Source organism: Pogoniulus pusillus, chromosome 16 (genome assembly GCF_015220805.1).
Source record: "Pogoniulus pusillus isolate bPogPus1 chromosome 16, bPogPus1.pri, whole genome shotgun sequence".
NCBI lineage: Eukaryota > Metazoa > Chordata > Aves > Piciformes > Lybiidae > Pogoniulus > Pogoniulus pusillus.
In genome coordinates, this window is record NC_087279.1 from 16,232,659 (window position 1) to 16,344,552 (window position 111,894).

General features: G+C 51.8%; 2 protein-coding genes across 8 annotated transcripts; both read left to right on the plus strand.

The window, feature by feature from the left end:
* The first annotated feature begins 7,512 nt into the window (after positions 1–7,512).
* NCKIPSD (NCK interacting protein with SH3 domain) lies at positions 7,513–69,777 on the plus strand. Of its 2 annotated transcripts, XM_064156768.1 has the most exons (14): positions 7,697–7,745; positions 8,089–8,241; positions 35,527–35,639; positions 36,394–36,595; positions 41,661–41,748; positions 43,770–44,398; positions 53,289–53,459; positions 54,570–54,656; positions 56,070–56,208; positions 61,404–61,484; positions 62,925–63,053; positions 65,787–65,879; positions 67,401–67,573; positions 68,094–69,777. In XM_064156768.1, exons 3-14 carry the CDS (start codon positions 35,593–35,595, stop codon positions 68,295–68,297), a joined length of 2,043 nt encoding a protein of 680 aa, XP_064012838.1. In that variant the 5' UTR covers positions 7,697–7,745; positions 8,089–8,241; positions 35,527–35,592; the 3' UTR covers positions 68,298–69,777. The 2 variants fall into 2 exon arrangements, with proteins under 2 accessions (XP_064012837.1, XP_064012838.1); XM_064156767.1 differs by lacking the exon at positions 8,089–8,241 and having other exon boundaries at positions 7,513–7,745.
* A 6,254-nt stretch (positions 69,778–76,031) lies between these two features.
* On the plus strand, positions 76,032–108,776 carry CELSR3 (cadherin EGF LAG seven-pass G-type receptor 3). 6 transcript variants are annotated; one of them, XM_064156769.1, is made up of 36 exons: positions 76,032–79,159; positions 85,366–85,998; positions 87,622–87,844; positions 88,279–88,394; positions 89,162–89,250; positions 89,660–89,817; positions 90,004–90,167; positions 90,628–90,753; positions 90,928–91,097; positions 91,319–91,504; positions 91,630–91,740; positions 92,005–92,173; positions 92,411–92,552; positions 92,741–92,861; positions 93,144–93,327; positions 93,423–93,524; positions 94,148–94,162; positions 95,772–95,866; positions 97,066–97,275; positions 97,763–97,946; positions 98,420–98,569; positions 98,832–99,012; positions 99,313–99,480; positions 99,810–99,936; positions 100,088–100,294; positions 100,390–100,564; positions 101,038–101,150; positions 101,446–101,525; positions 102,174–102,300; positions 102,877–102,990; positions 103,160–103,299; positions 103,389–103,495; positions 104,156–104,329; positions 104,460–104,660; positions 104,833–105,889; positions 106,547–108,776. In XM_064156769.1, exons 1-36 carry the CDS (start codon positions 76,048–76,050, stop codon positions 106,575–106,577), a joined length of 9,462 nt encoding a protein of 3,153 aa, XP_064012839.1. In that variant the 5' UTR covers positions 76,032–76,047; the 3' UTR covers positions 106,578–108,776. The 6 variants fall into 6 exon arrangements, with proteins under 6 accessions (XP_064012839.1, XP_064012843.1, XP_064012840.1 ...); XM_064156773.1 differs by having other exon boundaries at positions 106,550–108,776; XM_064156770.1 differs by having other exon boundaries at positions 103,163–103,299.
* Positions 108,777–111,894: the final 3,118 nt, after the last annotated feature.

Genomic DNA, 111,894 nt, shown 5'->3' on the forward strand with positions numbered 1-111,894 from the left:
AGTCATTGTGATTGTGCAAAAGAAGTGCTGAGGTAAGCATGGCAATGTTGCTTGTCATAGTTGCCCAGGATAAAGCCTCAAGTTTATGTAGAAATGAAGAGTTTGGGGAGGCAAGTGATGTTGTCATCATCCCTCTGTCCCATCCTTGTGTGCCTAGCAAAGGAGAGGTGGGTTGTGAAGGAAAGACTGAAGATCAGCCATCCTTTTCCATCAGCCCTGTAGCTTTTAGTTTTGTATTTCCTGGCTGTTGCTATCAAGTTCTGATCAAAGTCTGGTGGCTGTTCTGTGCTCTTTGGTACTTTCTGAAGAGATGTTTTTTTCACCTTTGCTCTTACATTAGCTTGTGGTTGTTTTTTGGGTTGTTCTACAGTGTTCAGGCACAAACTGGTGCCAGTATTGAACAAGTGCTGTAAAATCTCACAGACCACTCACTATGCCTGCATTTGTGGGCTTTCCCCATGAAGTAGGCCTCTTGAGTCCTTAACTGGCCATTTGTTGCTGCTTTGTGAGTCTCTGGTGCTGAGTGTGGATGGTGACTCCTCCCTGAGCTGCCCCTAAGCTACTCCAGTCACTGGCTGTAAAATGTTGGGCAGGATGGAGCTGTTTCTTGGCACTTCCAATTGCAAAATGTCTTGGGCGTCAACCAGGGACACTTTCTGCCACTGTCCCCAGATGTGCTAGAGGTGTGAGTCAGAGTGCCTGGCACAGGGAGAGGGGCATGGCTGCAAGGTGATTTCTTTTCTCCCCTTCTCCCAGGAAGGATGCAGTGCCCTCGGCTAATGAGCCGAGGACGAGCCCCTTGGCAGACACCTGTCACTGGTGCTGCCTAAGAATAAGCCTGCCCGTGCAGACTCATCTGATAGACTGTTTGACTTTAGAGGACTTTATCCCTGCTACTTTGAGACTACAATGCACTTGTGTTATGTAGGAACTCTGGAGGGAATTCATACAATCCCCTGAGAACAATTGCATTTGCTCTCATGCAAGCTGCCTGCAGAACAAGTCCTCTTTGTTTTGCTGCTTGCGGATAGGGTCCAGGGTGCAGGCAGGGAGGTGCCTTCTCAATGCTGCCAGTGGCACAACCTTGGGTCTAGGTCTGCTCACAGACCAGTGCAGTATCAGCAGCCAGACCTGGAGCAGCTGGGGCTGCAATAACAAAGCCCCACCTGGAGTCAGTGCTGCTGCAGGATGGCAAACCTGTCCCCTGCAGGTCCTGGCCTGTGCTGCTACAATCCTTCTGCCAGTATTGTCTGAGGATTAACAGAGGCTGTGCCAGTGCTGCAAAGCAACAAAGTGGCTGGGAGCTTCCTGGGCTTGCAGTAGTGTGAGGATGGGAGCGGGGACCAGGAGGATCTTTTTTATTAGTTGCTTGAAAAGCAAAATGTTAAGAGGAAAAGTCTCCCTCAGCTGTATGATCTAAGCAGACTGTGTCCTTCAAGGGTTAAAGAAGGGGTGACCCAGATGGCAAGTCCCTCTGAATGACACATTATCTTGCAAGTTCAAGAGCATATTTGTTTTCCTTCCATGGTGTTCTGCACAAATCCCTTGGAGCTGTTCCTTGTGTTTGTGGAAAGGCAATTGTGTAAGTGCTGGCCAGGGACACACAGGGGAGGGAGTGGGGCTTTGCAGCCCTTGTGGGCAAGTGGCGATGCCACTTGTCACCTTTGTGCTTGGGCTTGCTGGGGGACGGGACTGAGATGAGCATGCTATGGGTCTGGTGAGAGTGTGATTGCCATGGTGCCTGCAGGCCACCCGTCTGCTGGGTCAAGACAAAGGACAGAGTGAATAACAGCAGAGAAGCAGTACTGCTGGAGAAAGGGACTCCATGGCTTTTCTGTTCCCCTTTTTTCTCTGTCAGTGTTGGGCTGCTGCTGGCAGGTGGCACTAAATTAATGTCCTTCCTGGTTGTGGCTGGCAGTTGAATGATGACAAAGCAACCTGACCTCTCTGCCCTTGTGAGAGAAAACCTGTAGCAAGCTCCAGGGTGTCGGTACTGTATGGACTGGTGCTTCTGCAGAAAGTGCTTTCTGCTCCAGGATTGCCTCTGCCCTCGCTGCATCTACTCTTGAGTGTTGGTTTCCCACAGCTGGGCAGTGAGTTCCCTGCCTTCAGTGGCTGTGCTGGCAGAACACTGAGCAGGGACAGTTAGGCTGGCATTCTGGTCTGTAGTGGGGAGCACTGAGCTGCTGCAGGGGCACCCTGTGCTGCGGTGCTACAGCCTCTGCTCCAGGGAGGACGATGCTGAGTGCACGTCCTTGTTCCTCATGGCTCCCCCGTGTCTGGTCTCCTCCCTGGCGGCTTCCTGATGCTTGAAAGGATCCACCTTTTCCTGCCAGCCCACCCCTGGCAAAGGCATCGCCCAGGGTGGCTGCAGTGTGCCAAGGCTGACCCTGTACCCAGGGCTTTGCAGGGGCTGAGAGAGTAGCAGCATGTGGCCCCCAGCTGTGCTTCCCCATGACCTCCCCTGTATGATGCTGCTTCAGGTGGTTCGAGGCTTATAAGGAGATCATATTGTACAAACAGGTCACTTCTAGCCCAAAACTGGAGGGGCTGTTGGGAATTGCCATGGGTCAGCTGGCCAGAGATGAAACACACTCCTGGAGCTGGCACTGGCTTCTCTGTTGAATTGAGCTCTGCTTTGACATTGAGGCTGCACAGGGCAAGAGACAGGCCATGGCCCCTGGAGAAGAGGACACTTCTCTCCCTGCACTGGCCACATCCTGTGCTGTCTCTTCAGTAGGTGCTAGATTTTTTTTCCCCTGAGCTGAATCCCTGCCAGAGGGAAGGGGTACACATGGCTTCTATGGAACAAGATATTTCCTCGTGGCTGGGCAGTAGCATCTCTGCAGGGCAGGATTCCAGTATCAAGCCCTGTGGCCCCTGCCCAAGGGAGAGTGATGTGTACTGCTCACCCTATGGCTGCAAAGTGTTGAGGCTCCAGTAAGGCACAGGGGCTGCATTAGGCTTTGATGAAGATATGGTGGCTCCAGTCTGTGTCTTTGCAGCTCTGTGGCACCCACTGTCCTGGGGACAGCTGGTGCCATGTGTGGCCAAACAGCCATGCTTTTGCTTTTTCTAGTGCTGGTGGGGTCAAGTTTGTGTAACTAAATACCAATAAAATGATAGAGCTAGTTTTAAGCCACTATGATGATGCCATAGTGGGGCTGGGCATCTGTCCATCCCATGTGCATGTCCATTCAGCACAGGGTGCCAAGGGTCCCATGCTGCCGTTTGGCCAGCTGGAGTACACCAGCACGGAGCCACCCCCGACAGAGCGCAGGGGAAGGATGTGTGAATGTGAGGGGTGAAACTGGGCAATGCAGCGTTGGCTTGGTTAGAGACACGAACTGGAGAGCCTGTGCCTCCTTTGCCCCGGCAGCGCAGCGGTCGGAAGGGCGGCATGAGGAGCCCGAGGCGCGGTTCTGCGCACCGCGGTGCACCCCGCAGCGCTCCCCTGAAACAGCTGTTCCTACGGCACGGGGCTGCAGCCCCGGGGAGCCGGGAGGGGCCGGCGCTGGCGGACAGCCCGTGCGGGTGGGCAAGGCGATGATCAGGGCAGGCTGCGAGCAGAGAGCTTAACGAGAACAGCGTGTCACTGCACGAAGCCCTAGAGCTTGTTTTCCCAAAGCAGAGCTGCGGGAGCGGCTGGGCTGCGTGCTGCACGCCTTGCAACCTACAATCCTCCCCGCAGCCCCCCCCATCCCTCAACTCTCCCGACCTTCTGTCTTCTTCATTTCCAGGAAACGCAGCTGCCGGCAGGGCCTGGCCGCTCCTTCCTGCCGGCCGCGGGAGGGGCCCGGGCCCGCAGCGGCCCTGCTCCAGCAGGCGTTGCGCAAGGCGCGGCGCAGGCCGCCGGGCCCGTGAGCGGGCGGGGCGGAGGGAGGCTCGCGGCTGCCCACGCGCGCTCCGCCGCCGCGGCGGCAGCAGCTCCTGCGCCCATCGCGTTCCGCAGGGCGGCGGCCAGCAGCGGAGCGGCCCGCGGCGGAGCAGCCCCCCGCGAGTGTTTCTGGGCTCGGAGCGGAGTGACGCCTCCACGGCAAGAGGCGGTGCCAGGGCTTACTCCTGCTGGCAAAGCTTGTTCCTGCTGGCAAAGCACCCTTCCCAGCTGCTGGCAGGCAGTGCCGGTTTGGGGGCTGCTGCCCTAAGGAAAGAGGTATGTTTGGAGGGGTGAAATCTGCTGCGAGTGATGCCAGTGCATGCCCCGTGCGATCCAGACACAGGGCTCCACTCCTGCCCTCCAGCCACTCCAGCTTGCTTAGGGTTGTACACATGGCACAGAGCTGCCCAAACCTGTCCGTGGCTCCTGTGTAAGAGCTCAGCTCCACATCTTGCTTGAGTACAGAGACACGCATGTGTCCTGAGTGCAGCCACCACGGCACAGCCACCCAGCCCCATGCACAGTTGCCATGTGTGCTCTGGTCTGAGCTGGCCAAGCCATGGGCGAGCAGGCAGAATGCAGCCCCCTGCCTCGAGCGGCTTGCCCTCCCGGCTCTGCTGCAGAGGTGCCTCTGGCCCATGGCAGCCTTGGCAGTTCTCCCACCTGCAAACCTCCGTCCTGAGAGGAGGCGGCCAAACCAGCTTCCAGCAGAGCTGTGGAAGATGCTGACAGCATCTCTGGAGCAGATGAGGGGACTTGGCACAGCCTGCAGAGGGGCTGGGGCTGCTCCCACCCCCACCAGTTGTGCTATGTGATTGCAGGAATGAGACAGGACTGCCCCTCCTGCCTGCAATACAGGCAGGTCACTGTCTCCTCCCCAGGTTACTGTGCTCGGGTCAGAAGGATGGCAAAGCTGAGGCTGGAAGGTGGGCACTCTCTAGGCATCCTGTTGGGAAGTCTTATCTGCATCTTTTTAATGAGGTTTTCCAGGAAGGAGAGCTGTGCCAGAACATTGGGAAATAAGGGCATGCCGATGTCTCCTTGTCCCAGTGATGGACACCCCTATTCTCTGCAGGACCCATTGATGCTGCTGTCCCTATAGCCATGTGCCCTGGGTCCCCTCAGTGCCTCCCCACCCCATATGACTTTCACCGAGAGAGGGCCAGTGGGAGTACAATAATATTTGTATACCTAAAAGTAGAAGGATTGATCCTGCTGCCGTTTTGCAACGTGTTGACGAGCAGGCGGTGCTGAATTATGTAAGTGTACATGGAGCTGGCAAGTTCGTGTTTCAATCATATGAATGCTGTTGTGCAATGCTTTTCCTCTGCAGCCCCGGAGGAAAGGGAGCCTATGGGGCTGCTGGTGCTTCAATGGAGGTTGCCATGCACGTGCTGAGCCTTTTGTCACGATCCTGGTCCCCACAGCTCTGAGGGCAAGGAATGCAGGTGTTATTATCTGAGGTCTCAAGTTCGGCTTTAGAAGTTACCCACAAATGACGCAGAGAAATCCTTGCTCGTTGCCCCTCCCTGTCCAAGATAAATCAATTGCAATTTGGAACTGATTCCTCAGCAGCACGAATCCACCCTAGGCTCCCAGTGCCTTCACAGGCTCTTTGCCTCTGGTGCACTGTACCCAGGTGCAGGAGGGTTTACCCAAGTCTTTGCAGAGGAAATCCTAGCCACTTCCCAGCCACTGTCTGGAAAAGCCAGCATGCCATACAGCATGCAGAGCAGAGGGAGAGGCTGGGATACTGCTGCTAGGTGTGTGAGAGGTGGGTGCTTGTGTCCCCCTTGGCTGCCTTCACCTTCCAGCACAGCCTGTGCTGCAGGCTTCATGGAAATAAAGCACCATTATCCCAGTTCAAACAGGGGCTGGGCCCATGCCAGAGAGTGGCTGGAGCTCACCTGGAGCAGGGACATAGCTGCGAGCAGACCCTGAGACAATGCACACACCGCAGCTGAAACTGGGGCAGACTGGGGTGCCATGGACAGGACCTGGGCAGGAGGGAGAGTTCCAGCCACACTGGATCCACAAACTATCAAGAGTAGTAACCCCTCAAGACGGAAGGTTTGCCCTTCCACAGTGCTGCTCCCTGGCTACCCATCCCTTGCTGCCATCACAATGTGCTCCACTGGACATCTGGAAAGGACTGTGACCAGACACAAAGCCCAGACCCCAGAATGCTCCTGAATAATTCAGCCCCAGATGAATCCCACAGCTCCCATTTAAAGCACCCTGTTGCCTTTCCCACCTGATCATGCCTTGGCTCTGCCAGAATTACCTCGTTGGCAGTGCTGGGAAAAACAGGGGCTCTGTGCTGTGAGTGAGTGGGGGCCTTGGCTGCTACAAGCCAGGCTCTTATTCTATAAGCATCAGCTGGATTTGGTTGCTGATGGCTTCTGGATTAATTAAATTCCATCGTCACTGGAAGCAGAGGTCTGTGGACCATTTAATTTCTGCATCCCTCCATCCTTGCATCCTGGCAGGATTGCAGAGGTTGGCAGGATGGGTGAGGGTTGTCTTTGCAGTGGGCTCTGTTGCGGGATCCTGTGTAACACTCCCACTGGGGTGAGGTAAGTAGAACCCCCCCACCAGGCCTTCTTGCTGTCAGCCCTGTGCTGGGCTGTCAGTGCTGGCTTTGCCAGGAGGAAAACTTTTGTACCTAAGCCAACACGGAGAAGGTCCTGGCCGGGGCAGAGGCAGGGGGTGATGCTCTGCAGGGCTACCACACTCCACCTGAGGCAACAGAAGGGGCTTGGACCTCTGGGAAGGGCAGCGGGAGCCTGAAGAAAGCTGCTGATGTCTGAGAAGGCTCAAAAAGGGGCTTGAACTGCTTAGGATGGTGTCCCAAAGGGTTGCTCTCCTGCAGTGGGGTGTCAAAGTATAGAGATGCACAGGGCTGGGGGGGCTGCGTCCTCTCCAAGGAGAGGATGTACATCTCCTGGCCTGATGTACAGTGCATCTGTGTCCCCACTGCTCCATGCTAGGTCATTGTGCCTGCCATGGGGCATGGTGTGGGGCCAGATGCCTGCTTTGACTGTGCCCCGGTTTTGTGTCCATTCTCCACAAGGGGAAAGGGTTGCCCCTACCGTCCAGAGGAGAAGGCTGCCATGTGCTCGGAGCAGAATTTGGTGCCTGGGGCCCCTGGCACATGGGGACTTTGGGGACTTAAGAGCACTGGTTGGTGAAATAAGGGATCCCCAGAGGAGGGGGCTTCTTCGGGGGTACCCAGCTGGGCAGAGAGGAGTTTGTGGTGTGGAGGTGATGCGCCTGGCTGGGTGTTGCGCGGGTCAGCGTTAGGAGCGCTGCTGTTCGGTATCTTCGTCTGCAACAGGCCGCTGCAGAACGACCCCAGCGCCGAACAAGGGTTCCCGCGCTGCACCCCGGGCCCTGTCCCCCCCGCCCCGCCCCGCCCGGCTGCTGCTGCCCGGCTGAGCTCCGCGAGCCGCTGCTGCCCCCTGTCGTGCGGCTCCGGAGCGCCGGGCGCGGCGGGGGACGGGGCCACCCTGCCGCTGCGGCCAGAGGCGGTGGTAGCGCCGCCGCCGCGCCGCCAGGGGGCACTGCTGCACAACGATCCGCGGGGGCGTGGTGTGGCGGTGACGTCGGGGGCGTGGCCCCGAGAGGGGCGTGCCGAGCCGAGCCGGGCCGAGCCGAACCGGCGCAGGCTGTTGGGAGGGTCGGTGTCGTCGCCGCCATGTACCGGGCTCTGTACAGTTTCCGTTCGGCCGAGCCCAACTCGCTGCCCTTTGCCGCTGGCGAGACGTTCCTGCTGTTGGAGCGCAGTAACCAGCACTGGTGGCTTGTCACCCGCGCCGGCTCCGGCGAGACAGGCTACGCGCCGGCCTCCTACCTCCAGCGGCTGCAGGTGGGCCGGGCGGCTGCGGGCTGGTGGGCAGGCGGCTGTGCCGGCTGTGCTGTGCTCCGACGGGGGCTGGGCGGCCCGGGGTCAGACAGCTCGCTCTTCTGCTCCTTACGAGCGGGTGGCGGGGCCGTGGGGCGGGCAGCGGCGTCGTGGGGCAGCTTGGGGCTTTCCTGCTAAGACCGGACCCGGCCTGGGCTTGTGCTGGGACGAGGGGTGAAGGAGCACTTGGGCGCTATGGAGCGACCCTGCGCGCTGCTTTGGGGGCATCGTCCCCGCCCCAGTCCCTTCTTTGGTACCTCTGGGAGAAGTGGACGTCTGTGGTTCTTATGGATGTTACCCACTGCAGGGGACTTCAGCACACAAGAACCTTCTGGGGCATCGTATTCTTTCCGCGATGAGAATCGGGAGCTTAAAGGGAAGCAGGGGACATCTTCTGTTGGTGACATATTTGAAGAGCAAGGTCCAAGGAGCTCAGTTTTGTCCAGAGAAAATGGGCTAGGTAAGGGTCCTTCGGGTGATGACTGAGAGGTTAGAAGCTAAGGGGCCAAAGGGCTGGTCTGGTTGATGATCTGGGGAGATGGTGATGGGGGAATCTTCTCTCTCAGGAGCATGCATAGTTGCTAGATAACCCTGAAATCTCTTAATTAGCAGTCCTGGTTGGCATAAATAAGCAGTGTTTGTGTGCCTATCCCTGTGCCAGCTGTTCAGCCGTGAAGTTTCCATTTGCATGGCACCCCAGCACCAAGAGAGCAGCAAAGAGGATCACCTCCTCTTTCCGCCAACACACCATGACATCCCTAGCAGATATGTACTGTCTTGGGGGCTGGGGGAAGCCACAGCAGCTGCCTGTGATGCTAGTAGTTACAGGCAAGTTTGAGATAATGCAGAAGGTCTGAGCAGGCTGTAGCTGGGGTCAGAGAAGGGAGGGCATGTCTGGCAGCTGCAGGTGTGAGCCCTTTGCCCACGCAGGTATCATAGGAAGGGGATTGCTTATGGCTTGTTCATTGCAGGGCTCAGAGATACAAGATGGCTTCTGAAATAGGCCTTCATATAAGATTAATTCATGGAAGTTTTATACTTCTGGGTTTCAGGGCATAGCTGTGGAAGCTGCATGCCGAAAACTCTTTGCATCAGTGAACAGGTAACTGCACACAAATGCACCTGCGTGGTGCAAATGGATCTTTTAATGTCTGGCTGAAAATGGTGACAAACCCCTTTACTTCAGTGTGCTGCTGAGGCTCCTTCAGATGCCATTGAATTTCTGATTAGTGGTAATTCATCCTGTAAGTAAGCGTGGGTGTGTGCTTTGCAGAACGCTTCACCGAGACAAGTGTTACCTGGAGAGTGTGTGTGTTGGGGCGGTGCCAGGTCTCTCTGCTACATGCTTGGATCAGGAGCTGGCCCACTTGTGAGGCTGGGGCTCCTCTGTGGCTTGGCCTGACAGGAGGGGACATCTTGTATATCAGTAAGCCCTTAAGCTATTTACAGGAGCTATTTAGTTACAGAGCAAAGACCTTATTAAACTACTAGATTTTAAACCCCCTTGGTGGCATTGCTCCAGGCTGCTGCTCGTGAGTTTTCTCTCTGCAGTACCCTACTTCATTTGCTGGTGTGACATGACGTCTTCTCCCTGCTGCGGGTGTAGGAGCCTTCTCCCAGGCTGCCTTCTGGAGCAGTTTTCCTGTAGCTCTCCACCTTGCTGTATTAGTTTCGAAATCTTCCAGGGAAAGCATTTCTTCGATGACTTCACATTCATTTCTGAGGGTGTATTTTGTTACAGCTTTCCAGGCTGACTCCTGACAGTCTGTTAGCGATGCAGTAATGTTTAAGCAGCATTGCTGGTAACTTAAGTGAGCACTTTCTTCTAGTTCAGATGTAACTTTGACAAATACCCTTGGGTCTGGTAGCAGGAAACAGAAGAGCCATCCTTTCACCCCTTCATCTTTTTTTTTGCCACTAAGTTTCCAGCGCTAGAACTTGCCTGAGGATGCATGAGGCAGTGGGAGCCAGTTTGCTGTTCCGCAGCTGCAGTAGTGCTCTGTGTCCCTGACTTTCTTTCTGGTGCTGCATCCTGCCAGCTCCAAATTGCTGATCTGAAGTCAGAACCTTCTTTTATTCACAGAAGGCATCTGCTCACTGAAAGCTTGTTTGAGACTCTTTACCGAATGTCCAGGATGAGTGTGCAAACAATTTGTCACCCAGTTTTGATTTAATAAGGGCACTGAGATTAGTTGGTAACAGCCATTTGGGAAGCAATTAGTGCTGCGTCAGTCATAACAGAGAAAACCACAGCTAATGATTAGCGTTAGTGTGCTTAGCAGGGAGAGGGAATGGCCAACAGGAGTCACCATTGTAAAAGTAAGCCTTCGACTTTGCTAGAGCAGCCAGGTTCCAGGTGAGCAATAGGTTGCACAACAGTTGCAGCCAGCAGCAGCAAATCTGAAAGCTCCTCGCAGCAGGCTGCTGAGAGGATGCTCACAAGAGAGGCTTGGGCTGCTGTTGCTGCTCTGCTATTAGGAGCGATAGGTTTCGTCCCACCTCTTAATTTTCAGGTTCTTTTGCTCAGCTGTCATGGATATGGTCTCTCTAGAAGGGGAAAAAAACCCCACCCTGTTTATCATTTAAAGCTTATTCTTGGCTAGTGTCTTGCTGTAAATGCAGCAGAATTCTGTACTGAAATCCTTGTGACTCAATGTTGCTATTAAAAGAGGGTTAGTTGTGGGGTAGGGGGGGGGGATGGAAAAACCCCACAACAAACCCTTCTAAGAAACATGTAATACCTCTAACAAACAAACTAGGGCCAAGCCAGGGCACCAGAAGGTGCAGATGATATGCAGTTAATTTGGGTCAATTACAAATGCCCAACTTCATCTGTCTTGCCTGCTAATTTTACTCGTTTGTAGTTCTCTTTTAGATCTGTTGTGGGTTATTAAGAGTCACATCAAGTTGAGTGCCATGCTGGGTATAGACAGAGAGGCCTTCAAACAGTGCCATGGGGGAATTGAGCCATGTGCTGCTGAAGGGGGGCAGGTTTTGAGCTGCTTGCCAACACAGTGGCCTTGCAGGCGGCTGAACCCCAGCTCCACACGCCCACGGCAGAGATCCGAGCTGTGGCGCTGGCAGGCATGGTGGAACGGAGCAAAGCCATAATGAGCTCAGAGCCTGACAGGTGCTGCTGCTAAGACAAGTGAAAACGTGTACCCAGTGCTGCGCCAGCCAGTAGCAGCACGTAGGATAATTGCCTCCAGCTATTGGTGGAGCAAGAGACAAATGCTCATATCTAATGCCAGGCAAATCCTGCTGCAGCGAGGCTGTCTGCATGAGTGCTGTGGCTTCTGATGGAATGGAGAGGTGCCCGTCGGCATGAGGTTGGTCTTTTGTCTCCGGCTGTGTGCTGATGTTTAAGCGATGTGGCAGGAAAATACAGAGGTTAAACTGGAGCTTAGGGTGTCCTCTGAAGTCGCAGTCAATGCAGAAGGCAGGCCTTTCAAAGCAGTAAGAGTTTAGAAAGCTTCCTTAGGTTCAGTTGGCATCAGGAAAGGACAAGTACCATGTCTGGTGAACAGTAAAGGTCTCTCCTTTAGGTGAAATAGCCTCTAGGTTGCTGCAGTGAGGAAACATGTCATTTCATAACAGGAGCCTGGAGATAGTCCAGGTTTGGCTGAAGGCTTCAGGCTCTACCACAACAACACAAGGAGTGCGATGTGAACTGCTGTCTTTGAGGATGCTGAGCTATGGGTGGCACTTGGCCTTCTATGAAGGCTTATCACCCCACAAAGCACAGGCTGGTTCCAGTGGTCTGCTTCCAGCTGTGAGACCTACATATGGGAGCAGCAGTTTGCTTCAGCTTTTGCCTTCACCAGGCACCAGGACTGGTCTTGCCTCATTTCTTGTCTGTGCTGATCCAGGCTGTACTCCCCATCAGTTCAAGTGTTAATATTGCACACCAGAGCGGGGAATAGCAGTCGTGAAATGTGGTATTGCCAAATGTCAAGCATGCAAAAATAAATGCTGCCTTGCAGGAGAACGTTTCCTGGTGAAGTGGGAATGGTTTAGCATGTTGGCTACTGCAAGTTAGGTGCTTGGCTCTAGCTGTTAGGAAGTAGCTTTAAAATTATTATTAATAGCCTTTTCCAGATTACTTAAAATTGAATTGGAATAAGTGAAGAATCGTGTGCAGTGTGGCTTTAGATTCTCTGCTGAGCTGAAGCCTCTGGTTGGTCATGCTTTCATGTTGCACCTCTGGAGGAGTAAGGAGGCTGGCTGGGTGTGAAGGCGTATATGATGATGGCCAAGAAGCTTTGGACTGCTTGCTGAGAGAAAATGGACCCATCTGAGAGTATAACAAGCATTTTGAGCATGCCTTGGATTGCTGTTTGCCATATCTGCAAGAATAAACAAGAATATCTACACGAATAAACAGGCATGTGATAAAAATAAAATGACTGCTTTGTGCAACCTAGCAACAAAAAAATTCTCCAGCATGATCAAATGCGCAGAGCCAGGGTACAGGTAGTGTCCTGGTAGCTGCCAGCATTGTTTCATCTCCCAGGCTGCAAAGAGGAGAGAGGTTTCTGTGAAGGAGTGGATTTTGAGCTCTGCTTGCAGGAAATTCCCGTGTCCTGGTTCACGTTGTAACTTTGATAAGGGTTCAGGATTGGAGCGTGCTGTGCAGTGTGGGAGCTGCCTTGCCTTGCAGACTGAGGCATGCCAGGGCTCAGAGCATGTGTCTGGCAGCTCCTGACAGCTCTTTGAGCCCAATCCCACATCCTACACCTGGCCCCATGGTCCAGCCCTCCCTGGCACTGCCTCTGCCCTTGTTGGCTCCATTCTTAATAATTCATTTCACTGTCTTTGTTTCTAATCTGGTTGCTTTTCTGCCTGGATAGCCAATGCGTTGGTTCAGTGCTGGAGCAGCACATGCCAGCGGAGGGCTGCTGGGGAAGCAGTGAGCTGCGGTAGCTCAGGTGCTGTCAAACCTTTCACGCTAGCATGGAGATGATGATGGTTGTGGAGCATGGAGTTGCTTGTGTGGTGCCAATCAAATGATTAGATGTTCTGATAGCAAATCCCCGCTCTCTGGAAACTGAGCTTTGGCAATTGCACTTTGCTGCCAGAGTTTCTCCCTCCATCTACACAGAATCCAATTCAAACTCGGTCCGGCAGACCCCTGGCAGAGTTCCTCTTGTTGTTCCTGAACAGAAGGTGATGATCATGCAGACTGTCACATGGATCACCTCCTGCACTGAAGCCTGCATTGTTACTTGTCCTCTGCAGCAGATTTGATGGAGCTTTCAATGAGCAGGAGAGCTTAATCGCAGTACTCACACACATCCTGAGTAAGCGCTGAGGCTAAAAATACAGTTTTATTTTGGAGAATAAGCAGCTGGTAGCACTTTGCAGCTGAAGTTGTGTTTCTCCACACATGCAAGAATCTGAAAGAATGAGGCATTTTTCTCTGGGTGCCACAGTAACAGATTCAGTCATGTCAGAGCTGCTAATGCTTCGAGACTAAGTTTTATCCTTGAGTCGAGAGAACTGTAGCAATTTCTAATTACTGTAGCTACAGACTTGACATTTTAGCCAGAAGTTCTCCGTCTCTCACACTTCAGAATTATTATACTAGAAAACCCTAATGGTCTTTAGCCTCTGTTTTTGCTCACCTGTGAAAGATGTGTTCTTTTCACTTTTCCTCTGATTAAAAGTAATTAGGCCTTCTGATAGCAGATGAAATTTGCCTGGGTGACCTGGATGTCCATGTAGGAGCGATAATTGGCAACCTGGGCTTCGTGTTCCTGCGGCTGCAGAGCAGCTGCAGTGGTAGTGCTGGACACATGGATGATCCCAGGGTGTTTGCTTTGGGTTGCAAATGATAAGCCTGTTTCAGGGCTGAACACCACAAAGGCTGTCTCGGCCAAGCAAGCAGCAGGGAGATGTCTTAGAGCCCATGTGTGCTCTAGAGTAATGTGGCTGTGGTTCTGTTCACCTTAGAAGAAGGGCAAGGTGAGGGGGGCAGACTGGAAAGAAGCTCCTGCTAGGCAGGAGAGACACTTGCTTGGAACTGATAGACACAGTCTGACATCCAGCTTCTCCACGAGTTGGTAGTACTTGCCAGGTCATTTGCACCTCTGCTTTCTAGAGCAGGTCTTGCTGTGAGCATTTCACTGTGGTGCACAAATGCACACCAGCTGGCAGCTTGCAACTTTGCTGATCAAATTTGTGCTTTTTTTTTTTACCCACCCCTGCCCTTTGGCTTCCTGCTGTGTGGGTTTTGAATGCTTTTCATCAGAAGATGGCTACACTCCCTTCTCTCTTTCACATATGGAAGGTGATCAACTTCTTGTTGCAAAGGGAAGAACTGCCAGGCTTGAGCTAGGAGTTTGAACAGTTTCTGAGCTGTTGAAAATGGCTGGTGAGATGCTGGCGCTGGAGAACAGCAAGTGCAGATTGCTCTTGCTCTCCTTGCAGGAGAAGAGCCTTCTGTAGTAAGTGACCTGTGTATATTTGCTGAGTAAGGTGCTTCTGTGACCAGTTCTGGGCCCCTCAATTCAAGAGAGATGTTTAAGTGCTGGAATGTGTCCAGAGAAGGGCAACAAAGCTGGTGAAAGGCCTGAAACACAAACCCTATGAGGAGAGGCTGAGGGAGCTGGGGTTGTTTAGCCTGGAGAAGAGGAGGCTTAGGGGTGACCTCATTGCTGTCTACAACTACCTGAAGGGACACTGTAGCCAGGTGGGGGTGGCCTCTTCTGCCAGGCAACCAGCAATAGAACAAGGGGACACAGTCTCAAGTTGTGCCAGGGAAAGCATAGGCTGGATGTTAGGAGGAAGTTCTTCACAGAGAGAGGGATTGACCAATGGGAATGGGCTGCCCAGGGAGGTGGTGGAGGCACCATCCCTGGAGGTCTTCAAGAAAAGACTGGCTGAGGCACTTAGTACCATGGTCTGGTTGACTGGGTAGGGCTGGGTGATAGGTTGGACTGGATGATCTTGGAGGTATCTTCCAACCTGGTTGATTCTATGTAGGAATCTGGAATCTGTTCAAACCTGTCACCAGCTCACTATGGGAGTCCATGCAAGTGTCTTTCTTTGCCAGACCTCATTCCACTGCCCTTAAGTGAAAATATGGGGGAGAGGCCCCATGGGAGGGTTGTGGCTCAGCTGAATTTCTCATTGACATTTAGTTGATGTAATCTTAAGCTAATCAACATTGCTCTCAGTCCGTGGGAAAGTTAAGTTGCTGACCCCCTAGCAGTGTGGGTACATCTTTCTGACACAACAGTGCTAACATCAAGTCAAGCTGGCCAATGTACTGTGCAGCAGCTCTGCTGAAAGGTGTCTCGCCTTCAGCCATCACCATCTTCTGAAACTTCAGAAGATCAGTCTCATGCTATCCTCACCTTGAACAGGGCACTAACAGCTTGGCCTGAAGAGGATTGGCAGATGTCTTTGAATATGATGTTTGAACATCCCTGGGCTTGCCAAGCTGCACCTGCTCTGTGCCTGTATTGTGCCACTCTTGTGTTTCCCACCAGGATTTTCAGCATTCCAAGAAGTGAGCTTGCTGTAGAAAAATAACAGAGCAGGAGAGATCTGTACAGAAACCAATAAGTGAGAAAGTTGCTGGAAAGTGGTTTTGTTTGGCTGGGTGTTTTGTTTCATTTTGCTTTGGGTTTTTTGCTCGGCTGGTGTGTTGTTTGGGTTTTTATTGTGAGTGTCGCTCTGTATGAAGTACAGAAGATGCAAGGCAGTAAAGAATTTGTGTTTCTCATCCTTGGAGAAAAACATGCTTGTGTTAGTGATGATGGGAAAATAATGTGAAGTGTCCTCCTCATTGCCAGAGAAAAATAACCTGCGTGCTCAGGGCAGCTTAGGAAAGGCTTTCACAAAAGCAGGTTATGTCACAGTTGCTGGCTGACCTAGGAAGATCCCTTGCAAGGTCTGGAGCATATTAATACCCATGAGGCAGGTCAAATCCCGTGGTGTAAAATGGGTGTTTACATCTGTCAGTGGCTGAAACATGGGAAACAGCTGAACCTGTCTGTTGAGGTTGTTGTTAGGAGAACTCTAGTTCTGAAACAGAAGCAGTCTCCTCTTTTCCTTCCCTTGTATAGCTCAGATGTATGTAAAAACAAACAGAATTTTTAAGAGCATCTCTGCTTCACTCCCTCATGAAGAATTTAAACTGTGTCATTCCCAGCCAGGATTATGTATTCAGCATATGAGCTGTCGGTCTGGGCTCTGGAAAAAGGATTAATTCCACAAGAGGCTTATGAGGAAGAAAGTACAAGCAGCCATAGCATGCAGCTATGGCATTAGATAGTCTGCAAGAGAATTAGACTTCGCAGATGCTGATTCCCTTCATGGGCAGTGCTATAACCAAATCTTAGAAGCCACAGGTTCTAACAGAGCTCTCTGTGCAGAGATTTTCTGTAATTAAAATGCATCTGCACTGCATTTCTTCCAGTGACAAAACCTTGCATTGAGGCTTTCTTCTTAGCCCTGGCAGTAAGAATTGGCTCAGTTTATTTCACTGAAGAAGCACATTTGTGTGTGGACTTGTAAGGGCTGCACAGGGTGGAAGCATTTGCTGTTGGACTGGGAGATCAGCCCAGTTCACAGGCTCTCGCAGACCTGCCCCAGTTTCTCATGTCTGATCTCTTTCTGATGTCATGATCCTGGTGCCTTGCTGAGGGAGCTGGGGCAGAGCTACCTGTGCTACTTGCTGCCTGCACCAGATAGTGCTTGGTGAAGAGTGGTGAAAGCTGCTGTAGGTCCACTGGAGAGGGATGCTTGTCCATCTGAGCTGGCAATACTGCTGCTCTGGCTTGCTGTTGCCTTTGCTGAGGCTGTGTGTGCTGACTGCTGTGCAGTCTGATGAGGAAGGGGGTCCCAAATGGGACACAAGAGGTGGTTTGGTCCCTGTGCTGTGGCAGAGAGGATTGGATGCCAGCACTATTGGAGGTTAGCAAATTGTACTTTTCCTGTGAGTTGGAATTTGGAGCTGCAAAGAACTTGTACTTAGAGGAAAAAGATGAAGCAAGAGCTGCAAAAATAGGCACCTGCTCACAAGAAGGAGGGAATCACCTGGAAGCAGGGATCATGTCTTCATGAAAGGATTTTGAATGCTTGTCTACAGTGTTTGTGCCTAGGACGATAACTCCACAGCTGCTAATGTCATTTGGGTATTATCTTCCAGTGTTCCTGCTGCCTGCCATGGCTCCATTGCCCTTGGAGTCACTGTGTGAGAGGCTGAGCTCAGCCTTTGAGCTGCATCCTCCCCTGGGAAGGAAACCTTGATGAACCACACAGGTGACTTTTACCCACTTGCATGTGGAAGATGGAAATGGTGGTGGACAGGTTTTCAGGGTGAAGGGCTTTCTGTCAGTTGAGTTCAGTGTAGTGTCTGTGTGCTGTGGTTTTTGTACTGAGAACTGTGGCAGCTCCTGGAAAAAGCAGATGGCTGCCCAAAGAGATCAACTTGAAGCTCCCAACTGAGCAGACAAATGCAAACCTCCGTGAATTCTCAGTATGATGTGGTGAAAATTCCTCTTTGGGTAAACTCAGTGAATTCTGTTGCTTTCCAGGGTGCTTTTTCCCTTTCCTTCTGAGGAAAAGATGTCTGATTGCAGGGGGAATATCCAGGTTTGAACACCAAGTGTTCAATGCATGGGTCATAAATTGCACCTAAATGACATGCCACAGGGCAGGTCTGTGGTCTCTTTTCCTTCATAACTGGGTTTGGCTGTCCCTGAGGAATGTTTGTGGAGAAAGTCAAGGATTAGAGAAGCCCACATTTCTCTTCCTGTGAAGGAAATAGTTTTCAGTATCTCAACTAAGAGTGGTAATCACAAAAAATTATTACCTATTGCAGGTGGTACTTAGTGCAGAAGCTGAGGAATTTCCCTGAGCCTGGCTGAATCAATGTGTTTGTAGCTGAGTACTTTCTCCATTTGACATCCAGAACAATGTCCCTTGAAGTGCTGGGTTTGATTTCCTGTAGTTTCTGTCTGCCCCACAGTCACCTCTGTTGACATAAACTGAAAAATACTTCCCCTTTCATTTGTTCTTTGGACTGATTTCATGTGTCTGTTTTCCGTGGGCTGGATGACAGGAGGCATTGTCATTGAATTAATTTGTACAGTTACCATCAAGGGACCTGTACCATACATTTCTTTACATCAGGGATGGGAAGAAACCCCCTCAGCATCTGATTTTGGAAGGCATCATCCTGTCTGTAGTCTCTGTCTCCCACAAAAGCATTGCCCAGCAATATGGACTGGCACCTGAGACTTTTATGTGCATGAAAACATGTGAACTGGCTGTACTCCTGAGCTCTCATTCAGAAGCTTAACATCTCAACATTATATCAAGCTTTGGTCACTTTGAAATCTTTTTAACCTGTTAAATATATTATTAATTGATGAGCAAAAATCTTCTCCCAACAAAATCACTGTTGGCAATGCTTGGTCTCTTGGAACTCTTCAGATGTGGAGGACCACCCAAGCCTCTTGTAGCTGAGCTATGGGGAGTTGTGAGCAGCAAAGAATGATCAGCCTTGACTTGAGTTTTGGGGAGAAGGGTAGGGGTGAGAGACATGGGTTGTGCAAAGCACACAGCTTCAGATTTACTGTAGCCCCTTCCTTGCTGTCAGGCAGTTTCCTCCACCTTAGTCTGTCCTGTGGTGGCTTTGTGCACCAGAGGGGTCTTACTGTGGATCTCTTCTGCAGAGGGGCCACCAGCTGGGTGAAGTGCAGATGAGCTGTCTCCTTTCCCATGGGATTTGTCTCACTGGAGGTGATCTGTGAAGATTTCCTGAAACACAATTCACTGTCACTGATGCTGCCTAGCGAGGTAGATACAGACATGGGTGAATGTGGCATTTGAAGTGGTAGGTGCAAGAGATTGATGCTGTGGTAAGACACAAGTTGGGTGAAAGTTTTATGTGTGAGAAGTGGACAGTCCAATAAACGCAGCTGTTTTGTTCACTGCCTCAGGAAGTGAGGAAAACAGGATTATGGCTGTTCTGCTGTCTGTAGCACAATGTCCTGAGAGGATATTTCTCTCCTGTTCCCATTTGTGTGTTTTGGGGAGCCTATGCCACTCCAAGCTGTGAAAGGAGATGGGATTATAACTTGCAGCTAAAGCAGTAAGCTTTTTCCCCCTGCAGATAAGTGTGGGGCACTAATGAATTACTTTTCTTCCGTGACCCACCTCTTACTTCCTTAAGGTTGAAATGTCAGCAAATCCACTTGAACCCTTTAATCTTTTCTTGAAGTAAAAAAGCCCACTAAACAAACCCAAGAATTTGTTCTTGGAATGAATCTGGTGATAACAGCAAGTTAGCCTCATTCCCCTGATAAAACATAGCTAAACTTGCAGTTCTCAAGGTACTTTTGTAGGTCAGTGGAAACTGTCAGTCTGACTAAGTTTTGCAGCACAGAAAAACTGTGCTGTGCATTCCCACTGTCTGCCAGTCAAAAAGCAACTTGGGAGGATGCAGGGTTTTTAATTCACAATTTTCTGGGTGTTTTTTTTGGCTTATGCTCTGTCTTTATGATCCCACATCTAACAGTTGTAACACACTGCTCTAGCACTATAGCACTGCTATAGACTTATAGATGCTCTAAGTCTTTGTTTAGTTTGGGGCATGGGTTAGCATTGGCTTTATCATTGTCCCCATAAGCTCAACTGCAGTGACTCCCTGGATTTGATGAGTGTCTGGGTGCTGATTGCTTCAGCATAAAGGTCCACTTGACCAGAAATAAACACGCTTGCAGGAGCAGCTCTCAGCTAGCAAGCACATTGGTATACTTGGGTATTTTATCTATGGCAAATTTGTATGACTCACTTCTTGACAGTGCAGCCTGTGTGGAGTGTTTTGGCCCCTTTGACAAGGTACCCCCTCCTTTGCTGCCCTGCACCTGCACCCTCAGCAGACTTCAAGTGGCTTTGCTATATTTAGCTGGCACACCTAACTTCTTCTAACTTGTCTGTAGCACTAATAAGCTAAAAGCCTGAGCAGTCTCCTCTGTTCCTAATGCTTCTCTGAACATAAGGAAAATCACAGCTACCAAAACCCATGGTGGGGAGCAAGGCAGATGTCTGCTTGCTTTCTGGAGGAGGTATGCCTTCTTGCCTTAGCTTTACAAAAGCCCACCTGAAAGAATGAAAATGAGCCTTTGAGGGTTATCTTTTACTGGTTGCCCAGCAGTCATACTTCTTGTTTACTTTCCTTAGTGAGTATTTTGTGCTCAGGTTAAAGTCATAAAGGCTGCTGGGCCTGGAAGACTGTCAGGGTGGAAGACTTGTTTGAAGTACTTGCCCAGCAGCACCAGGGAGCTGTTTTTCCTCTGTACTGGTGGGAGATGGTCAGTACATGCTGAAGAGGTTGGGCAGGAGCTGGTTGGATATCCTGGGGTTTCCTAGTCCTGATATTTAAATGCCTGTGACCTGGGCAGAGTGGGAGCTTGCTGGTTGTGATGGTTTGGGGGTTACCCCGCCACCCCACACTTTTGAATTTGCCCCAGCTAACTCAGACGGACCCTGGGAATATAGATGAAGCAATTTATTTACAGCTAGCAGAATTTACAAGCAGCTATTTACAATATATACAGTTATATACAATTATATACAGAAATATACAAAGGATAAACAATACAAAAGCACAACTCCCCTCCCAGAAACCTGAGTCCCCAGGAGGGGCTCTCAAACCACCCCAACACCTCCCCCCGGCCCTCTCAACCTTACCCCAGTTCTCAGGAAGAAAAGAGGTGCAGCCAAGAGGTTAGGGAGCAGGGTTAGTAGGAGCAGGGTTAATGAGATGTGACCAGGTCTAAGGCCAAAGCAAGAGTGAGAACAAAAATGGAGAAAAAGTCTTTCTTCTTCCCAGAGTTCTCAGCGTAACTGTGAGAGAAGTTGACACCATGTTTTTAATTCCACTGCCCGTTATCTAGTTCTGTTACCAAAACATTCTAGCTTGCTTCAAACTAGCACAATCCACCCCTTGTCTACTTCGCTCAGAGTATCGCTGAGAATTATCCAATCTAATCTAAACCAATATTTACAATAAAACAATATATACAAGTTCAGTTCACACTTCAATCAGATGTAGGTGATTCAAAAGCTCAGAACAGGGACTCCCAGGTGATGTTGGGTTCGTGCTCACGTACTGTAGATTCTATCGTAGATTCTCTCAGTGTTGGGCGCCGATGTTACCTAGAACAGAAAACTCCTAACAGCTTGAATTTAAACTCTCTCAGCTAAAGTTAAATTTCTCTGTGGAATACACTGGATTTCACCATTCTCCTGCATTACCCAGTATGTATGACCAGGACCTTCAGCAGAAACCACCCCTCGGACAGGTTTCCCTTCGCCCGAAGGAGAAAATACCCAAACAGTTTTCCCTAACAGATTCTTCTCATGTACAACAGGAACTTTATCACCGTCTACTGTTTGGACCAAATCTGATTGTGCAGGTCCTGCTCTATTTACTGAACCTCTACTATTTACCAACCAGGTAGCTTCTGCTAAATGTTTGTCCCAGTTTTTCAGAGTTCCACCCCCCATGGCTTTTAGGGTGGTTTTCAGCAAACCATTGTAGCGTTCAATCTTCCCTGAAGCTGGTGCATAGTAGGGTATGTGATAGATCCATTCAATACCATGCTCTTTGGCCCAGTTTTTTACAAGATTGTTCTTGAAATGAGTACCATTGTCTGACTCAATTCTCTCTGGAGTTCCATGTCTCCACAAGATCTGTCTCTCCAAACCAACAATGGTGTTACGTGCAGTAGCATGTGGAACTGGATAGGTCTCCAACCATCCAGTGCTGGCTTCTACCATCGTCAGCACATACTGCTTGCCAGAACGAGATCGAGGTAAAGTGATGTAGTCAATCTGCCAGGCTTCACCATACTTATACTTTGACCATCTCTCACCATACCATAAGGGCTTGATTCGCTTAGCCTGCTTAATAGCAGCACAAATGTCACAGTCATAGATGACTTGGGTGATAGCGTCCATGGACAAGTCAATTGACCTATCACGAGCCCATCGGTATGTTCCATCTCTGCCTTGATGTCCAGATGAATCATGGGCCCACCGAGCTAAGAACAGCTCACCTCGGTGTTTCCAGTCAAGGTCGATGTCAAGTTCAGAGTTGGTATCAACTTGAGCAATCTTAGCAGCTTGGTCTGCCTTTTGGTTATGTTGATGTTCCTCAGTGGCTCTGCTCTTAGGCATGTGTGCATCTACGTGCCGCACCTTCACTGGAATTTTCTCCAGCCGTGCATCAATGTCCTGCCATAGATCAGCACACCAAATAGGCTTTCCTTTCCTCTGCCAACCATTCTTCTTCCAGTCCTTTAGCCAACCCCATAGAGCATTGGCTACCATCCACGAGTCGGTGTAGAGGTAAAGGATAGGCCAATTCTCACGTTCAGCCACATCAAGAGCAAGTTGAACAGCTTTTACCTCAGCGAACTGACTGGATTCTCCTTCTCCGTCTTTCGTTTCGGTAACTCTCCTGGTTGGACTCCAAACTGCTGACTTCCATATTCGCTTGTTCCCAACAAGACGACAGGAACCATCTGTGAACAAAGCATAGTTCTTTTCCTGATCAGAGAGATCACCATAGGGAGGAGCTTCCTCAGCACGAGTTATTTTCTCCTCTGGAGGTTTGGAACAGTCTGTGCCTTCCGGCCAGTTGGTGATCACCTCCACCAGACCAGGTCGGTCAAGATTACCCATTCGTGCTCGTTGGGTTATCAAAGCCATCCATTTAGACCAGGTTGCATCTGTGGCATGATGTGGTGATGAACCTTTACCTTTGAACATCCAGTTAAGAACTGGCAGTCTAGGAGCTAAAAGCAACTGTGACTCAGTTCCAATCACTTCAGAAGCTGCTTTCACTCCCTCATAGGCTGCTAGAATCTCTTTCTCAGTTGCAGTGTAATTTGTCTCTGAACCTCTGTAACAACGTCCCCAGAAACCAAGAGGACGACCACGTGTCTCCTTTGGAGCTCTCTGCCAAAGACTCCAAGTTGGACCATTGTCACTGGCAGCCGTGTACAGAATGTTTTTAATGTCCGGACCAGATCTTACAGGTCCCAGGCCCACTGCATGGACTACTTCTCGCTTGATCTGATCAAAGGCTGCTTGTTGTTCAGGTCCCCACTCGAAATTGTTTCTCTTACGAGTCACATCATGCAGAGGTTTGACAATCTGACTGAAACCAGGAATGTGTAGTCTCCAAAATCCCACCACACCAAGGAAAGAAAGTGTGTCCTTCTTACTGGTGGGAACTGCCATGGTGGAGACTTTGTTGATCACATCCTGAGGAATGTAACGGCGACCATCCTGCCACCGCACTCCCAGAAACTGAATTTCTTTGGCAGGTCCTTTGACCTTGTCTCTCTTAATGGCAAAACCTGCTTGCAACAGAATGTCAATGATTTTGTTACCTTTCTCAAAGACTTCCTCAGCAGTTTGGCCCCACACAATGATGTCGTCGATGTACTGGATGTGCTCTGGAGCTTTACCTTTCTCCAGTGCATTGTGGATGACTGAGTGACAGATGGTTGAGCTGTGTTTCCACCCCTGAGGCAAACGATTGAACTGGTACTGGATTCCTCTCCAGGTGAATGCAAACTGAGGCCTGCACTCCTTTGCTATGGGAATAGAGAAGAAAGCATTAGCAATGTCTATGGTTGCATACCATTTAGCCTCCTTCGATTCCAGCTCGTACTGGAGTTCCAGCATGTCCGGCACAGCTGCGCTCATGGGTGGCGTCACCTCGTTGAGGGCACGAAAGTCAACTGTGAGTCTCCAGTCGCCCGTAGGTTTGCGCACAGGCCAGATGGGACTGTTGAAAGGTGAATGAGCTTTCTCAATGACAGCCTGACTCTCCAATTGACGAATCAGCTGATGAATGGGCAACAAAGAGTCACGGTTAGTTCTGTACTGCCTATGATGAACAGTTTGAGTTGCAATTGGCACTTCCAGGTCCTCAATGTCATGATGTCCCACAACTGCAGATTCATTAGAAAGTTCAGGTCTAACAGACAATTTCAATTTATCATCCTCAATCTCTACAGATGCTATTCCAAAAGCCCATTTATGACCCTTAGGATCTTTGAAACAACCTTGTCTCAAAAAGTCAATTCCCAGAATGCAAGGCGCATCAGGACCAGTTACAATAGTATGTGTCTTCCACTCTTTACCAGTTAAACTGATTTCAGCCTGTATCTTAGTTAACTCTTGAGATCCACCAGTGATTCCAAAGATAGAAATAGACTCTGTCCCTTTGCAATTTGATGGCAATAAAGTACACTGAGCACCTGTGTCAACTAAAGCCCTGTATTTCCAAACTCTTGAACTGCCAGGCCACCTAATGAATACATTCCAATAGATTCGGTTCTCTCCACTATCCCTTTCCTCCTCCTGGCTGGAGGCAGGGCACCCCTAATGCTGAACATGGCATGTGGGGTGTACACAGTGATTGGTATTGTTGCGAGAGGAACTGCAACTGTTGGAACAATTGCAGTTGCTCTCGGGAGCTGAAGAAGTGACAGCTACTTTCCTGGCATTGCTGCCTCTGTTTCTGCCACTCTGCAGATCCCTGACCCTCTTTGAAAGAGCTGAAGTAGGTTTACCATCCCATTTGTTCATGTTCTCACCGTATGTGTCACGCAGAAGTATCCACAGTGACGCACGTGATTGCTGCTGTCTGGGTGGAATTTGTCTCCTCCTGGGCTGGAATTGCCTTGCAGGAGGTGGGCGTCTGTTCCTGACTGCAGAAACATTCACCCATTCAGATGATGCAGGAATGGTATCCTTTACCAGATTGGTAATGTTTTTGAGATCCTCCTTCAGTTCTTTCATGGTATCTTTAATTTCTGTGGTCATAGTTTGTATGGCAGAGACTAGGCCAGAATGTGACAAGCTATCCTCTATCTGCCTGAGCTGGTCAGTGAATTCACCAACAGTGAAAGATCTTCCATTATCACTCCTTGCTAGAAACTTACTGGCCAAGATGTTAGCATAGGATGAAGGAGCAAGCTTAATCAACTTCTTCATGAGACCTGTTCCCAAAGGAATATCGTCAGGCTCATGAGTACCATGATCTCCATAAAGCACTTCCTTCACAGCAAACTCCTTCAGAAGCTTAATTCCCTGCTCAACGGTGTTCCACTTCTTGGCAGCCCATGGCAAATCATCTCGGGAAGGATATCTCATAGCCACAGCCAACAGAAGGCGTGTCCACAAGCTAACCCTACCAAGAGGACTTGCTAGGTGTTTGTCCACTCCACTCTCCTTAGTGAGTGGTCCCAGCTGCTTGGCAGACTTGTCTCCTACCTGCAGAGCATTAGCACCAATGCCACGGCATCTCACTAGCCAGCTTAGGATTGGCTCACCTGATTCCCTTGAGTATTCCTTCCTAACTTCCCTGACCTCTTTGAGTGGATCCTTTGAGCCTTGGATGTCATCTTCCTCCTCTTCTTCCTGTTGTTCTGGTGGTGCCGGGCCTAACACAATCTTCCTCATAGCATTCCTAAACTCATGGGAACCATCCTCTCTCTTGGCAGCTAACCTCACAGTGCTCCTCTCACTTGAGTATTGTTGTCTCAGCACATCTACAAGGTCTCGCAGACTAACTGCCTCCTCTTCCTCCTCTTGCTGCTGATCACCAGAGGTCCCCTGTCTTACATCCTCCTGCGAACCACTCTTTGTCTTAGCTTTTGCCTTAGCAGGTGCCAGAAGGGCCTGAGCAGCAACAGACTTGGATGTGTCTGCTGGAGGATTTGAATCTTTAGGAGTCTGACTTGGAGGGTTTGAATCCTTAGGGGTCTGACCTGGAACATTTGAATTACTGGGGGTCTGACCTGGAGCTTGTGAGTTCAAATCTGCCTTGCTTTTAACAGGAGGATTTTGGTTCTGGTCTGCTGGCTGGGGTTTCAAATTGGCTGAGCTGGTGTCATTAGGATTTGGACTGACTGGGCTAGTGTTATTAGCACTAGTAGGATTGTTTGCCTGTCCTCCTGGGATGCCTGCCAACCCTGAGGTGTTTTCATTTTTGCTAGGAACATTCTGATTTTGGGTACCTGCCTGTCCTCCTGAGGCTCCTGCTAAACTCTGTGGCTTGTTTTGGTTATCCTTATCATTGTTTACGTTATTGGCAGGAACACTGGCAGTATTCCCAGCACTTGGAGAAGGAGGGGCAGAGGCTGGCAAGGGGGAAGCCGATAACTGTGTTCCCTTGTTTTGCTGTGAAAGAGACTGCTTCTGAGACACAGAATTCTTCCTAGCTCTTACAGAAGCTGGTTTTGAATTTTTCACCAATAATGCCAAAATTAATATGAATATCAAAATCATGAGGCAAATATTAAAAATTGTGAGAAGAAAAACAGTTTTACAAGAGCATGTACCTAAGCAAACAGTTGGAATTCCTGTCTTAGGCTGAATAACTCTCATTAGAGCCATATTCAAAGCAGAATTTCCATTGATTGTCACATTATTGACCAGAGCTCCTGTAATGTCCTTGGTAATATTCTCAGAGATATTAAAACCAGCATAACCAAGAATAAAATCACCCCAGCTCCAGAACATATCTGAAACCTTAGCTTTAGCCTTATTATAAGCCAGATCAATGAAATAAGCAACAATTTGAGCTTTTATCCAATTAAATGCCAAGTAAACAAAACCAGACCAGAGCAATGCACCAACCAAATACAATAGCTGCTTGATTAGCTTCATCTTAATTCCCAGAGCTAATTTCCACTCACTGAAAAATCTCTAGCCCCACGTTGGGAAAGCCAATTAAAAATGTGATGGTTTGGGGGTTACCCCGCCACCCCACACTTTTGAATTTGCCCCAGCTAACTCAGACGGACCCTGGGAATATAGATGAAGCAATTTATTTACAGCTAGCAGAATTTACAAGCAGCTATTTACAATATATACAGTTATATACAATTATATACAGAAATATACAAAGGATAAACAATACAAAAGCACAACTCCCCTCCCAGAAACCTGAGTCCCCAGGAGGGGCTCTCAAACCACCCCAACACCTCCCCCCGGCCCTCTCAACCTTACCCCAGTTCTCAGGAAGAAAAGAGGTGCAGCCAAGAGGTTAGGGAGCAGGGTTAGTAGGAGCAGGGTTAATGAGATGTGACCAGGTCTAAGGCCAAAGCAAGAGTGAGAACAAAAATGGAGAAAAAGTCTTTCTTCTTCCCAGAGTTCTCAGCGTAACTGTGAGAGAAGTTGACACCATGTTTTTAATTCCACTGCCCGTTATCTAGTTCTGTTACCAAAACATTCTAGCTTGCTTCAAACTAGCACAATGGTGAGAAATGAACTTTTTCAGGTGCGCCTGGTTTGGAGAAACTTGAAGTGTGCTTGCTCTCTAGGGTCCCTGTCCTGAAACATCATTAGCAAGAGCAGTCTTTAAGGATCTTGGTCTACCTGATAGGCATGGGAGCTGTGTGAGGGGATGATGGTAAAAGGACTGTTTGTATGTGATCCCTCCACCTTGGAATGAGCTTTGCTCTGTGGGAATCTGGAGTTGTTCTCTTTGAGCAGAGAACTTGCTTGGAGCTGTTCTGGTAATGAATATGAAGGGTTTTCCATGTGGTGGTTTGGGGTCATTTTATTTCAGAGTAGGTTGCAGGTATGATCTGTTCACATCACTGTGACAAGCTGTGTTTTCAGGAAGGATGCACAAGTTACTTGAAGAAGAGAAATGCTTATTACAGAGGAAGATACTAGGTTTTGGGTATGAACTAATGTGGTTTCTGATCCTGCCCTGCTGGCTCTCTTATGTTGGAGTGTACAGGGTGAGCTGCATCCCTTTACAGCAGAAGAGGCAGTGTTTACTCTGCATGCAGAGTCCAGGACATAAGAAAATTATTTTCTAGTCAGACTGTTAACTGATCTTGCAGCAAGCAGGCTGCCTTTGATCCTTCTGATTCTTCTTTGGGGAGAGCTTCCTAAGGCCTCTCTCAGGTTTGCTGATGGTAATACAGGGCAGGTTTTCAGCTTTGCAGGAAGGAGCAGCAGCTATGTTGGGCATGGCAGCTCTGATCTCCATGCTGCTAGAAGGATCCTGAAGCTTTGTCCGATTTACAGTTTTGTGCAATTTATGTCTGTCCAGGAATAAAACCAGCTGATGACTTCCCTGTGTTCCCCACCTGAGGATGGAAGCTCTTTTCCCTCATTAGTGGCTTTAATACAGTACATATGGCTGTCCACATAGCAGATACTGGAAAGCGGCACTTGTTCTCTGCGTGGCAGACTTGAATCATTCATGCCCATGCCAGCAAGCTCTGTGCTCCCTTGGGTGGTGACCTGTCCACCCTTCCTGCCACATCTCCTTTGTGCCTGATTGGTGTTTCTGGTCTGTGTGCCTGTGCCCACTGCCTAGTCTGCTTTCCCATGTTCCCTGGGGTCAGGATGGCAGGCAGATTTTCTTTTCCAGTCTCCCCTTTCCTGTTAAGCCATTAAGAGATGATTTACAATTTGTGAGCTGGTTTGGGTCTGGGCAAGGTGGTAAATAGGCCCAAAGAGCACTGTAGCTGTAATTTGCCACCTTCAGTCCATTGCCAGAAGGTTGGTCACAGGAGAGGGAGGATTTTGAAAGAAAAGCTGATAAATCACAAATTGCCTTGCAAGATGACTCACGAGTGATTACCTCTTTCTCAAACATGTAGCTGCATGCTGTTAGAACACTGCCAGTCTGTGGCACGCAGGAGGAAAGTCTGTTTTGGTTAACATGTGCATACAAGCACTTCTCTTTCATCTGTCTTTGTGCATCAGTTGAATTCCCAACTTAGTTGGTAGACTTTCCTGCTTGACCCCTAGACACTTTATTACTCCATCTTCACATGCCAGAAATGTACTCCAGGATGGAGGTGAGTGGGAACAGAGTGAGGTTGTTTGGAAGTGACAGAAATTTGAATGTCTTGATCCTGACTCTCACTTTTCCCAAATTTTGATTAAATTTCTGCCACAGAAATTGTTTTTTTTTTTTTTTTGGGAAAACCAGACCTCCCTTTTTGAATGCCAGAAGAGGAGCCAGAACTTGCACAGTTTCCCAGACCTGTTTCTTCCTCTGGGCTCTGTCCTTGCCTCTCGTCTTGGTAATGCTTGGCAAGCCTGATTAACACAGAGCGTTTTTGCAGCTGGGTCTTCAGCCTACATCCTTGCTTTTGCCAAGTCAGTCAAAGAAAGATAAGCTGATACTAGCACCTTGTAGTCTACCCAGCACTGTGGGGAAATTAAAATTAGTGGCATTTTTGATCCTACTTAATACAAGGGCTTTCTTAGGCACCTGTGTTAATTGTGTGTGAGTGAGCCAGGAGCTGTACTGAATCTCAGATGGGTATCTCTGGTGGGGTTTTTTGGGCTACCAAACTGAGGATTGTGCAAAGACTGACACAACCCCTTCTCTCAGGCTTTTTCTGCAACGTTGGATGCTGATATGTCAGAAGTTCTAGAATAACTGCTAGCATCTCATTGCATCATCTTTCCTTCTACCTCAATACATCCTGGGTCATAGTCCTGAGCTTTCAGCAAAGGGCTCTCTGCAGTTTTCTTTTTCAGCATAGATGGTAGCTCTAATATATATGTGTGTATGCATAGTTTTTGTGTGCCTATATAAAGAGAAACATGCTTGCCTTACACAGATGCAGTTTTGGTCGTGTCTGATATTGATTTGGCTTCACAATTGTGTGCCAAAAGGATAGTAAACACTTAATCCTAATGAGAGGGGCAGCTGTGGGGTGTGTTCACCTGGAACAGGCTGAAGGATCCAGAGCAGCCAGAATTAAGGCAGCAGAGAAGAGCAAGATATGTAAGTATGTCCTGAATGCTTTGTTTTGAAAACTTCTGTCTCTGCTTTTGTCCTCTTAGAGTGTTTTGGCTTGAGAGATGTGTTCTGTTTACTGGAGGGTGCAGAATTAAGAGGAGAAGGAATCAATGGCCAGTTCTGACCACTGTGGCCAGTAAACGAGGTCTGAGCGTGGCTGGAGACCCAGGATGAAGCATTTCCACTTTGGGAAGTACAAGTGTGCAGTGGTGGCTTGCATGCATTCTGTTGATCCTCGGCTTGTCTTTCACTCTGCAGCTGCCTGCTCCAGGGAGAGAAATCAGCTGAAGTTTGGTTGCTGTGCATCCCTCTGCTGCCTTCAGGGTTCTGGTTAATCTGAATGCCACTCGTGCCTGTACTGCCCCTGGTTAGTGTGTCTCTGTCGGGAACTGTGGCCTTTGCTTTGGCATGATTTGCACGACTCCAGCCTTTTCCCCAGTTATGCTTTCTCTTCGTTCTCCTCTGTGCAGGCTGCTTGCTCGGGCGGCTGCTGCCAGCACTCGATGGAAAACCCCCACTACAGCCCATCAGCAGGAATTCACTTCTGTTTCTGAGCTGCCTCTTTGTCAGAAGAGCTCAGCCACCTCTTTGTTTGCTCGCTAGCGAGTAGGTGATGCTGCAGGTTTGTTTGGATGCTTTCTCACCGTGTTTGCTCAGTAACCAGGACAGTTGGCCTTTATTTCACTTGTGTTTCTATTGTGCGTTTTTCTGCGCCGCCAGGCACAGCATCTCCGTGCTGACAAGAATAAGCTAATGCACGTCTCTTAGCCAACAGCCCGGGGACTGCATTTCTGATTGGGGCTGCAAAAAAGGGGTAGAGAAAGGAGTTGAATTTCCCACAGCAGTGCAAAAAAAAACCAACCCAAAACTCAGCCCGTTTGCTCGAGCCGTGTGGTTTAGAAAGGGGAACTTACACCTAGCACATCACTCTGCTGTGCACAAAGGCAAGCTGATTTTCATAAACTGCTGCCGTGATCATTTACATCTGGAAGGAATACAGCCCACAGGCAGCCCGGCGGTGCCTGTGAATGAGTGGCATGTGACCTAAGAGGTGGCATTGGTCTCTGACTTGGGTAACCAAGAACCAGCCTGTGCCTGTGCACGCTAGTGGGATAAATATCCTAATTTCAGCAGTGGTCCGTGCCAGTGCAGCTGTGTGAAAACTGAGCTGTCGCTGCAGACAAAACTTTGTCTGTCCTTTGTTGTGGTGGTGTGGGAGACAGAGCAATGCCGTAAGGCTGAAAATCAGCAGCCCTGCCTGGACATCTCTCTGGCTGCAAAAGCAGGGGCAGGAATGAAGGCACCGATTCCTCCCTGTGTGGAAGAGCAAACACATTTGATCACTAAAAACTAGGGAGGCAGGAGGAAAAATAAAGCCATGTTTTCTTGGATCAGCCCCCTGCAGAGGCAAAGAACAGCCTACCACACGTTAATGGGCCACTTTCCTAAGTGTGGGAGTCTCGGACATGCCGAGTGGCTCAGTCTGCCTGCACTGATGCAGCTGTCAGCCTGTTTGTCTAGAAAATGCTTTTCTCAAAGGTATGATTATTCTAGACCGTTGAGCAAGTTCTTCTGTGCCAGTTCATTTAAACAGTGCCAGCAGTACATGTGCAAGGACTCAAAGAGGAAGGAGAGAGACATTTTCAGTAGTTCTGGGAGGGCAGGAGGGGAGGTCACACAGCCTGTGCAGTGAGGACACCAACAGTGTTTTCTGAAACACTCGGGTCTGTCATCAGTCTGTAAGTGGGGAGGCAGAGGTGTGCTACACGTCCTGTGCATGTCTGCCTTTTGAGGAGACCGCTCTTGGGGCAGTGAAGATGAGAGCCATGCGAGCTGTGGGCGTGGATGCATTCCTGCCTGCGCATGGCCATGCCCTTTGTTGGCCGTGCTTAGGTACTCGTGAAACATCCTTAGAGGGATGCTTCTTTAAAGCTTGGCTTTGCCTTGGGAGAGGAAGGCACACACAACACCTCACGTTAATGCTGACGTCTGATTCTGTGCCTGTCAGGTGGAAGCCCCCCTCCTGTGAACAGGGGCAAGAGGAAATTGGCAGTGGGCTCTGGGGAAACCTTTTGTTTGCTCGTGTTATTAGCAAGGAGAGAGGAAGTAATGATTTATTGATGCTTCTGTGATTCTCCTACTCTGGCCTATGAAGGAAGAATTTTTTTCCTGGCTGATATTCATGCCTCTAATTGAGCTGTAACTTATTCCTGCAGGTCAGCTTGCCTGCGGGGTCCTGGCAGTGCCCCAGTTCTCTGATGTGGCACCCTGTCAGCCAGTCTAATCCGTGATCGTCAAGGATCACTGCTCTGCTCTTCCCCTGCCTCATGGTGTAGCCAAGCTGGTCGTGACAGTCTGTTTATAGAGCCCAGTGTTTCTCTGCTGCAATGTTTGATTAAACCAAAAATATCTGATAGGAGTGGGTGGCAGCCAGTCCTTTCTGGGGTGTGATGCCATGTGCATCAACACCTCAGTGCAATACTCCTCTGTCGTCACAGTACCTTGTGCAGAAGATGGGGTCCTATTGTCGCCTCTGGGCTGCAGCCTGGTAGCTGTGCCACCCTGTACTGACCAAGAGACACATGATCAGTACCTTCCACCACTGTCACTGCCCTGTCTCTGCTGCTTTCTCTGCCCTTCTGGAGACACTGTGGCTGTGCCACTGATGAGCTGGTACCTGGTAAAGAATTTAGTTAACATCTAGTGTGCTGCAGTGGTTTCTCAGGGCTCTGCCAACCCCCATCCATGCAGATAGCAGCACAGCTTCTGTAAATTCAGCTGAATTCCTGGGCTTTACTAGGTATGTCTCTTCTGACAGCACATGGTACAACAATGCCCTTTTCATGCCCTCCCCTGCTTCTGTGTGAGCCTTGGCTTAGCCTGCAGTGAGCAGGATTTCATCCTAGTATCCTGAAGCATGCGTAGGGGCAGGGGCAGCGTCCTAGCAGTGCAGGGCTAGCACAGCGCTAGTGAGAGCAGACTGAGCACCAGCCTCTCCTGCCTCAGCTCCAGGGCTCTGCTCCATTACCTTGTTGCCAGTCTGTGAGCCCTCTCTTGCTGGTCAGGATTGCCAGCAAGGGTGTAGGAAGGCATGGACATGTGCTGCCTGGCTGTACTGCTCAGGATCTCTGCTGCCTGGGTACTGGCTGTGAGCATCCCCCCAGCAGCAGGTGCTGGGCACAAACAGGAATCCCCTGCCAGTGCTGTGAGGTGACTGGTCCTCTTATGTGGCATGGCAAGAATGGTCAGGGACGTGTATTATCCTGAATTGCTGTGAGCAGGTAATTCCTTGAGTCCAAGGGAGAAGGAATTTGTAGGGAAGACATTGGCAAACTTGACTTTTGCCCCCATGTAACCCATGCTCCTTTGAACTGCAATGTGCCTTTTATGTCTATCTTCTTCAAACAAGCAGATCCATTCTGCTTAATCTGAGGAGCATGATCCTTCTAATCATGTAATTTAACCAGGAATACAGATTTCTGATCTTTAAGTTAATGACTGTAGTGCAGGGGATCCCCAGCACTGGGTGTCCTACAAACCCTGAATGTGAGGCAGCCTATGTGCTGAAGATCCTGCTCTCTGACCAGCCCAGCTAAGCAAGAGACGAGGAGATGATTTATGAGCAGCATCAACAATGTCATGAAGTGCAAGTGGCAAGTTAATGCTGCTTTTTTTTTATTCCAGCTCTTTTGACAGTGCCCTGCTAATGGAGGGTTGGGGAGCAGAAACAAAGGAAAGAGCACAGCAGCTGGAAGTGCTGCTGCATTAGTGTGAAAATGCTGTGTTTCAGCAGAAAAGAAATGCCCTCTCCATTGCAAATGGCACTGCACAGTTTGTAGCAGCTCCAGCCCGTGGATTGCTGTGGGCTGTGAACGATGTGGACATGCCCTCTGGGTGAGGGTGGATAGGCTGAGCTGTTCAGTACGATTCAGCACACCCTAACGTGACCTTTTCTGGGCAGAACAGACTTAGAAGGGGTGGGCACCCATGTGTGTGAAAGCCTGGCTGGGGACAGGGAGAGGAGACAGTGCGAAGGAGTGTGTCTTGTAGAAGAGATGGTATTTGAGGTGGTGGTGAATGTGGAGGGGCTTCAAGTGGGCAGCTGGGGAGTGTGCCGTGGTGGGTATTTCGAGGCTGTAGCAAAAGCTGTGTTGAATTTTGGGATGGGAGCTAACCTGGGAGCAATGTGAGGGCGGGTGGGCTGTGCAAAGGGCAGGGATCTCCAGTGCTTAGAGCAGCACTGCCATTGCTCTAGGGACAGCAGTGCTGCAGACTTCTGCACTGCTGCCCTTTCCCAGAGAAAGCACGCAGCTTGCTGTGATTTTCCCATCTCAGAAAATGAGATGCACTCTCTGGAGTGCCTTGCCTTGCCTTCTAACGTTCCCTTACACGTGTACAAATGCACCTTGCTCCATTTCCTTACTTAGAGCTGCAGTTACAGTTGGTGAGATGTTCCCCAGGCCGTATGGGGCACCTTGGAGGCTTCATCCCAAAGCTGGGTTCTGAGTGTTGGTTTTGTGTGGTAGGTGTATTTTAACACACCCGGGTTTATTTTCAAGTTTTTCCCAGTTGTTTGCTTCCATATCTCTGTTTCTTGGGAAAGGAAACCAACAGAAGAATCTTCTTACGCTTTTTGTTTTTCAAAGCTGAGTGTTGCAGAGGGGGCCTCACATCTCCACCTTGTTTGGAGGTGTGGGGTTTTTTTCCCCTCAGTCTGCAGTAGCTGTTAATTCACATTTGGTTTAGCAATTAATCAGGATATAAATAATACATAGCATGTTATCAGAAAACTGCATGCCAGGGCTATGGAGGCAGATACTTCAGGCCCCGGCAGGGAGGGCTTGCCTTCTGCTGCTCTGCAGCCCCCGAAGGCCAATTAAGGTGCATCCTTGATGAGATTCCAGCCGTTCCTTGGCTGGATAAATGGTTGTTCTGATGCAGGGAGCGAGGGGCAAAGCCAGTGAAGATGAAGGGAGTTTTAGTTTTTGAAGAGCTGCAGTGAGCGCTGGAGTCCAAGCGCTCCCCTCCTCCCCTGTGTGCATGGGCTGAGGCCCCCAGTGGTGCTCCTGAATGGATGGTGCAGGCACCACTGGCCATTCATGGGAGACCTGTGTGGCTGCTAGATCCAGAGCAAAGACTCAGCAGAGTGTCCTTTGCCTTCAGCCTTAGCTCTACAGAGGTCTTTTCTTCTGAAGGCATGCCAACTGTTGATAAAGCCTAGAATGTGCCAAATGTGGGAAACCTTCTTTACCTTCCTGTGCTACCTTACTACAGCTCTCCCAGCCTCTTGGGTAAGCCCAGTGACTGTCATCTTTGGCACTTCTTGTTTCAAGGCCAGTGTTTATTTCAGCTGCAATAACGAGTACTAAACTAGCTGGCGGGAGGAATAAATGTTGCTATGACAGTTTGGGTGGAGGCACTTCAAGTTACAAGTACAAAAACCATCATGAAAAAAGCCAGCAAAAAAGCAAACCCAGAGCCAGTGGACCCCAAAGGGCCTCAGATTTTGCCTTTGTAATATTCACAGCTGTGTATTTGCTCCACAGTAGGGCAGCAATAATTGAGTTTGGAATAAGCTCAGCTTTGTAGTGGGATCTCAAAAGCTCCTTGCAGCAGGCTGAATATTCAAGGTTGCTGTGTTGTCCTGAAGCTTTGCCCCTGTTGGATTTTGGTGCTTACAACAGTGACTTTCTTTTCTAACCGCAAAGCTTGAATGGTCAGGCTCAGTGTGAAGCACAGCTCCAGACATGTTTCCTCTGGAGGAAAGAAGGAAGGAAAAGAGAGATGGTTCTGAGGTGGGGTTCTGATCTGGGAGCTGTTCACTCCGGAGGTTTGCTGTACTGTGGTCCATCCTGCCCTGAGCTCTGGTGCACAAGTGCAGTGGAAGCAGAGCAGTAATGTGTGGGATGTTTCATTTCTCAGGTGCTGGAGCAAGATGTGGTTCTCCAGTCTATTGACCGAGCCATCGAGGCTGTGCACAACGCGGCAATGAAGAATGGGGGAAAGTACAACCTGGAGCAGAGAGATGTCCTCCAGTAAGTACAACAGGCATCTGGGAGGGCTGGCAGATGGGCAGCGGTCAGTGTGTGATGTTCGTGTCCTTTCTATTCTTGGGGGCCAAGTTGGATGTCTTTGATTTGAGTCCCTGTGCTGCAAAGTGCTGATGCGGTCAGAGAGCTTCCCAGCGTTTGAGCTGGTAGCTGATGCTGCTCCTTCTTGTGAGCTGCTTCCAGAAGAGCAGTGCTTCGGTCTTTCCCCACTATCCTTCTGCATCTAGTGAAGAGGAAGCTCTAAGTTGTCTTGCAGGCTTGGAGGAGAAATCCAAAACCTTTCTGGATGCATTTTCCCCTCTCTACCAGCCAGAAGTTGTCGGCATGTGGCACAGGTCCTTACTATGTTCTCAAATAATTGCCTGTGAGAAGAATTTTTGTTTGTCACCTCGCACTCGGTGCTAAGGCAGGCTGGTTTAATCTCCCTTCAACAGCACTTCTAAAGTGCAGGCAATTTCTGAAGCTTGCAATGCAATATGTGACTCTCCCCCGAGGAAGAGGCATTTTTCTCCAACGAACTGATGAATAAATCATGGGCTCTTGCAAAAGCCTCTTCCTTCCTCCCCCTGAAGTGCTGCCTTAGTTGTTAATGAAACTGGAGTTGGTGTTCAGAGTAATGTAGCCCATTCTGGTGTGCAGGGCCCAAGCGCAGTAAATCGTTTCAGATCATCTGACTGTTGTGGCGCGGCCGCTCCCTGTCTGTCGCTGTGCCGCTCCCGACGCTGTCATTCTGTTGCAGAAAACTGATCCATCACCGCAAGGAGACCGTGTCCCGCAAAAGTCACTCCCCCACCCCCCAGGGCATGGTGATGACGCAGTCCTCCAGCGATCACCATCTGGACGTGGCACGGCAGCCCAATGGGGTGTGCCGGACAGGGTACGAGCGGCACCACAGTCTTCCAAACACCGAGTTTGAAGAGGAGGATGAAGGTCTCTATCAGGTAACAGTGGATGGACACTTTCTAGGTTCCTATGACGTCACCTGTCCTGCTTTGTTAAAATGCCTTTGGTGCCAAAGCCACAAGTGAGGTGCTTGTACTGCTTGTGGGCTACAGCAGTGTAAATTGATGGCATCTCTGTGCAGGGAGTCCAGAACACTGGACACTGGAATGGGCTGCCCGGGGAGGTGGTGGAGTCGCCGTCCCTGGGGCTGTTCAAGGCAAGGTTGGACGTGGCACTTGGTGCCATGGTCTAGCCTTGAGCTCTGTGGTAAAGGGTTGGACTTGATGATCTGTGAGGTCTCTTCCAACCCTGATGATACTGTGATACTGTGAACAGTCCCTCTGCCATTTCCACTTGTGGTGCTTTTTGGGATCCTCAAGGGTCCATGGTTTTATGGCATCACATGAGATCCACTCTCTATTGTGTGACTGTCTCTTGACATTTTTTTTGAAGGGCTGCAAGCTCCCCAGAGAACACTTTGAAACAGTTTTGATCTGAGCAGCAGAACTCCCTCCAAGGGCTCAACACTGCTTTGTTTTCTCCTCGTTAAAGCTGCACAAGAAGATCTTTGGTTTTTAAACACTTTATCTACTGCAGCTGCCTATTTTTACTGCTCAAAACAACCAACCAACAACAAAAAAAAAAAAATCAAAGATCCTGCTGTGTCTGAATGTTCCTTGTCATGATGAATTAAAGATAAATTGCAGGAAGTGTGATTAGAGCAGATTTTTTTACCTCGTCGGTGAATGGTTCCAAGGCTACTGTGTGGCGCCAGTGATACTCGAGAGAGGTAGCCTGGGACTGATGCAGCAGTTGTTGGAGGTGAATGATGTGGCTGATTACACTGTGTAGGTACAGCCAAGCAAGGATGAGCACAGGGATTGTGTTTTCTCCTAGAGATGAACATGTGCACTGTAGTTTTTCTTCCTCTCTCTGGGTGTTTGGAGGCAGTGTTTATGAAGTACTGATGTGCTGTCATTCCTAGCAGATGAGGCTTGTTTTACACTTGAAGAACTGCGAGTCTGCAGAGATGAGAGGTAGCTCTGGCTCATGCAGAACGTGGCAATCCCTACAAACTCCATTTTATTCCTTGGTGTTCGTTTTCTTTTCTGGGCAGCCAAACTGGCTCCCTTCTCAAGCCCCTTGCATTATGAGCTAAGTGAATGGAGCACCTTATGGCCCATTCTGCCTGCTGATTCCCTGTCTGTATCTGCTTTGTGGTTTGGTCACTTGCCAAAAAGGAACAAGACATATTCCTTGGCTGACAAAGAGCTGTTTCTGTCTGGTGGCACTGAGGATGCAGTCAAAGAGTTTCCAGCTTAGCCCTAGTCTGAAAGGGCTCCTTGAGATCCCTCAGCCGAGCTGAGGGATTTCCTATGTGCTTTGAAGTACAAAATGGAGGAAGCAGTATTGCTTTCTTCCACTGGCTATGCAGCTGCCTAAGAGACCTGCTGAAATCCAGACTTTCTCATTAGCTCCAGAGAAGCAGAGGTCCTGAGACATGCTTTTCAGTGCTTGCAGTTTTCATGTGCATTCAATGTTTGCATCTGAAAACTTAAGCAAAATTTGAGGAGCAAATTTCCAGTTGGTGGCTTTGCTCCCAGAGCTGATCTGGCTGAAATACCCAGTGATTTCACCCATGCTGAGCCTCTCTTCTGCTCCTCTGTAGTGCAAAAGGTAGGAAGCTGGGGCAGTTAGCTACCAGCTGTGAAAGGAGGAGGGAGTTCTCTGAAGAGCATTTTAGTCATCATCTGCTGTATTTGTGTGTGCTCGATAGGTTTGTGATGCTTGTCTCCAGAAGCCTCTGCTGCATACCAGTGTACCTGGCCTGGCAGTTTGCCTAAAGGAGGTGTGGGTGGGCGCCTGTTGGTTCGTTGTTGTGTTTTTAAAGGATCCTACTATAATAGCATTATTCCCAGGAGTCTCTGCCTGCCCAGCCAGAAAGCTGGGAGTGTCGTGGTTGAGTCAGTCCTAAGCAGTGCAGGGAACACAGCCTCTGCTAGCAGTTGCTGTAAAATGGAGGAGAGGAAGCACATGTGTAAGATCTGTGGATTTGGGGAAGTTCACAGCTCCTTGTAGAGGCCTGCTGAAGGGGAGGCTTTCAGCACGTGTGTAGCCACTTCTCTCAAGACCCTTTGTAAAGTCCCTCTTCTTCTCCCTTCTAGACATAAAGGATCTGAGCTGCAGGGCCTCCTTCATGGTCGCCTTCCCCACAGCTGGGCAGAAGATGTTTTCTCCCCTTTCCTTGGAGGATGTTTGGTATTCTATATCCTCCTCCTGGCCCTACACAGCCGCTGGGATATAGGGTGGAGGGAAGGGATGGCCATCAGTTACTCCTTGCAACTCCTGACTGTGTGGCAGCTCACAGCTTGGGCAGACACCAGCATGGAGAAATTTATGCGATGCTTCACGTTCTTTGCTACTTGGACTGTGGTGAGTGGCCATCTAAACGAGACTGGCAGGGCTCTGAGCTAACATTAGCTCTTCAGCCATTAATTCAAGCACTAGCCTGTAATAGCTGTGTTAAACTTGCATGGTAAATTTGGAAGAGATAATGAAGCTGTGGGAATACTCTGGAATGACCCAGCCCTAGCTGTCTCCAAATAATGTCATGCAGCTGCTCTGAGCTCTGAGCCTGCCTGTCTGCTAAATCCCACTGCTTTGGTAAGTGTGGCCGTGCCACGCCAAGCAGCTCTGACTCGTGCTGTAGCTCCATTGCTCTGTGGAGAGGGCTCTGCTCTTAGCACAGCTGAGCTTTCCAGATTTGGGACCAGCCTTCCAATCGCACCATGCAGAGACCCCTCCTGATCTGTTTGGCCTCTCTCAGCTGTGCAGTCTCTCTTTTGGATTAACGTGGATCATTCTGAAGCTGTATGCAGGTATCATGTAACATTTTACTCGGAGAACAATGCAGGGTGGATTGACAAGAGCAGAAGAGCTCAGGCTGGGAGTCTGCAGCAGTACCTGGTGCTAATCCACCCGCTGAAGGCACTTTTAAAGACTTGTTATGTGATACAATAAAAGGTTGGCTGTATTAGGTGCTGGGTGGGAGAAAGAGGCCAGGAGATCCCTTCTAAAAAGTCTTTGCAAGCCATACAAACTGTTTTGTCTTCACTTGGCTGGTAGAGTGCAGACAAGGGCTGTGGGCACTGTATTGTCATCTTTTGGCATCGAGTCTTCAACATTTGAACTAGCTCCTGAAGGCCTCTTATCTACAGGTGTTGTGGTGTGGGTTTTCCCCCCTCAAATTGGTAATTTACCCTCTGGAGTAAATTTACCACACTTAATCAGAATTTTGGAACTTAAATGAAATTCTGTTGACAAAAGTAGACTAAGTATAAAAGTCAATAAACATAAGCAGAATATATTTCGAGTTCAACAACTGCACAAAACCACCTTGTACAACATTTCCAGCTCTCTCTTCCTCCACTGTACAGACTCACACCATCCTGGACACAAAGACCTAGAGGGCTGTATTACAGCCAGCACACTGTCTCTTCTCTGCCCTGTGCCTTTGCAAAACCAGACAAGAAGATCAGGCAGGCAGCATGCAAGGTCACAGGCAGAGCAGAGAAGCTGGAAGCAAAGCAGAAGGCAGCCAGAGAGAGAAAAACACACTTGTGCTGAAAAATATAGGATATTCAGCAGTCCAGTGGAAGGAGATAAACTTATCTTACATTATTCTGTGTCTGTTTCCTAGAACTGTTTATCCTCTAGACTGGAATTTTCTCTGGAAAATCTGGCATAGCCTTAACACTGTAACAACAGGAATAATTTTGCTCCCATTTCAGAGGAGGTTTCTTCCCTCCCTGAAACTAGAGGAGGAAAAGGTACATTTTTCACCATTGTTATGAGCTGCTTATGATAGAGACCTCTGAGGGGCCTGCCTCAGTTTTGACTGTGGGGACTGGCAGTGCTCTATGCCCTGTGTGGTTGTTCAGCACTGACAGGTCACAGAAAAACTTCTCATTCAGGGCTAAGCAAACGTGGGAAATTGACATTGTGTGATGGCCTGACTGTTACTGTAGATTCCAGCTGGCTTCAGCCTGGGCTAATGGTCACATTCAGACCATCATCTCCTTTTTCACGCTGCCATGGGTGCTTTTACTGCAGGCAACAATTGCAATATCCCATAAAAACAGAAGCACGTTTCATGCAGAAGGCTCTGAATCACACAGAAGTCCTAAGAGACCCCAAACCACTCGCCTGGCCTTGAGCTGCTGGGATGTGAGGATTAGAGTATTGATGCAATGTGCCCCTACCTAGATTGGCTGCTGTGATCAGCAGCGTCCTGCTGATCAGAGCTTAACCCTGCGGTCACACCTCACTGCAGTAATTCTGGGTGAAAATGATGTCAGCGATCATGTTGTTGGAGTCTGACAGGAAAAGGTGAGTGTGGGAATCTGGCTCACATGCTGCCAGCTTGGCGTTTCCTAGGAGAGGAGACTTACAGGAGAAGCCCTAAATGCAGAGAGTTAATGCAGCTCCCTGACAAAAACTTCTCCCAGCAGGTCTTGCTGTAGGTAGCATAGAACTGCACAGAGGGTCTGGCCCTGCCTTTTCCCTGCGTGAGCAGAAATAGCTCTGAAAGCATGGAAAAGGCATTTACATGTTTCCAGTCCTTGGCTTTGTCTTTCTGCAGGGTATTTGTAGCTGATGTAATGGATCTCTCCAGAACAGCGTCTAAATACACGCTCTGTTTGCAGCCTCTGTGGAGCTATTGAGAGTAATGTGGAGTCATGGTGAGTGTGTGGGATCACATTTGGAATAAAGGAGGAGTAAATGCTTGACAGGTCTACACGACATATGTGCTGTGTGCTGCTGAACACAGCAATTAAACAAGGGCTGCTTTGCCTGTCACAGGGAGGGGATGAAGCCCGCTTGAGTCCTGCTTTGTTGTTCTAGGAAGCTGCCTATTAATATCTGTCCTCCTGAGAAATCTTCCCTGAATGATGAGAGAGATGTAAGGACAAATCTACACACACACACGAGAAAGAAGGTTTCATAACAGAGAATGTCTTTATTGCCAACCTGCTTTGATTGCTCTGAAATCTTTCCTCACAGATCCCAGCACAGGCCCGGCGTGCTGCTCCCATCACCCCGCCTCCTCCCGAGAAACGCAAGAGCCCACAGATTGCTGCTCCTGTTAAAAGTAAGGACAAACCTGGGCATGAGACGGGCACGGGGCAGTGGGGCAGCCGTGGTGCCCAGGGGCTTTCGATTTGTGCTTCAAAGAGCATCCTTTTGATTTGTGCTTTAAAGAGCATCCTTGCATAAGTGCTAAATTTCTGTAGATTTTAATGCTAATGATCGTGAGCTGCTGGCCAGTGCTCCTTCAAGCCCACTCTGAGCTGGAAGGATCTGGCCAGCCTAGCATTTGTGGATGGGTACCAGGTACAGCATCGTCTCAGTTCACTGGTACTGGTGTACCTGAGAAACATGGGGCTCTCCGAGGAGCACATTCACTGCCTGCCCATGTGGCTGTTCAGGTGTCAGTGAATTAAGATCCTTGCGGGTGTTTTTCTCCCACAGACGTCCTGGCCATCTCCCAGAAAGGCAGAGGGAGTTTTCCCTGCCAGTAGAGTATGGTAGTTCACCAGGGGGAGCTCACTGGTAGTGCTTTTGAGACAGGCTCAAGTCTTGCTTTTGGCTCACAGTCTGTTGGATGTTTTCTTTGTGCAGCATTCAGGTGGGATTTCTATAAAATCAGTGGCTGCTGCCTGAAAGGAGCAGTAATAATACTAGGGACACAGCTGCCTATGTGGCACCCACAGGCAGGGGAGCAGCTAGTCAGGAGCACTTCATAGCAAGACCACAGATGAGGCTAGGGCAGGAGCTTCTCATCTTCAGCCTGTCTGTTTTGGCACTGGCAATGGTCATCTTGCTGAGCTGCTGTCAGCTTCCCAAGTGCTCTCCCGTGCTGTGACAATTAGGCTGTTAGTGACACAGTCTGTCTCAAGCCCACTCATGTCCCCTTGTAAGGAGCAGGACAGAACTGTTGACTTGCAGGCAGCTAATTGAAACTTGGGCACCAGCTTTCTTAATGGTACTTAATGGTGTTGAGCCGTTTTTCACTCTGGTAGTGGGAGTTCACAAAGGTCAGTTTTCTTCAACACATTAACTTGATTTAATGAAGCATGGTGGGAGCTATGATTCATGAATGCTCCTCTGTGAGGAGGAGGAGGAAGAAAGAGGGATGCTGAACCCCTGTGGGAGGGCAGGGTCCTGTTTTTATGCCTAGCTTCTGCTTGTCTTGGTGTCCATCTCACTGACCCATCCTTTGGTGTGGGGGACACTGCCTTTCCTGTGAGGTGGGCTCCCCCACAGGCTGTGCTGTTCTTCCAGCACTAACATCACCACGATTGCCCAAATAGTTGTTGTCATAGTTAGAGAAGGACTCAGATACACTTTTGCCCCCTAGAAACTAAAGGACAGGATTTACCACAACTATGTATTAGAGTAAATTAAAGGAATGAAAAATCTTCTCATCATTTTGCTTGTAGTGGATTTTTTTTTCTTTGGAAGGTGGGACAGCTACCACTGCATAGAGCTAGTCAAAACCAGAGGTGGGTGTGGAAGGGAGAAACACAGCAAAGCAGATAATGTGGAGGCTTGTGCAAGTGGTGAATGCTACCGGGGATGCAGGGCTCGTGATCAAACGTTGGAGAGTGCTGAAAGGGAGACACTAGAGGTGTTGTCAGCCAAATGTTTCCTCCACCGCTGGTGCTCACGGTCCTGTGCACTCAGTGAGGTGTGTGCAAGAGGAAGGCGTGGGCTGGCACGTCAAGCCTTTGGTGTCTTGCAGTTCTTGGGCACCATCGTTCAAAAGTGAGGGCTTAGATCCTGAACACAGAGAAAGACCCTTGCTAAGCCAAGAGAAAAAGACTTTTCTGTCCCTTAATCCTGTTTCCTCCCTTCCGTAAAACACTAAGCCCTTTGAAGGGTATTCATCTCAATAGAGTAGTTTTCCCCTTTTTAAAGAGGTGATTGTGCAGAAATGCTCCAGAGAGAACTGGTACAATTTGGCTTTGAGATAAGTGAGGCAGGAAGAGGAGTTAAACTGCTCTGGTGGCATGCACAATGAGCCTTTTAATGGGCTGTGCTGTAGCAATTTGTTTTTTCCTTTATTCCTTTGATGCTGTTGCTAAGGCTTTTTTAATTGTTCCCTTTCAGACGCTGTTGAAATTATCACTGGGTCAGCTTCTAGTGCCTCCTCCATGAGCACAACATCCTTGGATACCTTGTACACTGCTTCTTCTGCATCAGAGACCGCTCTCCCGACAGCCACCTCCAGTCCTGCCAACACCCCACCCCCTGTCCCGAGCCGCAGCGTCCACACCACCATAACGCGCAACTTGGACACTGGCTCAGTGACCCACTCCCGCTATGGGACTTCCTCGAAGGACGGGGCTAGCAAATCTCCTCAGACCAAGAGGGCTGCCCCGGCACCACCAGCTGAAGGAGGGACCCAGAGGTCCCACACTGTGGATGGGGAGAAGACTTCTCAGGTGAAGAAAGCTGCCCCAAACCCTCCGGCAGGCCTGGATGCCTTCAACAACCTCTGCCTAGAGGATAAGAAGGCAACTGTGGTAGAGCCAGTGCCACCAGAGCCCAGTGGCCTGGTGGCATCCGTGCCCAAGACGATAGGTGCTGAACTGATCGAGCTGGTGCGCAGGAACACCCATCTCAGCTACGAGCTGTCCCGCGTGGCCATCGGCGTGGTCATTGGCCACATCCAGACCTCCGTTCCAGCAACCAGCAGCATCATGGAGCAGATTCTCATCTCTGTGGTGGAGAGTAAGGTAACATGTGGGGCTGGGCTGGGGTGGCTGCTGCAAACCACCTCCTAGCATCAGGCAGAAGGTGTGGAGCTGGCCTAGTGTTTGGGATGGAGGAGCACAGTTTGATCCTAAAGGAAAGGGGAGTAGTGCTATATGGGGGTAAATGTCTGGCCAGGGGGACCAAGGGTCTAAACCAGATCCAAGTCCTGACAGCAGCAGGGAAATGGCAAACAGATGAATGTTTCCCCAGATGAGCTGCAGATTATATAGCATAGCCTTGAGTTTGGAGCTAGGGGTGAGAGCTAAAACCAGATGAGAGGGCTTTTGGTGTTGGGAAGCACTGGTAGACTGGTGGAGAGGTGAGTGTGTCAAAGAACACTGTGGCTCAGAGAGAGTGTGATGAGGTGGATGGCAGTGAATGGAACCACATGAACACATCAGGCAGGAGGTTACAGGTCCCAGGGACAGCACTGGTGACAAAGCAGGGTGGGAATGGATGCAGCAGGGTTTGTTGTGCACTGAGAAACCTCTGATGTGAGTTATTACCACTTGATTTTGGAGGCATAAAATCAGAGAAAGAAAGGATAGCTGACTTTGTTACAAAGTATTTTCTGTTAAGAATGTGGCAAATAGAAGATGAGGAAAATGGGTCCCTGGCACTAAGTGCTTCTGATTAGAAACCTTCTATAAAATACAGTAATTGTCAAAGTTTGTTTTCTTCTGTGGTGCTGCACATATGCTGTGTAGCTTCAGCAAGCCTATGCATGCATGGATTCTTGTCTCTGATGATGGAGCCCCCAGAACTTCTTGATGTCTTGCCTGGTCTTTCATCAAAGTGATGAAAACTAGTTTTCTGTAACTGGGAACCTCTCTACTACTCCACAATGCACACCTCAACCCTGCTGCTTTTTAAACATCATGGAAGTGTGGTTCTTCAGCCACTGGAGAAAGAGCATTATCTTGAACATGTTCCAAATAAACCTTATGCCAAAAAGACTTTCCTCTGCTGCAGACAAGCAAAGGGGGAAATGAAAGGATGTGTCTTGCAGCAGTCATTGAAATGAAGTGCACCTGAGCAACCCTGAGCTTTAGTTGGAGGGATAATAAATTTCAGCTCCCACTCGCTAAATACAGCCCCAAGGAGTGTTTCATATAAACATCTAAGATTGGAGTTCCATTGCTAATGGCAAGATTATAATGAACTGTTCAGAGGTGTCTGAATATGGAAAGCTAATGGCATTCAAATTTTAGATCAAATCATAATCTGGTTAACTGTGTGCACTGAATAGAAGGTCCTCTAAGCAATCATCGAGTCTCCATTTGTGGCTGTAACCCAACAGTTAATTGCTTCCTCCTTCAGTAACAATCCTCTGTCAACGTGCAATCCAGATTCAGCAAAAAAATAGCTGTTTCAAGCAAATGCTCTGCCTCTGACTCACACACTGAGAACTTCCATTTTCTGGTATTTGGACCTTGGACAAGATTTTAATATTTTTATCTTTAGTACCTGTTCTCAGGATGCCATAAACCTAATTTCGCAAGGTTCATTTAGTGACAGCTCTCTGCAGAGGGGATTTGAAAACTTGAGTTTCTTGGTCATTGCCACAGACAAACTTGAACAAAGTGGGAGGAAATTCTGGTGTTGGTGAATCTTCTTGTAAGTGATCACAGAATGTTAGAGGCTGGAAGGCACCTTGAAAGCTCATCCAGTCCAACCTCCCTGCCAGAGCAGGATCACCTATACCAGATCACACAAGAATGCATCCAGGTGGGTTTTGAATATCTCCAGAGAGGGAGGCTCCACAACACCCCTGGGCAGCCTGTTCCAGTGTTCTGTCACCCTCACAGTGAAAAAATTCCTCCTCATGTTTACATGAAACTTCTTATGCCTCAAATTCCATGCATTGGCCCTTGTCCTGTCATAGGGCATCACCAAGCAGAGCCTGGCTCCAGCCTCCTGGCACTCACCTTTCACATATTTCTAAACATTAATAAGATGTCCCACTCAGACTCCTCTTCTCCAAGCTAAAGAGCCTCATCTCCCTCAGGCTCTCCTCGCAGAAGAGATGTTTCATTCCCCTAATCATCTCAGCAGCTCTGCTCTGAAGCAGTTCTGTGTCCTTGAACCGGGGTGCCCAGAACTGGGCACAGTACTCCAGATGCGGCCCCACCAGGGCAGGATACAGTATCTGCTGCCTAGGACATCCACCACCCAGTTCTGTATGGAAACAGCAGGAAGTCCTGTCCCATCTCTTAACACCTCATCACACCTATCCTGAGCAGTCTTGCTTTCAGGAGAGCCTGGGTGGGCTTGCACAGTGTTGAGGTGTGAAGGTGTGGTGTGTTTCCTCGGTGTCCCAGGGAGAGGATGTGGCTCTGCTGGTACATAGGTGCCTGTCCAGGGACGAGGTTGTTCCCCTGGTGCAGAAGACCAGCTGTAACAGCTGGAAGGGCAATCGTGTGGGTGGCTGTGCTGCTGTAGCTTCGTTAGTGCAGTTTAATGGTGCAAAGCATATTGTTGATTTTGGTATGGTTCGTCAGACAAAATCATTCCAAGATCTTGGGGGGGAGTTGTGTAGAATTGTTGCTGAGCCATCAGTTCTACCTTAAGGGTTTTTTTTTCCTTTCATTTGTGACTTTTGAAACCCTTCCACAGTCTGATCCATGCAAATGTGGTCAATTCTTCTTTTGCATCTTTTCAAGGTTTGTCTTCCACCTGCTAAAACGGAGAGATCAGCTTTGATTAAAAGCTTTGGTCTGCTCCTTGTATTTATCACACCTGCTTCAACCCTTTGTATCATATTCTTTAATTAGTTCTCTCCTGTCTATGCCTACTCCAGACTTAATTTGAAGTCACATCACTGGTTCACTACATCAGTTCTAGAATCCATTACCTTGCAGCTATCCCCAGTGCCTCCTGAAGGTTGAATTGCAGTGGCACTTCTCTCTTATTTACCTTGCTGCTCCTACAGCATGGAGTCTGCTCAGGCAGATCTTTTTCAAGAGAACAAAAAACCCTTCTGCTGGGAGAAGCTGCTGCTTTTGGGGAGTTAACATAAAACTACATTGGGAGAACAGCAAAGATGAGGAAGGTGCTGAGGTGCTCATGTTTTAGGAAGGGTGCTTCAGAAGTACCATACTGCTAGAGGGGAGCCTGCTCTTCAGAGAAAATGTGCTGAATTGGCTTCTCTGTGTCAGGATTTGCCCCAGCCTTGCACATTGCTCCTGTTTTTGTCCTTAAGCCAGTTCCTGTTGGATGGTGACTGGTTAAGATGTGCAAAGGGAAATGAAACCTGTTTTCAAAGGCATTGCTGCAGTGAGACCATCTAAGCTGGAGCTGACTTTCATGGGAAGTAGTTTGATTAGTATGTATTGGTGATATGTGATTGCCTTCAGCTCTGGTGAATTAGATCCCATCCAAGAGCAGAGGGCAGTACCACAGAGATTTTTCTCTGGGAAGGCTGGTTTGAGGATTTATTAAACTGAGTCTGAGGCAAGCAAATTTGCTTAATACACAAGGTAGCTACACCTGCTTTTTACTAAATTATCACTGCTGTGTTGTGACTCAGCACTCTGCCTAAAAACTGCTGGCAGAGGTGTGTAATTCAGCGGGCTTACAGCTTAGCCCCAGCTGCTGGATGGGGTCAAACAGCTCTTGGGTGTGTTGGAAGTGGAGGACCTTGGAAGATGGTGTGGAAGATAATGTGCTTCTGGAGAGGGTTTTGCGTGTGGTGCTGGGCTGTGACTTGCTCCCGGCTGCCCATCACCAGTGTCTAGCAGCCGTCTGTTGTCCCCAGCAGGCCTTGACAGCCCTTGAGGCTGATGTGGCCAAGCTCTCTGCCCTTTCTCTGAGTCCTTGTGAGCTGCCTCTCGCTCGTAGTTCCTATTCATTCATTGCCTCAGCTTTGCTTAAAGGAGACTTGCTTTTGACAAGATAGAAATACTGCTCCGGAGCTCAGCTTTTCCCTGCAGGAGCTTTGTTCCTCTGCTTGCTGGGAACAATGGGAAGGTCAGCAGAGTGATTGCTTTCAAGGCTGAGTCGTTTGGCTGCGCTGTTGGCTTGCCTGCATAAGGCTCCTCCTTACTGAAATACTGTAACAAAAGTCAATCTGTAGGGTGGGAGGAATGCATTAGAGCTCAGCCAAGTCCTTTGCTCACTGATTGCTAGGGGAGCCTTTGTGAAGGCCTGTGCCAGAGTGTTAACATGCATCTCTCTCACTTCAACTGTAGATGGGCTGTGCTCATGCAGAAAGAGCTGCTGCTGGGTGCATCTGTGGAGCAAATGTGCACTGAGCTGCAGATGACCAGGACACCTGAAAAGCAAAGGCTGCAGAGACCTAGCTGAAGCACAGCTAACACAGTGTTTGTCAGTCAGGTGCTCCTCTTTCATGACACTGCAGGCATTGCAGAGGCCACCTGCCCCATGAAGCTGGCTGTGTCCCTGGGGTGCTCATCTGGGAGCAGACCTGCTGCTGCTGAAGGAATGCATGTGAAAGGCCTGTCCTGGAGAACTCAGCTCGCTCGGCTGAAGTCTCTTGCACTGTGTTTCAGCTGCTGCTGTTAGTGGCTGCCGAGGAGCCTAACAGTGTTGAGAGCAGTGTTAACAGGCCTGGGGTTTATGGATGGCACTGTAGTGGGAACAGTTTGTCTCCCAGAGGGGAGGAGAATTCCAGAGTAGCCTCCTGAAAAGGTGTTTAGAAACCTGCTACATGGTATACTCGAGACAGATCTGGACTCATCTGGAGGGAAAGTGCTGGTAGATGTGTGTACCCAAGGCACTGGTGATCCACCATGCTTGCTGATGTGGTGATGGGGAAGGAATCACAGAATGAATCAGGTTGGAAAAGACTTTTGAGCTCGAATCCAACCTGTCACCCAACACCTTCTAATTAACTAAACCATGGCACTAAGTGCCACATCTAGTCTCCTTTTAAACACCTCCAGGGATGGTGGCTCCACCACCTCCCTGGGCAGCCCATTCTAGTGCCAATCACTTCTTCCATGAAGAACAACTTCTTAACATCCAGCCTGAAGCTGCCCTGGCACAGCTTGAGACTGTGTCCTCTTGTTCTGTTGCTGGTTGCCTGGGAGAAGAGGCCAACCCCCACCTGGCTACAATGTCCCTTCAGGTAGTTGTAGACAGCAATAAGGTCTCCCTTGAGCTTCCTCTTCTCCAGCAGGTATGAGAGAGGAGGATGGAGAGCTCAGCAGAACAGCAACTGAGCTTACATGGCAACCCTGACCACCTCTGAGCAGTGTGGGTACAATGAGATTCCCACAATGGTTTTGGACTGCTCAGGAGGTACAAAGTCCCTGCAGCAGTTGGTTCTGCTGGGCTGGGGGGAGGGAACTGTGGAAGCAGTGAGATAATGCAAAGTGGCATTGTTAGAAATACTGAAACCTCCCCCTGCTTATGGACTCCTCAGCAGATTCCTGGAAATGACCATATGATGAGACTGCAGGCTGAAGTAGCTGCCAAGATGTTTAATAAACAGAGCTCGGGCCCTGGTGGGTGGGCTGAGAATGGTGCTGAGAGTGCGTAAAGACAGTGCACAGTGTAGTTACACCAGGCAGGTTGAAGAGCTTGTTAATGGATTGATCTCATCCAAATCCATTAGGAGCTTGATGCTCAATGGAGTCGTAAAAGCTGCATATAGAAGGATTGGAGGAAGCAGATTAGTGGTAAGAGGCTGAAGAGAGTGATCATTAAAATGAGTACTCATTAAAATGATCATCCAAAAAGATGTTCTAGCAGTGGACCGAGGTAGGACCAGCCCTGCACTGCTCTGGCATGGAGGATATGAGTAAGCTATACAATTGGTGAACCTGGTCCCAAGCAGCTGGGATACACAAAGACAGGCAGGTGACACTACAGTGTTGTAGGTCCCTCCCAAAGAGGGAAGGAGAGGATAAGACCAAGCAAGTCTCTGAACTAACGTGTTTACTTGCGATAAATCACCGTTCGCTGGGAGCTTCTCTCGTGTTTGTGCTCAGCTCCTGAGCTGCCATCCTCTCTCACAGATGGTTACCTGGTTTTCTGCTAGGCCCTCCCCAGCTTTCCAACATTTCAAGAGCTCATGGTGTTAACCAACATACTCCTTCCCTCATTTTCTGCTTGGCAAAAAATACATCAGGGGAAGTGACAATAAAAATACTTTCTTAGGCAATTAAAGCACTGCACTGAAGTCCTTTTAATTCACACCCCAGCTACTCTGACATAAACTAACAACAATACTGTTTGTAATAAAGCAGACACTAAAGCAGATGAGACATTCCTGGGAAACCTGGAGTGGCTTTCCCAGAAAGGGCTGGAGGGTGGAAGCTGTGCAGGAAGGGTGCTGCTCCTGCCATGGGTGTGCTGCTGTGACATCACCACTGACACAAAATCAGAGGATCACAGAATTGTCAGGGCTGGAAGGGACTTAAAGGATCATCTAGTTCCAGCCCCCCTGCCATGGGCAGGGACACCTCACACTAGATCAGGTTGCTCAGAGCCCCATCCAGCCTGGCCTTAAAGACCTCCAGGGATGGGGCTTTCACCACCTTCCTGGGCAGCCTGTTCCTCATAGTGAAGAATTTCTTCCTAACATCTGATGTGAATCTACCCACTTCTAGTTTTGTTCCATTTCCCCTAGCCCTATCACTGCCTGACATCCTAGGAAGTCCCTCACCAGCTTTCCTGTAGCCCCCTTCAGATACTGGAAGGCCACAATAAGGTCTCCTCAGAGCCTTCTCTTCTCTGGACTGAACAACCCCAACTCTCTCAGTCTGTCTTCACAGAAGAGGTGCTTCAGCCCTCTGATCATCCTCGTGGCCCTTCTCTAGACACTTTTCCATCATGCTCCTGTCTGCCTACAAAATTGTTCTGCTCTGCTTGTATGTGAAAATCTGCTTTAAAGGCTTACTGCCCTTGGCCACACAGCCTGCCTGTTGGAAGGAACTGTGCCAGGACAGGACTAAGCCTTCTCCAGGTTTCCAGAAGACACTGTGGAGTTGCAGGGTGCCCTGGCTGGTAGCAGGCATTTGGTAGTGAATGATAATGGCTTGTCACTGCGTGCTGCAGGGCAGCTTCATACAAAATCTGGGGGCTTGGTCTCAGTGAGAGGGTTTTCCTGTTTGGATTTTTCAGCAGTGTTCTCTTCTGCCTTGGTGATCATCTGCTGCTTGTTGTCACTGCTGCTAAACCCTTGTGTATATAATTTAAGTTCTTCTGCAGATTAGTGTTTACCTCTCTTCATGGTGCTTGGGCTCATCACCTGTCATCAGCCCAGTTCTGTGTGCTGGTCCCACCTCACTGTCCTGCATTCTAGAAACCAGGTAGTTTATATACATGAGTCCTAGAAGGTTATCCTAAATTGCAAACCACAGCAGCTGCTGGGGAAGGTTAACTGCTGCCTGACTTCTCCTTTCCCTTTCTCATAGGAGAGGAATAGTGTAGCATGGACAACTAAAGAGCAAAGCCCTTGTGACAAGGGTTATGTATGAGGCAGAAGTGGTGGGAATGCAGATGACAGCAGTTGGAGAAAGGAGGATGTGCAGGAAGCTTTGCTGACTTGGTCTGCATTGTAGCTACAAGCTTCAGAGCTGCTCTGATCGGTGGTTGCTCTTTGGAATAAAGCAAAACCAAAGCTTTGCTGAGTTAGTCTGCATCATAGCTACAAGCTTCAGAGCTGCTCTGATCAGTGGTTGAGTTCTGCTCTTTGGAATAAAGCGGAACCAAAGCAGGCCGAGATGAATTGGTTCCCATCCTTGCTGCAGGAGGTGGCACGCTCAGTATGGAGCATTTGGCATGTAGAGTACTGTGCAAGTGTTTGCTCACAAATCAAAGATGAAAGGAAAATCTGACTTTCTGAGCTGGAGGAAGGGCACAGTGAAGGAAGTTTTTCCTTCCTGGAGGTAGTTTTGCAGTGTGGTGGTTTTGTGTTGTGGGACACATCTGTTTTACTGGAAGTGAGCCTGAAGCTGTGCTCAGCTGCTGCCTGGCAGCAGTCCTGGCCTGTACAGGCTGCTTTATTTTTTTCCACTCTCAGCATGATTTTCAAAGTCTGCAGTGAGCCCTTTAAAGGGCTCCTGATGCCTGCACCCAGAAGGAAACTGGTGCTTGACTTGTTTTGTTGGGAGGTATTAGAGCACCTTTGGGTTCACCAAAGTAGGGTTGCCTCATGCTCTTGGCACACTGAACTGCTTTTCTGAGAGCTGCAGTGTGTTTGGCTGTCCTCTGGGTAGGATAAATGAAGGTTTAGCTCGCACAGTGTAGAACACTGGCCAAGCATTTTGGACTTTCCTTTGAGTGTGCTGAAATGTGCAGAGAGCTGTAGTCATCTGAGTTGGCTTCTTGCCCTAAGTTACTCTCTTTCAGGATGTGGGCAGTGCCCTCCTCAGGACAGGCTGACAGTGGTCTGCAAACACCCTCTGGTTTGCTGTGAAGGGAAGTGGAGAAGTTAGTGGTATGCATGTATGCTAAGAGCTTGCAATTATGTCAGCTAGGAGAGGCTGAGGCACAGATTTGTGTGACTTTCTCAGCATTGCTTTGCCTGGGTCAGCCCTAGGTTACCAAGGCAGTAAGGGAAAGGGATGTTAGCTTCTTGGGTTCTTCATCATCCTTGGAAGATGGCTAATGCTCCAGTAGGATGGTAGCAGCTTGGGTTTAAAGACTTTCTGCCCATGCTGCAGTTCTGGCACAATTTTGATTCATTCTATCTGTGGCCTGGTACAAAGGAAAGGAGGTAGGAAGAGGTCCCAGAAGTATGAGAGCTGAAGTAACATGCCTTAAACTTGCTGTCTTTTTGCTGCTAGCTCTTGACTGAATGAGGCCAACTGTCAGTCCTGAGACAAAGATTGGAGGAAACAGGCACCCAAGCAACAGCTAACTGTCAGGGGCTCACTAACCGCTGGTTTTGCTATCGTGCAGAATCTGAGCGCGGGGCTGCCCTCAGGACAGATCTGCCACGACGAGCAGAGGCTGGAGGTGATCTTCACAGATCTGGCCAGGCACAAGGATGATGCTCAGCAGCGCAGCTGGGCACTCTATGAGGATGAGAATGTCATCTGCTGCTACCTGGAGGAGCTGCTTCGCATCCTGGTGAGTAAATTTCTCTCTTTATAGACAGAGCAGTCTCAGTGAAGTTCCTTCTTTTCTGACCTCCTCCACCTCTCTGCTGTTGTTGGATCTGCTGTTTCAGAAGGTATAGGCTTCTTGTGCACCCCTTTTGCTGCCCTGCCTTTGTGTCTGCGGTGCTCTTCAGCTGCTTTACACTCCATCCTGCAAAGCTGCTTGGAAAACAGCTATAGAACCATTCTTCTTGGTAGCTGTGCTATTTACCTGTCACAGAAGAGTATAACCCCTCATCTCCAGAACTAAAACCTGTCATCCTGTGGCAAACCTAAAACTTGGCTGTGAGTGTTGTTGCACATCTCAGGCCATACAAACATTTAAAACATCTTGCTCAGAAGTACCTGTGGGGTGAGGGCCACTAAATATAAGGAAACCTCCTTGGTTGTCTTGAAAATGTCTTTAAGTGTCTTCAAAGTTACTTCTTCTGTATCTCACTGCATCTGTGCATAGAGGAGAGGTACATGCCCATAGTGAGCAGCAGCAGGCATTACTGTCCAGGTATGATGATATGAGAGCTGCCACTCAGTGCAGTGGTGTGGTCTGTGTTATGGGTGCCAGTGTGGGGTTTTCTCTGTCAAAAGCAGAACATGCCTGCTCTGACAAGCTGGGTTTTCTGTGTAATAAACACCAGTGTCTGTCACTCAACGTAATGCCTGCACTGCCTTGCTGTGGGCCTGCAGGGCAAAGCAGAGTGGGATTTTGTGCAACCCTTTCCTCATTGTCTAGGGATGGGAGGAGATGCACAACACTTCTCTGGGTGAGAACAGTGCTGGAACTGCCCTGTGTAACTGCACTGTGCACTCCTCAAGGTGCTGCTCAGGTCATGTGTTTTTGAGTTGTTTTCAGCCCAAGACATGCTGTATGGCAGAGACACTTCTCAAGAATGCCCTTTGCAGAATCTTCAGGGTGACCATTCTTGAGCTGCTTTTGTTCTCTGCTTTTGATTTCTTTGTGAGATGGCTGGGCTGGGGCTACTGAGATCTGAAAGCAGCTGGCCACCCCACCTTGAGGTCCCTGCAGCAGGCACCTTGTTGCTCTGATGTGCTACTGGTCTGACATGTTCATTCCTGCTTCCAGACAGATGCAGACCCAGAAGTTTGCAAGAAAATGTGCAAGAAGAACGAGTTTGAATCTGTCCTGTCCCTTGTGGCGTATTATCAGATGGTAAGGTGGCAGAACACATCAAATCTTTCTGAGCTTTCCCTGAAGATGCAAAAGAGCAGGGTTGCTACCATGAATATATGTGAGAGATTCCTCCTGGATAGGGCAATTCTGTGAACTAGAAGGAGTTGGAGCACATCCCTTCTGAATGCTGACTGGTGTCAGTGCTGTGCTTCAAGCTGCGTGAAGGAGCAGAGGATACTGCAGGCTTGGAAGCAGTAGCTTGCACTGTGAAGGGTAAAGCTTGCTGCTTTTGTTAGCTCCATTGAGGGACAGAACTGGCATTGCTAATATCCAGAGAGAGGGTTTTCAAGGGTGCCTTGGGAAAGCTGACAGGCTGTAACTGCTCCTCTTTTAATCAATGCACTCCTGTGCATTAGTAAATAGCTTTGCTTAGGAAAGTAGGTTGTGAGTAGCAGCCTTGGGAGTGAGGAAGGAAATCAGTATTCAGAACAAGAAAGGGAAGTTTTGCCTTCAATGCCTGTGTGGTGTTGCTTTCCCCCTCTCCTTCCTGAAACGTGCTCTTGTAGGACTCTGTGGGGTTGGCAACTTGTCCCCATCTTGTCCCTAAGTCCCCAGCTACAGCACATCAAGCTTTGTGGTATTTAGCTTTCTTTTGGCACTTCTGTGTAAGAACCCAAAGCTCAGCATCAGGAAGCTGTAGCCTATCTGGGAAGGCACTTGCTGGCTTTCACTGCCTGCTCTTGTCTGACCAGCGTTTCAAGGAAGCCTGATCAGGTGCAGAGTGCAGTTAAGTTTCCTGTCTTGGCTTATGTTGTGCTCGCTGCCAGGGCTTGGCTCACTTCTGTTCTCTGAACCCTGGAATTCTTTGCTGAGGCTGGAGTCTGAAGGTTACCCAGGTGCTAGAGCTTCTGTGTGGGTGCTGCAGGTTGAGGATCATCATTACTGGAATCTCTGCATGTCCCAAAACTTTCTGGTTAAGCTCTCAGAACAAACCTGAGAGCTTCACAATGCAGGAGCTGCTCCCATTCTGTTCATTAACCACCGCATGCTGAAAAGGGTTTGCAAATGCTATGTTGTCAGGAGACCTCCTTCAGAGCTGTGTTCAGAGAATCCTGGCAGGCCAGCAGACTAAATCTCTTTTTCCTGGGGATGGGTATAGCTTTTTGAGGTGGATCATGTTTAGTGGATGCAATGGAGCATTTCAGATCTGAGCTCTGGCTGCCACATGCCCTCTGACTACATATGCCAGCAGCCTCTAGCCAGCCCAGTTGTGAAAGACATTGTAAAGCAAGTCCTGTGCTGCTGCTGCAAGCTAGTAGAGCTTCTGGGTTCACTGTCACCTGGGGAGAGTCGGCGGCTCCCCAGTAGTGGGAACTTTTGGCCAGTTCTGTCTGTGCCTTAGAGTAAGGCCTCACCTAGGGCATGGTTTCATGTATTGAATTGGTTTTGCAGGAACACAGGGTGCCCTTACGGCTGCAGCTGCTGAAGTGCTTTGGAGCCATGTGCAACTTGGATGCTGCAGTCATCTCAACACTCGTAAACTCTGTGCTGCCCATGGAGCTGGCCCGGGACATGCAGACTCACACGCAAGGTGAGCCAGAGCTGCCATACCCAGCTCCCTGGGAGTGTGTCTCTCCACAGCAGCACTGCTGGCTTCTCATTGTCTGACTGCTCCACGTGCCCATGCTCTGAAGACAGTGGTGTTGCTTTTGAAGTTATTCAGGCTGCTACAGCTCTGAGTGGAGAATGCACAGGAGGGGATGTTTCAGTCCAACAATGCAAGACTTGGAAGCTCTTGAACAAGCCATTAAGGACCTGCAGCACTTCTTGCAGATGTCATAAAGCAAGAAAAGACTGGATGAGCCACTTAGTGCCACGGTCTAGTTGACTGAACACCCACCTCTGGCTGGGTGCTAGGTTGGACTGGATGATCCTGGAGGTCTCTTCCAACCTGGTTGATTCTATGATTCTGTGATTCCATGATTTTGAGTTGTTCCAGCTTTGTTTCATGATGCCAACAAGAGACACCTGCAGATCTCAAGGCAGATCTCTGCAGCTTCTTGTAGACAGTTTTTCTCAGCTGTCCTCATCAGGTCTTTGTGGTGTTTCCTGGTGGTGAATGAGGTGTGTGCTGATTCAAGGAATTTCCTCTCCACCACTGCACCAAGGGAGACGATAGTGCTGATAACAATGTTGCAGTCGTGGTCCTCTCCAAGTTAGTGTCATAGCCCTACTTCCCCCATCCAGTTGGCCAACAGTGCTGGCAGTGACATAAACTACTCTTTCCCTTAAAGGGACATTGAAAAGTCCATCATTTGTGCTAATCATGGCCTACAGTTGAAGTAGCTGTTGAGTGACCATGTGGATCAGATCAGAACAGTCCCAGAGTACAGGGCCTTGCTGCCTGGATTGCAGTCTGCAGCCTCTTGGTTTGCTGTAGGTGTCATGGGGCTGTGGAGAAGTATAATTTGGTGGTGAGACTGTGTAGGGATTGACAAGTCTGTGCAGAGCAGGGACAATCACATCTATTTTTGTGAGCCAAGTAAATGTTCCAAGATGGCCACTTGGGATGTGCATAATGAGTGTCTCTGTCCACAGCATTCCTCCACAAAGTGCCAGTCTGACTGTGTGGTGGCCAGGACTAATATGGGGCTAAACTGGTGTCCAGAAAGGGGCATGAGAGAGAAAATCAAACAGGAGGCTTCATGATTGTCTTTGCTTAGATGCTTTGAAGTTCAGGCATTTTAAATGTAGGGAGTGCTGGAAAAATCAGTCATGTTTCAGCTCAGGGCAGGGCAAAGCACCAGTGCTGTGGTGCAGGACTGAGGTCATTCTGCCTGTTTTGGCTGCCCTTTCTTCTTGTGCTGCTGCTCCTTATCAGTTCTGTGCAGTGAATTTATCACACTGTTGGTGTTTATCTGGTTATGCATGAGATGCTGCCTCTCTAGGCTGAGGTTTTACAGCCCATGAAGCAAGAAATACTTGGGTCACACTGGCTGTGCTTCTATGGTGACATTACTCACCATTTTGTGCTGCCAAAAATTGAACTTTGACATGCATGCATCACTGATTCATAGAGATTGTCTCCAGTTGAGCATCTTGTGCACCGTGCCTTAACAGGCTTCCGTCTCCTGCTCTGTTCCCCAAGATGCCTCTGTGCAGGCAGGGTGGGCTGGTCACCCACATACTCCTTCCTTGGTTACAGCATTGCTGCCCAGGGCATTTTGCCAGGAGCTGTATCATCCTAGATAGCACTGCCAACAGCCTCTTGATATGATGAAGCATCAAGCTCTGATCGAGATGACTCCTGCACACCTTTGCTATCTCCATGTAGCACTTCTGCTTGAAGCAAGCCTATCTCCCAGCAAGTGCTGGCTCTGCTTTGGGGACCTGAAAAGCATTGCAGTGGATGTCGGTGGAGAGTGGCTCTGCTATGTCCTTTGACCTGCCACCCTGCAGCTCTGCAGCATCTCTTCTTTCCCAAGCTTGGCCTCAAGGTGTGAGGTTTTTTTCCTCCTTGCTGTAATGCATGAGCAGTACAGTCAAAGTATGAAAAACTGCTCTGCCCTTGCCAATTGATCTCTTTTGGTTACAGGAGCCTCCCAAATCCATGTTCTGTTCCTCTGCTACCTTCCTTGTGCTAAGATCATGGCAAACACATGCAGCATCCAGTCCTTGACTTTCACAGCAGAGCTGCAGAAAAGTAACCATTTTTGACCTGAAACTGTCCTTCAGAAGTGGTTTAGGGCATTACTAGTTCCCTCCTGCCTTTCTGGTGTTTACTGCTCCATGTCCTGCCAGCAAGTGGCAAGCAGTGCCTCATGTGAAAACATGACCTTGAATCCTAGAATGGCTTGAGCTTATTTTGGTACCAAAGCCAGAGAACAGCAGCAGATCTGTGACATACTGTGGAATAGCTAATCCCTTCTGTGGATGGCAGGAACCACCACAATCTGTGCCAGCACTAAGCAGCTGGGGAGTGTTGAACTGGCTGCAGCTCTGTGAGATCCCTCCCAGCTTGTTACTGATGAGCAGCAGAGGCAGAAGCTCTGTGCTTGGATGCTGGGTGCTTTTGATGAGAAGGCACTTTACCTTGGAGCTGGTGCAGGCCTGTTGGCTGCTAGCCAGTTCTTCTGCCAGATGTTTGAGTCTTACTGCTTCTGGACAACCACTTCTCTCTGCTACGGCTGGCCTGCACATCTATCAGTGTTAGAAGAGCTTATAATAAGCCAGAGTGAGGCAGAATTAGCCAGAACAATTCCAAAGAAAACAAACAGGGATAATCCAGTCTGTAAGCATGACTTTCTCCCTCGTTGCAGCCCAGTGTGTATGCAAGTCAGCTCTTGGGCTCTTTTCATTTCAGCTGTAGACAGTTGTGTCTGCTTCCAGTGCCTAGGTTTTGCACTGCTGTTTAGAGGTTTGAAGCAAGGTCTTTGAGGGCTTCTGAGAAATAGCTTCCATAAACAATGGCAGCTTTCTTACCAGTGTCTCAGCAGTCTTTGGCACTGCAGGTTGGTGAGCAAACAGCTGCATTTCTTCTGCCCTTCATGGCCACTTGAGTGATGCTTGTCAGTCTGTCATGAACACAGTCCTTCTGCTTCAGCAGAGTTGTATTAATGCTGTCCACTTTCTTGCAGCCACTGATGCTGCTGTGGAAGGGGAAAACAAAGAAAACCAACAAAAACCTGTGCCTTGCCTGGCAATTACTCTGTTCTCTAGCATGGAGTGTCTTGGATGAGTCTTCCTGCAGCTGGGACACTCCAAAAACTTGTGGTCAGTGCTGACTGAGTGCACTGGGTAAATCTGGATTTGCCCCAGGTTGAGTTTTCTGCCTGGTTTCAGTCTCCTTTGATTTGGTGTCCTTAGACAAATATAAGATTAGCCACCTAGTAGTGAAGTTTGCTGTCAACTCAGAGGAATGGACATCAGTTAATGGCAGATGGGCCAAGGACATGTAAAACTGTCCTCTACCTATCTCTGATCTCTTCCTCCATATTAGCTACAGCCACATGCTTATTGTTGGCTCCTGGTTCTCACATCATCATTTCATCATTCCTGACGTGAAGAGAAAATGTTTTGTTCATTTAATCCTTACTAGGAACGTGGCAACAGCAGGTCCCTGTGGCTGCCTACTGCAGTATCCTGCCTCTGGTACACAACTCCTGACACTGCAGAGGAAAGAAGGAAGAAATCATGTGGTGAACAGTTTGGTCTTCTGCCACAGTGAGCTTTGGCATCACTGACACCTTATAGCTGAGAGCTTCTTACATAAGTATGAATTATATTTAAGTCATTGAATATCCTCCCTCTCTGTTTACCAAGAGTAAACAGCAGCTTCCAGCTTTCCTTTGCTGCCATATGGTCTAGAGTGCTCTCTTACAAACTCTTAATCTTGTTAATGCTATAGTATCTCTGCTTAAACCCCAAACGATCTGTTTTTTTCACTCAGAGTATTTGCTGTTTGCAAACTCAGGCATCTCGTTGAGCTTTGGTATAGTCTGCATGCCCTTTGTCTGCAGAGGCTTTGCACACAGAGCTGACTTTCCAGGGGCATGAGGCTGGAATGATATGCTAGCATTTTTTCCCCTCTGCTAATAGTAAATTTGAGAGCTGCCAAGTGTTGCAAGTCCTTTGGCCAAGTCCAGCAGTATGGAGTGGCAGTGAAGGCATCAGGCTGTGCACTCCAAACAAAGCTGCAGGCTGCAGGTGCTTAGAGATTGTGTCTTAGAAAGAGTTTGGAGGGGATAGCAGAACCAGCACATGCTGTGACACAGTTCTGTGGGAGAAGCATCATGCACCGAAGGGGACTTTTTTCTTTTCTAATGAAAAGTAGTTTTGGGGGCTTGATTTGTTTGGTTGGTTTGGTTGGTAGTTTTTTGTTTGTTTGGGTTTGTTGTTGTTTTGTTTTATGAATGCAACTTGTGACAAGCTCACCAGCTGCTTTCTGGCAGATGTAGCTGAACTTTGTTTAGCCAGTACGTATGGGAACCTACTTGATAAAGATAATGTTCCTTTCCCTGTCATCTTCACACTTGCTGAACTGGGCAGAGGCTGAATTTGATGATGACACAGATCCTATTCCATGATTATTTTCTTCTATTCAGCAAATATGTGTTGAGGTGTATCCATTAATTGAAATTCAGGAAAGGCACTGGCTGTGGTTTTGTGGAGCATAGCTACTGCCAGTGGAAATTGTGTTGGACTAGCAGGTTGTGGGATGTATTAATGCTGCAGACATCTGTGGCCTGTCTGGGAGGTGGGCAGATGCACAGCCAAAGTCATGAGCAGTGATCTGGTCTCCCCAGAGACCTCTTATACCTCCAGGCAGAGCTGAAGTAGCAAAAGTAGAGCAGTGAAGGGATGGTAACAAGCAGCATAGCTGTCTGGAGGTGGTGTTGGTTGGAACAGGCAGTATTTCACGGTGGCCAGATGGATGCTTTTTCTGGGTTCAGTAATTACATAACTATGGGATGTGTCCTGGGTCTGTGCAGGGGAGGTTTTTAGTTATTTGATTAGCTTTCCCAGATTCTTTTAAGTAAAGGACTTTTAAAAAAAAAAAAAAAAAACAAACAAGAATTCTTCTTGTTTAAGTTGCTTTGGTAGTGTATGGTATAGAAGGCATGGGATGTGCTTAAACAGGGGGAAAAACATCTCAGTGAGTAGGGAGCAAGGAGCAGTCCTAACCAGTGTTAAATATCTGTATTAAAGGTGTGACTTCCTAGTTGCAGCTGGGGAACACTGTTTCACATCCTCAGAAGAGCTAATAGCAGGACCTTTATCTTGCAGATCATCAAAAGATGTGCTACTCTGCCCTGGTGCTGGCCATGATGTTCTCCATGGGGGAGCCCCTGCCATACCATCACTATGGTAAGAGCAGCTATGTGCACGGCTTGGTAGATCAGCAGGGCTGATGGTGAGACATCTGCAGCATGCTAGCAGACACAACAAGGAAGAGACCTTTCCTGGTGGGGAAAGGTGTCCCCAACGTGGGGACAGTCCAGATGAGCAGGGCAAGAGTAAGGTCTGCTCTTCATCAATAGTCTGGCTGCCAACCTGGGACATGATGGCAGATTTCCAGAGAGAGCAGCACAGACCTGGGTTAGAGCAGCAGAAGACTGATGTCATGCTGCACAAGAGCTGGGTTTGTCCATCACTGTGACTAAGCAATACTTGCTTCAGCTCTGCTCTGCGTGGAAGCATCCATCTCTTACTTGCTTCAGAGATGTTATGTCTGTTAATGAGGCTGAGAGCCCAGATCGGACCACGAACACCTACTAAAGCTGTCAGATGCATGTTATGGCCTCTTGCTGATCTTCCTTCTAACAGGATGGTGCAGCCCTGTGCATTTTAAGCTTCTAGGGAAAGCAGAGAAGATTATGGGTGTTGCAGTCAATTGGGAATTTCAAACATTGTGCCAGATCTGCCTGTTTTATTTGCTGTCCTTTCCTCCAACCTTTAGCCAGAAAGTTTCTTCCTCAGGCCACGCTGTGTTACCTGTATTCAGGAGACTCTGGGTTCATTTTCTCTTGGAATGCAGTAGAGATTTTTGTAAGCTTCTCCTTAGTATTTTCACCTTATCACCCTAGTACACACATACAAGATTTAAGCTGGTGCAGTTTGGAATGAGTTTCCACACCTCCTGCTTTCCTCTCCTCATGTCACACTGGCAATTATTTCTTGCAGGTGGACTTATTTGCATGAGCTCCTCTGCTTTGCTAATGGCTAAATTGAAAAATGTGTTGTTACTGATGATCTGGGTGATGGCTCTCTTTTAAATGGATGGATTAAACTTGTGGTCAAGAATACAAATACTTTCCTACCTGAAGCCTTCATTGGCAGCAGTAATGCTGCATCAACAGCTACAGCAGGATTTGGTGGTTTATTTACTCAAAAAAAATGCCAGCAGGGGACCAGAGAGGTTGTGGAGTCTCCTTCTCTGGAGACTTTCAAGGCCTGTCTGGATGTGTTCCTCTGTGATCTGTTAGGTAGTGTTGTCCTGCTCTGGCAGGGGGGTTGGACTAGATGATCTCCTTGGGTCCCTTCCAACCCCTAACATCCTGTGATCCTGTGACCAACTTTCAGTATTGCCTTGCATGTTGGATAGTTCTGTGAGCCACTTGCCTGCTGCACAAAGACACTTCAGTGGTCTCTCTAACCCACTTGCAGGGTTGTTCATTCCCTGGAGGTTGACACTGGTGCTCCACCAATGTTTTTTAGGCATAAAAGCACAGAGAAGTGGCTTGCATGGTCCCTTGTTGTGTGGTTTATTTTCACTGTGCTGTAAATGCCCTCTTTCTCCTTGTGCAGAACATCTCAACTCTCAGTTTGTGCAGTTCCTACTGGATGTGATTGAGGATGGGCTGCCCTCAGACACCACTGATCAGCTGCCTGACTTATTCGTCAACGTCCTTCTGGCTTTCAATCTCCACATTCCAGGTCAGTTGGGCGCTGCTCTGCTCTACCTTGGCAGGATTTCAGTGGTCTGGAGTAAGGGTGTGAAGAATGGAGAGAGAGAGAGAGAGAAAGAGAATCTTACCGGGTCTTTGTAGGACTGTGATAGTCTCTCTGGCTCCCCAGGTCTTTTGCAGTACACTGTGTTAAATATTGTGCATAACCCTCAAGCGTGACAAGGTCTGAGAGGCTGTGTCAACCAACTGACCCTCTGAGTTGTAGCAGCCCAGTGGATTTCTCTCTATATTTCCACACTGCCTGTTGCTGGGGCTGCACTTGGAAATCATAGAATCATTTTATTGGAAAAGATCTTTTAAGATCATTGAGTCCAACCATTATCTAACCCTACCAAGTCTGGTGCTAAACCATGTCCCTTAGCACCTCATCTCTGCATCTTTTAAATGTCTCCAGGGATGGGGATTCAGCCTTCTCCCTGAGGAGCCTGTTCCAGTGTTTGATAACCCTTTCAGTTTCTTTTCAGTTTCTTGTAATACCCAGTCTAAACCTCCCCTGGTGTAACTTCAGGGCATTTCTTGTTGTCCTGTCACATAGTATTAGGGAGAAGAGACCAACAACTGACAACCTTATAACCTCTTTTAAGGTAGTTGTAGAGACCAATAAAGTCTTCCCTTTCTCCAGACTAAACAATTCCAGCGTCCTCAGCTGCTCCTCATAAGATTTGTTCTCTAGACCCTTCACCAGCTTTATTGCACATCTCTAGACCTGCTGCAGCACCTCAATGTCTGTCTTGTAGTGAGGGCCCTAAAACTGCACACAGTACTCGAGGTACAGCCTCACCAGTACAGGAGGACAATCATTTCACTGGTCCTGCTAGTCACACTATTCAGGATAGAGGCCAGGATGCTGCTGGCCTTCTTGGCTGCCTGTTCATCAACACTGCTAGGTCTTTCTCTAGTGGGCAGCTTTCCAGCCACTCTTCCCCCTGTGTTGCATGGAGTTGTTATGACTGAAGTGTGGAACCTGGCACTTGGCCTTGTTGAATGTCATACAACTGGCCTTGGCCCATCGATCTGGCCGGTCCAGGTCCCTCCGTAGAGCATCCCTACCCTCAAGCAGATCAACACTCCCTCCCAGCTTAGCATCATCTGCAGATTTACTGAAGGTGCTCTCAATCCTCTTGTTCAGATCATGAGTGGAGTTAACTTATAGGCATATCTGGCTGGGGAGACAAAATGCTTCAGCAGGCAATTCTCAATACCAGCCTAGGAAGTCAGTCCTCTGCCTTCTGCAGGTCTTGACAAACCTTATGTTTGCCTGTCTGCAGCTCTTGAAGCTCAGTCAGTGCTAGGGTATTGGCAGCAGACTGTTCAGCATTGGCTTGAGCTGCACTCTCAACTGATTGCCCTGAGTCACTGCTCAGCTTCTGAAGAACAGACAGCATGTATGGCCCCTACAGAAGGGGGCCCTCTTAATGCCTGTGAGTTTTGAAGTGTTGGCAGATTGGAGACTAGCTCCAGGTCCTGCTTAGAAGGACCACTGCTTAACCCAGAGTCTCCTGTTGTTCCAGTTGTCTTTAATTACTTCCTCTTGTTCTGCTTCATGGCTTTATCCTTGGCTTCATGGAGAGAGGGGAGGATAAAGCAGCAAGGATGTGTCCAGTAATTTACCTGTTCTTTTGAGTTGTGCTTCATTAAAATTTATATGAAAGTTTCTAATTTCATGTGAAAGCTGATTGCACAGAGACTGATTAAGTGTGTCTCTGCTGCTTTCATTCATTGCCCCTCTCACACTTGCCCATATACTTCCTGGCTGCAGTAATTAGGCAATAATGCATGACAGGCAGTGTGCTTCTAGGGGATTACCGCCCACCTAGGGTCTAGCCCAGAGCAGTGACTTGTTCTCTGATGCTAAGAACACGTTAAATGATGTTCAGATTGCTTATTAGTGGGTTGGATTTTTTATTCCTCTGCCAGATTCATCTGTCATACGATTTGGTGGTGCAGCACTAGTTCCAAAACTCTGCTGAAAGCTTATTATATTGGCATCCTTCGATGTAAAGGATGCTGAGGCTTCTTTGCAGCCTGTGGAATACTGCAGAGTTGCCAATGCTGTGCCACAGAAACAGCCATGCTGTGCTGGTTTTGGGTGCTTCTGAGTGTGCACACATGCATGCATAAGGTCTGCTAGGGTGAACTTACTTTAGTTAGAACAAACCACCCTCAAAGCAGGCTAGGGGATGCTTCCTGGAAGAAATCTTCGCACAGCCTCATGCTTAGTGCCGAGAGGAAGAACTTCTCCTTTCTGGCATGCTCCAGGGATCTGGTTGTCCCTTCTTATTAGAGCTTGCAAAGCAATAAATTCCAATGGCTCACCACTGACATGAAGCAAGAAGATATCAGACAGTGGAGCCACTGGCATCAGAGGGTTGTGAGCAGAGGTACTATTCAACAACACAAAGCCTTTGCAAGGTATTTAGCAGTCCTTGGCTGGCAGGACTGGAGCCCACATGTGAATCAGCTGTGCACAGAAAGCACAAAGTCCCAAGTGCTTCGTGCATTGTTTCTGGATTTGTTTCACCTTCTTTCTCCCTGCCCACCCGCTCTGAGGGGCTGAAACTTTTCATAACCCTGACAGACTATGGTTCCCCAGGGCTCCCCAGAGCACTGATGTGAAAGAGGAGTCCTCCACTGTTGATTTTGTTTTATTACCGTGGCCTTCAGGAAACAAAGGGATGTGCTGAACAGGTCTCTTCCTTAGTTCCAGAACACAGCGTGATCATGACCACAATAAGCAAGCACTCAAACGTCAAGACTTTCACAGAGAAGCTGTTGCTGCTGCTGAACAGGGGAGGTGAGTGTGTGTGGCACTGTTATGTGCCTGGCAGGGGGTGCAGCTGATGGTGACTTGGGGAGATGAGCCTGGTGCTTGTTAAGGGGCGAGGTGCATTGAGGAGGTAGGTAGCTGAGGAGCTGTCAGCTCAGGCAGGATTTGCTGCTTCCTGGTGAGTGTGTGAGGGTGACTGGCTGCATTGCTGAGGATGGAGCTGCACAAAGAATAGCATGATGCTGATGGCACCTAGGAAGAGAGGCCTCTGGGCTGCCGTTTCCTCATGCTCTAGGTCAGTTCAGCCTTGTATTGCAGCATGGCCAGCTCTGATGTAGACAAGCTTTTACCTGGTAGGAAAGCTGGTCCTGGGCCACTTCTATCCTTGGACAGGCTCTGTCAGCACTGGCACACAAACCCCAGCCTGTGCTGGCAATCAACTGCCTCAGGGGACAGATCCACCTTCCAAAATACTATTTAGAGTGAAGCTTCCCACTTCAGAATCACCAGCAGTGTTAGTTTTGTACTTGCTCCAGGCGTAGAGTGAAATCCACTCTGCACATAGAGCTTTTGCAGAGCATATTGCTGGAAGCTGGAGATCTCTGCAGGAAGAGCAGTGCCAGGTATTTCTGTCTGTGCCACATGCCACTATTGTGCTTTCTAATATTGTCTGGAGCACAGGGGCTTTGCTGCCCAGGTTTCATTTTGTTGACATGCTGGTAAATAACTCATCCTGTGATGGTTGCAGCTCATCTTATTCTGGCTTTAGGTCTTGTTTGGATTGCAAATCACTGTCTTTGCACTGTATCAGCTTGAGGGCAGTCAGCCACTCAGTGTTCTTCTGTCTGGCCTCTTCCCAAAGCCTTTGTTTAGCCCTTTCCCTGCCAGATTCCCTGCAGGAATCACCTTACTGCAAGGGGCTGGAGGAATTAAAAGGGAGGCCACAACCTAATGAAGATGATTTCCTTTTGCCTGTCTTCCTGCCAACTGCTGGGGGGGCTGCAGTGTCCCAGAGGCCCCTGTCTTGGGTTCTGCAGGGTTGTGTTTTGGAAGACAGTAAGATATGGTGGCTCATTTAAACTTGGAAGTGTTTCTTTTTGTTTGCTACTGGGACAGTACTAGCTTGGGCTCTGTGGTGAAAGCTCATTTCTGGTACAGGATCTGATGGGGTTTTGAGAGGGATCATTGGACCAAACAGTAAACTGGGGAGAAATTTGGTGGTAGTTGTTGAGCAAAAAGGGGAGGCACTGAGAAGTGATTTGCTAATGAGCTCTCACCTGGCATCGTTGGCAAAACAGAAACAACAATTAGCGGTAATGAGTTCGGTCTCAGCTTGGTACCCTGCAGAGCTGCCATCCTCATCACACTGCTTTGCACAAGACACTAAGGTCTGCTGGCAGAAGAGCTAGCCACAAGCAGGGAGCTGACCAAGGCCAGGGGAGCCTCCTTTCCAAAGCCTGTGGGGTCTAACAAAGGGATGTGCAGTGAAGATGGAGGAAGGGGGCAGTGGGAGGCATGTGGCTCATCACGTTTCTCTGTCTCACCTAGATGATCCAGTTTGTATCTTCAAGCATCAGCCTCAGCCACCGCACTCGGTGCTGAAGTTTCTGCAGGACATCTTTGCCAGCAAGGATACAGCAAGCATCTTCTACCACACGGACATGATGGTCCTGATAGACATCCTGGTGCGGCAGATTGCTGACCTCTCCCCGGGAGACAAGGTACTCACAGTAACCCACAGGCAGTGGGGAAGGGAGCACAGTCCTAAAGAAGTGTGCTGGTGCAGGCAAGAATGGAGTCCTGGAGTGGAGCCTGATGCTTCTGGGTGCTGAGGAGGAAGGAAGGATTTTTCCTCCCTGGCACTCAGCAGTAGCAAGGCATGATTGAAGAAAGATCTGCCAGGCTTCTAGTGGTCTGCACCTTTCTGTACAGGGACCCTTGGGAATGGGGACCTTCTGTGAGACATAGAAGTAGGAAAGATATCTGTGTTTTAGTAAGAGACAGAGTTGTGGGTGTTTGAGTGCTAGTGAAGAGCAGCACTGCTGTGGAGAAGGCAGAGATTTCCATAGCTGCCAATGAGCCTCAAGGAAAAGCAGGTGCCTCTGGAGTCACTCCCTGGCTAGTGCAGCAGCAGCAGCAGCTGTTCCTGCACTCTTGCTGTAATGGAGGCTGGCGTGCTTGTTTATCTCACTTTAAACCTTGCCTTGTGCTCTGTGTTTTGTCTCCCCTCCCACTTGGCAGCTGAGAATGGAGTATCTGTCTCTGATGCACGCCATCATCCGCTCCACACCCTATCTGCAGCACCAGCACCGCCTTTCTGACCTGCAGGGCATCTTGCAGCGTATCCTGGGGGAGGAGGAGGAGGACCAGCAGTGCCAGATGGACAAACTGATCATCTTGGAGATTTATAAGGAGTTCCCAGAAATCTCTCCCAGTACAAGCTAACCACCCCTCAGCTTGGACTGGATGGAGTTTGAACCACTTGGATTGATGGCATCTCTTGTTGACACTTTCTCCCCATTTCCTTCCAGTACAGCTCATACCTTATATCCCTCCATGCGAGGCCTAAGGCTGGGACAGCATTCACCAGCCCTTTAGAAAGGCCAGCAGCAGAAAGGGTGTGGGGTGCCCCTGGGGCCTGGTGCTCAGGGGAGGTCAGAGCTGGGTGGGTGCTGGCACGTGGCTTGCCTGCAAGATTCGGGCAGGAGGTATTTAGGCAGCTGGTGTTAGTGGGAAGGAAGGGCAGAGAGCTTGCGAGGGACTTGGCAGGCAAGGTGGGGGGTGCTTAGCTGTGTTGGTGTCCCGAGGTCCTGAAGAGAAAGGCCTTAGAGTATCACTTCTTTTTTCCATGTGCATCTCTCTCCCTGCAGTGACCAAGTGGAGTCTGCTGGTGCTTGGAAGAAGCTTTTGTAACATCTGTTTTGTTTTCTGCTGCTAGTGCCAATGTGCTGCAGCCCTGCTGAGGGGAGGTAGCCTGCTCGCTGTCTAGCGCCTTGTCTAGTGAGCCTTTTGCTCCCTCCTGGCCTCTGCTTTGCCTCTGGGTAGCAGCCCACCTAGGGTCATAGAGGTCTTATGCCAGCAGCTGCTTTTTTCACTCTGCTTTCTATAGTGGTGTTTAAATCTGAATTTCCTACGGCAGCCTAGCAGTAACGACCACGTGAGTGATGCTGCCCCTAGGAAGCCTTTGGCCTGGACACAGCAGAAAGATGTGTCCTGCCGGGTGAAAGCTGCCACTCGCCCCCTCTCGCAGCACTGCCCCGGGGCCCTGAGCAGCGGCGCTGCGTGTGGGCAGGGGCGCTCTGTTCGTGAAGCGTGTGCATTTCTTGCCTTGAGCTTCATCGTAGCTCTGCCTCGCTGCTCTGCCTCTCCACGTGGCAGCACTTGGAGGCAGAGTGAGCCTGGTGTCCAGTAGCTGTTTGTGACTATGCACGAGTGTGGGGAACCCTTATTTATATTTCCTCTAGGTTTCTAGAAACAGGATTAACCTCCTTCCCTGTAACAGATAGTCACACTAACGTGAGTCTCTTAGATATTTGTGTGCACAGTCTGGTCACTCCCTGTTCCCAGCTCTTCCTTTGCAGTATCCGCTGCAGGAGCTTTTGGAAAGTGGAACTGGAAATACTGAGCACTGTATTTTATTTTTGTTGTTTTTTTGTTTAGCTTGAGGTAATGACAAGAGCTCTGCTTTTGCAGGTCTGGACTCTGGGCACTGAGGTGGTGGTGCTTGGGAACAGAGTAGGTTAGCCTGGCAGCCAAGGAGGGGCAAGGTCCTCCTGAAGTTAGCCTGGGAATGGCCAAGCTTAATAACCACCCTCATAGAAAAACCTATTTTTCCCCTGTAAAAATGTATGAATGTCAAAAGGGATCCTGTATTTTCTTAAACACTGAGTGTAACAAGCAGAAGAATAAAATGTCTTAAACTGGACTTCTGTGGATGTAGCCCTGCCTGTCCTGCCAGAGGAGGACCGAAGCAGCATGGGCAGCTTGGGTGCCTGCTGCCTGCTAAGGCAAAGCTGTGGGTGCTATCTTCAAACAGGAGCAGTGCAGTACTTTGCCCACATTCAGCTTCTCGCATTTTATTTTCCTACTGTGTTGCTGGCAGACGAGGAGCAGTGGAGGGCAGCAGGCGTTGCTAGGGGCACAGCCGTCACCCCCGTGAGACTGCCCAGCATTGCTGCTCTGGATTAAGGGTCTGGCAGAGCTGGATTCTGCAGTTCACTTCCTGCAAAGCACATGAGCCTCAGCGGGCTGCCGGCAGAGCTGCGGAGGCAGTGAGCCTGTGTCGCAGGGGTTTAACAGTCTGTGTTGAGAGCTAATGAACCCTGCTTGGCTGCGGATGTCTGCTCTCAGACCTCAGCCTCGCGTGTCCTGCTGTGGTGGGTCTCGGGGGGCAGAGGGTGGGTGTGGTGGGAGAGCAGTGGCTGCTTGGTGAAGCACTGAATCGGCAACAGGGGTGCTTGTCTCTGCTACTGGCTGTGTGCGGGGGAGCCAGCAGGACAGTGAGCTACAGCCCTGGCCACAAGTAGGGGTGTAAGTTCCAGATGCAGGCTGTGCCCCTGCCCCTCAAACGTGGGGGCTGCATCAAACAGCTGCCTGCAGAAATGTGGCCGGGGCTGTGTCCTAGCTCCTGCCTCTTTGGCCAGTGTGTCCCAGGTGTCTGGACTTGTGGTCTTGCCTTGTCAAGCTGCACGTTCTGGAGGAGAGTTACAGTATGTGCTGGCTGTGAGCACTCAGAGGTGCCCATCCTGGAGCGTCTCTCCTGTGCCCCCTCGCTCCCTGCAGCACGTGGCTGCACAGAGCCCTGATCTAGCTTCAGCTTGCCTCTGGGTGCTGCTTGGGCTTGTTGGGTTGTGCCTTACTACAGTGGTGGGATGTTTCTCTGGCACTGTGCCACAACGGGGCAAGCCCAGAGGCCAGCCGAAGCTCAGAACCCATGGGCCTGCTAACCAGGAGCATGTCCTGGGCAAAGCCCTTTGTGACAGCGTCCTGCTTGCCATGGGAATCTAGCGAGGTCCCGGCGGGGCTGAGCCTGAACAGGCAGAACCAGCAGCTCCCTTCAGCAATCCTGAACCTTGCCATCACTGGGGGCTGCTCACACCACAGCTACACAGTGAGTGTCACCACTTCTGCACTGCCACTGTGCTGTCACTGCAGCCAGGGCTGCAAGGGCCAGGGGCAGCCTGATGTGGGAGGTCCTGGGGAAGAGCTGCACTTTGCTGCCCAGGAAAGGCCGTTTAGAGATGGCAAGGAATCAAAACACAGCCTGCACACTCACTATCCCCAGCCTGCGCTGTGTCCCTGCTCCGAACGTGGTGACAGGCGCAGATAAGCACAGAACATGCTGCTGTGAGGGTGGCATTGCCTCGTATCGGAGCGGGGTGAGGGGTGCTGGGGGCCAGCACAGGAGCAGCGCTGTGCTGCCTGTGACCTGTGCCTCTGCTTTATTGTCCAGAATGATTCAATTACAACTATTCTGTGGCAGTAATACCCTGACGATTTTCTCCTCCCCCCATGAGCTATCAGCTGGGTAATTAGAACAAATCAACTCGAAAGCCTTCATACCTTTTTTAAACCTCACCTCCCTCCTGATTTGGCTTCTTGGTGGCAAATCCCAGCTCGAGGAGGTGCCAGGTATAATCCAACCAGCGACGGCAGGGGCTCGTGTGAAGCTGGCATCTTCCTCTTGCGTGGCCACTGCACTGCCCTTTGTTGGATGAGGTTTCTCAGGACAGCTGCAGGGGGCCCAGGGTTGCTCTGGCACTGGTGTAATGCTGCTGAGAGGACTGAGTGGGTGCAAGAGGGCCTGGAAAGGAAGAAAATAAATCACCCCAGGCCACCATACAAGCGTGGCCATAGCCCTGTGACTTGGACCAACCAAGCTGGAAGCACTTGTTAGTGGCTGAGAAGTGAAATCATCACAGGTTACTGATGCTTAGGAAACTTACAGAGTTTATAAACCAATATGTCAGCTTCTCTGGAGGCTTGGAAGTCCACACCCACTGGCTCTCAGTGTTATGTAAGCAATGCAGGAACTTCTCTCTGGGACACTGGCACATGCTCAGCTGCACTACCTACTCCTTTAGGGCCTGCTTGGAATTTCCAGTGGTAATCCTGAGCTATGTGCCTGGCCCAAGCTCCAGGGCAAAGATGAGCCCTACCCGCTCTGCCCAGATGGTGGCCAGGTCTTGGTTTCTGTGTGTCTTATGGCGGTGGAAGGGAGGCACCAGCCCTGAGGATGGTGCAAGGGTTCTGGGGACTGGCTGGTTGTGTTGCAGATCTTGCCTTGTATTTCTTATTTTGCCCCCCAGGAGCAGGAGCCTGCTTGCAGTCAGCCCCCAGATCAGCGGGCAGCATGTGCTCTTCCAGCCCACTCATTTACGCTGACAACAACTGATAGGTGACCATCTGTCACCAGCAGTGAAACTGAATCCAAACTAGAGCTGGTGGTGGCTGTGGTCAGCAGGGGAGCACAGGAACATGGGACATCGAGCAGAGGCAAAGTGCTGGTGACACCAGGCTTCAGCACTGCAGCAACAGCATGTGGGATGCCATGGCCCCATCTGCAGCTGGTGCAGAGGGCAACATTGTGGTAGTGGCAGCTGGACCCCCTTGAGGGCCCTAGACCTGCTGTGTCCTCTGACCTTCTCCTTGCTGCACAGATGGCTTACGCTGTCCAAGGCAGTGTGCATCTCCAAAGTAGCCACTTGAATTTGTGCCCAGGGACTGTAAGACCTCGCGCAGCCTCCTTGGGTTTCCCATGGGGTGGGAGCACGTACATGTGCCCAGGACAGTCAGAGTGCATGTGGCTCCCGTGGTGCTGGGAGCAAGGGCTGAGGAAGCAGAGAAGTCCATCTGCAGGGTGAATCTATCCTGCTTTTAATTCATGCAGCTGCCCCTGCCCTGACAGCATCACCCTCTCAAAGTTGCAGAGACATGATTCCATGGGTGGACTGGTCAATAGACAGGGAATTGGCTGGATGGTCACATCCAGAGGGTAGTGGCCAACGGCTTGATGTCCAGATGGAAAGGGGTGATAGGTGGTGTCCCTTAGGGGGGGTCTGTATTAGGACTGATGCTGTTTAGTATTTGCATCAACACTATAGGGAGCAGGACTGAGTGAATCCTCAGCAAGTCTGCAGATGACACCAAACCGAGTGGTGCTGTCAATATGCCAGAGGGATGGGATGTCATCCAGAGGGACCTGGACAAACTGGAGGAGTGGGCCCAATTAAACTTCACAAGGTTCAACAAGGCCAAGTGCAAGGTCCTGTGCTCGGGTTGAGACAATCCCCATTATCAGTACTGGAGAGGACATGATAGAGCGCTGCAGAAAAGGACTCAGGGGTACTGCTGGATGAAAAGCTGGACCTGAGTCAGCAATGTGCTCTTGCAGCCCAGGCAGCCAATGGCATCCTTGGTGATGTCAAAAGAAGCATGGCCAGCAGATCAAGAGAGAGGACTCTGCCACTTTATTCTGCTCTCGTGAAACCTCACCTGTAGTACTTTGGCTTTGAGAGCCTCAACACAAGATGGCCATGAGCCTGATGGACCAAGTCCAGAGAGCAGGGCCACAAAAATGATCAGAGGGTCTGAGCCCCTCTCCTACAGAGAGAGGCTGAGTTAGAGTTGCTCAGCCTGGACAAGAGAACACCCCAGGGAAACTTTATAGTGGCAAGAGGCAATGATTTTAAACTGGAGAAAGATAGATTTATAGATTGGACATTAGGAGGAGGTTCTTTACTATGAGGGTGATGGACCACTGGGACAGGTTGCCTAGGAAGGTGGTGGAAGCCCCATCTCTGGAGACGTTCAAGGTCTATCTTGATGAGGCTCTGAGCAACCAGATCTAGCTGGGGATGTCCCTGCTTACAGCAGGGAGGTTGGACTAGATGACCTCTAGAGGTCCCTTCCAATCTAGTGCATTCTATGATTCCACAATCTTTTGGGGAGCTACATAGGAGCTGCATAAGGGGCTCTGGTGGTGTTGGCACAGGGATCCCCCTGCTCCTCAGCCTACCCACTCTGAACCACTGCCCACCCAGCACAGCGGCACAGGTGCTGCTGCAGTCCCCTTGGAGCCAGGTGTGTCCTGTGCACTCTCAGCCCTTCCTTACCCCAGCCTAAACGTCCCCACCTGCCGATTTCCTCTGCTTTCCTCCTCAACATGGCTCTTTCCTCCCTTTTATGCACCCCAGCCACTGTGCCTCAGGCTCTTGTCTTCTTCAACAGGATGCAGCCAAGGATGTTTCCCTTGCTGCGGCGCACTAAACGCTAATGAGGACGTAAAGCCCTGTTATGCCTAAGCCTATTACAAGCTTCAGTGGATTAGGCTGTGATATTAGTTGATTGAGATCAAACCAACAGCTAAGTTGCAAGGCTGATGTGCTAATGAACCTTCTCAATACAACAGTCCCAAACTGAATTTCCCTTGGAAAAGTGCTGTGGGGTTTTGTTTTTCTCATGGACGCTGGAAGAAAGCCCTGAAAGTTCATTCCCAATGCTGATGCCTCAGCTGGAGGGTGGGGGTGGCTGATGTCTGCATCAGGGCACAGGAGCAGGCCAGCTAAATCCCTGCCACACACCTGAGTGCCCAAGGGTGGCTGTGATGCTTCTGCAGGTGTGTGAGAGCATGACTTCTCCATGCCACAGGACAAAGGGAAGCCCCTTCTCAAACACGCAGTAATACAACCATCCCTGGGGAAGTCACCCTGCCCCAACGATAGAGCAGGGGCACAAAGACTGTGTTTGCCTCCTGTTGTACTGGCAGTGCCACAATAGCAATGCCAGTGGCTGTAAGCAGAGGTGTGCATGAGGCCTGGGACCCTTGCCTGACATGGCAAGCCTTTTAGCTGGGAGGCTCTGAGATACCCTCCCTGAGACACGGGCAGGTGTTCCTGTGGCACCAGGCAAGAAGGATAAAGAGCTGGATATGAGCCAGCAATGTGTGTTTGCAGCCCAGGCCACCCACATCCTGAGCTGCATCCAAAGCAGCATGGTCAGCAGGTCGAGGGACCTGCCCTCAGCTCTGGTGAAACTCAGATTGCAGTGCTGTGTCCAGCTCTGGAGCCTTCTGCATGGGAAAGACATGGACCTGTTGGAATGGGCCCACAAAAAATGATCTGCAGGCTGGAACACTCCTCCCATAAGGAAGGTTGAGAGCTGGGGTGGCTCAGCCTGGAGAAGAAAAAGCTCTGGGGGAGAGTTTAAAGGGGAGTGACATGAAAGATGGGGGACAGTCTTTTTAGCATGTCCTGTTGGGACAGGTCAAGGGGTGATGCTTTTAAGAATGCAGATCTAGATTCAACCTAAGGAAGTCAGGTTTTACAATGAGAGAGGAACAGGTCACCCAGAGATGTGGTAGATGGAAAAGTTCAAGGTCGAGTTGGATGTGACACTTGAGTAGTAACTTGAGCCAGCTGAAGATGTCTTTGTGCACTGCAGAGTGGTGAGCTCAGGACCACTGAAGGCTCCTTCCGAACCAAATCATTCAATGAGTAGAGGCTGCCTGGGGTGCACCTCCTCACCGCACCCCAGCAGCTAAGCCCTGCCGACGCCCCGGTGCGCCGAGGGGAGGCCGGGCTGTACTGCTGGCAGCCATGACTGGAGCTGGCATCGCTGGCTACGCGTGCCTGAAGGGCAGCCGGGGTGGAGGCAGGCTGTGCCGGCCGGCACCTCGCCCGCTGCCCCTGCGACGTAGGCGGACACGTCCTGCCCGGCAGCGCCCGTGCCTGCCGCGAAGCTGGGCGAAGCTCCCGAGGGCTAGAAGCTCACTTTGGGGGCAGGCACGCCGCGCCCCGGGGCAGGTGAGCCGCACACGCCGGCGGCCACTCGACACAGCGACACCAGAGGACACGACCCTCCCGTGACACGTCCCTGCACGGTGCCCGTTCCCCACCCCCACCCCCCAGCGGAGCTCCGGCGGGCGGCACGGCGAGGCGCACAGCTGACGAGCAGGCGGTCAGCGCCCACCTGCCCTCCCCCAAGATGGCGGCGCCGGGGCAGGCGGGGGCGCGGGGCGGGACGGGGCGGGGCGGCGGGAGCCATGTTGGGGCTGCGGGCGGAGCCGCCGCCGCTGCCAGCCCCGGTAGCAGCAGCGGCGCAGCGGGGCGGGGGGCGGCCATCGCCGCCGCTAGGCGGGGGCGGTGCCGAGCCCAGCCGCCGTGCGCCCGGGCCGGGCGGCGGCCGCCGAGGCACCATGGCGGCGGAGAAGCCGGTGGCCGCCCCGAGCCGCTGCTGCTACCGCCGGCCCCAGCACCGGGGTCCACCTCCGCTGGTGCTGCCGTTGCTGCTGCTCCCTTTGTTACCCCCCGGGCTGGGGGCTGCCGCGTCGCCGCCGCTGGGCTGGGGGCCGCCGATTCGCAGAGGCTGCCCCGCCGCCGTGCCGTGCTGGCCGGCGGCGGTGCCTCCGGGTCTGTCCGCGGTGCCGCGCCGCCGGTTCCCGTCGCGCTGCCCGCCCCGCGCCGCCTCGCTGCGCCCGCTCCCCTTCCCGTCTCCATCCCCGGGGCGCCGGGGCCGGCGCGCAGCCCCCAACCGCCACCCGCTGTTCCCCCAGTACAACTATCAGGCGGAGGTGGCAGAGAACCAGCCGGCGGGGACGGCGGTGGTGACGGTGGCAGCGCAGGACCCTGATGGGGGCGAGGCGGGGCGGCTGGTGTACTCCATGGACGCCCTGATGAACAGCCGCTCGCTGGAGCTCTTCAGCATCGACCCTCGGGCTGGTCTTATCACCACCACGCAGGCCCTCGACCGCGAGAGTATGGACCTCCACTACTTCCGTGTGACGGCCGCGGACCACGGCACACCCCGGCTCTCCGCCACCACCATGGTGGCCATCGCCGTGGCTGACCGCAATGACCACGACCCGGTCTTCGAGCAGAGCGAGTACCGGGAGACCATCCGGGAGAACGTGGAGGAGGGATACCCCATTCTGCAGCTGCGGGCCACTGACGTTGACTCCCCACCCAATGCCAACATCCGCTACCGCTTCATTAATGAGCGGGCTGCCCACGCTGTCTTTGAGATCGACCCTCGCTCTGGCCTCATCACCACTAGTGGGCCAGTGGACAGGGAGAAGATGGAGAGGTACTCCTTGGTGGTGGAGGCCAATGACCAAGGAAGGGAGCCAGGGCCTCGCTCGGCCACGGTCAGGGTCTACATCACAGTCCTTGATGAGAATGACAACATCCCTCAGTTCAGCGAGAAGCGCTACATCGTCCAGGTGAGAGAGGACATACGGCCCCACACTGAGATCCTGCGTGTCACTGCCACAGACCTGGACAAGGACAACAACGCGTTGGTTCACTACAACATCATCAGCGGGAACAGCCGTGGTCAGTTCTCCATTGACAGCATCACTGGGGAGATACAGGTGGTGGCCCCACTGGATTTCGAAGTGGAGCGGGAGTATGCCCTGAGGATCCGGGCTCAGGATGCAGGGCGCCCTCCCCTCTCTAACAACACTGGCATGGCCAGCATCCAGGTAGTGGACATCAATGACCATGCCCCCATTTTTGTTAGCACCCCTTTCCAAATCTCTGTCCTGGAGAATGCTCCCCTGGGCCATTCCGTCATCCACATCCAGGCCGTGGATGCAGACTATGGAGAGAACTCACGCCTGGAATACAAACTGACAGGGGTCTTGGCTGACACACCCTTTGTAGTGAATAGTGCCACAGGCTGGATCACAGTCAGTGGACCCTTGGACAGGGAGTCAGTTGAGCACTATTTTTTTGGGGTAGAGGCTCGAGACCATGGCTCCCCATCTTTATCTGCCTCTGCCAGCGTTACCATTACTGTCATGGATGTCAATGACAACCGCCCCGAGTTCACCCAGAAGGAGTATTTCATCCGCCTGAATGAGGATGCAGCAGTGGGAACCAGCGTCCTCAGCGTCACAGCGATCGACCGAGATGTGAACAGTGCCATCACCTACCAGATCACGGGAGGCAACACACGCAACCGCTTCTCCATCAGCACACAAGGCGGGACGGGGCTCATCACTCTGTCTCTGCCACTGGACTACAAGCAGGAGAGGCGCTACGTGCTCACTGTAACAGCCTCTGATCGCACCCTGCGTGACAACTGCCACGTTCACATCAACATCACTGATGCCAACACACACCGACCTGTGTTCCAGAGTGCCCACTACTCTGTGAGCATCAATGAGGACCGACCCGTGGGCAGCACTGTGGTAGTGATCAGTGCCACGGATGATGACGTAGGAGAAAATGCCCGCATCACGTACTACCTAGAAGACAATGTCCCTCAGTTTCGCATTGATCCAGATTCTGGAGCCATCACTCTTCAGGCAGAACTGGATTATGAGGACCAGGTCACATACACGTTGGCTATCACTGCAAAGGACAACGGGATCCCTCAGAAAGCGGACACCACCTATGTTGAAATCATGGTGAATGATGTTAATGACAATGCCCCTCAGTTTGTCAGCCCTCACTACCAAGGCATCATCTCTGAGGATGCACCTCCCTTCACCAGCGTGCTCCAGATCTCTGCCACCGACCGGGATGCCCACACCAATGGGCGAGTGCAGTACACCTTCCAGAACGGGGAGGATGGGGATGGAGACTTCACCATAGAGCCCACCTCGGGAATCATTCGCACTGTCCGCAGGTTGGACCGTGAGAACGTTCCCGTCTATGAGCTTACTGCGTATGCTGTGGACAGGGGAATCCCTCCTCAGAGAACTCCTGTCCATATCCAGGTTACCATTCAGGACGTGAATGACAATGCCCCTGTCTTTCCCGCTGAAGAGTTTGAGGTCTTGGTAAAGGAGAACAGCATTGTGGGCTCTGTTGTGGCTCAAATCACAGCCATCGACCCGGATGAGGGACCAAATGCCCAGATCATGTACCAAATTGTGGAAGGCAACATCCCTGAGATATTCCAGATGGACATCTTTTCTGGAGAGCTCACAGCCTTGATAGACCTGGATTATGAGACAAAACCTGAGTATGTGATTGTAGTGCAGGCCACCTCTGCCCCTCTGGTCAGCAGAGCCACAGTCCACATCAAACTCATTGACCAGAATGACAACAGCCCTGTTCTCAAGAACTTCCAGATCCTTTTCAATAACTATGTGTCAAATAAGTCTAACACCTTCCCTTCAGGGATCATAGGGAAGATCCCAGCTTATGACCCAGATGTGTCTGACCGGCTTTTCTACACCTTTGAGCGGGGAAATGAACTGCACTTGTTGATTGTGAATCAATCAAGCGGGGAGCTGAGGCTGAGCCGTCAGCTAGACAACAACCGTCCACTCGTGGCCTCCATGCTGGTGACTGTCACAGGTAGGGTGTGAAAATCATTAAACCTTTAGTGCAGTATCTTTGGGGGGCTTGGCATAGTCCCCTTCAGGGGACTCTACATCAGGGTGGCAGGTTGGGGACCGGCAACAATGTTTGTATTGAAAGTCCCTTCCATTCAGGGAAGGCTTTGGGAGGGGTGACTGTGGAGGGCATGCTGCTGGGGAACGCACTGTAAGGGGGCTGAGGCTGGAGGTGGGCTGCAAGAACAAAGCATCGTTACTCAGATGTGAGGATTGCTTGTAGCTGCTGGTGAGACACCTTTGGAGGGGCTGGCACCAGCGAGGCTGTGATGTGCACTGTAGGGTGCTGGCCAGGCAAGCATCTGGTTCCTGGGGTAGCCAAGCTGCTGGCCCAGGAGGGGTGGCACACTGCTTCACTCTCGAGCCTGGGTGACTCTTCTCCCTGCTGAGACTGAGCACTTCCTGGCTGTGCTCAGGAGGGAGCAATTGAACTCAGTGTGGAGGGAGCTCTCTTAAAGATAACCTGTCTGTTGTTAGCATTGCAGATTCAGTCCATAATCTGGCTGTGGCACCTACTGACACCTGCATTTTCTGGTGTGGCTTTTAAAACCTGGTACCACCTTTCTGCAGCCAACTTAGCACTGCAGGGCACAACTGTGACAAACCTCAGAGCACAGAGCTTAAAACTCTGACATCATGTGTGTTGCCAGGGCATCCAAATGCAGATGCTAGCAGCAGCTGCCAGGTTGACTTTGGGGAGCGTTGGAGTCTCCTCTGGCCAAGCCAAGAGCAGGACAAAGATGAACCTATGGGTTCATCTGTGAGCAAGCAGGGTCTGAACTTGGAGCTCCCCACTGCCTGAGCTTTGCCTTCACCATCAGCCTTTCTTTGCCTGCGGATGCATGATCTGAAATGGAGGCATCTGTCCATTGCTGAACTAGGGAGCAGCTCTGAGAGAGGGAGGACAAGAGCCTTTTTTGGAGACGCCAGGCACCGAATTAGGAGAGTGCCCAGGGATTCGTTAAATCGTGATGCTTCTCTGACCCTCAGCTATCAGCTGCCTTTTCATCCTCTCCCTTTCACTCTCTGGCTTATTCAGTGAGGATAGGATTCCTTTCAAATGACAAAGTGAGGGCTTTAAGAGGAGACCTGCTCAAGGCAATTCTGCATGACCGGCACCAGCCCATCGTGGATTTGGGTTCTTTGGGGGGTTAATTGTAACCACGGGGCTGACTGAGAGTGGGTGCAGGCGCACACATGCCCATTGCTGGAGGTGGGGGTTAGTTCTGACCTTTGCATCTTCTGCCCGAGTGTGTTTATGCAAGCCCTGCCTCCTCTTGCACTTAACCCTGCACAAAGGCAGCAGACAATCACATCCCCAAGTCCTGCATCGAGCTGCCTCGCGGCAAGGGGGCCCTTGCAATTAGAATGTCGTCATCTTCCAGTGGGAAGGGAAACTGGGAGAGGTGTGCTTGCAAAGGAGGAAAGATGGAAGGCAAAGAGCCATAGCAGGGCAGGGAAGCAAGACACTGGGAAAAAGGCCTTTTGTTGGCTTTGGCATTGGCTGTTGAGGTCTGATTTGGGTTTTCGGTCTTTATTGTTCGTACCCCCCTGCCCAACTGGCAGCCCTACTGGCCCCATGCTGTTGCTGTGTGCGGGAGGAGGGCGGGCACATTGGCAGAGCTGGCGGCCAGGACATTCAGACCGGGCTGCATTGTTTGTCCCAGCGCAGCGCCGGCAGAGCTCCTTCCTCCTGCAGTAAGGCAACAATAGCTCCTAGATGGTCAGAATCCGAGGAAGGAGCAGCGTCCCTGCCCGCCTGTGTGCTTTATGGTCCCTTTGAGAGAGGCTAGGTCCCCTAAATCACAGGGCAGTGGGCCCTTCTCTCTGCCTGTGAACTGTGTGTTCTCAGCTCAGCCCCTTGCAGGAAGCAGGGAGGACTTGAGCCATCACAAAACAGTGCCTTTCCAGGTGGGTTGACAGCCTCAAAACTGACCCCATCTCCTTGTCTTTGCATGGACATCTATGGCTGCTAAACACTGCTCTCGGCTGCTGAGGATGCAAGACAGTTGGGTGGTGAGGCTGTGCCAGTGGCCAGCAGCACAGTGTGGAATTGGGGCACTGTAGAAGACTGGTGTCTTGTTGACTTTAAACCATTCCAGACTGGTTTCACTGGATTTTTGTTCCCATTTGGGGAACAGTCTTGGAGTCTTCTTGGTATATTTTAGTCCCTGTCTTCAGAGCTGCTGGGATAGTAACATTCATACTCTGATAAGAAATGTTCACCTTACCCATACCTACCTCCTTTCCTAACTTTTTCATTTGGAGATGTTTGGGTGGTGCAGGCAGAGCAGTGCCTTTTGCTCTCTCGGATGATGGGTCTGCTGCTCAGAGGACAGGTGGTGGTGCACCAAAACCTATTTCTGAGCCGGTCTCACCACGCGAGGGGTAGAGGTGCATCACCTCCTGGATCAGAGAGACTGTTTGAGCTGAGCTGCCTTCTTCCCAGTCCCTGAGAGGATGAAGGCCAAAATGTTTGCTGTAGGGGAAGAGTGATCTCTGCTAGCTATCCAAGCCTCTTGCCCGTGCCTTGTGCTCCATGGCAGGCTGGGTTGCTTCCCAGGGATCCTGAGAGCCTCTGGAAGCACAAGAAGACAGGAAAGATGGGGTCTCAACTTGGCTGACTCAGGAGGCCATTGAAAATGATCAGCAGCCTTGTTCCCCCTGAGAGGTTTCCAAGGTAGTGTTGGAGCTCCATTCCCAGACTGACACTAGAGCTCCCCAGAAGAAGTCTGCTGCCCATCCTGCTCTCCAGCCTGAGTTCTTTCTATACCTTTCCTGCTTTTGAAACTGGTAATTGTCAGTCTTGGAACTGCAAACATGATGACCTGGTGCTGCCTAGCATGGGGGTTAGAGCCCCTCATGTCCCTGCTCTCTGCTCTTTTCCCTGTAGGCATGTTTCCAGGGCTCCTCACTTTGTTGTATGAATATTCACCAGGCACCAACTCTCCAGCCACAGGATTTAATCAGAAAGGCTGAGCATTTGTGATTAAAATGCTTCCCAAGGGGGTCAGCGCCTCCAGCCAGCACTGAGCTTTCTTTTGGTAGCTTTTTTTTCCCCACCCATTTGCAGCAGGTCATTCTCTTAACCATCTGCTTCCCCTTGCACAGAACAGAGGGAGGAGACAGCCCTGTGTGTGATGCTGAGGTGTTACAAGGAAGCTTACCAAGGAGGCCTGTGGGCCCAGAGCTGGCTCTGCGCTGCTGTGAGGAAATGGAAAAAAGGGCACTTGGGCTTTCATGCCATGGACTGGGCAATGCCAAAGGCATCAGGCACCTTGCAGTCCACCTCCCAGGCATTGGTGCCCCAGGACTCAACATTGCATCAGTAAAGACCTGCTGTGGCAGGAGGGTTGGGCTCGGTGACTGTTTGGGGTCCCTTGCAGCCGCTAACATTCTGTGGCTCTGTAAGAGCTATAAATAAAGCAGATGCCTGCCTGTCTGCAGCTGGGTGCTGGGCAGCCCTTAGGGAGAGCAAGAGCTGCTTCCAGGTGAACCATGAGCTAGAGAGAGGAGAGCGGGAGGCAGCTGGGTTGGAACCAGGCTCATACTTGCCTTGGCCAGAGTGGCAAACTGAGAAGACCAAGGGAAAGGAGAGGGAGTGGGAACACAGCACAGCTTCCTGTTGGGAAGGGAGCTGATGTCAAAGCAGTGGCTTCTTGGAGTATAGCCTCGCCAAGTGGTCCCCTGGGGAGGAATGTCAGCCTGCTCATGACTTGGGGAGTATCTTACACCAAAAGTAACTGAGACAGGCTTGTGCCTTTCCCCTCATTCCTGCTTCCTTAGGGCTGGATGATCTTGGCAGCCCATGGGCCACTTGCAGAGAAAAGGTGCCTTGGGGAACACAGGTGATAATGCCAATTCCTTGTGCTGAGCCCAGGCAGGTCTTCTTCCCTGACACAGCCAGCCAAGTGCTGCATGGAGCTGTTTGGTAACCACTGTTCATGGCGCCCTCCATGTCAGAGCTGGCACAGTGTTACCTAGAGGGGTGGCTTCTCACCTTGTTTCCATATGGAGTGGGAGCAGTTTGATTTCAGACAGAAGCTTCCTCCAAGAGATTAGCTCTTGGGTGACTGTACTGGCATCACTGCTCCCTCAGCCTGATGTGAGCCTTATCTCCAGAGCACCAGCCCCAGCACCCAGGCTGGTGTTTGCACTGGAATTTGCAGGGTTGCCAGAAAGCCTTCACCTTCTGAAGAGCAGAAGAGAGAGGGGGAAAAGGGAGGCATTTCAATCTTTAAATCCTCCTGTGCTGTGAACTTCAAACGGGGCTGAGGGAAATCAAAAGGCTTTGCAGTGCAGCAGCCATGGGAAGAGAGGAACAGTGAAGGCAGCTTTCTTTGCACATAAGGCTGGGAGCTGGGGAACAAGTAACAGACAGGGAGCTGGTGTTTACACTCCTGGTCCTCATCAGGACTGGGGCTTGACCAGGGTCCTGGGCTACCTGCTGCCCCTGATGCCACCTTGCACTGAGTTTCAGGAGATGAAGCAGTGTTGCTGGGTCTGGCTGGCTATGCCAGGCTTATTTTGCTTGTGGCCTTGGCTAGCCAGGGCTGCCTGATGGCAATGGTCTGGCCATAGAATTATTTGGCTTGGAAAAGACCTCTGAGGTCATTGAGCCCAACCATCAAGATCTCTGATCCAGGCTGGAAAGGACCTCTGAGATCTCATCATCAAGTCCAGCCACTTAGTCTGTCCTGGTAGTGGTGCCCATTTGAACAGCCACCCAGGTCACATCAGAGTGCCAGAGATGTGCCAGGTGGTTATGTCCTGCTTGGCAGGATGGGCAGGGAAGCTGTGCCTTCGCATGCCTGAGAACAGGATCACCTTTGACGATGTGGACCCACTCCTGCTCTGAAGATTAGAATGCAAAGATTACAGTGTGAGCACACAGCTCTCCTGTGCTAATACCAGTAATACACTGTGTGAACGTCTGGGGCTCTCAGATCTTTGGGAGGTGGGAACAGTAGGTGATAGCTGTGTGCTGCTGGTGGCTGTGGGGCACTGGCACTGGGGTGCTGGCAGTGGGCTGAGACGTGGATTGCCCCGTTTCACCAGGAGCAATGAGTTTCTTTATCAGCTTCCCTGAGTGTTTCTGGGGTCACAGAAGTTGGTGTGGTCCTTGTTTCATCATGTGAAAGGTTGGCTCTGCCTGCCAGATCCTCTGCTAGGGGGTGGAGGGCCCAAAGGAGGAAGACTGGAAGACAGGAGGTGTCCTGGAGCAGCAGGCAGGCTTTTCCCCATTGGGTGTCCTGTCCAAAACTCCTAGCAGAGGTGCCTGGAGTGGCCTGAGCAAGGGGGACATTGGCAGGCAGCTTTGTTGGAATACTTCCTGGCAAAGCCACTGTCTGGAGTCTCATGGAAAGGAGAGTTAGTGACTGATCACTGCCCAGACTTCTGCCTGAGCAAAGAGAGGAGGAGCAATGGCCCCAGCAAAGGGCCTGCTGGCTCCTTAGTGTGTCTGATGTGGGTTGAGGTGCAGCTGGCTGCCAAGTCCTGGGAGAGAGCAGGCAGGCACAGTCCAAGTGTGTGTGTGCTCCTGTGTTCACACCTGGGAGATGGCTTATGTGGTGCAGTGTTCCTGGGTGAAGGAGTTTGTTTCTGAGCAAAATAAAGATTAAAGAGAATTAAACAAACCAGAAATTGGCTGAGGGAGGAAGAGATGCAGAGCAGATGGTGAAAAAGGGGGAGACCAGCACGAAAGCTATGGAGACCCTGGAGGAGAGAGGAAGGAAATGGCAGGAGGAGAGTGCAGGGAAAGGCATCGTGGGGGAGGCAGACAGAACACAGCAGGGAAGCAAAACACCCTGGGCTCTGTCATCACTCCTGTGTTTGCCCAGCCTCTTGCTGAGACTTCCTTCTGCCTGATTGTCACCAGCATCTGAGAGCTCAGTTTGCTGCTGAGATTCAGGACAGGGAACAAACCTGAGAGTTACCTCAGTGGAGAGCCTGAAGGGAAAGAGAAAGTGCAGCCACACCAACTGCTTTCCTTCTAGCCCTGGTGGCACCCTGTTAGCCCATGGGGCTGTGGCTCCAAGCTTCCTTGACCAAAGGCTTGGGCCTTTTCGGGGTTACACTAGGGTGCAGGGCTCTGCCTCAGAGTGGGAAGGAGTAGATCCTCTAAGCAGCAGGCAAAGACTTGCAGCATGTCCCTGTCCCCTCCTGCAGATGGAATCCACAGTGTGACAGCCCAGTGTGTCCTGCGAGTGATCATCATCACAGAGGACATGCTGGCCAACAGCATCACGGTACGGCTGGAGAACATGTGGCAGGAACGCTTCCTGTCCCCACTGCTGTCCACCTTCCTGGAGGGGGTGGCCACTGTGCTGGCGACGCCCAAGGAGGACATCTTCATCTTCAACATCCAGAATGACACAGACGTGGGCGGTACAGTGCTCAATGTCAGCTTCTCGGCCCTGGCACCGCGGGGCGGGCGCTACTTCAGCTCAGAGGAGCTGCAGGAGCAGCTGTACATGAAGCGCATGGCGCTGACAGGCGCCTCCATGCTGGAGGTGCTGCCCTTTGATGACAACGTCTGCCTGCGGGAGCCCTGCCAGAACTACATGAAGTGCATCTCTGTCCTCAAATTCGACAGCTCAGCTCCCTTCATCGCCTCCCCCTCCACCCTCTTTCGGCCCATCCACCCCATCACCGGCCTGCGGTGCCGCTGCCCGCAGGGCTTCACCGGGGACTACTGTGAAACAGAGATCAACCTCTGCTACTCCAACCCCTGCCTTAACGGTGGGATCTGCACCCGCAAGGAGGGGGGATACACATGTGTGTGCCGCCAGCACTTCAGCGGTGAGTGCCCAGGGCTGGGGACCATGGAGGGATGAGGGCACAGAAGAGTGGGTGCCTTGGCGTTGATGTCACCTTGGCAGGGTGATTCTCCCAGTGGGGTTGGGGATGTTGGAGTTCCTGTTTGTCCACAGAGGTCTTGCTCTGCTCCCGGCTCTCCGTGTTTCCATGGCACTGGATGTGCAGGGCTGAGGTTGCCATAGAAATCTGTCTCGTAGGGAGGTGACATGGAGGGCTCTTGGGGACTCTGCCCACCACCTCCCAGCATTTTTCACACAGCAGGAAGACCAAACTGGACCATGCCAGGCTGGGACATAGGAGGCTTCTCAGCCCTACCCCGTGCCCATGAGGTGATAAGCTCTGGGACCATATAAAGTGCTGGTTTCAGCTAGTCTGGCAGAGGTGTGGAGTCCGTGCTGGCCCCATATGTGGTGGGTGAGTTGCTACCCACCCAGAACAGAAGGCAAGGCTGGGCCTAGCTGCTCCACCAGGCAGGATCCAACCCAGGCAGATCTGGTTCTGGCTGCTGGGGGAATTGCTCAGCCAGACAGTATTTTCTTGCCATAAGTATCCAATAAGCCATGGAGACCCATGCCTGGCCACTGGCAGCTTGTGGGTGAGAGAAGGTGGTCTGTGGCTGCTGGAGAGGGAGCCCCTGCCTTGGCCTCCCTGTTGGGAGGGAGTGTGGCAGCAGATGGCTGCCTTGGAGCTGCTCTGCTGTCAGTGGCTCCTGGTGAGATAAGCGGAGTCAGTGGTAATTAACCCCCAGCATTTGAAGCATGAACAGCCATTAGCAGAAGGGTTAATGAGCTCATTTCCCTGTCACTTTGTGCTATTTCCTCCTTCTCCTTGCATGCCACAGAGCAAGTAATGGGCCTGGGGTGTAGGACTGCAGCTGAGTGGTTCCCTTCATGCTGTGGGGACACCAAGGGAAAAGGGGCTGGCCAGATCTCATGCACTGTACTGCTGAACTAGCTTGCGGTGTCCTCACTACTGGTGCTACAAGGTGCAAGAGTATTTGATGCCCCTGATTTGGTTGGTTTCCACTTGTCTTTTGTTCCTATGTCAGAGCCTACATGCAGGATTATGAGGCTTCTGGTGCTGTGGATGAGACTTTCATAGCTATTGGTAGGGGAGCTCAGTGATACTGGGCTGTCACCACACCCTGGAGCCTGGACTGTGATGTCCACCCCAGGCCTGTGTCGTGGCAGTGCCCAAGGAGGCACTCTTAGCATTACCAGGACTTTTCCTGGTTTGTCCTCGCCTCTCCAACCTTAGGACTGCAGCCCAGATGTGGTCAGTCCCCTCCTGTCCCATTCTCATGCCATCCTGTGTCCAAAGTTGCCTCTTCAGCCAGACCTGGTATCCCACCCAAGCCAGCAATTTGGGCTGCAGGGCTGACTGTGATAGCTAACTTGCTGACTACTGTGGGGACACCTGGGTGACATTTGGGTTGTCACATTCTTTGCCTGCCCCTAGCCACCCCAGAAGCTCCTGTCTCGTGGCTGCCCTGCCCCAACCCTGGGTTGAGGTCTGCACTCCCAGGGCAAGAAGTGGATGGGTGGCTGTCATGTGCCTGTCCCCCAGCGGGAGCACGCCCCAAGCCTTGCGTCTCGCTTCCCCCAGGTGAGAACTGCGAGGTGGACAGCCGCTCGGGGCGCTGCGTGCCCGGCGTGTGCCGCAACGGCGGCACCTGCACCAGCGGTGCCGACGGTGGCTTCCACTGTCAGTGCCCGGCCGGCGGCTTCGAGATGCCCTTCTGCGAGGTGTCCACGCGCTCCTTCCCGCCACGGTCCTTCGTCATGTTCCGGGGCCTGCGCCAGCGCTTCCATCTCACCCTTGCCCTATCGTGAGTTCTCTCCTTCCTTCCTCCACCAGATGCCAGTGCCCACTGGTTCACTGGCCTGCTCCGGTGGCTCTTGTGCACCCTAGGCCTGTCCAGAGGCTCGCTGATGCTCTCCAGACCCCTGTGCTACCAGCTTTGCCTCACCATGGGGCTGCTCTGGCACCTTTAGCCAAAGGACTCTTGTGTATGCACTGGCATGTCTCCTTTGCTTATGCCCTTCCCTGCTGTCAGGTCTCTGCCTCCATGCCAGGACTCCATGCTCCAAAAGCATCTGCTGGATCGAGGTCTCATTCCCTTCTCAGCTGGACTTGTACCCAGACCAGGCCCAGGTCTCACCCTGTCCCTGTGCTGGAATGCTGACGTGTGCCATAGGAGAGCAGGGATCTCCACATGCTCCTTGTGCACATCCTGCCTTCCTGGTTCTTCCCATGCCCCAGGTTCAGCACCGTGGAGCCCAATGGCCTCCTGCTCTACAATGGGCGCCTGAACGAAAGGCACGACTTCCTGGCAGTGGAGATCATCCAGGGACAGGTCCAGCTGAAGTACTCCACAGGTAGACTTGGCCCTGCTCACTGTGGGACTTGTGCTGTGGGAGCTGCGGGGAGAGCAGACTGCTGCCCTGGAGGGAGATGATGCTGAGGGAAACAGGGTAGAGCATCAGGGGATGGATGCATGTCTCAGGCCCCTTGCTTGGCTTAGGAGTGCGAGTGGAGCAGGGGGGTTGTGAACAAATCAGGAGAAACCTTTTTGGGATCTTTGCTGCTCTTCTGCCCTTTTGTGTTACCACAGCCTTCTCTTCCTGCCTTGCCATGAGCTAGTCTGGAGGAGGAGGACCCTCCTTGGTAGGCCTTGTGCTGTTGCTGTGTCTGTCCTGCTCCCAGACTACCTGTCCCAAGGGGTGTCAGAATCAGCTGCCAGGAGGACTGTGCCCTCGTGTTAACAGCTGGGGCTTCCCTCCTGTCCTGGATCTGGCAGTCCTCCCTGCTCACTGGCACAAAACAGCTGGTGGCCATCCTGCTACTGCTTTGGTTGCACTGGTCTCCCTGGGACAAGGCAAATGGGTGGTACCAGGACATCCTGGCAGTCAGCCTGGACAGAGAAGTGGTGACTGCCAGTGCTAGAACTGTGATTCACCCTGACTCTGCTCCTTGTGCAAGACTTCAGCAAGCAGAGGCTGATGTCCTGAGACTGTCCCGCTGAAGCCCTTCTCCATTCCATCATGAGGCTGTCGGCATCATGACAGGCTTGTTGTCTGCAGGATTGGGCACATTCAAGGTCTGTTCAGCCTTCCTCAGTATACCATTATCTCTGTCTCCACAGGGGAGTCGAGCACGGTGGTGAGCCCGTACCTGCCAGGGGGGGTGAGTGATGGGCAATGGCACACACTGCAGCTCCACTACTACAACAAGGTGCGTATGCCACAGCTGTCCCCTCAGGGCATGTGGGTCTATTTCCCTTGAGGTGTGAGTGAGCAGCTCTGGCACTACTCCATGAGGGAGGAAGCTGTGAGGAAAGATAGAGATGGTTTTCAGCCTTTGAGGATGGGGGCAGTGCAGACAGCCAGGTGAAAGGAGGAGATTGACCCTAGGGCCACACTTGTATGCTGCAGGAATGCACTCCATGTAGTGTCCTTGCCCATGTCCATCTCTGGCACCGCTTGCCGGGCTTGGCTGGAGATGTCCCTTCTACTTCAGTCACACCTCCAGCAGCACAGTGGTGCCTGAGCCATGCCCAGGCCTTTTCCTTGATGGTGTGTGAGCCTTTTGGTGCCTGAGTCAGGGGGCACGTGTGTTACTAACACCCTGCATTTGGTTTCAGCCCAAGGTCAGTGCCTTGGGAGTGGTGCAGGGTCCATCCAAGGACAAAGTGGCTGTCTTGACAGTGGATGAATGTGATGCCTCAGTGGCCCTGCAGTTTGGCAGCGAGATTGGGAACTACTCCTGTGCTGCTGAGGGTGTGCAGACCAGCTCAAAGAAGTGAGTCCTTTGGTGGGGAGGGGAAAGGGCATTTGAGTCCCCTGCAGGGTTAGCCCTTCACCTCTGGGGCCTTAGCTGCATATCAGTTCCTGAGGATTTCTCCTTCCCAGCCCCTTGTGCTGGGGAGCCAGCTGGCTAGCCTTAAATTGCTGTGACTTTTAAAGCCCTGGGCTTCTGTCCTGGTAGATCCCTGGACCTCACAGGTCCCTTGCTCCTTGGAGGGGTCCCCAATCTGCCGGAAAACTTCCCCATCACTCACCGGGACTTTGTGGGATGCATGAGAGACCTATACATCGACAGCAAACGCATTGACCTGGCCTCCTACATAGCCAACAATGGAACTACTGCAGGTACCAGTGCCTCTGCTCCTGTCAGCCCCTGCCCTGGGAACTGCCTCTGCTGCTCATCCAGCTGCACTAGCAGCCTGTAAGAGTGTCACGGCAGCATAACTGGCACTAAGCAACTTTCCATCTGAGAACAGGGCGTCCAGATCTTAAATGAGCTAGTCCCCACCCTAGGCACTTCTGAGCATGTCCCCTGAACCCAAATGTGCAGTCTGTAGAGCTGGCCTGTCTGGGTGGTGATAGGTAGTCAGTCCAGCCTCACAGTGTCTTTCTTTTGGCATAAGGAGCTGTGACAGCCTTGACCCTCACCCCTGAGCAGACGGGGTCTATGCGGAGAGATTGAATGGCTGGGCTTGCCCTGCTGGCAGCCAGGGAAAGGGCTGGTGGGCATTCGTGCCTCTCCATGTGGGCTGAGAGAAGGTGAGGAGCGGGTCGAGACTGATGTGGGTGACTTTGGCACTTCCAGGCTGCCATGCCAAGCACAAGTTCTGTGACTCCAGCCCCTGCAAGAATGGCGGCACCTGCTCTGTCAGCTGGGGAACCTACTCCTGCCTCTGTCCCGTCGGCTTCGGTGGCAAAGACTGCCGGCACCGTGAGTGAGCTGGTGCTTCTGGGCACAGGCAGGGTGGGCGTGGGCAAGACTCACTGTGGTCATTTTGGAAGCCGAGCAAGGGCTCCATGTGAGATGAACTGACTCTGTTGTGCCTGCATGTCTTGCTCCCTATGTAGTGCCCATACCTTCTCCTCACTTGCCTTTCCTTTCCAGCCATGCACCATGCCCACTATTTCCAGGGCAACAGTGTCCTAACCTGGGACTTCAAGACAGATGTGAAGATCTCAGTGCCCTGGTACCTGGGGCTGGCGTTCCGGACACGGCAGACAGACGGGGTGCTTCTGCAGGCCCACGCTGGCCAGTACACCACCCTGCTCTGCCAGGTAGGGCCTCAGCTGCAGCACTGTGCCCCAGTCTCTACTGCTGTCTGCCCCAGGGAAGCAGGAGGACCCTGTCCTCCATGTTGTCTCCATCCCAAGCAAAAAGTGGTTGTGGTGTTTAGCAGGGCTGTTTATCCCTCCTTGGGCTCGGAGGTTAGACTGGAGGCAGCCAGAATTGATTAGGCCTTTGCTCACTGCTGCTAGTTCTGGTTTCCTGTCTGCAGCTGACTGGGGGCCTGCTGTCCTTCATGGTGAGCAGAGGGTCTGGGCGCAGCACCAGCCTCCTCCTGGACCAGCTGCAACTCAGCGATGGGAGATGGCATGACCTGCAGCTGGAGCTGAGGGACGTCCGCAGCGGGCGAGACTCACGCTATGTCATCACCCTCACCCTGGACTTTGGGATCTACCAGGTAGGTTCTGCTTGAGACCCCAGCACTAGGACAGGAACTGTGGGGGATGCTGTGGGGGTAAACTCAGGCTGGGCTGAGGCAGGGCTGATGCCAGTTTTCCCATGTTGCTCCCTTTCCTTCTGCAGGATACAGTTGTTGTTGGCAATGAATTGCATGGCTTGAAGGTGAAACATCTGCATGTAGGAGGAGTCTTGGCCTCTGGCGAGGTGCAGAATGGGCTGAGGGGCTGCATACAGGTGAGTCCATTGCTTTGAGTCTTCTCTTTCCAGTGGGTCTGTTATGTGGAAGGGTAGAAAAGCAGGCTTGGCAGCTGCAGACAGCATCCTTCCTGCTGGAGATGCTCTCCTTCTGAGCATTCAAGGCTCTGAGGTGCTGTGGGGCACCTATAAATCAATATAGTTAGGGTGATGGGAGGTGACTGCCCCTGGGGTTCGTGAAGGGCGAGAAGAACCTCGTGTGTCTGTCTTAGCTTCACTGTGAATTTGTTGCCTGCCTTGCAGGGTGTGCGACTGGGAGACAGTGCCACCGGAACCATGCTGCCCAAGCCCAGCCATGCTCTGCGAGTGGAGGCTGGCTGCAGTGTGCCAAGCCCTTGTGCCTCCAGCCCCTGCCCGGCCAACAGCATCTGCAAAGATGAGTGGCAAAGCTACTCCTGTGTCTGCCATGCAGGTAGGGTCTGCAGAGCTCTGCCATCCATGCACTGCCCATGCCTATCTGTCTTTCTCCCACTATGATTCCCTCGTGGCCTGTGACTGCTGTCCTATCTGTCTCTTGGGCAAGTCACATCCCTGCCAGACACTCACTGATTTTTTGTGAAAGGCAGAATTTCCTGAGCCCTCTGAATCCATTCCTTGGTGCTCTGGTACTTCTCAGGGGTGCTCACCGTGCTCTCTGTTCACACCTCAGGGTACTATGGAGGGGACTGTGTGGACGTGTGTCACCTCAACCCCTGCAAGAACAAGTCAGTGTGTCGCCGCAAGCCAGGCTCACCCCTGGGCTATGTGTGTGAGTGTGGAGGAAACCTCTTTGGGCAGTACTGCGAGCACAGGTGAGACACAGGACACGGGACAGGGCGTGCCCTCCATACCTGGCTCTGTGCTGCCCTCTCATCCTGGCTCTGTGACCAGGGACCTCTCAGTACCACTTGGTTCATTGGAGCTGCTGAACAGCTGGGCTGATAGGAGGAGAGGACCTGGGGGATTTGGTGGGTGTAACAGCAGACATATTTCTCTCTAGGATGGACCAGCAGTGTCCGAAGGGCTGGTGGGGGAACCTCACCTGTGGGCCCTGTAACTGTGATGTGAACAAAGGCTTTGACCCTGACTGCAATAAAACCAATGGGCAGTGCCACTGCAAGGTGAGGGGCAGCTGTGTACCCATGGGAATGTGGCCTATGGCTTGCCAGGAGCCCTGCTTGTCTTTGACGCTGTTCCTTGTCCCCTCCAAAGGCCTGGCAGCTGCACAGGCCCTGCATTGTGTGCCCAGTTCTGGGCTGGATCCCTGCTCAGCACTCTTGCCCCAGCATGCTGACGAAGGGGTGTTTGCAAGTCAGGAGGCTCTACCATTCTCTGCCCCAGGCACCCTGGCCTTGGCTGCTGTTCAGACGGGCTGTCTGATGGCTGTCCCCTTGTCCTCCCAGGACTTCCACTACCGCCCCAAAGGCAGTGACACCTGCCTGCCTTGCGACTGCTATCCTGTGGGCTCCACCTCACGCTCCTGTGACAGGGAGTCAGGCCGGTGCCACTGCCGGCCTGGGGTCATCGGGCGCCAGTGCAATAGCTGCGACAGCCCTTTTGCCGAGGTGACACCCAGCGGCTGTGAGGGTGAGTGTGGGCACACAAAGGAGCTGGTGCTGTGGGGCTTGGCTTCGGTGGCCTCCCCTTGTGACTGGCCCCTCGTGGGGGGTGTGTTTCCACAGTGCTCTATGATGGCTGTCCCAAAAGCCTGAAGGCAGGTGTGTGGTGGCCCCAGACCAAGTTTGGCTTCTCAGCTGCTGTGCTGTGTCCCAAAGGCTCCTTGGGTGAGTAGGAGATGTGATGAGGAAGGTGCAGCCTGGCCATCTTGCTGCAGGCTGTAGCAGTCCTAGCAATATCATTCTGTTCTCGTGCTGTCCCAGTCCCATTTAGCTGGGCGTGAGTGCTGGGAGAAGGAAGTTAGAGGACAAAATGCCCCAGCCTGAGAGAGAGCAGCGGTGACTGGGGCTGGAGCTGGGAACAGGCTGTGGGGTCCTAGGCCCATCACCTGGCCCTCAGGCTGTGCTTATCCCTCAGCCTCAATCCTCTCCTCCTTCCTGATGCTTTATTGTTAGGCTTGAGGCTGGGGTTAGGCCTGGCATGGCAGCTCGCTGCCCGCTGCACCTTCCTGTAGCTCCACCGCCCTGTCGTTGGTGTGTGCTGCCAGGGGAGCAGGGCACAGCAGGCCCTTAGGTGAGTGTCTCAGATAGGAGTCAACATCTTGAGCTGGAGGAGGCCATCCGCAGTGATGGCAAAGACACGAGCAGGGTTTCTGGGACTGTGGGGCAGCACAAGCCCCAGGGGACAATACAAACCCTGTCCTTCTCCAGCCATTCGCCCCAGGAGGAGGCAGGTTCAGCTCCTAACTGTTGTCGCTTCTCTCCCCGGTTCTCTCGCCCTCCGTGCTCAGGCTTGAGGGGTGCAGGTAAGGTTGTTCCCATCTCCTTCCCTCTGTGCTGTAAGGGCTGTGCCATGTGGCTTTCCCTCCTTGCTCCCTGCCTGGTACCCTGCACACCCCTGCACTTTCCCCACCGCTTCTGAAGCTGCCAAGTGTCTTTCCAATGCTTTGCCTGGCCTCACTGCTCCTCCATGCTCTTCCCTGCTCCCAGCACACTAACCAGCACAAACCTGGCTGCAGTTGCATGCAGCCCCTGCCACCCACTGTCCTGAGCCTGCAGTGCTGGCTCTGGCCAGGTCCATGCTCTGTCCACACTCTGCTCCCCAGCTGGGATGAATGTTGGCTCTCCTGGACTGCTACCTGCTTGCTTAGGCTGGGAAGGGAGAGAGCTGGTGATGAGCAATGGGTAATGAGGCCAGGGAAGTCATGGAGGAATGGCTGTGGGATGGGGGAAGGGAGTAACTTGTTGAGCAGGGAGCAGTAGGATGGGGGCAAGAACTGATAGGCATGTACAGCACAAGGTCCTGTTCCCTCTGGCTGGCAGAGGCAGGCAGAGAGACCTGGGGGCCAGATCCTGCCCAGATCTGTAGCTGAGTGTTCTCTGTTCCCTTTCTCTGCTGAGGGAAGGTCAGCAGAGTGGAGGTTTCTTTGTTCTCTCTGCTCCCAGCTGCTCCCTGTGCTTCTGCAGCTGAGAGAAAGGTGACTGAGTAGGACAACAAGGAGCTGGAGATAGTGGGAAGGGGCACGCTAATCACTGAGGCTTTTCTGGCCAGCAACTGGAGTCTGCTCCAGGCTCCCTCTCCTTGCTCTCGCCACGCTGCTGCTTTCTCCCAACCATAGGCACCTGTGTAGGCTTCTGTGCCCTTGTGCTGTCTCCAGGAGGACCCAGTCCACAGTCCTGCTGGGGACACTGAGGTTGCCCAGGTTCCTTTTGCTCGAAGTATGTGTGGTGATATTCCTGGCCCAGGACGCTGCTCTCAGTGTCAGCTTTAGCAGTGCTTCTAGTGGTGAACAGCTGATCCCTTCCATTGCTGTGCTTGGGGCTCAGCCAGGGATTGTGTACTGGACTTATGCTACTGGATGGGGGCATCCTCTATCCCACCTGACTTCAAGGGTTTGTCTCTGGGATAGGTTTGCCAGCCCTTCAGCAGGCGTAGTGTTCTCTTGGGATAACTTTGCCCTGCAGAGAGAGGCAAGACCACAGCAGGCGTTCCAGGCTGTCAGTCTGGGGATAACCAGAGATGCATGGTCTTCAGTCGTTTGGGGACAGATGTGCCCTGAGAACATAGACATGTCTCCACCAGAAGCCAAGGGCTTCTCCAGCCTGAGCCCTGCCAAGTCACTTATTCATCTTTGCAATTCTGTGTGATGGCACCTGGTATGATGAAGCCCAGGAGCCCAGCTGCTGGGAGGAGGGGATGGCAGCAGCTTATGGAGATGATGCAGAACAAGGGTGGAGTGGGTTGCAGTGACGCAAAGCAGGAGGATGGCCCTAGGGTGTTACAGGCCCTCCCTATCACTTGCTAGTGCTGCTCTTTGAGATTAGCTGGTGCAGAGGGTCCCTGCTGGGGGGATGCAGCAGGGAAGACACATGTCCTGTGCTGAATTTCAAATATGCCCTTCCTCCTGGATTTAGGTGCAGCCGTCAGACACTGTGATGAGGAGAAGGGATGGCTTGAGCCAGATCTCTTCAACTGCACTTCACCTGCCTTCAAGGAGCTCTCCATGCTGGTAATCCCCTCTCAGCTCTGCAGCCCTGGTGGGGCAGAAGCCTTATAAACAAGGGCTCACAGCCAGGTTTCAGAGTGCTCTATGTGGGCACCTAGAGTAAGAGAGGGCTTTGCCACAATGCTCAGCGCCTTTCTTTCTCACCTTGTGCCCCCAAACCCACACTGTGGAAGTAATGATCTGAGCTGAAATTCAGTTGGCATCATCTAATCTGGGTGTCCCTATGAGAAATGGCCTGTGTCCTTCCCCAGTATGTAAGAGGAAAACAATCTGAGCAGGGCTGGATTGTCTGATTCTCGTAGGGTGTCTGTCCCATGGGATACCTGTGGCCACCAGACCCTCCAGTGGCAAATCCCTTTGAAGTGTCCAGACAAGTTTATTGAACATTTGCATCCCACCAAGGCCAGGACACTTTCCAGGGAAGTAACACCAGATGCTTGCCCTGTCTTTTCATCTCCTTGGCCTCTGCCACGTGTGGTACCAGGTTATCTGGGCCTTGCCCAGTGCAACATCTGTTGTATTGCTGGAGGCTGTTTGTTTGTCAGAAATGCTCCGTGTTCTAGTGACCACCACTGCAAATGTCTGTGGCTTATGCCATGTGTGATGGTTTGGGTGTTACCTGCCCCCACCTGCACTTTGGAAAATCACCCAGACTAGACTCAGCAGCTCTGGAAATTGAATGAAACTTTGTATTTACAGCTTAGCTCAATATACAAGCAGATATTTACAGTATATACAGTTATGTACAGAAATAGACAAGGTAAAAGGTAATACAGAACACAGCTCGCCTCCCAGAAACCCGAGTCCCCAGGAGGGGCTCTCGACCACCCTTCCACCTTCCTCCCAACTCCCTCTTTTACCCCAGATCTTGATTGATGCCCAAGGAAGACTGGAGGGTTGTCAGGGGAGTTAGGAAGCAGGAGGATTAGTCACAAATGCAGCAGGTTAGGTCAGAGAGAGAAGTTCAGCCCAAAGCCCAGCCAGTGACTCTCTTATCTATATTTTTGTTCTTATTCTTATACATCTCAGCAAGCCTATGAGTGAAGTAGACATCACCATTGTTTCCTTCTCGCAGCCTGTAGTCTAATTCTTTTCACCAGAACATTCTAGCTAGGCTCAAACTAGCACACCATGGTTTCAAAAGTACCTCTGTGTCCATCGGGGCTTAACTGTTTCATCTCCTCCTTTCTCCCTGCTGGCAGCTGGAGGGCTTGGAGAGGAACGAGACGGAGCTGAACACAATTGAAGCCAAGAAACTGGCCCACCGGCTGCGGGCTGTGACAGACCACATGGACCACTACTTCGGCAACGATGTGCACATCACCTTCCGCCTGCTGTCCCGCCTCATGGCCTTCGAGAGCCAGCAGCGCGGCTTTGGCCTGACGGCCACGCAGGATGCCCACTTCAATGAGGTGAGACCTTTGCCAGTGCAGCATGGCTCCTGATGCTGCTTCTTTGCATCAGCCGCCTTGAGCATGGGTCTTTATAGGGGTCAGTGACGTTGTGAGACCACATAGGGAGTATTGGGCTTGCCAGTGCCACACAGACATTGGCCCACAGGAGCGAGAACTGTAGAGGTCACCTGGGTGACTGGGGCTGGAGCACAGGGTGGATGAGAAGAGGCCAGAGGGTTGGATTTTCTCAGCCTGGGAACGTAATGAGAGGTCTTAATGCTGCCTGCAACTCTGTCATGGCAAGGGCGCAGGGAAGATGTCTCTGTAGGACACTACATGCTAAGCACAGACGGTAGGGGCCCACTGTAGCCAAAAGTAACCCCCTTTCCCAAGCCCTGGTGCAACAAGCTGGGCAAAGAGCACAATGTTGCACCTTGAGAGTAGTCAGGACAGGACCCAAAGACTCTGCTTCCTTGACCCTTGCACCCACATCTTTCCCATACAGAACCTGCTGCGTGCAGGCAGCTCTGTACTGGCGCCAGAGAACCGGGATCACTGGGCCATGCTGCCACACAGCGAGCACGGCAGCACCAGCCTCATGGAGCAGCTGCGGGACTACTCAGGCACCCTGGCCAGCAACATGAAACTTACCTACCTCAACCCTGTCGGTGTCATCACCCCTAACATCAGTGAGTAGGCACTGGGTGGTGGTGCAGTGCCGCTGCTCTATCACCCCTTATCTCCTTCTCATCTCACTGTTCCTCAGCAATGGTGCTGAACAGGCTCTTCACCTCCTTGGTGGCTCTTTCAAACCTGGAGAGGTGTTTGTGAGAGACATCCTGGTCCCATGCCTGTTTGGAACCACAGACACACTCCCAATAGCCAGTGGAAAAAGGAGTATGCCTCCTTCTTCCAGTTACCCAGTGCAGCCTGACTCTGTAATCAAAAAGCCACTTGCCTCAGTGGCAGAAGTATTCCTGCTCTACGGCAGAGCAAGAATCTGGGCTGGGAAGGAGCACTGTAGATGCTGGGATCTCATGCTGTGCCCACCCACAGTATATATCTACAATCAGCCTGTGCTCAGACTTGAGGTGCCCTGGAGCACAGTTGCGCTCCAGGTGGTCATCCTAGAGCTACTTTTCACCCTCTTGCTTCTCTGTAGTGCTGAGCATTGATCGCATGGAGAACCACTCCCACGTCCGCCGGCGCTATCCTCGCTACCACAGCAGCCTCTTCCGCGGCCAGCCCGCCTGGGACCCTCACACCCACGTTGTGCTGCCGCTGTCGGTGCTTAGCCCCCCAAAAGCCGAAGGTGAGCATGTGAGCATCACTCAGGGAACAGCATGGGTGGGCATGGCTGGCAGGGAAGATACAGAATCATAGAATGATTTGGGTTGGAAGGGACCTTTAAAGATCATCTAGTCTGCATGTACCCTCCTGCGACCTATCTCTGTCAGAGGTCCACAAGTTACCCTTGAGAGCTCAGAGTTTCTGACTCCACCACATCACTAAGCCCTCACAAGTTGCCTTCAGAGCAGTATTTTGTGTTCTCACCATTTCTTTGTGTACCTCAGCAGCTCCTACAGCAGTGCCAACACTGTCTGTGGTTGAAGGGAACTACACTGTGGAGAACTCCTCTCCAAGGAAGGCGTTTCCAGAGCCTGAGCCTCCTCTCACTGTGATCATCCTCATCATGTACCGCACCCTGGGGGGGCTGCTGCCTGCACGCTACCAGGTGGATCGCCGCAGCGTCAGGTACCTCCTCCTTCTCTTTGCTTTTCACAAGCACCAGTGGAGAGAGGCCTGCTGGACTCTGCTTCCTCTGGCAGTTGCTGACTCTGTAATGACTTGGGTTTGGCTCCCAGTCAGGTTGTCTGTGGTGCCTTGTCTGCTCCTCACCTTGGTGTTGCTCTGCCACATGTTTCTCAACCCCTTGGTGTGTGCTGGGCAGAGCTATTCCTTCTGAGATGTCAGTGCAGGACATCCAGGAAGCCTGCAGAGAGCTGTGGCTGCCAGGCATGATGATGGTAGAGCTAACTCCATCACTCCTTGCAGGCTCCCCAAGAATCCTGTGATGAATTCCCCCATTGTGAGCGTATCTGTGTTCAGCAATCACACCTTCCTGCGGGGCCCCCTGGATACCCCTCTTGTGCTGGAATTTAGCCTGCTGGAGACTGTCAACAGGAGCAAACCTCTCTGTGTCCAGTGGAACCACTCTAACCCGTGAGTCAAGCACAGCTGGGGCACTCTCTATGAGCTGCTTTCCCAGGCACTGCCATGCTCCCTGAGTCTCCCTTCCTGTGACAGGCTGTTTGCCTGGGCAGCACAGGGATGTTTGGGTTTCCACCTTATCCCAGGAAGTTCATTCCTGCTGGGAGAGCACAGCAGTATCCCTGCAGGGCTCTGTCTCCAGTACTTCAGCTGTAGGAGTGCAGTTGTATCTGCTGGCAGAAAAGCCTTGCCAGTCACCCCTCTTGTCTGCGGTTCCTTCCCCATGCACCACTCTCATCTGTCCTCTCTCATGAGTGTGCTCTGCTTTCTGGTGGCTGCAGGACCAACCCCTCTGGCTTCTGGACAGCCAGGGACTGTGAGCTTGTGTACCGAAACACTACGCACGTCCACTGCCAGTGCTCCCAGTTTGGCACCTTTGGGGTTCTGATGGACAGCTCGCATCGAGAGGTAACCTCAGCATGTGGGCTGTGGCAGTGGTGGAGGGTGTCAGCCACTGGGTCTCAAAATAAGCAGGCATAGGCAGAAAAGTAGTGTTTGAGAGCTCAGCAGGTTTTCCAGATCTCCTCCTAACACTGCTATTTACCTCTGTTTCCTGCAGCAACTGGAAGGTGACCTGGAGACATTGGCAGTTGTCACCTATTCCTTGGTGTCTCTCTCCCTGGTGGCTCTGCTGCTGACCTTCTCCTTCCTGACCTGCCTCAAAGGCCTGAAGTCCAACACACGTGGCATCCACTCCAACATATCAGTCACCCTCTTCTTCTCCGAGCTGCTCTTTCTCCTGGGTATCAACCGCACTGAGAATCAGGTCTGTGAGCTTGAACAAGCACACCCGTGGATGTGGGGGCAAGGTGTGGATGATGGCCCAGTGGGATCATCTTTGAGTGGCTTTTGTCTCCCCAGTTTCTTTGCACTGTGATTGCCATCCTCCTCCACTGCTTCTTCCTCTCCACCTTTGCCTGGCTCTTCGTCCAGGGCCTCCACATCTACCGCATGCAAACTGAAGTCCGCAATGTCAACTTTGGGGCCATGCGTTTCTACTACGCCATCGGCTGGGGCGTGCCTGCCATCATCACTGGTAAGAGCTGCTTGTCCTACAGCCATGCCAAAACTGCCAGTTTTCAGGCATCCTTCCCAATGCCCTGGTGTTGCCCCTGGGTAGGTGCTGGCAGTGAGCAGTGGCAGTCAGATGGCTGTTGTCTTGCCTACTGGGGAGAAGTAACTCCCTAAGCTTCTCCTCATGGCTTGTTCAGTGGGCATGGAGCTCCTGCTGTCCCAGGGCTTGTGGTTAAGGTCCTCTGGTTTCCCAAGCCTGCGTGCTTGGGTGACCTGTTGCTAGCAGTGAGTGCCTGCTGGGCTGGGCTGTGTCAGGGGTGCCTGGAGAAAGATCCTGATGCTGAGGTTTGCAGCCCTGGCTCTTTCCGCTGTGGCAGGGAAGCCTGAGCATGGGACAAAAGCAGCAAGAGAGCCCTTTCACTGCCTTCAGTGCTAGCATGGGGTGGACATGGACAAGGCTGCTGGCTCTGGACCAGACCTCTCTTCTTCCTGCAGGGCTGGCTGTTGGCCTGGATCCTGAGGGCTACGGGAACCCTGACTTCTGCTGGATTTCCATTCATGATAAGCTGGTCTGGTGCTTTGCAGGCCCCATTACTGTCGTCATTGTGGTAAAACCCTGTCCTGTTTCACCTGCAGCCCTCTCCTGCTTCCCTTCTCCACACCTCCCTTCCGTGGCTGCTCACTGCCTGCCCTGTTCTCTGTACTCTCCTTCCTCAGAGGCCTTCTCTCTGCCCCTTCTTGCTCCAGCCAAACCTAGGGGAGGCCATAGCTTGGGTGTGAAGGGGAAAGGAGGGAACATTTTCATGGGCCTGGCAGACCTGGAGTATGCCCATGCTCTGCTCTGGGGATGTCAGGTCAGAACTGGCCTTCGTCACAGTTTCTAATCAGTGCCAATGCTTTCAGATGAATGGGGTCATGTTCCTGCTTGTGGCCAAGATGTCCTGTTCCCCAAGTCAAAAAGAGACCAAGAAGAAATCGGTTCTGTGAGTATTAGTGGCCAAACTCCCAGCAGAGCTCCTGTGGTTCATGGATTTTAGCCTTTTCAGTGACCATCCTCCCTCTTCCACTTTCACAGAATCCCTCTCTGTGCATCATTGTCAGCCTTGAAACCACTCTTCTCTCCCACACCTGCCAGTGACATTAACCCTTCCTAAACTTTGGCTTTTCCTCTTGTTCCTGTGTCCCTATCTCCATGCTGTCACACCAGCTCATGTCCTTTCACTGCCTGCCCACATAGCCACCTTTTGTGTCTGCTTGGATTCAACACTGCCAATGTCAGTTCTGAGCACTCGCTTCTTCCTCTCCTGCATGCTGCTTCTGAGATGTTTCCCACTCCCTCCTGGGCCAGCTCTGGAGCTTGGCTCAACTCTCTGGCTCCAAATGACCTGTGTCGTTTGGGCTCCTGTGTTTGCCATGTGTGATCCAGAAGAGAGGGCTTGGGAGTCTCAGGGGGAGCTGAACCACTGTGCAGGAGTGTGCCTGCAGTGCTGGGTGCAGCAGGGAAGGCTGGGCAGGATTGTGCTCTCCCCTCTGGATCCCTGTCTGTGAGCACTAGACTCTAGATTAACAATAGACACTAACTGAACTCTTGGTGTGTGTCTGTGTGCCTGTCTGTCTGTCTCTCTCTCCAGCATGACGTTACGGAGCTCCTTTGTTCTGCTTCTAATTATTAGCACTACCTGGCTTTTTGGCCTCTTGGCTGTCAACAACAGTGTCCTGGCTTTCCACTACCTCTACACTGTCCTCTGCAGCCTCCAGGTAACTGCTTGGCCTCTGCTGGGGGAGGTTACAGGTCAGCCCAGGAGAGCATCGCCGTGTTCCCCACACCATCTGCAGAAAGCAGGTGCTCTGTACTGAGGTCCTAGCATTGCACTGGGCTTCTTGTCCTTTCCACTGCCACCACTGTGACAGTGACTCCTGCTAATCCTCACTGCTGTGCCTGCAGTGAGGCATTCAGAGGTGACATCCAAGGGCCAGCAAGGACTGTCTTTGGAGGAAAGAGGCCTCCATGCTCTCAGAGAGCAAAGCCTACAACAGAGGCATTGGACATCCCGAATATGACCGCAGACCTCCTGCCACCACCATGGCTGGCATTGCTGTAGAGGCCTCTGACAGCCAGGACAACACTTCACCCTTTCCTCCCTTGTCCATGGCCAGCACAGGGATTAGCAGCAATTGGTGCTGGGGGACTCTTTGGTGCATCTCAGTCCTGGTAACCACCAGGACCAACATGCTGGGCTCTGAAGGAGCCAGGGACTGTGTCAACCCTGCCTCTGTGGGAAAGCAGGTCAGCCAGCAGCAAAAGGCTCTCTCTCATGGCATCTCTCTCCACAGGGCCTGGCTGTGCTGGTGCTTTTCTGCGTGCTGAATGAGGAGGTGCAGGAGGCCTGGAAGATGGCCTGCCTTGGCAAGAAGGAGCAAAGTGAGGAGGCCACGAGGAGCACACAGGTGGGCAAGGGCAGGAGCAGCCCTGGGGTCTGGGGACAGGCCGCTTGCCAAAGACAGAGCTGATGGGGACATCCTCTCTTCCCTGTGGGGAGCGGCATGGGTGGGAAGGCCATTCCCTGGGCTGCTGTGCCGTGTCCTTCACAGGGCACATGCCCTCTCTTCACCTCAGCAGGGCCCCAGTGCCTACAACAACACGGCGCTGTTTGAGGAGAGTGGGCTCATCCGCATCACCCTGGGAGCCTCCACCATCTCGTCAGTCAGCAGCGTGCGCTCTGCCCGCACCCACTCCAGCCAGCGAGCTTACCTCAGGTAGAGCGTGCCACAGGGCTCCAGGGTGCCAGGAGTGGGCAGAGCTGGGGGTCCTGCCACTGTGACTGTTCAGGCTTCCTGTCTTTCAGAGATAACATGACAGCACGTCAGGGCTCATCCCTAGACCACAGCCTGCTGGCTCATGCTGGCCCCACGGACATCGATGTGGCCATGTTCCACCGCGATGCTGGGGGAGGTAAGGCTCAGCCCCATACCTGGGTCTGGAGCTGACCTCGTGCTTCCCCAATTACCCCCTGGCTCAAGGAAATCCTTCCCTGTGCAGGCTCTGGCTGTATGGTTACATCCCCCTCGTTCAGTTATGACTTCCAAACACACCTCAGGGAAAGCAGCAACTGTGTTCCTTAGCACCCCTTCCTCCTGGACAGCTTGCAATGGGCATAGCCAGCCTCCAAGGTGTTAGAAATGGAGGAGGCAAGAGAGAAGGTGTGGGCTGTTGCAAGGTCCTTGGGAATGCTGGGCTCCCCAGCATGGCACAGACAAGTACCTCACTGGAGTGAGCCTGGCGGGGCCCACCTCTGCAGCTAGGGCTGCAACATAGAACAGGTGAGCAGAGAGTGAAGGAGGTGGGTTTGCTCATCCTCGAGGAAGGAGACAAAGGGGATCTCTAGGGCTATTTGCAGGTGCTTTATGGGGAGGTGCAGCGAGACAGAACTGGGCTTCTCTCATGGGCACCTGGTGATAGGGCCAAGAAGTGGGCACAGGCTGCAGCTGAGGGAAGGGCAGTGAGGAGTAAGGCAGGCTGGTCAGCTCTGGGTGGTCTGCCTTCTTGGCCCTGCCACTGGGAGCCTCTCCACATCAATTCTAATTCCCTTCCCATCACACACCGCCCCTGCAGACCAGGACTCAGACTCAGACAGTGACCTGTCTCTGGATGAAGAGCGCAGCCTCTCCATCCCATCGTCAGAGAGCGAGGAGAATGTTCGCCTGCGGGGCCGCTTCCAGCGCCAGTTCAAGCGGGCAGCACACAGCGAACGCCTCCTCACCAACCCCACCAACACCACTCCCAAAGGCAAGTCCTTGCGCAGGGCTGAGCTCCGGTCCCTGAGGACTGAGCTGTGTTTTCCAATGGCTGCAACTGCTGCTCACAGAAATATTCTCTCCTTCTTCTCTGGGGCCTGTTTTGCTGTGCCTTTCACCAGATGGGGATGGCAATGACCTCACGTCATACTGGCCAGCTCTGGGTGAGTGCGAGGTTCACCCCTGCTCCTTGCAGAAGTGGGGTTCCGAGCGGAAGCTGGGATTTGACATCAATAAGGATGCAGCCAACAATAATCAGCCAGACCTGGCCTTGACCAGTGGGGATGAGAACTCCCTCACCCAGACTCAACGGCAAAGAAAAGGTAATGACCTGAAATAAGCGGGCAAGGATGGCCTTGCCTGTCTGAGGTTGATGCAGCCCTGAAGGCTCAGCAACACATCCATGCTGTCATGGAGGTATGGCTTCTGCCCCCCAGCTTTTGTGCTGTTTTTACTGTTATACAAAGATTTGACTTCTCCTTCTGCTTGGCACAGGGATCTTGAAGAACCGTCTGCAGTACCCTCCCACTCTCCAAGGGCTGCCATCTGTCGGCAGGATGACCAATGAGCTGACGTGGTACAAGACCTCCACGCTGGGTCACAGGGCTGTGCCCGCTGCCTCCTACGGCCGCATCTACTCTGGCACAGGCAGTCTGTCGCAGCCAGCCAGCCGGTACTCGTCGCGGGAGCAGCTTGACATGCTGATGAGGAGACAGATGTCCCGGGAGCAGCTGAGCAGACACAACTCAGGAGAGTGCTTGGAAACCGTGCCCAGTAGGCATGGGTCCAGGGAGGAGCTGGACACCATTCCCAGCAGGCGTGGGTCCGCTGAACACCTGGAAACTATCCCAAGCAGACACGGGTCTAGGGAAAACTTGGATCCACTTGCTGCTAGGTCCAGTCGGAGAGATCATGGGAACACGCTGCCCCGAAGGCAGGGCTCCAGAGACCACCTTGACACTCTACCCTGCAGATTTGGGTCAAGAGAGCAGCTAGACTACGGGCCAGTAAGGGAGGTCTCAAGGGAGTGGCTAAACACACTGCCAAGTAGGCAAGTGTCCAGAGACCAAATAGACATGCTGCCGAGCCGAGACACTTCTCGAGAACAATTGGATTTGCTTTCTAGAAGACAGCCTTCAAGGGACCAGCTAGCACTGGCTAGACAAACTTCAAGGGAGCAGCTGGACTTTCTGTCCAGAAGATCTAATTCCAGAGAGCCTCTGGACACAGTGCCTAGCAGGCATCCCTCCCAGGACAACCTGGGAAGCCTCCCTAGGAGGCAGCTGTCTAGGGAAAGCCTGGAGCCACTGTCAAGGAGACAGCTTTCTAGAGAGAACCTGGAGGCCATTCCTAGCCGACATCCCTCTACTGAACAGTTAGATATCCTTTCTTCCATCCTTGCTTCTTTTAACTCCTCCGTCCTGTCCTCGGTGCAAACTTCCAGCACACCTTCAGGCCCTCAGACCACTGCCACACCCTCTGCTGTGCAGACCTGCTCAACACCTCACTCCACCACCTCCCACAGCATTTCGGAGCTGTCGCCAGACTCAGAGTAAGTTTTGCTTCCTTAGCTAGGCCTTGTTCGGCTGCTCTGGTGCATTGTCCACCTGCCTGGCTTCTTCCTGAAGGTTTGAGGGGAGAGGGCTGTGTAAAGGTGGATATCCAGGGTGAGTGGCAGGTGTCTCCTGGTCCTGAATAGTGACCAGGCAGGGAGAGCCCTCCAGTGTGACAGCTCTGGGTGTTTACAGTGCAGCAGAAGCAGAAACCTAAGTGTATCTGAGTCTGCCTGCTTTGTGAAGTGATGGCTGCCCATGCATGTGGCCTGTAGGGGCTCAGGAACGATGCTTTGTGCAGCCATGCTGACCTGCTGAGTGTGTCTATGAACAGATGAGTGTGAGGGCCAGACTGGCTGGAGAGGAGGCCCAAGTCCTACCTAATCCCTGCCTACTGCCCCTGACATTTCTCCCCAAGGACTCTGTCCCAGTCTGTCGTTTCTTCCTCTCCAGCTCTGCTTTCTGCTGTTACTGCTGCCATCCCATCCCATTCCCTCCATCCTTTCCTCTTCCCTGAACCTAGGGACTTGGAAAATGTTGATCCTGACATGGCGTAGGCATGGGTTTCCACCACGTGCCCATCTGGCATAGCTTTGGGAAGCAGCTGGATCCCAGGGGAGATGCTATGGCTTAACACTCTTTTCTTTTCTTCCAAGAAGAGCAACAAGAAATGAGGGCCATTCCTGAGTAGCTGAAGCTGTCCACAAGAGAGAAGACCGAAGAAGCAGGGCCCTTCACCTAGGCAGGCACTGCCAGCTGAGGTTTGGTGTCCGCAAGGGGCAGGTGCCAGAACTGATGGTGTTCAGAGGCTCCAAACCAACCCTGCTTCCCCCTGCCCTCAGAGCTGAGGGGCCAGCAGCCCACACCACGCACTGCTGGGAGCCTCTGGGCCCTCAGCTACCACAGTGCTCCCTGTTGCCCACCTGGTGTGACAAGCATGGCAGGAGCCTGCCTGGGCAAGGGTGTCGACACAGAGCTCTTCCTCTGTGAGCCGCTGGTATGTGGTGGGGGGAGGGGGCGGGGGAGGGTTTTCTACCTTTTTGTATCTTTGTAATCAGAGAAGAGAAATTTCTATGGTTATTTTTACGGATGGTCTGTTCCCAGGACCTGGAGCATTTGTTTCACCAACAGCCCTTTGCCGCCTTCCCTGGGAGTCCTTAGGACCACAGTCCCAGTGGACTGGAGCGGCAGTGCCAGGCAGCCCTTCCAGCTCTACCAGCACCAGTTTGCTCTGTCCCCGTTGTGAGAGAGCTGGCCCCACTGCCCCTCTCCCCCCCACCGTGCAGCTCCACGTGTGTCGGTGCAGTCTTCCTGCCTGGAGTCCCTCAGCCCCCATGCCGCAGCCAGGCTCCGCTCTGCCTCCCCGTGGGACCTCACTCGAGCTAACCCCTGTCTGCGAGCCAGTGAGAGTGCAAGGGAGCAGGGCAGAAAATCCAGCAGCAGGGACCCACTAGGGGGGGAAGCAAACTTTGCCCTTATCCTGTGCTGTGCCAGGTCATGCTCCTATGAGGGCTGGTTTCCTCCACTCTGGGAGCGCTGTGTTTCTACCCACTGCACATTTTGCTCTTTAACTAGAGCAAATCTCTGTGGTTTGTGGGTCCAGGCAAGGAGCTGGATGACTCTAGCCCAGCTCAGCACCAGGCTAGGCTGTTCTCAGAGCCAGCAATCACCCTGTGGAGGATTAGCATCCACAGGAACGTGATGTGGCTTGAGTCTCAGGGTCCAGCATTGCCCACAAAAGTATCTAGCTGATTCCCTGCAGGCTCTGCATACGTATGCACATCCCTATGCTCTGGCTGGCAGAGGATCTCAGCTCAGAGTGGCCCAGATTTTAGGAGATTGAGATAAACAGCACTTTGCCCTCTCTGGAAATTCAGGCCACCCTCAAGGTTTCTCTGCTCAGGCAGGGGCCTGACCCTGGGCTCCCACTGGCTGTGAGACAGGCATTCATCTGTGCCTGCCCCAGCCTTGGGCCAGGGGCATTTGCTCAGGGGGCCAGGATGCTCCCTTTCACCTGCTGAGCACGGTGCCTCTGCTCAGCTGCCACCGTGGTGCTCTTGGGGCTGCACAACAGCTCCTTTACTGCCTTACTACCACACTGCTGTAGCATTTTACTGCATCCCAGCCCAACATGTTTACAGGAGAGAACTTGTGCCACTGTCCTCCAGGCCTCCAAAAAGGCCAAGGCCAAGGGGGATGTGTTACGTCCCCCAGGAGAGCATGGAAGGAACAGAAGGGCTGGGTGACAGGGGTGCCATGGGCCTGGTGGGGCTGCTGGTCCCTGGCATAACCTGAACAAGGCGTGCTGGCTGCCACCCTTCTCCCAGGGATGAGGAGGGGAGGCTCTGCTGACATGTTTTTGTGCCATTTGGGACCTGGCACACAGGTCAGGAGCAGCCTGGGGCCTCTATGCTGCCTGTCTTTGCCTTTGGGAGCAAGCTTGTTTACATGTTTCTCTTCAGCTGTACAGCACTGCCATGGGAGTCCTGGGGTCTGTCCCTGCCCCGCTGTAGGGCCCGTGTTTCTGCCCAGCTGAGCACAGGAGCTCTTTGTGCTGGTGCCAAATGGAGAGCAAGTGCCAAAAAGAAGAGATCAGCAGAGCTGATGGCTGTCCCCTCAGAGCTGGGCTAGTCAGGAAGCATGAGTCGGTCTACAGCTTGGTTCCTGATTATAGTGCTGTGGCCTGGGCTCTGAGGAGCATCCTCCTTGGGTTTGGGTTTGTTTCTTGAGGGTTTGGTTGTTTGGTTTGGTTTTTTTTGTCCCTCTATCTCCTAATTCTGTGGCCAAGGAGCAGGGAGATGCCTGTGCCCCACCCCCTTCCCCACCAGCTGTGTAAAAGTGTATCATGGAAGCGCCAGATTTGGAAATAAAAGTCTATGAAGTGGTGCTGTCCTCTCTGCTGTCTCTCCTTGTGCCCAGCATCCATGGCTGGGGCTGTGGACACAGCACCTGGGCTTGAGGTGATGCTACCAGGGCACTTGCGCAGGAGCTGGCAGGCAGATCCTGGGCTGAAATGGAGTTGTATCTGGGAGTGAGGTGGCCAAGTGGCTTCAGGTGCTGCAGTTGCTTGAATTTGTCTGTATCCAGTCCAGTTCACCCAGAGGTGGGGCCAGCTTCAGTGCTGCTCTGTGTCCCAGCTGGCAGATCTGCAGTGCTGCAGTGGATGTGCTTAGTCACAGGTCCTATTTGTGTCCAGCAGCCAGCAGTCCTGATGGGTAGCCTGGCTGGGGTCAAGGAGAGAAAATCCACTGTTAGAGGCAGTGTGACCTCAGCAGGGTGGATCTGGGCTGCCAGCAAGGAAAAGGAAGTGTAAGGAGGAAGAAATATGATCCTCCTGCCTTGTGTCCCTACCTTTCTTGCTGTTGGAAGGGAAACAGCAGGCGAACAAAGGGCAGTATTGATCCATGGCACTCTGAGCAAGAGTTGTTATCAGTCACCATCCTTTGGTTCCTCACAAGCTCCATCTTTACCACTGGCCTGAGCCTTGACCCATTCTGGGGCAGACCCTGAGCACTGGTGAGTGTCAGGCACATGGTGGAGGCTTTTGGGGAGTGGCATTAGCAGTAGCAGGAGCTGTGGGCCCACCCCACAGTCCTCCCAAGGCTGCCTTGGGTGTGAGGAGCCAGGGAGAGCTGGCAGGGGTCTGAGGGAGCCAAGGGAAGCCACAGGCAGCCAGCCTGAGGTGCACGTCAGAGGCTGGAGGCTGGGGTGCAGGAAGCAGCAGCACAGGGTAGAGCAGCAGTAAGGAGGCAGTAAATGGCACCTGGTGTTATCAGTTGTTACCATGTAGGAGCCCTGTGCTGGCCTTCACTTCTGTGCCAGGTCAGCAGATAAATGATGGGGAGGCAGCAGGTAGGTAATTTGTGTCAGCACTGGTGTGCCGTGGTGTGCCACAGCGAGACTGCTGGGCAAGAGGATGTGCTGTGGAAAAGACTGAGGGAAGCACATTCAGCCCTGATGCTGAAAGGCAGCTGAGGGGTCTGCATGTGGCTGCGGTGGGCCCTGGGTCATGCTGACCGTAGGGAGAGTCAGGGTGCCCAGCAGCTGTGGCAACCAGTCACTGGATGTCCTCTCCTCTGTAACTCACCAGCCTCATCCCACCGCCCAGGGCACCTGCCCCGTTGCCATGGAGGCACCCACAAACCAGACAGCAACAGCCCCTGCAAACTGCCTGTTGTAAGGAGAGCAGATTTAGTTGCAGTACACCCAAATTACAGGTTCGGGTGTCAGCTGGGAACGTCCTATTGCACAACTGGTGAAACGAACCGAAATGTGCACACTCACTCGGAGAAGGAAGCCCTCCCCAGGGGCCCCCAGGAGTTTTGTGTGTGTGTATGTATATGTACTCACCAAGGAGGGAGGTGAGGTGAGCTCTCCTTAGGTTCTGCTTTAAAAGGGAGAAGCTCTGAGGTGCAAAAGCTGCTCCCGTGGAGAGCCAGCGAGGTTTGCAACCCATAGCAGAATTCCTCAGTGTAGCCCTGAGGGTTTGGCTGTGGTTGGGTCCTTAATCTGCTGGCGAGCCAGGTTCTCCAGGCGAACAAAGGAACCCGAGACAGAGACGAGGAGAAGCTGATCTTTATCAGCTTCCAGCCAGCCTCCGCTGGAGGTCTGTGGGGACCCTGCTCTGGTGGGGGGCAGCTGTACCTGCCTCACCTGCCCACTGGCTTCAGTTCACAGCCTGGCACCAGTCAGCCCACCCCGTGGGCGCCTGGATTTCTACTGCTGTGTCCCCATGGCCCTAAGCAAAGTGTGACTCAGAAATGCTCCAAAACCAATGGCAATTACCAGGTCATGGTGGAGGCCGGGAAGGTGTCATGAGCGCTGAAGAAATCTGGTGCCCGCTAGGGACCTTTGGAACAAGATAAGGGCTGGGTCTGTGCGTGCTGTGGGGGACCAGGACAGTCCACAGGGCACAGAGCACCGTTTTCCAGCAGGTAAGCAGGGGCCCCGGGGCTGTGGAGAATACCCTGGATGCCTGGGCCAGCGGCTGCAGGTAAACCCTCCTTACCACAGGCACAGATCCTGCTCCAGGACATAGAGTGGGGAGAGAACACCTATGGGAACCCTGGGGGCCCAAGAGGGTAAGGGCAAGACCCCAAGCGGTGCCCTGGAGAGGTGAGCACAGAGCACCTCTTAGTAGAGAGTTGGCACTAAGATGTGCCCAGCAGCTCTGTGCCTGGCATGGATGCTGTGGCACTGCCCAAAACAGGGCAGCAGACCAGGAGATGAGACTGATCAGCACAGTCCCCAAGATGGGGTAGCTCTGGGGACAGTGGCCACAGTCTTAGGTCTGCCAGAGCTGAGGAACTCAGCACAGCAGGGTACTAGGGGAACATGAAGGGTGCTGCATGGCAGTGGGACTGGGAAGTGGGCAGCTCCTCAGCAGGGCAGGAGGGAGGGCAAGAGGTAGGGAGCGGTGTCTCAAAGATAACAGGCTGCTATTAATAAATAGGAGGGAGCAGAGAGCACACTTGGCTGGCAGCACCTGACCAACCTGGGCACAACAGGTAGGAGACCTGGAGGCAACACTGGGAGTTGGGCTGGCACAGCTCTGGGTACCTTGTGAATGGCGTGTGGGTCCAGTTGCAGGTGGGTGAGCTTCTGGGGACCAGCTTTAGCCACCAGCCACATAAGGCCAGCAGGGTGGCAGCGGCTCTCAGCTCAAGCCCCAAGCAAGGCCAAGCTGTAGATCAGTGTGAAGATGCCACAATCCCTCCCACTGTCCAAGATTCACGAAGGGAGAGACTCTAGCCCAGCCTCGCTCTTATGTGCCCAGGGACTCGCTCTCACTCTGCAGTTCAGGGGGCTGGGGAGGGCACCAGCTGAGAGATGGTGAGCCTGTGACACGTGCTGGGGGTTGACATTCCTGGTCCCCTCATGTGTAAAGGGACAAAGTCTGCAGACAGGGTTGTGGGGTGGCCAGGCTTTGTTAGGTAGCTGTGCTGGCCTGCTGCCCTGGCTGCACTGTGGTACGTGGAGGAGAAGGAGGGTGGTTGGCACCGAG

Coding starts and splice junctions, on each gene's coding strand:
- NCKIPSD (XM_064156767.1), top strand. CDS start 7,575: ATGTACCGGGCTCTGTACAGTTTCCGTTCGGCCGAGCCCAACTCGCTG. Junction 61,485..62,924: donor CCTGCCATACCATCACTATG/GTAAGAGCAGCT, acceptor CTCCTTGTGCAG/AACATCTCAACTCTCAGTTT. Junction 63,054..65,786: donor TTTCAATCTCCACATTCCAG/GTCAGTTGGGCG, acceptor TCTCTTCCTTAG/TTCCAGAACACAGCGTGATC.
- CELSR3 (XM_064156769.1), top strand. CDS start 76,048: ATGGCGGCGGAGAAGCCGGTGGCCGCCCCGAGCCGCTGCTGCTACCGC. Junction 101,526..102,173: donor ACCAAGAAGAAATCGGTTCT/GTGAGTATTAGT, acceptor CTCTCTCTCCAG/CATGACGTTACGGAGCTCCT. Junction 104,661..104,832: donor GACTCAACGGCAAAGAAAAG/GTAATGACCTGA, acceptor TGCTTGGCACAG/GGATCTTGAAGAACCGTCTG.